The sequence below is a fragment of the Mesocricetus auratus genome, unplaced genomic scaffold, assembly GCF_017639785.1.
Source record: "Mesocricetus auratus isolate SY011 unplaced genomic scaffold, BCM_Maur_2.0 Super-Scaffold_100030, whole genome shotgun sequence".
Lineage (NCBI taxonomy): Eukaryota > Metazoa > Chordata > Mammalia > Rodentia > Cricetidae > Mesocricetus > Mesocricetus auratus.
Genome location: NW_024429211.1, coordinates 3,466,381 through 3,588,276, shown reverse-complemented (window position 1 = coordinate 3,588,276; position 121,896 = coordinate 3,466,381). Strand labels below are relative to the sequence as shown.

Sequence of the window (121,896 nt, the reverse complement as noted above, 5' to 3'; positions counted from 1 at the left end):
TGGCCACTTGGACTGAAGTCCTCAGATGAAGGGTAGAGCCACCTCTTCCAAGACCATAGTGAGGGGTGGGAACCTGTCTCCTGAGTATATGGGCAAGCTTTCCCATGAGGGTTGGGCAGCTGCACGACTGCAGAGTCTAGGGAGTGGCAGGAAGAGATATCTCAGGGCCAGTGAATAGTGGGACTGACTCAGCACAGTCCTCAGGTTTCAACATCCATGGTTCCTACCTCTCCCCTGTTGTAACATGGACAATGGGCAGCAATGCAGACTCTGATTATAGCAGCAACACAGACTCAGACACAGCCCTCACGGAATGGGGAAGAACTGGGTAGAGTCAGAGGAAAAAAAACTGTAATCATGACACAGTGTATGAGAAAGTAATCAGTTATCAATAAAAGCAAAAATTTAAATAAAACATCATTGTGAAATGAAAATCAAAGCACAATTACAAGTCAAAATAGACAAACAAAAATGGGACACACCCTATGGATTTCACTGCCAGAGGGTGCCTGAAGACAAAGTCTCCATTCCATTTGCATATCTTATTAATATGAAACAGATGACATGTCAAAGCCACGCATTTCTCGAACCATCAGTCTATTGTCATATCAGGAAAACATTTCAAAAATTAAACATACAAATAAACAAAAAATGAATAAAGACACCAAAAGAGATTCATGATGTTTAAACTAGATCACCTGACATGATCATAGATGAATATTTATTATTCAGTACCACGGTTTAGACTCTACATTTTTTTGTGAAAGACACATCATGTTTCCACGTGCTGGTCATTCTGCTGACATGCCCACTCCTCACTTGCAATCCTCAAGTGGAACACGCACACACAGCACACACACACACACACACACACACACACACACACACACACACAGTCACCGCAATTCACTCTGTACCACTCTATCTCATATAGCCACTTTGTAAAACCCTCCCCTTTATTATAACTCTCATAGAAACTGAAATCATACTGACCCGATCCTCCAAACCATTCAGAAACTTGCAGATGCAAACCTGTTGTGTCACTAATCTGCTGCTAATATGTATGTTAAGATTCACTCTCCTTCTTCCCTTCACATCCTTCATTGCATGACAGACACCTAATTTGATGCCTCTTAAGAATGTTAAGTCTGTGCAACAGCCCTATACCAGAACGAACGCTCATTTTTATTTGGCCAATATTTCTTACTCCCACACACCAATAATTCACAGTACTGCCAGGGCTTGGAAATGTGAATGTTGACCCTGGAAGACTACTGAGATAAAGTGACAGGACAGATTGAGGGAGCATGGGGAAGGGCAGTGTCCAGCTAATATGACACAGCGAAGGACAAAGGAAGGCAGGTTTTGATCTGATATCTTTCTGATATCATACTTCAAAGACTTGTATCTATAGAATAATGTTCTAATCCCAACCAATTTGAAACAGTTAATGTTCAAAAATAATATCCATCTAATAAAGATAGAGCAGGGCCCAGAGGGAACTGACCTGGGTTGCTGCATTGTCTTGCTGACCATTCCTCAGGTGGATGTGACAGGCATCTTGACTCCCTCTGCTCCTCCTGCTGCACTGATTTGATGATCACAATCCCAACCCCCAGCCTGTGCTAGTGAGACAGCCCCATCCTGCAATCACGCATGCGTGCTTGTTTGCCAGGCTGCAGGGACTCAAGAATCTTTTCTTAACCTAATGATGTAATGCAGGCATCCATGGGCTTTAATCGTTCTTACTCCTAGTATGGAAAATGAGGGTGTTCGAAACTGCCTGCATAAATTGATCAGTAATTCATTAAAGGTTGTTTTGGGGGCAATATTGGCTACATAATCATAATTTATGCTCTACTTTAGATCTGCCTAGGAAAGGCTGCTTAGAAAAATTGTAACCCAAACTAGAGAATGTTAAAATGCTAGACCCTTGATGTGCTGGCAGCAGAAATCACTAACAATTAAAAGATGAAACATTAAAGAGCGTTCTGCATTAACCAGGTGTGTCTTAGTTCTTATTTTTAAAATTGCAAGTGTGTTCAGGTATCATGAAATTCTTCCCATGGACATAGTAATTGTTGTTTTCACAAAAGTGCTGGGCTATCTTTCAGTGATAAAATTTCTTACTCACTTTTAAAAAATACTTGCTATGACACAGATTTTATGTTTATTTATTTATTATTATGACAGGATCTCATTGTTAGCACTTACTGGCCTCAGAACACAGTTTGTAGACCAAGCTGGGGTTAAAGAAATCCACCAGCTTCTGACTCTTGAGTGCTGAAAGTAAAGGCATGTGCCATCAAAATAAATAATTATAATAAATATTAATTTTTATTTATAATCACACACGTGTATTTCTCTCTTCTCTCTCTGTGTATGATCGAGAGAGAGAGAGAGAGAGAGAGAGAGAGAGAGAGAGAGAGTAAATATACATGTAGAGTTGCTAATAGATTTCAGTGGCTTCATTTGCTCCCAGAGCTGGTGTTATATGCAGTGACATGGAGCTAGGGGGCTAGGAAATGAACTTCAGCCGTTTTGTGACCAGTATTTGCTCTCAACTGCAAAACTTTCCCTCTAGAACTGCTCTTTACTTTTATGCTATTGTTAGTTACATCCCTACTGAGCATGCAGAGAAACAAACAAATATCTAGATAAACTCCTGAATTTTGGTTTATTTTTGGTTTCTGAGACAAGGTTTCTCTTTATAATAGTCCTGCTGATCTGGAAATTGCTCTGTAGACCAGGCTGGCCTGGAACTCAGAGAGATCTGCCTGCCTCTTCCTTATATTTCTGATAGACAGAGTAAATATATATATATAATCTTTGCTTCATTCAGCTCCCATCCTCCACCTAGAAATTACAGGGAGAGCTTCTCTTAGAACCTTATTAAGTTATGCTTCTGGAAATAGGGGAAGGAGACATAAACATAAGCTATTATAGCTTCCAAATGAGGATCAGCTGCCATTCTCCTAGGTCAGAGGTGCACAGCCTCTTACAGTCTCCACTTATAGCATGAGGACAGCTATGTCACCTACTCTGCACACTCTACTCCCTCTCCCATATCGGCACTTTCCATTGTGGCTGAATTTGCTGCAATGTAGGAGTGAACAGATTAGTATGTTCATATCTCAATTCATTTTATTTTTTCATTCGACATCACCATTAAATATTGAACGATATCATGCCAGGAACTAAATCAGGGTACGAATCTGGAGGCAGGAGTTGATGCAGAGACCATTCAGGAGTGCTACTTGCTGGCTTGCCCACTGTAATATTCTCAGGAATGTTTCCCATAGAGCCTAGGACCTCTAGCCCTCTGATTGCATCATCATCAATTGACTGTTCCCTTCCAAATAATCATCAGTTAAGAAAATGCTCTACATGATTTCTTACAGTCTGATCTAAGAAGGTGTTTTCTTAATTCGGTTTCCTTCCTCTTAGATGTCTTATACTTGTGTGGAGTTGACACAACACTACCGTGCACAATTTAATACTTGTCAAGTTGACACACAAATATATCTCTTGGAAGCCACAACTTTTTCTTTCTTTCTTTGTGTTCCCCATAAACCTACATTAATAAATATACCATAATTTATATCACTGTAAAAACTACCATGTCCTACAGCCTTACCAATTCAAACACTTTAAAAATTCAGTATCTTAAAAACTATCCAGTGTCTTTTAAAATCAAAATTCTCTATGATGCTCCCAAATCTCATTTAAAAAAGTTTAAAATCTTTCTAACCTGGTCTCCTGTAATATTTTTAAAAGTCACTTTCTTATTTCTAGAGGGAATAATCAAGGAACAATCTGAAAAATGGAATACCAAATCCCCAAGTGTGTAAAAACTCAAAATTTAATGTCTGGTATCAATTCACTATCTTTAGGTGACCTCTAAAAATTCTGGGTCACTTCTTCAGCTCTGCCCTCTGAAAGACACACAGCTTGTCTTCTAGGGTCAGAATGGCTGTAGTACGGGCTGCTGCTAATCTTGGTCATAGTCCCCTGGTATGCATAATCTGAAAACACTGGGAGCTTTGCTGAAATGGGGCTACCCTTTCACTAATAACCTCTCCGGGACATTCTTCAGTGGCTCCACACTGCCATACAGTGCCGAGCCCCAGGTGCCCTCCATGACTCTTCCACGCCCTGAAACCATTGCCACTCGATGATTCATAAATTAGTCAGGTCCGTGGCCAACAGGAGGTTCAAACTTCTCCAATTCTGGAACACAGCTTCAGTCTGCTGACCAGGAGGAAACACTTCCCAAAAGACTTCGCTTCCATGCTGCTGCAGGTTATGCACTGATTACAACAGACTGTGTGTTTAGCCCCAGGTGGCCAGCATCTATTATCCAGCACTGCAAAGGGTTCACTTTAGTGACTCTGATATCTTGTTAAACACAGCTGATTCTTGCTCCACAGCTAACTAGAACGATTAATTATTTTTATTTAAATTAAAATCAATCTTATTTTACATACCAATCTCTATTCCTTCTCCCTCCTGTCTTTCCATGCCCCCCAACCCCCCAGCTCATATCCACTCCCCAGGATGGATGAATCCTCCCATGAGGGAATCATCAAAGTCTGTCACATCATTTGGGGCAGGGCCTAAGCCCTTCCTCGTTTTTCCTAGGCTGAGAGAGTATCTCTCCATAGGGAATGGGCTCCCAAAGTCTGTGCACTAGGGATATATTGCCAGGTATAGTCTTTACTTCCCTCTGAAAATTCACAAGTCAGGACTTCTTTGGCTTTACTGCTCTCAATATTCTTATCTCTCAAGCTCCAACAGAATAGTGCAATGAGTTCCTAACACCAATGTCTTAGCAGAAATTCCAAAGTCCTCTTACAAACTCCTCAGAACAACAGAGTCTGTTCTGTTACAGCATTACCACAATATACTGTTATAAAGTTGTTGCAGTTAGGGTTACTATTGCCTAGAGCCTGACCATGATGGTATTTGTTTGAAATGAAGGTTTCTTTCTCATGAGGACTTTAGGTTGTATCATGCTGACCTCGACTGATACCCAGCAAAGTTTGTAGTTCTCATCAATGTGATGAGATGCATTTTAACCCTTCAAGGAAGGAATTTTCATTTATGATTATTATTATTATTGTGTGTGTGTGTGTGTGTGATGGTTTGTGAGTCTGAGTGTGGGTATGTACATGTCACAGTGTGAATATGGATGACAGAGGAAGCCTTGTTGAATTAGTTTCTCTTTCTAAACCTACATGAGTCATGGAACAAACCTGAAGGGAGTGAAGCTTGTACAAGAAGCACTTTCTACACTGGACCATCTTGCTGTCCATGAAGATAGGTCTAAATCCCAGCTGTCAACAAACAGGGACAGAGTTAACTGTGAGTTCCAGACCAGCCTGGTTTACAAAGTGAGGTTCATGAGAACGGGTCTACATAGAGAGAGATGCTGGCTCTGGAAATTATATTTTACAGGACAATTACTAAGAGAGTAGTCACAAATCATTTCTAACAATCCAACATTTTCCCTTACGTAGTTCTCTCTCAGACGCAGTGTCTTGTTGGGAAAGGTTTTCTGTACTCTTTGTGCTTCCTCTTCAATCAGTTGTTTGCTTCTTCACTGTACCGAAATATTTTTTTCATGGTAACATTTATTAATGGCTGACCTTTATTCCCAAGCTAATGGGGAAGCCCTATTGAGAAAGATCATCCCATAAGCTATGTCTTTTTCAGTACTGAGCATATTTCCCATTAACAGGTTTAGCATTTTGGGTAAGACATTGAGGTCTTTGATCCATTCTGGTTTTGGAACTCGATTTATGAGTGCAGGAGTGGAGGAACTTGGACCCAGATGGATTGATGCAGCAGCTCCTACTGTAACTACAGAGCTATCTTTCCACTGTATATGTATACTGATACACGGACCTACATGTAGTATAGTGATTTATAATTTGGAATCTAGTCAATAGCTGGCTTCCTCGTGAGTTTTCTAGACATCTTTCCTTTTCTTTTTTTCTCTTAGTTTCTTCTTACATATTTGTCTCTCTTCCATGTCCTATTTATGGACTCCTCCATCCAATTTCTCCATTCCTATCACTTGTACCCTACTATTTTCCTTACTCTGCACCCCCAAACACAGCAGTGTCTCCATTTACTTTCATGGTTTCTGTAGTCATATCTGGATATTCATTCACATTTGAAGATTTTGGACATAGGGACCCCCAATAAACGAGAACATGTGACATTTGTCTATCTGGTCGGAGTTATCTCACTCAATATTATAATTTATATTTCCATCTATTTACCCGAGAAGTATATATTTTCATGCCTCTCTAGAACCGAATATTATTTTGTAATGTACACAGCTCATATCTTCATTTTTCGTTCACCAATTGAGACAAACCTTGTTTTTTTCCCATTCTACGTGTAGTGAGTAGAAGAGAAAAGAACACAAGTAAGAATTTGTCTGTGAAGTAGGATGGTGAATAATTTCAGCATATACAATGGTGTGTGACAGCTGGATCACAAGTCATAAGGTTATTTTTATTACTAAATTTTGTGAATTCTCCTCACAGATTTTTGTAGTGGCATCACGAGCTCCCAGTTCCAATGTGGGTTACCTCTTCTCCAGACTCTTACAGTACGTGTTGTCCCATTTTTGGCGATTTTTGCCTTGCTGCCTGAATTAAGATAAAGTCTCAGAGTTACTTTGATTTGCATGTCCCTACTTACTACTAACAATGAACAGTTTCCAGGTAATTCTGATCCTTTGTTTTTTTCTCTTAAGAACTTTATTCTCTGTTTAGGCCTCAAGCCCATTTTTTTTAACTTTCTGAAATATATAGAAATTCATGAAGTTTGAATGTTTAACATGTTATTTTATAATTGGAATTTACAAGTTTAAATTTAGTTATTTTAAAATTATAATGTAACTTATGCATATAATATTACATATAGAATAATATATTCTTGGGTTCAGGACTAATCACCTGGGGATTAGCCCCGGTACAAACTCATTCACCCTATTTTAGAAGTCATTGATTTCCCACAGCTCTTCATTCATTAATTAGGTCTTTGAAATTATCCCATCCACTTTGGTATATGAGGCTGTCATGTCAGAGCAGAGAGCTTCTTTAGGCAACCATATATCCAAATACCAACTAGTAAAAATTCCAACAGGGGAGGGGACAATTATTTTGAGTAGTTGGTCAAGGTTATCCAGTTGGCTCACAAAACAAACCTGCCCAGGACTAGGGAAGTCATGAATTTTGACCAGAACACACAACTACCATTCTAATAAGCCTGCATAATTCCTTACTACATTATAAATATTTGTCTTTCTACCTTCAGATAAGTGTAGTTCTTACCTATTTTAAAGGAAAAAATTTCATTGCAAAACTCAGAGACCTTTACAAAAAAAAAAAACAATCAGTCACAGTGCATGGTTTCTGGCCCTGTGACAATGGGTAGAACCACACAGCAATGCTGACATGTTAGATTTAGGAAAACTGGGGGAGAAATATCTGTAATCAAGCTAAATCAACAATGACTGTCTCCCAATGACACAAAACTCACCTATCCACTGGTTGTTAAGTATATGAAGCTGGATATGTCTGCTTGTCTTCAGTATATGTATCTCACAGTAGTAGGCTCCAATGCCCGTGAATGAATGAGTTGTCCAGTAAGGAAAAGCAGGCAAAGAGCAAGAACTGTACTACTCCATGTCCTTTAGGTGAGCTACCATCAGAAACTGTCACCTTGGCTTAAGGTGGATATCCCGTCTCAAAAGATTTAGATTAAAGTTGGGTCTTTGCACTTCAAGTTTCAAGTAAACCATTACTAGATGACTGATGAGAAAACTCACTGTCACACATTTTACACACATTCCCACACTCACACATGCAGATGCCCATTTTGAAGGACAATAAGTGATGTAAAATATCTCAAATGGGTCAACTAAGATGGTTCAGAATACAAAAGGACTTGTTCATAAGCATTTTTTTCAACAGACCTGAGTTCAATTAACAGGACTTGCATTGTGGAAACAGAGAACTGAGTCCCTCATTTTTTTTCTAATTTCCACACATGCTTTCTGGCATGTATGCTGCCCACCAATATAAAATCATGAATAAATGAATGAATACAAATTAAGAAAATTGAAAGTACATCTAAATGAGAAAACAGTCTAAAATTCGTTCTCAAAAATAAATGATTCCACCTTGTTATTTCTTAAGTATCTAAATTCTTTGGATAGACAAAGTAATTTATAATATTTGCTGAGTGAACTATTGTGAAGTATGATAATGCACACAGAATATCTTATCATCAGGGTCCTGGTATCTTTGGTGATAGTGATGTCTCTCATGATTCTTTCAGGATCAAATACATGGTTTTTAAAAAACAACAGAAACTCTTTTGTCACTCTGTCCAGTGTGTATGTTCTGAAGAGAAGCCAGAAGTTAGCTCCTCCAAGCTCCTCACATATGGAAGTTGGAACCTTCACCTCATAGAAAATGAGATGGTCTAGGACATGACCCACTTAGAGTGATAATAATGACAATCAGTATCACTTGTTCTTAAGAATGGTTGATTTAGAACATGGGGCAAAAGATGAATTATGTATTGCTATGGCAGAACAATGAATTCTGAAGAAAACCAAATTTCAGAAAACCTTCCAAATATCAACATTTCTGAATAATCAGTTTTCACTTTGGTCTTTGAGAGTGTGTTACCTGCCCTCTTCAGGTTGAATTCTTTTGCAGGGCCTGTGTGTAGGAGTGGACAGCACCTAGCAGCTATGGAGTAAAAGGCAGAATCCGCAGACTAATATGTGGGGTAGGTAAAAATGCTTAGTTCTGTCTGGAATGTGCTATGTCCCCAGAAGAGGTAAGAAGGTTCTATTGAAGTGTGTAAATCTAGGTGAAGATTACAAAATGCTTATATTGATGACAATGATGATAAAACTGAAGTTAATAGGGGGAAAAAGCTACTGAAGAAGTCTGTAAGTGCTACTCCGGGTTCAAATCAGAAAAGACTCAAAACCATCAACCCTGTGATTAATAGCTCAAGAAACTTTGAGACACAAGGGAGGAACCTCTTAAAATGCATTAAAGAACCTAGTTCTGATGACACTGAAGCAAATAAAAAAGTATAGACTGAAGTTGTTTTCTTTCCAAAGAAGACATGTCAACAATTATATCAAGAAGTAGTTCTGGATCACTTAGCCGGATTCTATTCAGTATCTATGCTTCAGTGGTTAAGAGCTTTTGTTATTCTGGCAGAGACCATTGGTTCAATTCCCAGAACCAATATTTTGGAATAAAACTTTCTGTAATGCTGTTACAGGGAACTGACTTCCACATCTTAATTCCATACGTACCAAGCAGGGTCACATGGAATACACAAACATACATGCAAGCAAAACACTTACACTCATAACACAAAACAAATTAACACAAATATTTTATATAAGAAGTTGGTCAAGTAGAAATAGTCAGGCTTCCTTAATTTCTCCAGCAGTGGTGTCTGGTTGTTCTTTCTACAATACAAAAAAAGTGAGTATTACCTACCTGTGTTTGGTAACTCTGTTTAGAATTCATTGTCCAGAATGTAGTCTCTAAAATTCCTGCTCTGTTTTTAAAAGTGGAGCTCCACCTTTTACCTTTTTTGTTTACATATTTATATAATGCTCTTCACTGCATAGTAATAACTGTGGCCAGATATGGAGATATTGATAAATATATAAGCAGATAAAGTCAGTATTTGAATAATGTAAAAGATGGTACTTACAGAACAACACACAGTGGTACACTCATACGTGTAAGCATGCCTCTGAGAAGAAAACACCACAAATATACTGTGAATAATAGACTGGCCTCCCAATGTTAGAAATCATAGGCAAAAGAGGGAGATTCATTTACTATTTCTCCCTCATCTTTCTTTTCTGTCATCACTCGCTTATTTTCCTCTTATAAATCTAGTATATTCTTCACATGCATAAATTTATAATAACTTATGGACAAATGATAAATCAGATAATCAGGGTATCAAGTCTTTGTGATTTGTTTGTCAATTTCTGGTCTTTCATCTTGCCTTCTCCAGTACTGCTACAACATTTCTGTCATAAGGCAGTTATCTGATATATAAAATTGAAGGTCTTTTTTTCAAGTTTCAAAATTTTACATACCAATCTCACTACCCTCTTCCTCTTGCTCCCCCCAGCCTTCCTCCCACCCCATCCCTGTCTGCTCCTCAGAGAGGGTAATGTCTCCCATAGGGAGTCAATGAAGTCTGTCCCATCACCACGTTGAGGCAGGACCAAGGCCCTTTCCACTGTGTCTAAGCTGAGCAAGGTATCCATCCTTCAGAAATGGGCTCCAAAAAGCCAGTTCATGCACTGTCCACTGCCAGTGACCCCATACACTGCCCAAGTCATCCAATGTCACCTGCATTCAAGTGGGCCTAGTTAGGTCCTTTGCAGGTTCACCAGCTGTCAGTCCAGAGTCGGTGAGCTCCTATTGGCTCAGGCCATGATGGTCTTGATCCCTTTGCTCATATTATCGCTCCTCCGCTTCGTCTGGACTCCAGGAGCTTGGCCTAGTAGTTAGTTGTGGATCTCTGCATCTGCTTCCATCAGTTCCTGGATGAAGATTCTATGATAGCAATTACAGTAGTCCTCAATTTTATTTCAGAGGAAGGCCAGTTAAGGCATCCCTCTCCACTAATGCATAGACTTTTGTCTGGGGTCATCCTTATGTATTCCTGGGCATTTCCCTTGTGTCAGGTTTCTGATAATTCCATTATGGCCCCCTCTACCAAGGTATTTCTTTCCTTGCTCTCCCTCTCTGTCCTTCCCCCAACTTGACCATTAATTTCCGTCATGTTCTCCTCCCCACACCCTTTCTTTCCTTCTTTCTCCCCTCCCACCCATGCTCCCAGGAGACCTTGTCTGTGTCCCCTTCTTAGGAGGCTCCTCTTTGTTACCTAGCTTCACTGGGGTTGTGAACTATAGTCTGGTTATGCTTTGCTTTATATGCAATATCCACTTACTTATGAGTGAGTACATACCATATTTGTCTTTATGGGTCTGGGTTACCTCAGGATGGTTTTGTCCTAGTTCCGTCGATTTGCCTGGAAATTTCAAGATGCCATCATTTTGTTACAGCCGGGTACTACTCCACTGTGTATATGTACCACATTTTCTTTATTCATTCTAAAACTGAAGCTCTCAAAATATTACAACAGTCATTACTTTGGGGTTACATATTCTATCATCGGTTTTCCATGTGTAATGATCTGTATGATTAAGTATTAACTTGATCCTTCAATGCCCACATTGTGGTAACTAATGGTTCAATGGAAATCATTCAGACTTTCAATGACTACTTCATTCAGATATTATCTATCATTGTTTTCCTGATTCAGCTCATAAAGACCCAGGTTCACAAATATTTAACCATTTACTAAGTAATCCATTGTAACTGAAAACATATTGAATCCAAAGGACAATGTTTAGTTGATACATTTCTAAGATAAGAAAAAAATAAACAAATCATTCACTGCAACAAAATTGGTAAAATGAAAGAACCAATTAGGGACCAAAATTCAGAAAAAATTCAAAGGGATGGACTACATTAAATTAGGATATTAGTATAGGCAGCTCTGATCTTTCAGTAATTGTTTCGAAACAGGGAGAAAGTTCTGTGAAACTAGGATATTTTCTTGAAACTAGGATAATTTTCAAATGGTGTTTCATAATGAGTATTTGAGGTCATGGATAATGTTTGATATCCAACAAGCAGATGTTTTGTTTTTTAATCTTGTTTTTATTTTTGTTTCTCTTTTCTTGAGGATGCAGTTGCTAATAATTTCACAGAAGTGAATATTTTATTCACAATAAACATGTGTTTGATTGATGATTCAGAGTGAATAGTAACAGAAGATACCTATATATCACACCATGTTTTCCATGGTTATTTCCCTTTACACAATTAGGATGATTTCATTCTTATTTACTTTTGTCATCTCACTTTTCTTCCATACAAATATATGTATATATATTGGTAGGTAAATATTCCTAAGTCACCTACTACAAAATCCAAATCATTTTATTCTCACAGTTTACTCACAGTCTATTGTATGATTACCAAAAGATAATTTATCCACGTCTCTTTAGATGAAAACATACTTTCTACCTTTAAGAATTCACAAGGAGTACATCACCACTTTGCCATACTATATGTTTGTTTAAATCAGCTTTCTACATATATGGGTATAAAAATTATGAGTCAAATATCCATAGTTTTATATTTGATAAATATTGTTAAATTTCCACTCTCTTTTCAGGAAGCTATTTGTAATGTAAATGTAAGGCTTTTTAAAAGGCATATTTACAACTCAGCAAATGATAATGAAACTCCCACCTCCATATAAACTCTTTGTTCAGAAGATTCTAGACATTCCATAAGTAAAGAAGGTGGCTGTTCTGTAAGTTCATGCAATCTACATTCTATTAGAACCAAAACAAAACCATTTGAGTGTTCAGCAGTCTTTTCCCCAGACTCATCAGGCCATTTGTAACATCCTTCTGTGGATTTCTCAATTTGTTGTTCTAAAACTGCTGCACCTTGGTATGATCCAATCTTACATATACTGTGTATTTCCCAAAATGCACATAACTGTTGTGGTCAAATTTATGTCTTGTCCAGATATTAACAATGATTTAAACCACTGTAATGAAACTTATGTTAATGTTCTCTCTAGATATATATATTTTTCAAGGACAGATGAATTTTATTTTTTTAAGGAGAAATCACACAGTCTGTGATTGTACAGTCATTTCTCAACATCCTTTCTGTTCACTTAAGTAGCTTCTATACACCGTGGTGAGAGTACCACCCAAATGAGAGCTCTGGACATTAACTATGGTGAAAATCAGACTTGATAGTGGTAGTTCATTGAATATGAAGCAAGATTTCAGTATCTTTGCCTTTGTTGCACACATCTGGAGTAGAGACCCAAGGAAGGGAAGAGAGCCGGGTTATCCTTGTGTAGGGGAGATGAGTGACCCATTGTTCTTTCACACTTAGAGAAGGTTAACCCATGTTCTGTCGGTTGCCATAGCCCCTAGGATGGGTGTCCTTCCAGTCATCCCACTGCTGCATTCGGTGGTGGTGAGCATCCTCGTCTTCAGCTTCTCCCTTTTGCTCTGGTTCCTTCCCTTCTTCCTGAGATGCCTTGTGCGATTCAAGTGGTGGTGGTGCCTGCTTTTCAACTTCCTGACCTGATGCTAAATCCTTACATTTCTGGTGTTGCTCATACCAGTCGTTCACAGTCATAGTCGCCAGACTTGGGTACCCAGCTCCAAAGACTTGTGCTTGGGCAACATTCCGCGTGAGGATGAAGGGCTTTATGGGAGGCCTGTTCTGAGGAGGCAAGGGAGAAGCTGCTGGCTCACGGGAGACGTCTCTTTCCCTCAGGATCTCTATCTCCTGGTCGATGCTCTCAATCTCGTCCAAGCTGATGTTAATCCACCTGCGAAGCTGAAGGAGGTTATACTCCCGCACACGCTCCTCGTCAGCCTGACCGCTCTCCACTGCTGATTTCAGAGTGGACAGTTTTTGCTCCACAGCCTTGTTTTGCTTGTACCTCTGGATTTTAGCTTGCCTCTGGGATGCCATGGCAACGAGGGTAGGCTCCAGGATGGCAGAAGTGGTTGGGTTGCCTTCTGGTGAGCTGCTCTGCGCCCAGGGAAGCTGAAAATCGGCCACGTGGTAGTTGTGGCTCTGGGTAAGGAAGTTCATGAAGTGCTCTCGAGCTTCCTGCAGGTAGTTGAAGCGACGGCTGGTGCCCACCAGCTTCAGTGTGAGCGCACCCTTCAGGGCTGGGAGCATCAGGTACTTGAGGTCAGGGGAAGCAATCTCCTCACAATCTTCGTTCTGGCTGAATGGATCCAGCTCTGACAACATGTCTGAGGCCTTCTCCAGGAGTTCCAAAGCCCTCTTCACCTTATCCTGGATTAGCTTGGAGCCCATGGGTTGGGTTGAGGCTTCCACTTCCTCTAGAAGTTGCCTTCCAGTTTCCAGCAGGTCCGGTAGCCTCAGCTTCTGCAGCTCCTCCTCAGATGTTGTCATCTTGCCAGAGGGAGGAACCCGGGAACTGAACCAACAAATCTTATATTGAACTAGTTTGCTGGAAAATTAAAAAATAACTGGTACTGCATATAAACAAAAGAGTACAAAGCACAATACAGCATCTAAAAAAAGGAATACTGACCTTATTCATAATGTTTTCAGATTAGGGCAATATAGATACATGAAAATTTTCAGTATTGAAGAGATATGGTTGAGAATTATTTCAGTATGTTAAATTTCTACAAAAATTGCATAGTGCTTTATAAGCCAAACATTACATATTTTTCCCAGGGGAAAATGTGTAACCAATATGAAATTAAGAAAAACAAGGAGCAAAAGATCAAACTGTAAGGAAAAAAAGTTGTGAACATTTTCACTGAGGCTACATGTTGAAAGACTTGGCAGTGCATGAGCCCTTTGGGGAATTTCCAGATTTTTATTTAAATAGACTCAAGATTAGACAAAGGAAAACAGAGGGACAGGGTCACCATTATTCTTCTCATCATGCCCTCACAGTGGTAAAAACAAAGACTGAGCCTTCTATTGGGCTTTAGAATCTCCCTGCCAGGTCCTAGAACCACCAACTGCCCAGCAGAATGGCAAAAACACTGAAAATGGTGCTTCCTACGTCAGCAGTTATCCTGTGCAACTGATTTCAACAGGGTATTAGGAGCCTAAACACCACGTAGACACTTCAGAGATTATTCAGACCACTTGGTGACATCTGTCACACTTGAAAACCCAAGAAAGCTTTAATGTAAGAGATTTTCTTAGTCTTGTCAGCTGTAGAACAACTGAAGGAGAAAATGATATTGATGCAAACATTCCACATACTTGAGGTTCAAGAATAAATATGACAGCATCAGTTTATCTGAGTAAATTTCACTGAACCATATATGCACCATTATTAATACACTGTTGTTCCTCTATATTTGTAAATAGAATAAATACCATCAAATAATGTTTATATAAGTGTTAGCATTCACAGTATGTTTAAGAGTTGGGCCGGAAAAGATGACATGGGCAAGTATTCCTTCATTGTTTATAAGGAAGCGTGAATTGGATTACCCCTATTTCAGCAATTACCTATTACATTTGATATTAAAATGAAAATTTAAAACTTATACTCCACTGAACACAGCAACGTTTCCCTTAAACACCATTTTTGTCTTTTTATAGCTTTTCAATAACCTTTGTTTAGGCACCTTCATTTTGTTAGATGGCAGGTAGAATTGTGAGCACAGGCATCACTGATTCCCCGCAGCTTAATGAGCTATGGAATTATGAAATGTGAGAGATACTTGAAGTTCTACCAGAACTACCTAATTCATTTTCAGCCACCATAAATTTATCTTGTGCAGAATCAAAAGATGTAAAGTTAGCTTGCATCTATCTTCTCAACAACCAGAGTTGGACTGGAAAGGTAAGATTTATCGAATTACATGTTATCCAAACAAACACATACATATTCTGATTTTCGTAGTAAGGAGCGTTGTAAAAGTCAGTTTTTTCTCTCACTCCAAGTCTGAAGATCAATTTCATTTCATTTGCTCATTGTTAATTTTAATGTGATGAAGATTTCCTATGACCCTAAATCACAAGCCTCAGAAGAGTCTTGACATAGTGGCTATTCTCAGGGTGAAAGTGTCATCTCATTTCATAGATGTCTGTATGAGTAGTCACTTCATAAAGCTTTAATGTTGTGCCATGAAGAAAGGAAATTCCTAATGACTTTTGGCAATATCATTAGGAGTGACTGACAAAATTGACAAAGAAATTTATTTGGGAGCATGCCAATCTCCAATACACAAGGATATCTTGAAAAAGGGATATGCATATTACTGTATTTCAAAATTTATGTCAACATAAGAGCAGCAGAATGTTGTGGTACTTGTATACATACTGATATAAAACAACTGAATTTGTAGTGTCAAACAAATATATAAATAACTTGTCAACTGATTTGACAAGGCAATGAATTATAAAAGATTGTCTTTCTTTTCTTACCACTGTAGATTGGAGAATTTAATGTCCACATACAAATTTATTTCTCAACTCACAATGAAATTTCAATTGACTTAAAGGAATTCATAGTCCTAAAACTACAATCTAATACTACATGCCCCATGAAAGAATACACAGAAAGAGATTTTCATTTCAGTGGATATAGAAGAAGGCTACATGTCTTAATCATTTCATAACCGACTCAAAAATCTATTAGGTGGTTCAGGAAATATGGACCATTTTTAGGTTAAATATCTTTGATAGGAATATGCAGAGAGAAGCCTTTTTATTTTCTGCCACTTTGGTTTTTCCTCACCAGTCACCTGGGCTCTGCCTCCTGGTAGTTGCCAAATAACAGACAACAGTCTGTATTAATTATGAAGCTATTGGTCTTGCTTGTTTCTTACTGGCTAGCTCTGACTTAAGTATTTATCCCATAATTGTTACCCAGAGTCCTCCTGGACTCCTAGTCCCACCTATCTTGCTTCCCTATTGGCCAACAGTGCTTTATTGGCATATACCCAGGACTTTCCCATCAGGAATAAAAGTGTATTGCATATTATCTAGATACATGAAGGGGGTATAAGTGGAAAAAGATGTGGTGAGTGTATGTGTGTGTGTTTTCTCTCCAATGCAAAATTTAAAACACTGATAACACAGGATATACAATGTGTACAAAAGAAACATGAGAGACAAAATACCCTAAAGAAATTTGGGAAGTAATGATAGGAGCATTTCCTTAAAAGTCATTCTATAGTACTGTGGCAGAAACATTAAGATCCTTCCTTAAAAACAAGCTAGAAGGACAGAATCAACTTCACCAAAGTTGATCTGCAACTCCAAACATATGCTGTTGTATGTATTCATCCACACTTACACATACAAAGAGCAGATACTTAGATGTGGCTCTGCATGCCTTTAATCTCAGCAATTGCAAGGCATAGGAAGGCAGATCTCTGAGTCTGAGAACAGCTTAGTCTGCAGAGTGATTTCCAGGACAACCAGGAATACACAGAGAAATGCTGTCTCAAAAACAAACAAACCAACAACAGCCATAAAATGCAAGAAAAAATATATTTAACCCCAAATGAAAGAAAACCTAAGCACTGCAAGGTCAACAAAATGAGAGTAATAAATACTCACATTTCAGTAATAAGTATTAATATTAATGGTCCTTACTTGCCAATAATGTAGTAGTAGCTTTAATAAACTAGTGGAACAGATCAATTGATACTTTGTATCTAAGAAATGAAGTTCACAACAAAAGACAGACACAGCTTTAAAGTGATGGAATGTAAAATAATATTCCATGCAAATGGACCAATGAACCAATTTTTCTCTTCAGGTAGTCAACAAAACAGACATCAAACTAAAACTAATGAGAAAAGACAAAGTATTGAATAACATGCAGATTAAATGAACAACACCTAAAAAAGATATTATTACTTTACATATATTGCAAAAAAAGTAGGAGAATGGAGGATTCGAGTTGCCTGGTATAGGGACCATGTGCAGCAAACAATTTTGGCATGACTGCATACAAATATTCTAGGAGAGAATTTCAGGATTGTTTTTAATCAGGGAAATCTTTCTTTTCCACCACTTTAGAGGAGTAATTTAATGCCTAGCTGGGCTTGAATGATGAGCTGCTTGGAATATTATGTGTCCCAGGAACAAACCTTTGTTGGATTATAGCTCAGAGTAACAAACAGAGCAAGACTTTCATCCCAATTTTCAGGCACCTTACAATTGTCTTTCCAGAACTCATTAAATATTTTTCATGTTAAAGAGCACCACATTGAATGCTCCAGAGCAACACTGCAGGAACACTGTATTAAATACCTAAGGCAAGAAGATGAAACAATAAACACCTCCAAATAAGCCAAGCCCATAGTGACACTATATTGAAATAGTCTCCAGTACATTCAGAAAACATGTTTTACCTCGCGCTTTTGAGGATGTGAAGTAAGAAGAATCCTTGTGCACTGCTGGTAGAAATGTAAAGTTGTACAGCCTCTGTTGAAATCAGAGTAGGGGATCTTTGCAAACCTGGGGACAGATCTACTTCAATATCTAGCTGCACCGCTCCTGGGAAAATACTGAATAAGACAGTATATCTTATTATATACAATCACTTCATTCATTTTAATTAGAAATAGGAACAGACTGGATATACATTAATGAGTAATAAACATGTAGTACATGTACATAATCAAATATAACTCTAATTAATAAAACACGGTATCATGAAACTCATATTTAATTAATGGAAGTAATGCCATCCTTAGTGGGTTATCCAGAACTTCAAAGACAAAAATAGAATATAATCATTTAAATTTATCCAAATTTAGCATTTCATAATTATGAAGGAGTGTAAGAACCCTTAAATCCACAGACATAAGGTGTGGAGTAAGAGGCTATGATGCAGGGCAACTTTCCCTGAGAAAGGGTAAATAATATATGCTGTTTGGAGACACAAAGGGACTGATACTAAAATGGAAAAGCAAATGAACATGGGAGACATGAGAGGATAGGGAAAATATCCCAAGGGGGACACCAAAAACTATGAACCATTTGAAAGGTGTTATGGAATCCTACTCCACTAGATTTCTTAAGTCATATTATATAAACGAAAGAAATGTCAATGAAATGATCATATATCAGGAGCAGAATGACTTACATAAATATCTTACTACCTCATAAGACTTTCATTGCCAAGTAGGTATTATATTCAATAGATTTTGACCAAAGGGTCACCATGGGATCCCTCAAACAACTAAGTCCATTTCCCAGGCTATTGGTAGTTTTGCACAAACAAATGATAATGTCCTCTTTCTAAGGGCCATCAACTATATATCTCACAGTACAAAGAGAATTTGCAATTGTTTATTCTCTGAATAGTGTCTCTGATAGTGCAAAGTATTATGGATGCTCAAAGGGGACACCAACAAAGTTCTCAATCTTTTGATGTATGCTTACATAACACATTGTTTCAATAGTGAATTGAAACTAAAGTTGAGGGAGTAAGCAACCATTATTTGTTTAGGATCAAGGCCCATTCCATGACATGGAACACATTCTTGACATTGCTCTTGTTGCCAAGTACATGGGAACAAATATTCTATGGACCCAGAGGAAAAGCAAATACTATCGTTTTGCTACAAATGTAACAATATAATGAATCCTAGGATACTCTGTCATAGCTGTTAATCAGTTTATTGCTCATTAGTGATCAGAGAATCTACTACCTGCATCAAATGAGAACAAATGTAGAGACATATTGGGGCAATGTGTATAGAGTGGGATACCTTGATTCACACATTCATAAATGTGATGGCTCCCTCAATACGTTTCATTCAGGGCTCACAAAGCTTTGTAGAAGAGATATAAAAAGAGTCTGCAGCCAGTGATGCTGGGAGGAATGAAACCAAGGAAACAATGCCTTCCAGGTACATCAGGACTGACATATATATGAACTCACACAGATTGTGACAGCATGTAGACACACATTAAAATCAACTGGAACCCCAGTGCTGGGAGAAGGAAGCAAAAATTCTCTCCTAGTCCTAACCGAGGGGCTGCCGGAAATTGACAACTTCTCCCCTATTAAAAAGCAATTTAGTGCAGTAGAATCTCATATGGTACAGAGACCACATTCAAGGGCAGGCAACGTACCAATAAATGCACAACCAATTATGTGAACTTAATGACATTTTGGAATTATGTTTTAACTCATAATGCTCATAAAGTTTTTTTTAAACTTCACATGCAGTTCATTTATATATTATGATTTCTGATTTTGTGTCTACATTGGTTTTCTAAATGGCCAATCTGTGTGTCTGTGTGCTTCTGGTGTTTTTATTTTCTGTCTTGTTTCTCCATCTGCTGAATTTATTCTGTTTTGGTTAGTTTAAAAATATTGCCTGTACATTATCTAAATACTGAGAGAGAATATGAAGTGACAGATGATTGTGGAAGCAGGAGGATCAGAGAGGAACACAAGATCTGAGTATATTGTCTGATAAAAATCTACATTCAAAAATAAATAGTAAAAAACAAATGTTGGTATCTTGTTAATCACGCTTAATACATTAGAATTAAATGAGTCATTTTCATTGGTCCAAGAAATCCTTGAGTGTCTGCTTTTCTTATGCCATGAGATTTTCTGGGAAGGAATTCTGTTTACCAGACTTGACTGGAGGTGAGTTTACCTAACTACACATCTCACTTGGGCCTCCAAACAATTTTTCATGGAAATGCTGGGTTTGAACTCAAGAAATCTAGCATATTGGGTATGAATACTTCCACTGATCCAAACGCCTCTCCTGAACAGCTTTTGAAAAGTATGAAATTCTTTTGGGCTTGAACCATAGACCTCCAGCATACTCTGTATAAATACTATCATTGGGCTACAACTGTATGTCTTAAGGGCTTTGAAAATAAAAAATAATCATTTTCTCTGATTTGCATCCTTTTCATCAGACCTATAACCTGAATAGATTCTTATAATTTTTCCCTCACTGATGTTTCAAACCTATTAATATTTTTCTTTTGCTCATATTCCTCACTAATTATACTCAATTCTGTTGATTTTGATACAGAGCCACAAACTGAAGCCTAAGCTTGATTCTAACTTGTGTATTCCAAAGTGGTTTAACAGATTTTTACTCCCTGTTCAGCTCTCCCAATGTGGGCTTGCAGATAACACACCCGAACCCCGTGGTAACTCCCATTCACTTTTCCTTGTTTGAAAAATCCAGCCTTTAAAGAAATAATCATGAAACTCACAGGTAAATGAAAGCAACTAGACTAAAACAATCATGGTGAGTAAGGTAAGCTGGATACCAAAATACAGATATGATATGTATTTACTTGTAAGTGAATATTTGCAGTTAAGTCAATGAGAACTTACTAAGGATTTCTATGCCATGCAGAGATACCATCACCACAACAACTCTTTTTTTTATACTTTTTTTTATTAATATTTTTTTTATTTTCCATTTTAAATTTAGATAAGAAACAAGGTTGCTTCACAAGTCAGTACGAGGTCCCTCTCCCTTTCCCTCCCCTCCTCCCGTGCCCTCCCCCCATCCCCCCCGTTATCCCCTCATTCCCCCAGGGAGGGTGAGGCCCTCCATGGGGGTGTCCATAGTCTGTCATTTCATATAGGGCAGGGCCTAGACCCTTCCCCAAGAGTTCAGGGTGAGAGTGCACCTCACATTGTTCAATGGGAGTCCAAAGTCCGTGTGTATACTTGGGATGGGTACTGATCTGCTGTCCAAGGCTCAATAGATTCCCTAGGCCTCTTCACTGACACCCAGATTCAGGGGGTCTTGATCAGTCCCATGCTGGCTTCCCAGGCTAATGCCTGGGATTCAAGAGTTAACCTTTGTCAGGTCAGCTGTTTCTGGGGGTTCAACCAGCCCAGTCTTAATCCCTTTGATCATCAGTCCTCCCTCTCTGATACTGGCTTTCTTGAGTTCAGCTCAGTACTTAACCAGCCAGTAAATGAAGTTTCTGTTTCCCAGACTCTCTGGCAATAGGATTGTAGGCTGGCACTCCCCAGATCTATGTCTAAAATCCATATATGAGAGAGTACATGCCATGTTTCTCTTTTTGTGACTGGGTTACCTCACTCAGGATGGTTTCTTCTAGTGTCATCCATTTGCCTGCGAATCTCATGATTCCATTATTTTTTTCTGCTGAATAGTACTCCATTGTGTAGATGTACCACATTTTCTCTATCCATTCTTCGGGTGAGGGACATCTAGGTTGCTTCCAAGTTCTGGCTATTACAAATAAAGCTGCTATGAACATAGTGGAACAGACATCTTTGTTATATGAATGGGCATCTTTTGGATATATGCCTAAGAGTGCAGTTGCTGGGTCTTGTGGTAGGTTTATTCCCATTTTTCTGAGGAATCTCCATACTGCTTTCCAAAGTGGCTGAACCAGTTGGCACTCCCACCAGCAATGGAGGAGTGTCCCCCTTTCACCACATCCTCTCCAGCATAAATTGTCATTGGTGTTTTTGATTTTAGCCATTCTGACAGGAGTGAGATGGTATCTCAGAGTTGCTTTGATTTGCATTTCCCGGATGGCTAAGGATGTTGAGCACTTTCTCAAGTGCCTCTCAGCCATTTTAGACTCCTCTATTGAAAACTCTCTATTTAGTTCTGCAGCCCACTTCTTAATTGGGTCCTTTGCTGTTTTGGAGACTTGCTTCTTGAGTTCTTTGTAAATTTTGGAGATCAACCCTCTGTCAGATGTGGGATTAGTGAATATTTTTTCCCATTCTGTGGGCTGCCTTTTTGTCTTGCTGACTGTGTCCTTTGCCTTACAGAAGCTTCTCAGTTTCAGTAGGTCCCATTTATTAATTGTTGATCTCACTGTCTGTGCTACTGGTGTTATGTTCAGGAAGCTGTCTCCTGTACCAATTCTTTCAAGGGTACCACCCACTTTCTCTTCTAAGAGGTTCAGTGTGGCTGGATTTATGTTGAGGTCTTTGATCCATTTGGACTTAAGTTTTGTGCATGGCGATAAACATGGATCGATCCGCATTTTTCTACATGCCAGTCTCCAATTATGCCAGCACCATTTGTTGAAGATGCTTTCTTTATTCCATTGTATATTTTTAGCTTCTTTGTCAAAGATCAGATGTTCGTACGTGTGTGGGTTAATACCCGGATTTTCAATTCGATTCCATTGGTCTGCCTGTCTATTTTTGTGCCAATACCAAACTGTTTTCAAGACTAGCTTGAGGTCAGGGATAGTGATGCCTCCGGACGTTGCCTTGTTGAACAGGGTTGTTTTGGCTATCCTGGGTCTTTTGTTTTTCCATACAAAATTGATTATTGTTCTTTCAAGGTCTGTGAAGAATTGTGCTGGGATTTTAATGGGGATAGCATTGAATCTGTAGATTGCTTTTGGCAGGATTGCCATTTTTACTATATTGATCCTACCTATCCAAGAGCATGGGAGATCTTTCCATTTTCTGAGGGCTTCTTTAATTTCTTTCTTTAAAGATTCAAAGTTCTTACGATACAGGTCTTTCACTTGTTTGGTTAGCGTTACCCCAAGGTATTTTATATTGTTTGTGGCAATTGTAAAGGGTGATGTTTCTCTGATTTCTCTTTCAGCCCTTTTATCATCTGTATATAGTAGGGCTACTGACTTTCTTGAGTTGATCTTGTAACCTGCCACTTTGCTGAAGGTGTTAATCAGCTGTAAGAGTTCCCTGGTAGAGTTCTTTGGGTCATTGATGTAAACTATCATATCGTCTGCAAACAGTGAAAGTTTGACTTCTTCCTTCCCAATTTGTATCCCCTTGATCCCCCTTTGTTGTCGTATGGCTATAGCTAGAACTTCAAGTACCATGTTGAAAAGGTATGGAGAGAGTGGACAGCCTTGTTTTGTTCCTGATTTTAGAGGAATTGCGTTGAGTTTCTGTCCATTTAGTTTGATGTTGGCTGTTGGTTTACTGTATATGGCTTTTATTATGTTTAAGTATGTCCCTGTTATCCCAGATCTCTCCAAGACCTTTATCATGAAGGGGTGTTGGATTTTGTCAAAGGCTTTTTCAGCATCTAGTGAGATGATCATGTGATTTTTGTTTTTCAGCTTGTTTATATGGTGGATTACGTTGATGGATTTTCGTATGTTGAACCATCCCTGCATCCCTGGGATGAAACCTACTTGATCGTGGTGAATGATTGTTTTGATGTGTTCTTGGATCCGATTTGCCAGTATTTTATTGAGTATTTTTGCATCAATGTTCATGAGGGATATTGGTCTGAAGTTCTCTTTCTTGGTTGTATCTTTGTGTGGCTTGGGGATCAAGGTTATTGAAGCCTCATAGAAAGAGTTTGGCAAAGACCCTTCTGCTTCTATTGTGTGGAACACTTTGAGAAGAATTGGTATAAGCTGTTCTTTGAATTTGTGGTAGAATTCCGCACTGAGGCCATCTGGACCTGGACTTTTTTTGGTTGGGAGACTTTTGATGACAGCTTCTATTTCCATAGGGGTTATAGGTCTATTTAAATTGCTTATCTGTTCTTGATTTAGTTTTGGCAAATGATAGCTGTCCAGGAAGTCATCCATTTCCTTTAAATTTTCGAATTTTGTGGAGTACAGGTTTTCAAAGTATGACCTAATGATTCTCTGGATTTCCTCAGAGTCTGTTGTTATGTCCCCCTTTTCATTTCTGATTTTGTTAATTTGCGTGTTCACTCTCTGCTGTTTGGTAAGTTTGGACAAAGGTTTGTCTATCTTGTTGATTTTCTCAAAGAACCAACTCTTCGTTGCATTGATTCTTTGTATTGTTTTCCTGGTTTCTACTTTGTTGATTTCAGCCCTCAATTTGATTATTTCCTGGCGTCTACTCCTCCTGGGGGAGTTTGCTTCTTTGTGTTCTAGAGCTTTTAGCTGTGATGTTAATTCTCTGGTATAACTGTTTTCCTGTTTCTTCATGTGAGCACTTAGTGCTATGAACTTCCCCGTAGCACTGCTTTCAAAGTGTCCCATAGGTTTGGGTATGTTGTGTCTTCATTCTCATTGAATTCGAGGAAGTCTTTAATTTCTTTTTTATTTCCTCTTTGACCCAGGGATGGTGCAGTTGAGCATTATTCAATTTCCATGAGTTTGTAGGTTTTCTGCAATTTGTGTTGTTGTTGAATTCTAATTTTAAGGCATGGTGGTCTGATAAGATGCATGGAGTTATTCCAATTTTTTGTAGCTGCTGAGGTTTGATATGTTGCCAAGTATGTGGTCGATTTTTGAGAAGGTTCCATGTGGTGGTGAGAAGAAGGTATATTCTTTTTTATGTGGATGAAATGTTCTATAGATATCTGTTAATCCCAGTTGGGTCATTACTTCTATTAGACCCTTTGCTTCTTTGTTGAGTTCCTGTCTGGTATTCTTGTCTAGTGGTGAGAGTGGTGTGTTGAAATCTCCCACTATAACTGTGTGGGGCTTTAGATGAGATTTAAGTTCTAATAATGTTTCTTTAACGAATGTAGATGCCTTTGTATTGGGGGCATAGATGTTCAGGATAGACACTTCGTCTTGGTGGGTTTCACCTGTGATGAGTATGTAATGACCTCCTTCATCTCTTTTGATTGATTTTATTTTAAAGTCTAGTTTGTTAGATATTAGGATTGCTACCCCTGCTTGTTTCTTGGGTCCATTTGATTGAAAAATTTTTTCCCAACCTTTAACTCTCAAGTAATGTCTGTCTTTGAGGGTGAGGTGTGTTTCTTGTATGCAGCAGAAGGAAGGGTTCTGTCTTCGAATCCATTCTGCTAGTCTGTGTCTTTTTATGGGTGAGTTAAGGCCGTTAATATTGAGGGATATTAATGACCATTGACTACTCATCCTTCTTCGCTTTGTGATGGTTGTTGTTGGTGGAATTATGGGTGGAATTTCGCCCCTTTGTTCTTTTGGCTGTTGGTAGAGAGGGATTCTCTAATGCTTATGTTTTTCTGGTTGTAGTTAGCTTCCTTGGGTTGGAGTTTTCCTTCCAAAATTTTCTGTAGGGCTGGGTTAGTGGACACATATTGGTTGAATCTAGTTTTGTCATGGAATATCTTGTTTTCTCCGTCTATAGTGATTGAGAGCTTTGCCGGGTATAGTAGTCTGGGCTGGCATCCATGGTCTCTTAGTGTAGGTAGAATATCTATCCAGGACCTTCTGGCTTTCAGAGTTTCCATGGAGAAATCAGGTGTAATTCTGATAGGTCTGCCTTTATATGTTACTTGACCTTTTTCCTTAGCTGCTCTTAATATTCTTTCTTTATTCTGTATGTTTGGGGTCTTGATTATTATGTGGCGAGGGGATTTTTTTTGTGGTCCACTCTATTTGGTGTTCTGTAGGCTTCTTGTACCTTCATTGGCATGTCTTTCTTAAGGTTGGGAAAGTTTTCTTCTATGATTTTGTTGAATATGCCTTCTGCCCCTTTGAGGTGGATTTCTTCTCCTTCTTCTATACCTATTATTCTTAGGTTTGGTCTTTTCATGGTGTCCCATAATTCCTGGATGTTTTGTGTTAAGGATTTGTTGGATTTAAGGTTTTCTTTGGTTGATAAATCCATTTCTCCTAATGTATCTTCAACACTTGAGATTCTCTCTTCCATCTCTTCTATTCTGTTGGTAATGCTTGTATTGGTAGTGCCTGACTGTTTGTCCAGCTTTTCTATTTTCTGCCTTTCTTCAGATTGTGTTTTTTTTAGTGTCTCTATTTCAGTTTTCAACCCTTGCAGCGTTTGCATTGCTTCTTGCAATTTTCTGTTTATCTGTTCGTCCGTTTGTTGCCTTTTATGAATTTTTTGGTTTGTTCTTTCTTCCATTTCTTGCATTTTTTGGTTTGCTTTTTGTTCCATTTCTTGGATTTTGTGCTTTGTTTCTTCTTCCATTTCCTGCCTTTTTTGGTTTGTTTCTTCCTCCATTTTTTTCATTTTTTGCTTTGTTTTTTCTACCATTTCTTGCATTTTTTGCTTTGTTTCTTCTTCCATTTCCTGCCTTATTTGGTATGTTTCTTCTTCTAATTCTTGCATTTTTTGCTTTGCTTTTTCTTCCATTTCTTGCATTTTTTGCTTCATTTCTTCTTCCATTTCGTGCCGTTTTTGGTTTGTTTTTTCTTCCAATTCTTGCATTTTTTGGTTTGTTTTTTCTTCCATTTCTTGCATTTTTTGGTTTGTTTTTTCTTCCATTTCTTTGAGGGATTTTCCAATATCCTCTTTTAGGGCCTCTATCATTTTCATGAAAGTGCTTTTAAGATCGTTCTCTTCTGCTTCCTTCGCGTTGGAATATTGGGGTCTTGCTGGTGTGGAGTCTCTAGAATCTGGCGGTGTCATATTTGTTTTTCTGTTGCTGACTGTGTTTTTGTATTGTCTCTTTCCCATCTCTTCCTTTAGTGGGTGCAGAAAGAGCCCCTTCCTGGTCTGGGGACCAGAGTTCCCTTTGGTGGGTGCTAGTAAGTCCAGTAATCTGGTGGTTCTTCTATGCCTTGTCCAAATGCTGGTCCGTGGGTAGAGAAGAAGAACAGGAATCTGGGGCGCTTAGCCTCCTACCTGGTCCCCTGGACCCTATGCTGGGTCCTGTTGTACCTGATCCGGAACAGCTACTCCCCTGGTCTCCCTAGTTCCTGTAGTTTCCTGGTCTCTTTGGTGGGAGAGAAGATCTGGAGTCTGGGGTGCTTGGCTCCCGCCGGGATTGGGAGCTCTGTGCAGTTCCCAGGCGATCTGCAGGCTCTGGAACACAGGCCGGGAAGCTGGCCTGTTTACCTGATGCTCCCGCCGGGATTGGGAGCTCTGTGCAGTTCCCAGGCGATCTGCAGGCTCTGGAACACAGGCCGGGAAGCTGGCCTGTTTACCTGATGCTCCCGCCGGGATTGGGAGCTCTGTGCAGTTCCCAGGCGATCTGCAGGCTCTGGAACTCAGGCCGGGAAGCTGGCCTGTTTACCTGATGATGCCAGAGGGACAGCTACTTCCCTGTGCGCCCAGCCTCCTCTCCTTTCCTGGAATCGTTGGTGGGAGAGAAGATCTGGAGTCTGGGGTGCTTGGCTCCCGCCGGGATTGGGAGCTCTGTGCAGTTCCCAGGCGATCTGCAGGCTCTGGAACACAGGCCGGGAAGCTGGCCTGTTTACCTGATGATGCCAGAGGGACAGCTACTTCCCTGTGTGCCCAGCCTCCTCTCCTTTCCTGGAATCGTTGGTGGGAGAGAAGATCTGGAGTCTGGGGTGCTTGGCTCCCGCCGGGATTGGGAGCTCTGTGCAGTTCCCAGGCGATCTGCAGGCTCTGGAACACAGGCCGGGAAGCTGGCCTGTTTACCTGATGCTCCCGCCGGGATTGGGAGCTCTGTGCAGTTCCCAGGCGATCTGCAGGCTCTGGAACACAGGCCGGGAAGCTGGCCTGTTTACCTGATGATGCCAGAGGGACAGCTACTTCCCTGTACTCCCAGCCTCCGCTCCTTTCCTCACCACAACAACTCTTAATAGGAAAATATTTAGTAGGGGTGGCTCACTTACAGTTCAGAGTTTCAGTCCATTATCATCATGACAGGACATGGAGGACTCAAGGTAGATGTGGTATAGGAGGAGTGTCTAAGAGTCCTATATCTTGCAGGCAACAGGAAATAGTTGGAGACACCGGATGATAACTTGAGCAAATATGAGAAGCCTATAGAGGAAGACTTCTCTCTGTCTAGTTTGGTCCCACTGGGCCATTTTTTCTCCACCCACTGGGTCCCCCCAGTCACTTATAAGATAACCACTCAGAGACATAATATATATTTATTATGTTTGACCAATGGCTTAGGGTTCTTACTGTCTAGTTATCTCTTAAAATAATAACCCATCTCTACTAATCTGTATATCTCCACCTGGTTGTAGCTTACTGGCGATACCCTTGCATCTTCCTTCTGCGACTGTGTGGTGTCTTCTCATTCTGCCTTCTTTCTCTCTGTCTCTTTGTTTGGATTTCTCACCTAGCTAATGTCTGCCTGTCCCTTGACCAAAATAGCTTTATTCATCAACCAATAAAAGCAGAACACATGCCCACCAAAAAAAAATTAAAAGAAAAAGAATGGCATTCCATATCAAAAGTCCTCCTCCACAGTGACACTTTTACACCAACAACATCATAACTATGCCAACAAGACCACATTACCTAACAGTTTCACACACTTTGGAGTCCATTTTCTTTCAGACCAACACGTTCTACTCCCTGGCTTCAAAAGTCATATCACAATTTAAAAAATGTATTCAGTCCAACTTCCAAAGGCCCCCTCATCTTATCACAATCTCAACAATGTTTAAAGTCAAAATTTTAAAGTCTCTTCTGAGATTCAAGCAGTCTCATAACTGTAAAATTACAATATAAAGAAAACATGCTTTCAACATATAATGGTACAGGATATACATTATCATTCTAAAACATAGAGAAAAGAGCATAATTAGGAAATACTGGACAAAAGTAAGACAGAACCCAGCTAGGCAAAATCCAAACTGTTTCTGCATGTATGATGTCAAAGCGTTCAGATCTCCAACTGCTTTCAGTTTTGTTGACTAAAACACACTTCTGTCTCTGGGCTGTTTCCATTCACTGTTAGTAGCTCTCCTCAGGCAGTATCCCTGAACTCTGGCATCTCTAACATCTTGGTGTCTGCAAAACAATCCAGGCTTCACTTTCATAGCTTCCCTAAATGGTCTAGGCCTCCATTTAGTGACACCCCCGACACTTCCTTGGCCTTATCCTTTTTATCCTCAGGAATGGAGGCAATTTCCATAACCCTTTTCTTCTATGCTTGACTCTAATGCTGGAACCAGGAGGCCAAGTCACCAAGTTTTGATGCTTTCTGGGACTGTAACATAGCAGCCCCTTCTTTAAATTACGTGTTCATCACCTTTCTGTTTTCTGTTTTTTTTTCACTACTGGAGCTTGGCTGTCCTTGATCTTGCTCTGCAGACTAGACTCGCTTCAAATTCAGAGATCTGTCAGCTTCTGCCTCATGAGTGCTGGAATTCGCGACATGTAACATCATCCCTGGATCTAAGTTTTCCTTTAATTAATTTTCACAATTTGGAAACTTAGGTGGGTGGGATCTTACCCTGAGATCCCACCTTGCTTTATTCCTTTTCTTCACCATTCATCTCCTTGAGCCCAAGATTTATATCTTCTCTACTTCCTGGTGATTCTTTTCTTGATCTGCACATTTTAAAAACATTTTTATTTGCTCAGCTTGGTCCTATTCATTATGTATCTTCATTAGAGGTTCCACTAATGACTTCATGACAGTCTGTATTAGATTGCTTTCAGATTTCTTCTGCCAAATGAATTAATCAAAAACTCTTCACTTTAGTCTGAGACAGATTCTTCAGACAAGGGCAAAAGACAGATACTTTCTTTACCAAAATATCGCAAGAACGATCTCCAGGCAACGTATAAAATACTCGTCCTCTGAAAATTCTTAAGCTAGCCTGTCCCCTACAGTTCAACAACTCCTAGCACCACTGTTTTCCATACTCATACTAGTATGCCTCATGAAGCAACACTTAAAGCATTCAACTACTCTTCTCATCACAGTGCCAAAGTCCATATTCCCTCAAACAAAAGCATGGTCAAACCTATCACAGCAGCACCTTAGTCCTCAGTGCCAACTTATGCATTAGTTAGAGTTTCTGCTGATCTGAGGAGAAACCACACCCATGGCAACTCTTATAAGGAAAGCATTTAATTGGCTTACAATTCAGATTTCAGCCCATTATCATCATGGTGGAACATATCAGTGCGCAGGAAATCATGGTGCTGGAGAAGCAGCTGAGTGTCTTCTATTTTGCAGGCAAGAAGAAATGGTCTAAAAAACCAGGCTGTATCTTAAGCATATATGAGACCTCAAAGCCTGCCTCTGTAATGACACCACACTTACTCCAATAACGCTACACTTCTTCATAGTGCCACTTTATTTGAGTGCCATTTTCTTTCAAACAACCACAATAACAAAGCTACAATCTGTAGAAACACAGAAATCATGTTTACAGTAAGGTACTCAGTGTGACAGGTCTCCCTAGTAAAGGGAAATAAACGTTTCATATAGATGGGTGGGATGGGGGTTGATACAGGAGAAGCGAGTAGGGAGTATCAGGGTATATGTGAACAGAGAATGGAATCCAGGGAAATACAGGTAAGATTAAGGAAAATTCAGAGTACCTTAAATAGTAGAAGCTTTCTAAAATATCTGTGTCTATTAATGTAATTTAAATGAAATTTCAAAATAATAGGGGAGATAGAGTTCCGACTGGACGTCTTCTGTCACCAGATGATATTTCCAGTACCAAGATTGTATGATACTTACAAAACTCATTGAAAGTGGAGAATTTGTGCTGGTGCCCAAATAGAGCCTTTGACCTCACTCATGGTTCAGCAACTTTGATACAGGGATGGACTCTGCAAACTACCAAGCCTAAAAATGAACCCACCCACAAAGCCTTTGATCTTTTATACTATCCTGCCTGAAAGGTATGTTTCTGCAATGATGCAACATAGCTGATGGGAATAAATAAACCTGTATCTAATTTGAATTACAACCCTCTCCATGAAGTTGAACCCAAACCTGACATTTCTTTCATGACAGAGAACCTAGGAGTACCAGAAACCAGGAAGTAGAAATAGGTATACTGTTTTAGAAGCACACACACACACACACACACACACACACACACACACACGAGACAGAGAGACCTCAAATAAACAAGCCAAAAAACAAAATCTTATCAATTAAATGCCTCCTCATGACATTCTGCTATATGCACAGATCAGTGCCTTGCTCAGCAATGATCAGATTGGCTTCATCCTACTTTAGATGGGAACAAATACAGTGTCTCACAGTCAGACATTGTACAGAGAATGAGAAGCCTTGGAATACTCATCTGTAAACTTTATGCATACATCAAATCTATCCCTTCAGGGCCCAGAGAAGCCTAAAGAATAGGTAGATGGAAGTAACAAAATAAGGCCTTATATATCAACATGACCTGAGTGTATAGGAGCTCTCAGAGACTAAGGAAGCATGCACAGAGCATACATGGATATGCACCATGTCCTCTACATATATGTCATAGGATCCAGGTTCATATTTTTATGAGGTTCCTGTGTTTGCAAGTGGATATGTTTCCATTTCAATCGTTTTCCCCTTTTGCTGTTTTCTTTCTGTTTATTTGTTTCATGCATTTTCAATGTTTTATTTTCTGTTTTATATTATAATTTGTTATATTTATTTTATGTTAACCCCTTAGAAAACTGTTTTGTAAGGACAGATAGAAATAAAATGTGGGGAGGAACTAGGAATAGACAAAGGAGAACAAGCCTTAATTAGGATACATTACTTAAGTAAGAAAATCTATTTCCAATAAAAAAAATATCAGTCACTCTTGGACTTGAAACTCCTGAGCCATGAGAGGGAGGTATAGGAAGAAGTAAATATCCAGGCTGAAGTGCAAGAAAAGAAAGATGAGGCATAAGTCCAAGTGGGATCATCCACCGAGCAAGACTGGGGAGCAGAAGTAAGGGATACTGAAGGCCAGCAGACCAGTACAAGCTGTTGGACCATGTGATACTGTCAGAGTAAATCTCAAAAGACCTGTAACCTCACCTTCTGCTCACAGAGACACCACCTAGGAGGCTTACCTGCATTCCTTACAACCGAATCAGTCCCGCCGGCCCTTGGCCCTAGACCTGTTGCATTCTGGACTCTTTTTGTTCTCACGTATAGCCAAGTGTAACCTGTGTACAATAAACCAACTTTCTTGCTGACTCAGCTGAATAATTAAAAAAAACCCCAATCATCAAGTCTATTTTTGTAAATAATTTTAATTATATTATCCTTTGTTTCTACTGTGATTGTAAACAAGTGGAAATTTAAAACTTTGCTTTAAGCTCTAAATGCATTTAATCATTACAGTTCAACCTCTATGGCAGAGAGACAACAGATGAAGTGGCAAGTTAGGCTAAATAGTGAGGTACTATTAAACAAAACAAAATTTTTAAAAAATCCAAAACAAGGAATGCAACCTAACACAGAAGTAAATATTATTAATTGGTAGTTTTGGGATGTGGTATTAAAAATACAAAAGAAAGAAAACCTATTTAACAAAGTATGGTGATAGTTCACTGAAGGTAGTAGAGAGGAAAGGAAGTGAATAAAAGTATTCAGACAGTATGCAAATCCTACACATAGAATCACATTTTTGCATGTAATAGTTTCACTGCAGGTAGTGAAGATATTTGCCACATGGCAAGTGACTAAAAATTTAAAACTAATTTAAATATAGGTTGTGAAGAAATAATGAAGTACTTTGTTAATTTTTTTCCCTTAGTGTGGGAAGTTATATACAGATAAAAAGGAAATGGTAGATCCATCAGTTCTTGCATTATCATAACAAGATATTAGGTTTAACTGAATACAAACAAGTTTAGACCGCTAGAAGTGTTTGGTGCATATGTATTGATGTGACATAAATGAGATCATTTGCACTGAGCCAAGTAGGAATGACTACAGCTGGAAATACAGATTTAGGATGACTGCAATACATTTTCCAATATGGAAGCAGATACATATACTTTTTACAGCCAAATGGTAAACAAAATTCACACACCCACACACACTTATAATCCTGTTTTTCTCTTGCATAAATCACTGCATAGGGATATCTCCATATACATATTTTATACACATATATATTTCTATATGTAACTAGCTCAGTCTATATAATTGTACTCATAAGAATGTTTTCAGTGTTTTTCCAGGGGAAGACTGCCTATCCTACTCATAGCTACCCACAGTTTCCCATAGTACTTTGCGCATTATTGAGGCCTCATGCATTTTTTCTATACAGTTTATCTCTTCCAGTGGAATTCATCAATTTTCAGTGTCTTTTTAGTCATACAATATATTTTTATCTTATTCTTCTTCTCTTCTAAATCTCCTAGATTCTCTCCACCTCTCTACCCATCTAATTTCGTGTTCCCTTCTCTCTCTTTTCCACATCAGAAAAGGAATAATGTTTCTCATCCCTACATCAAAAGTGCATTATGTGGGGAAGAGTGGAGATGTTGTTAAGTGAGGGAATTGGGGAGAGAAAGTGGTAATTGACAGGCATTAGAGGAATGATATGGAAACCTAGTGTAGTGGAAATTTTCTAAAATGTATGAACGCAATCAGAATAAAGTCTCCTAATAATTGTGGCTATGTAGTACCAAGTGGCCATCCCTCATCACCAAATGTTGCTTTCAGTATTGGTAATGGGTTACCTTGGACTGAATTGTTGGCAAAGGGTGTCCCAGGGAAATCCCCCAAACAATCCAACTTGTTGCTAAAGAATGGGTTCCTATTTGTAAACTGACAACAGGGCCTATTTCCAAGGACAACTCCCACCCATTGAACATGGAAAGTTTGAACTGGCATCTAAATGGGGATTTTATCCCTACATTTTGGTGTATTTAATGCACCAAGACACTTGTCAAATTACCAAAGTTGACAGCTAAATAGCCTCAAAAGAGTTGACATACAATCAGTCCTTCCTATAATATATTCTAGGGCACCCGTGGTACACAACTCATGGGAGAAGCTAACCAATGTGTGATTTGATAAATATTCATTCAATGAGACATAACCCTTACTCAGTAATCTTTGGGCAATGAAGAACCAGAAACTAGATAGCACAGAAGTCTGTAAATGAAAGTTTCTGCCCCACCAGCCTGGTCCCAAAACCACTTTAGCCCCAAATAAACACACAGAGACGTATCTTAATTACAAAGCTATTGGCAGGTAACTTAGGCTTCTTATTGGTCAGCTCTTTCTTAATTATTAACCAATAACTACTAACCTATATTTTTCTACATGGTCTTACCTTACCGGAGAATGCCTGGTGAATCGTATCCTCCTGGTCTCCACATGGCAACTGTCTCTGCCTACCTTTCCCTGAATTCTCCTCGTCTCCTAGTCCCACCTCTCTTCCTGCCTTATTTGCCAACAGGGTTTTATTCATTAACCAATAAGATAAACATATATACAGAAGAACTTTTCCCATCAGAAGTATAGAATAAAACCATACACGTTTGATCTTGAAAACACAAAGAAGTGTTAATGAAATGACTCCTCATCATAATCTACTAACAATGGTTCTCAAACTCTATTTCAAGACACCCTTGGGGTTGAAGGACCCTTTCACACAGGATCAATAAGACAAACTGTATATCAGATACTTACATCACTATTCATAATAGTAGAAAATTAAAATTATGTAGTAGCAATGAAAATGATTTTATGGTTGTTTTTAGCTACAACATGAGGGACTGTATTAAGGGGATGCAGCATTAGGAAGGTTGAAAGCTTCTGTGCTGCACTTTTTGAGTAGAGCCTTATTCACTCATCGGGGAAGCTTCCACCTCCAGCAGATAGCAACAGATACACAGAGCAAAAGTGATACATTACTCTGAGTGAGAGTCCCTGGAATGCACAGTTCTAAATGGGGTATCTACATCAAATTCCTCCCCTGACAGCTCAGGAAACCCCATGAATAAGGACACAGCAAAAGTTTTTAAAATCAGAGTGGAAAGAGGATATCAGGATAACAAGGCCCTCTGAATGAATTGAGCAAGGCTCAGATGAACTCACAGAGTCCTCAAGTCTATTTTCGTATATGTTGTTATTTTCGGGTGTGGGTTTAGGGGGTGGGTTTTGGTTGTCTCAGATGCCTTCTACGTCACACTTTCTCAACTGTGACTTTGCTTTCACGGAGGCTACTTCAAAAGTTGCCTATGTGCTCTTTAAGTTATTTGCAACATGGATTGTGGACTTCCACGTGGTTTCTGAAGACAACATGGAATACAGACATTTATATGGTCTTTTGTTATGAGAGAGAGAAAAGGACTGAATTTGGAAGGGAGAAGAGGTAGGTAGAAATATGGAGATGCAGAAGGAATGGGAACTCAAAGCATGATGCATTGTATTTTAAAAGAATCAATTTTGAATAAAAGAAATAAATTCAAGAAACGTTTTGAAATGTAAAATTTATAAAACAAAGAAACAAACAACAATAAAACAAAATACTCCCTAGTGAATTTATTTGGCTGTGTAGAACATACCTTTGTAGGTTAAGACACCCCAATTTCACATAGTGGGCGTTTTGCTAGCACAACTGCTCTTAACTTCGTATGCTTAGTTATAACACACACACACACACACACACACACACACACACACACACACACACGCACGCACAGGCACCTTGATTCACTCTGTCTACCACTCTCTATTAAAGGAACTTTGGAAATCCCTTTCCTTTATTATAACTATCATAGCATCAGAAATCTTACTTACCTGATGCTCCTAACCATTCGGGAACTGGGAGGTCCAAACCTGCTGTAAACATGCATGCTAACTCTTGAGTACTTTCAGCCCTGTACATCCTTCTTTACATGAAAGACACCTAATATCACTATGCAAAGGAATGTTACCTCTGTGCAGCATCCCCACACCAGGACAAATGCTCGTTTTTGTTTGGTCACTGCCCTTACTCCCACACACCAATAAACGTAATCGAAAATACTTCCTGCGCTTTGAAATGTTAATGTCCACCTCAGAAAAGAATTGAGCTAAAGTGAGAGGACAGACTTAGGGAGCAAGAGAAGGGTCACCCTGTTGCCAATACAATTCAGGACAGGACAAAGGAACCCAGAGGACAAATGAGCCCAGGTCCGGATCTGACAGCTTTCAGATCTGATTTTTCAGAACCAGAGACTTGAGATCTATATAATAATTTTCGAATCTCAACAAACTTGTAATATTTAATGTGTAAAAATATTGTCTACCTCTGAAAGGTACATAAGGGCACAGAGAGACCTAACCTTGGTTGCCACATTGCCTTGCTGACCATTCCTCAGGTGGATGCTACAGGCATCTTGGCTCTCTCTCTCCTCTGAGCAGGATGTGTTGTTGCACTGACTTGAAGCATTACACTCCCAAACACCAGCCTAAGCTAGAGATCCACACAATCACACATGCATGAGTGTTTGCCAGACTGCAGGGACTCAAGAATCTTTTCTGAACCTAATGATATAAGACAGTTGGCTATGACCTTAAAGTTTTCTTGTTGCTAGTATGGAAAGGGAGGGTCTTCTTAAACAGCCTGTATAAATTGGTCAGGAAGAGAATCCAACTTTGTAGGCAACATGGACTATACAATCTTAATTTATATTCTCTTTTATATCACTATATGCAGTAGGAAAAATGCTGGTTAGGAAAAATATAACTCAAACTATAGAAGGTAGAAAAAAATTACAGACACTTGGAGCTCTGGCAGAAGAAATCACTAACAATTAAAAAAGGCTATATATATTAAAATTTGCATTAATCAGCTAGTACATGAATAATTTTGTGTTTATCTAATTTTTTAATTTTTAAAGTTCCAAGTATCTTCAGGTAAAGTGAAACCCTTACCATTAACATGATATTTGTTTTAATAAAAGCATTCGTTATCATTCAGTGATTAAATTTCTTTTTTCACGTTTTTAAAAATGCTTACTATGATGTAGATTTCATTTATTTATTTATTTATTATTTATTTCAGACAGTGACTCATTCTTTAGAGTTTGCTAGCCTGAGACTACAGTTAGTATACCAGACTAGGGTAAAACTCACATAGACCCAGCAGCTTCTTCTTCTTGAGTGGTGGAAGGAAGGTCATGTGCAATCATTATTAGTAAGATTTTATCATTTTAAATTATTTATGTGTGTATTTCTCTCTTCACCCGTGTCCTGCACATGTGTGTTTGCATGCTCCTGCAAATATACATGTAGAGTATTATGGGAGAAAAGCAGCTTTGTTTGCCTCCAGAGCAGGAGTTCCATGTAGTTATGAGATTACTGATGCGGGACCTGGGACTAGATTACTGCCCTCTTGCAGAACATTATTTGTTGTTAACAGCTGAGTCATCTTTCCAGCTCTGCTATTCAGTTTTATGCCTCGGTAAGTTAGATCACTACAGAACATGAAAACAAACAAATTAATAAAAATCTAGATAATCTCCTGATTTTTAAATATGCATATATTCCATTTTTTCAACAAACATAAATATGACATAGACCTAATAATATCCCTGTCTGCGGGCAAAAGAATACATGGGGAAGGGAAATCCATATTGAGTAACCAAACAGACTTTGGAATTTGAAAATCCACAATGTGCAATATAGCATCATGGAAGGGTATGATCTACAAAAATAAAAACAAGGCTTTGAAAGGAAATTTGTATTTTCCAACAATAATTTTGGCCACTCCAGACATAAGGGACTCTTTGGAAGTAAATTCCCCACAAGGATGACCAGTCCAATTTGAAAAGGAAGAGGAAATAAATGCACAGGGAGTCTTCAAGGGAATCTTCCATTTCTGAGAGATAGGGTCAAGAAAACTCTAGCCTTTGCTTCATTCAGCACCCATCCTCCACCTAGTACTTACAGGGAGAGATCCTCTAATGACCTCATTTTGTTGTGCCTGTGGACATACAGGAAGGAGAGAGAAAGATTAACTACTGTAGCAGCCAAGTGAGGACCATCTGCCATCCTCTTAGGTCAGAGGTGTAGAACTTCTTACACTCTACACTTGTAGCAGGAGGACTGCTGTCTGAACTTCTGTGTTTGCATGTGCTACCGCTACTTCCTTTCCCATGTCAGCACTTTCAGGAGTTATCCCAGTGTGACGGAATTTAATTGCAATTTCAAGAATGCACAGATAAGTATGTTCATATTTCAACTCATGCAATAATATTTGGATGAAATGGCCACCCTGAGAATTGCCATGCTCCTGTTGTACAGACAGTCCCTCTGGAGCTTATGGCAGCCTTACAGAACTTTAAAACATACTGAAAAGATACTTATCTTAACTTAACATTCGCACGACACCTTTCAAGTACTGATTTCTAACATAATAAAAGCCAGGAAACTATAATGCAGTAGAGCTGTTTGTCAAAATTTTGAGAGGATGTCTGGAAGCAAGTTCTCAATATGACTTAAGTGTTTTATTATTATTTTTTATTATTCCCTTAAAAGCTCTGTCTGTGCAGAAAATGCTTTTAAAAGCCCACAAACTTTCTGAAAATTCCATGCAACAATTTCATATTGAAACTATAAGGCCGATTGATACATAAGATGATCTTTTAACTCTAGAATCAACGCTAAGCGATTTGTTTTGTTATTTACTAATTCTAAATTTTCTTTAGGAAGAATTGGCAAGTGTATGTGTCAAGAAAACAAGCTTCAAAGAGGAAGGCGGGAGTTGTAAAATCCGTGTAATTGCAAAGCCATGATTCAAAAAATAAGTTCCTAAATTTGAAAACGGAGGAAGAAATGCTCTTAAGGTTACTCTCCCGTGACCACTGAAATACTGTCTGTTACTGATAGCGAAGTTGCCAACCGAAATGCACTTTGGTCTTTGTAGTTTCTGCTTACTTCTTTTCGCCACAGGCTGTTCCAAGGCGCGGATTTTGTGATGTATTTCCTGCCGCCACTCTACCGAGGAGAGCTTGAAGCTGCTGTAGGTTTTGGGGGCGGAAAAGGTTACTGCAAGCAAAATGTTGTAGTGAGCTTTAAGGTGGATTTTTAGGTGTCGATATTTGCCTTGGAAGCATCTAAATCCAAGCATCAGAATAGATAAGGAAGAAGAGTTAAAATTGTAGCAACAGCTACCATAAAGCACCCTTTTAATAAGTAGTTCATCCCGAGAAAGAAATCTCCGTGGAGAAAAAAAAAATTGAGCCGGGCGTTGGTGGCATATGCCTTTAATCCCAGCACTCGGGAGGCAGAGGCAGGCAGATTTCTGTGAGTTCGAGGCCAGGCTGGACCTCCAAAACAATACAGAGAAACCCTGTCTCATAAAACCAAAAAAAGAGAAAAAAATGACACATGAAATATAATACAATGATTTCAATGAAGTTTACTAATTTTGACATTTTAATTTAAGATCATAAATACTTTTTAAAACTTGCAATGTTTGCAAATACTTCAAACTTTAACGAATAATACTGCATCCTTTTATTCTATTACAATTATATATTCTACATAGTTCATGTAGAAAATAAAATGAATCCTAAAAAGCATCAAAAAAGAATATGAGTCCCTTGCCATGTTAGATATCGTCAGGGATTTATTCAAGCCAGGCAAATGTGCTCACACTGAATTCTACTTCAACACACAAGTAAATTTTAAGGGTTAATTTTTTGGGGGGGTTACGATATGAAGTCAATTTAAGCTCTTCCATATTCAAAAGGTTTTTTTTCCAGGCCATGGTGCATCCATATGGTTCAATGACAAATCACCACTTACCCTTTGAGGTGAATTTGGCCTTTTCTGTCAACAAATTAATGTTGTCATCATAAGAATCAATGTGAGGTGCACTCTCACCCAGAACTCTTGGGAAAGGGTCTAGGCCCTGCCCTATATGAAATGACACACTATGGACACCCCCATGGAGGGCCTCACCCTCCCTGGAGAAATGAGAGGATAAGGGGGGGAGGGGAGGGCACGGGAGGAAGGGAGGGAATGGGAGAGGGACCTGGAACTGACTTGTGAAGCAACCTTGATTCTTATCTAAATTTAAACTGGAAAATAAAATTAAAAAAAAAAGATCAAGAAAAAAAAAAAGAATCAATAGAGAACCATAGAAATGTAAGGACAGAGAGGGAATAAGGCAGTAATCCAGTTACATAACAAAATGAAAAAAATCTATCATAACTTTGAATGGAAAATAGCAGAAGTCAAAAACATGAATATATATTCCTAATATATATAATATATTCCTAATATATATTAGGAATAGCCTAACAGCAGTTAATACAACGTTACAGAGCAAAATGCTCAACAGCAATAGGCAAGTTAATGTTGGGACACACGTTAAACCTTTGCAAAGCAATCACTCTACGAGTAATCATCAGTGGTTGCTTAAGGAGGAAGACACTTGTTCAATGTGCAGAACAAAAGAAACCTAGGGAGGGAGGATCTGTCCTTAAGCTGACTTCTCAGCACTGCTACCTACTATTCAGACACAAGCAGGATCTACCTGCTGTGGCAACTGTCCTTTTGCGATTCAGAGGGATTCTCCATAGCATACATCCAGATTTCTATCCATCCTGAAATGCATTATTTTCTGCTTGTCCATTTAGAAGTGCTAATTACCCTCACTGAGGGTGGCCTCAGCATCTTGGCTGGCAGGTGCACTGCCTTCATTATGGAGACTGAGGCAAATACACACATACGCTCTTACACTGAAGGAATGTTTCAAAAAACAGTGAGCTAAGAAGCCTCAGCTAATGAAATTCTGTTTGTAATTGTCATGTAAATGTAATTGTCATGTGAATATGTGTACAAAAATGCTTCCATACAGAATCAGGAATAAACATCACACAGAAAGTGGTCAGGTTAATAACACAGCCATTTGTACTATATGTGTACCATGGGAAAATACTTCTCTTGTCCCGTTTTTTTTTTTTTTTATTCAGTCAGCCGTGAATAGGTCTCATTGATCTTTTCTATTGTGTTTACTTGAGTATGATGTGACAGCTTTCAGAGTCCTGCATCCGTGCACCCGCCCTTCCTGTGTCTCTGAAGGGGAACATACAGTAGATATCCCATATAGAACCAGGCAATAGGTTTTGGTTTTGATATGACTGTTTAAGTCCTTTTGAAAACAGTAGACACATTTCAGATTTCCGGCTCCCTCTGCTTTGTTTTTTAGAACTTGTAGGTTTTCATCAACGTTCCTCCTCCGGTCAACGCTAGATGGCACTGTGACCTCACAAATAATCTCTCCTTCAATCACAGCTTGCTTGGACAATCATTGTAAGTGCTAGTGATATCTGTGTTTATGATGACTTGTCACCTTCTGATATTATTTAAAAGGCATCTGTGAGGAGTAAAAGGTGCTATTGTCCATTTTATTTTGCTGTAAGTTATTTGACTTCCCTACGCCCAAATTTTTTGGGTTCTCTATCTAAAATTTGATTGTAAACTTAATTTCCCATCCCCACCTAACAAATACATAGGGTCCTTAAGTTCATTAATGAAACTGTGTTTTTGAGTAGATTTACTTCGTTTTTTGTAATGAAACCTCAAAATTGTATTGCATTTATATATGGACAAGAAGTAAAATTGCTTTCATCTCATTGTGATGTATGTTTGAAATATTTTCGCTGCTTTGCTTGCTGTGGTTTCTCTCTGAATACTAATCCTTCCATTGTCTTCTCTACTTCTAATTTCCTTGGCTTTCACCTCCTTGTCTTTGTGTATTCAATAATAAAACGCTTCCATTTAATTACTCATTAGTGACCATTCAAATGCTGGCTTTATTTAAAGAAAAGACCACACCCTTACTCTTCAGGTATGTTCATTTCTGAATCTTTGAGATTTCATCTTCCTCTAATTAGGATATCCAAGGTTAAGAAAATAAATGACAGTACATGCGGGTCAGGATGTGGAGTAAGAAGAACACTTATTCGTTTCTGGTAGACATGAAACTTGTACAGCCACTGTTGAAATCATTGTGGAGAATACTTGGGAATCTGGGGATAGATATACCTCAATAAACAGCTATACCTCCCTTAAGCATGCATGAAAAAATCAAAACAAAACTAAATAAAAAATAAAAATCCCTCAACAACATATTACAGAAATACCCATTTCATGCATTTGTAGTTGGAAGTAGGAATCAGCCCAGATGTCTATAAATAGGTAATGGACATGTAGACCTTTATACAATGAAATAAAACTCTGATTTTAAAAAGAGGAAATAATGTAGCTCATATCTAAATAAATGGAACTATGAAAGTGTTTTCCTTAGTGGGGAAGCCAGTACCCTAAAGACAAATATAACATGTCTCCACTTAATTTGGATGTTAGATTTTAAGCCTTATGAAGACCTGTAAGAATTCTTAAATCCCAAGAGGTAAGGTGTGGAGTAAAAGATTAGGAAGGAGGAAACTTTTCCCAAGAAAAAGGAAACAGTATAAGTAGTTTTGCAGAAACCTCCAGTGCCAGGTATGTGTTGTATTTAACAGATTTCTTGACCCAGGGGTTCACATGAGAGCCCAAAAACAGCTAAGACAATTTCTCTGGCAATTGGTTGTTTGAAACAAGCAAGATGGTAAAATCCTTTTGTTAACTGTCAACATCTATATATCTCACAAAACATGGAGAAGTTGTGGTAGTACCTTCACTTCTACTGTATAGAGATTCTGGTCTTGCAAGGCAATCTGCATGCATACTGAAGAGACATTTAAACACCAAACCAGCTCTGAAATCCTTGAATGTACAAGGTGGACCTAGATTCCTGATACAATGGTGGACTACTAGAATGTATATTGTGGGAGTAAGTGACCACAATTCGATTGGATTTAAGACCCTCTTGTTGCCAATTATGTGGGAGTAAGTAGACCAGGGGCCTTGGGGAATAAAAAATGCTATTGTTTTGCTAGAGACTATAATAATATAATTAATCCTTATGACATCCTATTGCATCTCTTAATCAGTGCATTTCTTATCCATGATCAGAGAAGCCGCTGTCAGTAGTAAATGGGAATAAACGTAGAGTCCCATATCTGGAAAATGTGTATAGAAGATACCTTGGATAACACAATGTGATGTTTCAATCAAAACTCACCATTAGGGGCTCAGAAAACTTTATAGAAGATAAGTAGAAAAATTCTATAGCCAGTGTTCTTGGGAGGAATGCAACCCAGGAGACAATGCCTTCCAGTTCTAACAGGATAGACACACATGAACTCATATAGCTTGTGACAACATGCACAGGGTCGACACACTCATCCAAGCAACTGGTGTTCCAGCACTGGGATGATGGAGTGGACATCATAGCCCACACCTGTTTCAAGAAGTTATCTACAACTGGAAACCACTTCCAAGTGGAACATAGTTAAGTCCAGGGGAGTCTCACTGGGTACACTCAAGGGAAAGCCATGTTCCAAGAAATAGAAAGCCAACTTATATGAACTCAACAGTATTTTGGAATTACTTTTTGACTCAAAATTCTCTGCCTGTTTTATAACCTTACTTGTAATTAGGTTATATACTATGGTTTCTGATTTCTTAGTCATTAAAGGTTGTCTATATGGTCCTGTCTCACAGTATGTCTATGTGGTTCCACTATTTTTCTTTCTTCCCTCTTATTTTTCTATTGGGTGATTTTGCTCTATTCATGTTAGATGGAATTTTTCTTTCATGATTTTCATTTTGCTTTGTGATGTTTTAAAATTCCCCTGTATGTTTTCTAAACAGCAAGGCAGAATGTGAAGAGGTAGATGATTGTGTAAGTGAGGTGAATCAAGGAAGGATTCATCAACAAAATGTATTGCTGGAAAAAAATCTATTTTCAAAAGTAAATAATTGAAAAAGTAGGGATGCTTTCATGTTAACTCCTCTTCAGGCATTAAAATTAAACATGTCATCTTCATTAGTCAGAGGAAAACTTTTGGAAATCAGCTTTCCTTATGCCATGAAGCTTTCAGGGCTGGAATTCTAGTTGTCAGGCTTGGCTGGAGGTGATTTTACCTTGATAGCCATCTCCTTGGTACCCAAAACTATTTTTGTCACTGAAATTCTGGGATTTGAACTCAGGAACTCCAAAGAATTGGACATGAGTTCCCTTTGTTGAAAAGATTTGAAATATATAGAACAATTTGGGCTTGAACTGTTGGTTTCCAGCATAATCTGCCTCAAGGGGTTGGAGAATAGCAATAGTCATTTTCTCTGCTTTGTAGCATTCTTTTGAACAAACCTATAATCTTAAATGTTTTATCTTATTATAATTTGCTATTTTTATTTTAATTGCTTAGAAGACTGTTTGTAGACAGGCAGAAACAGAATGTGAGGAGGAACTGTGAATAGAAGAGGGAGAGTAAACCATAGTCAGGATATATTATATAAGAAAATTGTTTTCAATAAAACCCTAAAATATCTATTTTTGTCACTCTTTTAATTCCCATATTCTTTGATTCTAGTATAAATGTGAACATATGGAAATGTTAAAAGCAGTATTACATCCATTTAATAATTACAATTTTGCCTCTATGGCAGACAAAAATTTAAATATAACTTAGGATCTAATAATGAAATAAATTGTATTAATTTTTTCCAAAATAGAGTGTGAAGTTATATAGAAGTAAATAGGAACACTATCCAAAAAAACTGAAAGACTTGTATCACTGGAACTTTGAGTCTTTAAAGATAGAAGGTACAGAAGACACCAGAAAATGGAAAGATCTCCTATGGTCTTGGATAGGTAGGATCAAAATAGTAAAAATTGCAATCTTACCAAAAGCAATATACAGATTTAACAAATCACCATTAAAATCCCCTCACAATTATTCACAGACCTTGAAAGAAAAATTCTCAACTTTATATGAAAAACAAAAGACACAGGATAGCCAAAACAACACTATTCAATAAGGAAACAGCCGGAGGCATCACCATCCTTGACTTCAAGCTATGTTACAGAGTTATAGTACTGAATACTGCTTGATACTGGCACAAAAATAGACGGATAGACCAACGGAATCAAATTGAAAACACTGATATTAACCCATACACACATGAACAACTGATCTTTGACAAAGAAGCTAAAATTATACAATGAAAAATGAAAGCATATTCAACAAATGGTGCTGACATAACTGGAGGCTGAGATTTAGAAGACTACCTTGTTAACCCCTACACTCCCAGGTGAGATCTCTTGCTCTCTTGCTTATCAAATGCTTCCTGCTCCTAACAGCTCCCTGTCTCACTTCCCCGGGTCTCAGGTCTAACAACCTCTGCCTCCCTGACCAAAGCCACATTCCCCTATTTAAGGCTGTAAAGAACTTCCATTAAATGGCAGCTTGATCAGCCATGTTGTCTTGCTGTCCTTCTCCCCCTTGTCTCTTGTCTCCTTCATTTCAGATTCCCCTGGGCTCGAACCTGTTGTGCCCTGCTGGCTGGGGCAATTATGTCTTAGTTTCCACTCAACAAAGGAAATAAAACTCCAAAAAGTCATCATATAATATTGTCCAGACACTTTGCTTTGGCAACATATTATTTAGTGCTTTCTATCCCAGTTAATTGCACTGTGGGCCATTTAAGTTTTATATTTAATGAGGGAACATAGAGTCATAATGTACATTCTCTTAGATTTAAGTTTCCTTTTGTTGTGATAACACTGAATAAACTGTAGAGAGTTATAAACCATGAGAACAAAAATCTAGGACTCAAAAGATGGTGGTAATAAGATAAAGATTTCAAGGTCACCTTAGTACTATGTATGTTTAAGGCCAGAATGTTATATATAAAACCCTGTCAAAAATGAAAGAAAAAGGAAGAAAGAATGAAAGGAAGTGAGAAAGGAAGCAGGAAGGAAAAACAAAAGATAAAATAGAAAATACTACACAAGCTTAAAAACAATTTTCTTCTGGGCATGGTGGCATATGCCTTTAATCCAAGGACTCTGGAGGCCAGAGCTGGTGCTTGTCATTGAGTGTGAGGTCAGCCTGTTTTAAAGAGTTAATTCCAGGAAAGTCAGAGATATGCAAAGTACCCTGTCTGCAAAGAAAAAATGAACAACAACAAAAAAAGTCCAAAACCAGTTAATGAATTTATAAACAACAACACATTTTGAAAACATTAAATTATTTTTTAAAGTATGCATTTATTTATTAAATTTGTGTGCACTACCACACAGACATGCACTTACAGCACACACACACAAGCACACGCGAGAGAGAGAGAGAGAGAGAGAGAGAGAGAGAGAGAGAGAGAGCACATACAAAAATTTCACGTTAATGTGTGGAAGTCAAAGATTGCAAAAAGTAGGCTTTTCTCTCCTTCCAACATTGATCCCAGGGATTAAATTCAAGTTGTCTGACTCGATTGAAAGGAACTTTTCCAGATGACGTATCTTTCATTGCTTTCAACACTGATTTTTCTTTTTATTAATAATCAATTTTGGTAAAAAGTATTTTTTTATATTTTTGAGTTCATGAAATAAATACATTTTCCATTCCTTCCTCCAAACTCATATATATATATATATATATATATATATATATATATATTCCTATACATAGCTTCTTCAGTCTATAAATTGTTACATGAATGTATGTTTTCAAGGCTGAAATTGGGCACCAGACATTAAATTGGTGTGCTTTTCCTGAGGAATACCAGCTCACCTCCTTCAAGCTATCCAAAATTGCCCATAGTGTTGAGGCCTCATGGGTGTCTTTTTTATCTAGTTTGTCACTTTCAATGATATAACCTTCATTCAGCATTTTTTTAGTCAAGCAATATATTTTAATCTTGTTCTCCAAAACTTCTAGAACCTCTCTCCCTCCATACCTGCCTAATTTCATGTTCTTCTCCTCCCATTCCCATTAGACAGGAAAAACTCCTCATATTCGGAACAACATGAATCTAAAATATACAGGATAACACTCAATGTAATGATAGAAATTTATACATAAATTGTTGCACAAAAATTAATGCAACAAAACTGGTGCATGATCAGTAATTGATATTATCACTGATGATGAGTTGCAGAGATAGGGGAGTGCTAATGTGGTTTCTATACCTAGAATAAGGCATGCACCCATGAATTCTGTTTCTGAGGATAGCAAGCACATGAAGCCTTCCATCAAGTGTTAGAGAAATTTATCTCTTTGCTATATTGACAGATCATATAGGGAGGGTGAGTGGAGAAGTTGTTGAGGGAGGGAGACAGTGGGAACTGATGCATTTTGGAAGGATGATATGGAAACATAGTGCATTGGAGACTTACTGAAACATATGTAGTCTTAATGAGGTCTTCTAGTAATAGGAGGTTTCTCGTCAAAACTGGTCTCCTTCTAGCACCAAATGAGGATACAAGTATTGGGACTGACTTGAGTTCGATTTAGTTATTGGCAAACAAACCAGGGTCTTGCTAAGACACTGTGTTGTTATCTGAAAACTAAAGACAGGCCCTATGTCCAACGATTAAAAACTCACACAGGTCATTAAACATGGAGAATTTCAAGTGGTGTCTACGTGGAACATTTACCTATGTTCCAATCTTTGGTGCAGTAAGATAAACCTCAGGCTACAAAAAGAGATCTGTGAAGAGCCTCAAAATCTTGGACCTACAAATTGTCCTTCCTGCAATGTATGCTAGAGTGATGAAGCTATGAAACTTGTGGGAGTAGCCAACCAAAGCTTGCTTTAACTTAAGGTTCTCTTGATGAGACAGATCCTTTATTCAACATTGCTTGTTTGAGTAACCAAGAACCAAAGACCAGATGACACAGAAATCTAGGATAAAACTCAACATTACTGGTCTTAAAAATAAAAAAAGTAGAAAGAAAAAATGATTCTTATTTTCCAGGTGGTAACGGTGCATTCCTTTAATCACAACATTTGCAAGGCATAGGATGACAGATCTCTGTCTGCCTGGTCTAAAGAGAGAGAGTGCCACGTCATCCAGAGCTATTACACAGATACAACTGTCTCCTAATAACATTCTGCTACTATCAGATTTCAACCTGTGAATCAAGTTCCTTTGGGGTTTTAGGATCTTTCATAAGTGTCTTCTAAGAGCATCAGCATATTTGATATTTTAACCAAGATTCATAACAGTAGCAGAATTAAAATTATGAAGTAGTTATTAAAATAATTTATGTTTGGGGTCACTACAATATTAAAAATATTAAAGGGTCACAGAATTAGGTGGGTTGAAAACTGTTGTGTTACACTCTTTGAGTAGTGCCTTACTCAGTAGTCATCAAAGAAGCTTCCTCCTCCAGGATATGGCAACATATGCAGAGAACTAGAGTGATATAGTGCTCTGAGTGTAAGTCACTGGAACCCAGAGTTGTAAATGCAAATGAAGAAACTGGAAAATAGTCACACTAGAGAATTAACAGCACAACTGAAATCTCTAGAACAAGAAGAAGCAAACTCACCCAGGAAGTAATCAAATTGAGGGCTGAAATCAATGAAGTAGAACATATCAGAAAACTCATCCAACATGATCAAGTAGGCTTCATTCCAGGGATGCAGGGATGGTTCAACATATGAAAATCTATCAACGTAACTCACCATATAAACAAAATTCTAAGGAAAAACTACATGATCATCTCACTCGATGCTGAAAAAATCATTGACAAAATCCAACACCCCTTCATGATGAAGGTCCTGGAGAGATCAGGGGTAACAGTAGCATACCTGAACATAATAAAACCAAAATAAAGTAAAACAACAGATAACATCAAACTAAATAGAGAGAAACTCAAAGCAATTCCTCTAAAATCAGGAACAACACAAGGCTGACCACTCTTTCCATATCTCTTCAACATTGTACTTGAAGTTCTAGTTAGAGCAATAAGACAACAAAAGGAGATCAAGGGGATACAAATTGGAAAGGAAGAAGTCAAAATTTCACTGTTTACAGATGATATGATAGTTTATATAAGTGACCCAAAAAACTCTACAAGGGAACTATTATAGCTGATAAACACCTTCAGCAAAGTGGCAGGATACAAGATTAAATAAAAAAAAATCAGTAACCATATTATATACAGATGATAAATGAGCTGAAAAAGAAATCAGAAAAATATCACCCTTTACAACATCCCCCAAACAACATTAAATATCTGGGGATAACACTAACCAAATAAGAGAAAAAAACCTGTATAGAAAGAACTTTGTGTCCTTAAGAAAGAAATTAAAGATTTTACTAGAAAATGTAAAGATCTCCTATGCTCTTGTATAGGTAGGATCAGTATAGCAAAAATGACAATCTTGCCAAAAGCAATCTACAGATTCAATGCAATTCCCATCAAAATACTGCCACAATTCTTTACAGAACTTGAAAGAACAATAATCAACTTTACATGGAAAACTGAAAGACCACGGATAGACAAAACAACTCTGTACAATAAAGGAATGTCCAGAGGCATCAACATCTCTGAGTTCAAACTTTTTTAAAGAGCTATAGACATGAAAACAGCTTGGTATTGGCACAAAAATAGACAGGTAGATAAATGGAATCTAATTGAAGACCCTGATATTAACACACACATCTACAAACATTTGATTTTTGACAAAGAAACTAAAATTATATAATGTAAATAGAAAGTATCTTCAACAAATGGCACTGGCATAACTGGATATTGGCATGTAGAAGACTGCAGATAGATCCATGCTCATTGCCATGCACAAAACTTAAGTCCAAGTGGATCAGAGACCTCAACATAAATCCAGCCACACTGAACCTCTTAGAAGAGAAAGTGGGAGGTACCCTTGAATGAATTGGTGCAGGAGACTTCTTCCTGAACACAGCACCAATAGCACAGACACTGAGATTGATACTTAACAAATGGGGCCTCCTGAAACTGAGAAACTTCTGTAAGGCAAAGGTCATAGTCAACAAGACAGAAAGGCAGTCCACAAAATGGGAAAAGATAGTCACTGACCCCATATCCAACAGAGGGCTAATCTACAAAATTTACAAAAAACTCAAGAAGCAAGTTTCCAAAACACCAAAGGATCCAATTAAAAAGTGGGTACATAACTAAATAGAGAATTCTCAATAGAGGAGTCTAAAATGGCTGATAGGCACTTGAGAAAGTGCTCAGCATCCTTAGCCATTATGTAAATTCAAATCAAACAACTCTGAGATATTATTTCACTCCTGTCAAAATGGCTAAAATATAAAACTCAAATAACAATTTAGGCTAGAGAGGATGTGGATATTGGGGAACACTCATCCACTGCTGGTGGGTGTGCTGTCCCATACAACCAATTGGGAAGTCCGTATGGAGATTCCTCAGGAAAATGGAAATCAATCTATCACAAGACCCAGAGATTCCACTCCGGCATACACTCAAAAGTTGTCCATTCATACAACATGGATGTCTTATGCACTATATTCATAGTAGTATTTTTTGTAATAGCCAGAACCTGCAAGCAACCTAGATGCCCCTCAACTGAAGCTAGGATAGAGAAAATGGATGGCAATAGAAGAAACCATCCTGAGTGAGGTAACCTAGTCACAAAAAGACAAACATTGTATGTACTCACTTATATATGGGTTTTAGACATGGCTCAGGGGAGTACCAGTCTACATTTCCACCCTCAGGAATTCTGGGAATCTGGTAGGACCCTAAGAGAGATATGCATTGTACCCCAGATAAGGGGAATGATTGAAGATCTCCTGAGTATACTGTAGCATGGGAGGAGATGAGTGGGAGCTGGGAATATGAGAGGGCGAGAGGAAGAGGGAAGAGGAGGACATGGGGGAGCAGGAAGATTAAGTCCATGGAAGAATAGAGAACAAGTTTTGAGGTACTGTTATAGAGGGAATCATTATAGGTTTGGGAAAGACCTGGCACTAGTGAGATTTCCAGAGATCTACAAGGATAACACCAACTGGCAAACTAAGCAATAGTGGAAAGACTATGTCCATCCCTGATAATGAGTTTGATAACTTCTTTATATGCCATCCTATAAACTTCATCCAGTGAATTATGGAAGCAGAAGCAGACACCCATAACTAAACATTGAACTGAGCTTCTGGATCCCAGTGACAGAGAGGGAGGATTGATGAGGAAAGGGGTCAAGAGTGGGCTGGTGTAATCCACAAAAACAGCTGAACTGAGTAAGGGGAAGCTCTTTGAACCTGTCTGATGGCAGGGAGACCAGCACGGGACTGATCCACATCCCTAATATGGGTGTCAATGAGGAGGCCTGACCAATGTCTGGGGCCTTGAGTGGTGAATTTTTTTTGTCCCAGGCATACAGATGGACTTTGGGTGCCCCTCCCACAGTGAGGGATGCTGTCTCAGCATGATCTCTTGAGGAAGGAACTCGGCCTTGCCCTGGACAAAATAGCAGAGTTTGGGAATCCCCCATGGACGGCCTCACCCTCTCAGGGGAATGGAATGGGTATTGGATGGGGACCTGGGGGAACTGGTTGGGGTGAGTGGGATGAGAGGAGGGAGAGTGAGAAAACAATTTAAACAAATTTTAATGTCATTTGTATGTTTTATATATTCATCCAATGCAGAGCATCACGCACAGTGATATACATGTCTTGTCCAATCCAAATATATTCCAAACCATCCATTTATTGTCAGTTCAGGCAACATTACAAAAAAATAAATAGGCTAATAAATAAAACATACATAATGACTCCTATGCATTTCCACAATATTCAAACTGGATCATCTTATATTATCACAGAAAAATGTTTATCCATTTGTACCACTATATAGAATGAAGCTCCCTGTATGTGAAAGATACTTTCATTTCTACACAGTGACCATTCTGCTGACCCACCCACTCCTCCCTTTTGATCCTCAAGTGGAACACACACACACACACACACACACACACACACACACACAGAGAGAGAGAGAGAGAGAGAGAGAGAGAGAGAGAGAGAGAGAGCTGTGTCCAGCATTCTTTCTTATAGTCACTTTGGGGGAAACCTTTCCTTGATTCATTTGAAATCGTACCGACATGAACCTTTTAACCATTCATAATCTTGCAGGTGCAATCCAGCATGGTCTGCTGCATTGTCATTCTGCTGTTAAAGTGCATGTAAGCACTCAAGTGGTATCATCCTTGTACATCGTTGGTTGCACCACAGTCATCTAACTTAACTATGTTTAGGAATGTTATCATTGTGCAACATCCCTACCTGAGGGAAAATATTCATTTTTGTTTGGCCAATACCCCTACACAACCTTAATTCACAATACTGCTTAGACTTTGAAATGTTACTGTTCACTATGGAAGAGAACTGACAGATTGCGCAAACCAAGGGTTAGGGCTTGTGCAGAAAATACAAAACAGGGCAGGGCCAAAAATCCAGGCCCTGATCTGATAGCTTTCTAATCTGATTCTTCAGAGTCAAAGACTTGAGATATATAGAATTATGTTCTAATACCAATAAATTGGCAATACTTAATGTATAGAAATATTGCCCACCTATGAAAGGCACAACAAGGTTTACAGGGAGATGACCTTGCTTGCTGTATTGCATTGCTGCTCATTCCTCAAGTGGATGCTATAGGCATCTTTGGCTCCCTCTCCTCTGGGCAGGAACTGGGGCTTCACTAAGTCATCGCACTCCCAGCCCCCAGCTTGTGCTGGTAAGCCAGCATTTCCTGGCAATCACACAGGAGTGCATGTTTGTCAGGCTCCAGATGTTGTTAAAATGTCTAGGTTGATCCAATAACGAGACACAAACTGTGACTCAACGATTCCACATGGAGTTTTATTGGTGGACAAGAAAGGAAAGGGGGTACAGAGCTGAGAGACAGACAGACAGAGAGAGAGAGAGAGAGAGAGAGAGAGAGAGAGAGAGAGAGAGAGAGGAGTAAGAAAGAAAAAGTAAAAGACAGCGTAAGTTGGCAAGGGTCCGTCATTTAAAGGGGTACTTTTGCACCTGTGTGGTTCTCACAGAACTCTGGGCTGGCCAGAGTGCTGCCTGAGTGCATCCTGCCAGGCAACAGGGCAGGCTAGTGTAATGCTTGAACCTTTCAACAGGGACTCACAAATCATTTCTGAAAGTAATGGCATGTGTCCATGAGTTTTAAGATTTCTTATTCCTGCTATGGAAAGGGGTCTACATCACTTCCAAGTATAACAAGTTCAAGGTGTTTTGTGAGTAATATAGACTATAAAATCTCAATTTACATTCTCCTTTAGATATACACAGTAGGGAAAGGCTGCTTAGAAAAATGTAACCCAATCTAGAGAAGGTGCAAAACAGATAAGTACTTGAAGCACTAAGAGATGAAATCATTAATGACTAAAAGATTCTGATTTAAAATCATTGTGCATTAATGAGGTTTAACTAGATTATTTTTACCTTTAAAATTTGAAGTGTATTTAGACAAAAACCCTTACCATTAACAAATGTTTTCTTGAAAGTTTTGAGACATCATTCAATGGGGAGATTTCTGTATTCACTCAAAAAATACAATTTTGTAGACCTTATATTTATTTATTTTTGAAACAGAGTCTCACTGTTTAGATCCTGGGAGCCCCAGAAATAGTTTGTAGAACAGGCTTGATGTAAACACCAGAGAACAAGGAGTTTCTGCCTTTTGAGTGCAGGTAGAAAAGTCATGTGCCACCGTGATTAACTCGATGTTATTTTTAATTATATATCTCCCTCTGTGTCTCCCAGAGATGCCATGTAGAAGGGACTAGTAAGCATGTTCATATCTCGAATTATTTAATACAGTGGAGAGGGGATTAAAACCCTGAAACCTGCCATGCTCCTACAGTACAATCAGTAGGTCTTCCTATAGCTTGTGCCAGCTTTGTAGAACTCTAAAGCAAGCTGAAAAGATTCTCCTGACATCCTCCATTCTCAATAAACCTTTCAAATCTTGATTCCTAACGGGGGAAATGTCAGGGAAACTACAAGTAGAGCTGTCTTTGTCAAAATCGTCAGAGGATGTCTGGGAGCAAGTTCTCAATGAGACTTAATTGTTTTATGAGTGTTAAAGACAGTGTTTCCAGTAATAGCTCTATCTGGGCAGGAAGATGCATTGTAGAACAGGATGGGCTTGAACATACAGCATTCCATCTGCATCTGTCACCTAACATTGATATTGAAGGTTGCTCTATCATGACTAGCCTGACTTCCAGATTGTATACATTAGTGACAAAAGTCAAGAGTTATATAGGGGTTAGCTAAACAGGAAAACCAAACTAAGTTTTTTTTTTGCATCTACCAATATGTCATAGGTCAAGCCAGCATTAGGACTCTAAAAACACCAGTATTTTAAAATAAGATGCAATTGTGAACAAGGAGTAATATATTTGTAAAATTGTTGATATGTTGGCTTTGAATTGTAGTGTTCTTTGAGATTTGAGTTTTAGGCACTGAGATGCAGAGTTCTTGCCTAGGACACAGAAAGTCAATTAGCCTAATGGCCAGTGCTAAGGGTACCCAACTTGGCAAAGGGCGGGGGAGGACAAAGGCTGTGGGTTAAGCTGGTCTTGAAATCACAGCACACAAACTACACCTCATTCGTATTAGGGCATCTCCTGACAATTTCATTAGCTAACCAATGAAATAAATAATTAGCCCACTGTTAGAAAATGTGAAATCTGCACGCTTAAATTCAGAATCTCTGTTCAATGAATCTCTATAAATAAATTCACTGGGTTATGGTTTAATATTCTTTGTAATATTATTTTTCCCATAAAATTTAGCCTCATTTCTATTCCCCAGACTTCTCCTTTAATGAAGTAGGAAAAGTCAGCACTTTCTTTATAGCATAATATACTTCCTGATAAGTCAAACCTGTGCACTTCATGTAAATGAAGTTGGAGTGAACTGAGTCAGTCACCAGTATATAAACAGAGATGGTTTTTCAGGGAATATCCCTAGAACTAATTTCACTGCATTATTTAGCATATTCTTCAAGGAATGTCAACTGTTTCCAAAGATAGAGCAGGATTAATTTCCTGAGACCAAATGAGAGATCCATATTGAAGAGGGATCATATATAGTTAGGGATTCTTCTGTGCCATAAGGCATAAACTAAAATATTAGATAGACATGTTTGTGACTTTTCACAAAGTCAAATTTATTGAGTGATAATAAATTCCAAAATCTGCATCAGTTTTGTTGGAAGCAATTTTTCCAAATAGACATAATTTACTTTAGTGTCGGGAGCGATCTTATTTATACCCTCTTGTAAACATTTTTTAAGAGTAATGCATATGCTCCCCAGCTCCCTATGAATAAATCCTGGGCCCACAGGAATAGCTGATAGCAATCTACAGTTTGGTTACTTAACTCTCCTCCCTGCAATTAGGTTATTTAGCACCTACCTCTTATCTTCATTCCTGCTGCTCAGCCTCCATGGTGGTCTGCAACTATCAACACCCCTCAGTACATGAACAAGAACACTCCTTGGTCTGATTACTAGGGAATGACCTCTCCCTTAATGTCCTACATTGCCTTAGCTCATTTCCCCTATTTAAGCCTGTACAAATCTCTCATTAAATGCAGCTTGATCAGCCATGTTGTCTTGCTGCCACCTTCTCTTGTCTCTTGTCCCTTCATTCCAGGTTCCCATGGGCTGGACCCTGCTGTGCCCTGCTGGCCAAAGCACTTTAGAAATATGCTAATTGCAAAGACAGATATTTGGAAAAAAGAATTAATTTTATTTTTTTTTTGTTTTTGAGTATTAGCATTTGAACATGCATATGTGGGACACTTTGAAAAGCCTGAGGAGGGCAGAAGAAGGCCTCAGACTGTTTGTGACTGGTGTCATAGGTCATCAGATACAGAAATGTGGGTGCTAAAAATTGAACATGGGCCCTCTGGAAGAGTTGTCAGTGGTCTTAAGAGCTGAGCAATCCCTCAGGGCAAAGGCAGGCTAATTAATTCCAACCTTAATTACTAGTATTAAAATTCACCCTCCCTAAATAGCCAGACAATGTTTTCAAAGACTCTATCACCTTCAAAAGATATAGGAGACTGAAAATTTGTATTCATAAGAGGATTACTGAGTGCAAAAGGCCAAAGATATGTAATATTTTGCCTCAGAAAAGAGAAGCCATTTATCATCTGGTGACAAATGACACAAAACCATGCAAAAATACTATACAAGCCATGTCCTGCAATTTTTGGTTCTAGATGGAAAAATTGACATCATAAAAAAACAACATACTCTGCAGACAGAAATGTAAAAATTAACTATTGACAATTTTAACACAATTTATGAGGGATCTAAATCTCTTTCTTTGTTTATAACTGGTTTTATAACTTATAAACAACATGCAGTTGAGTTATTGTATATAAGTAAAAGTTTAGCTGTCATCCCATGTTATTAAGGATGGGGACACAGTTCTTTTCCCTAGCAACACAATTCCCTTGGCTCTTAAGTCTGGCAACTTTGATCTCAGTATACTTCCCCATTAAGTGCAGAGTACCTGTTTCAGAAAATACTAGGCAAGGGAATGTTCAAGGAATTATGATATTTAATTCTTTCTTAATAAGAACGATTTTCCATTGTGCAAAATCCGCCATCCTGGATATCATTTTTGTTGATTAAAGATATTGAGACAAAGTGTACACACACACACACACATTCAAATGTCTTGATAAGCTAAAATAAATTATGTGACACTGAAGCAAATACTCGCATGAAACACTGTCTCTCACTTTTCTCTTTAGACATAGATATGAATATTACAGAACAGTGGAGTTAAAAGCAAATCATGTATTTATTATGTAGTATGTATTGTGTTTCAGGAATCGCCTCAAAATTAACGTTAAAAAAATAGCCCACAAACCTGTTGATAGTTCCAAGGATGAATATCATATTAAGACAAGAAAGCTGTCAAGACTGACAAATAAGAGGATCTCACTAACCCTAGAATTAACCCAGAAAGCTTCGTTATTTAAAAATTAAACTTCCTCTAGGACGCATTTATAGATCTGTATCTAAAGAAAACAAGCTTAACAACACACGGGGGATTGGGGGAGGCTTGCAAACCAGTGCAATTGCAAAGTCACGGTTCAGACAAGGAATCCCCCAAACTTTAAAAGTGGAAGAAGAAACGCAACCCCCCAAACTTTAAAAGTGGCAGAAGAAACGCACAAGAGGTTACTTTCTTTGACAACAAGAACAACAAAAACGCAACATCGGGAGGCATCTTTGGAGCTGGCGGAAGTCGCGTACCGCAAGGAACTTTGGTCCTTGTAGTTTCCCGCGTACTTCTTTTCACCAGAGGCCGGCCTGTGGCGCAGGTTTGTGATGTACTTCCAGTCCTTGCTCTAACCACCCTCTGGTTGGCCGAGAAATGTGGGCCATTTAACCGAGATTGCCTGGGACACATTTTTTCCCATTCAGATGGGTTTTCAATTAAGCTTACGTGGTTCGATACATTAATTTAATGTTAAAACTGTAAATACTTTGTAAACAAACAAACAAAAATATTGCCGGGCTTTCACATGCTTCAACCCCTTAAACACACACTGCTGCACGGTTTAATTCCGTTACAACTGTGCATTCTGCATAATACATGCAGAAAAGAAGATTAACCCCATAAGGAGAAAACAGCCACGTTTCTGATGTTAAACTCGTGAATTCATTCGATTAGTTCACTGCTCTAACACTAAAATGTGCTTAACGCCCACATGTGAATTTTAAAGTTTAACATTTGGAAGCAAACACCCGAATTGCTGTGTAGTTAAATGTCATGAATTAATTTTTTTCAGATAGTTTAGCCTGCGTAAAACAATCCCCAAATAAGCGCATTATGTGTTTGCTAGTGTGCATGCGTGTGTGTGTGTGTGTGTGTGTGTGTGTGTGTGAGAGAGAGAGAGAGAGAGAGAGAGAGAGAGAGACAGAGACAGAGACAGAGACAGAGACAGAGACAGAGAAAGAGAGAGAGGGAATGATATGAGAAGTTTATTACTAACATTTTCAGTTTTTATTTTATTTTCTGCATCTTGGTATTTTACACAGGCCATCATCTATAAATTTAACAAGTCCTCAACCCTCTGGGCTACTTGCCTCTGCATGCAGATGGGTTTTCATGATTTTGGTGTTGTTCTATACCTTTAAAATATCTTACATTCCTAGTATTCACCCTTCATAATTATTGCACAGAGTTTTGAAAGGTAAATTCTCAGTGGGAGCAGATCATGCAGGACTGTAAATCTTATGTACATAAGAGTGTGAGGACATTAGGTCACCACACAGGAACATCAAGGCTCTTTTCTACAAGTTTGGGAAATCCCATGTCAGACAGGAAGAAGGTGCAAAGATAAAAAAAATGAGCAATGATTTCTCGATATGTGGGTTCTAATTGGAATAACTATATGGGTCAGGACACTAGTAATAGAGCGTGGGAGTGTATTTCAAGGGATAGAGGAAAAGGGAAGGAAAAATATAGAAAACAGTGGACTAGGGAGTTATGAAAAATTAATGGTACATACTGAGTTAAATGGTGAGGGGAATGAAAGTCCTAGGTAGAGGAGAGACTATGAAAAAGAAAAAAAAACACTGATGTCATTTTAAAGAGTCATAAGGAAAGACACTTTGTAAAAATGTCTCAATGTGTATATACTTAAAATTACTTTTTAAATGTTCCAAGTTTGCATTTTAATAAACAGTATTGCACCGGACAGTGATGAATCTATGGTCCATGACTGCTTCTGAGAGCAGGGTTAAAGTATGGGGAGTACCATCTTCTAAGAAGAACAAAAGCAGCCTGTCAAATGTAAGTGGACTAATTACAATACAATCTTGTAACTAAATAATGAATTTTAAGATTCATACTCTTTCTATGAGTTTGTGAAATTCAAAACACATATAACTATAATTGTAACTGTTAGTTCACCATTACCTGTTTTTTTTTAACTAAAAAGTTTAATGAATCTTAAATAATATATCAGTAGTATTTAATGTTGGCCTTTTAGGAATCCAATGGATGTCTGATAGTAAATGCTCTACAATTCCTGTCAAATATGTTCCCAATAATTCATCTTAAAATGCTTTATGTGAGAATTATGAAAAGAATTCTAGGGATGTGCAGGTGTTGAAATGCCTATTAATAAAAATGTATACACAATTTATCATGGGTAATCTTTACTATCCTAAATACCTTCTGTGATATTACAATTAAAGTATTTGAAAAGTGTACTTATATATGGATTACTCTGTTATATGAAGTCATTATAAGAGCTTCCACATTTGATCTTGGGGTTTTTCTAGGTCCTGGTATATATTATAGGCCCCATAACAAAATGTTTCTCACGTCTTTGAAATGAGCCTCATGATTTCTGTCAACAAATTAAAGTTGTCACAGTTAGAATAGAGAATCATTATAGAAATACAACAAGTGAATAATAAGATACAAGTAAATAATAAGATAGTCCAATTAAACAAGAAAATGAATAGTCTATCAAAATTTTAAGTGTAATATAACAGAAGTAAAAAACACTAACACTGAGGTTTAATAACTCAACATTATGACTTTATGTTATACTTTATGGAAGTAAATGTGAGAGGAAAAAAGACAGTTTAGAAACAGAATTATTTCCTGTATTGTAGGAAAGGAATAGCCTACCAGAAGTTAATATACAGTTACAGAACCAAAAACTCAGCAGCAATAGGCAAGTTAATCAGACCATTTTTAATGGTGGGATATAGGTTAAACTTTTGCAAAGCACCCTAGGAGCAATCCTCAGTGGTTGCTAAATGAGGAAGATATTTGTCCAGTGTGCAGAACAAAAGGAACCTATGGAGGGAGGAACTGTCCTTAAGCTGACTTCTCAGGATTATCTAAATTCAGAGGCAAGCAGGATCTACCTGCTGAGGCAACTATCCTCCCACCATTCAGAGGAAAATCCCCATAGAACAAATGCTGTTTTCTATCCATGCTGAAATGCAGCAATTTCTTCTTGACCATTTAGAAGTGTTAATGCCCTCTCTGAGGGTGGCATCTCCATCTTGGGCTGTCAGGAGCACTGCCCAGTTTATGGAATCTGAGGCAAATACACACATTCTTACACTGAAGTGATGTTTTAAAAAGCAATGTGCTAAGAAGCCTCAGCGAATGAAATTCTGATTGCAATTGTCTTTTAAGTGATGTGAAAATGTGAATGAAAATGCAAATATACAAATCAAGAATAACCATCACATAGCAAATGACCATTTTAACAAGACAACCACTTGTTCTATATGTGCATCATGGGAAATTATTTCTCTTGACCCATTTTTTTAATTCTGCCAGCCTTGAAGGGTTCTCATTGATCTTTAACCATTGCACTGGTTCGAGTATTATAAGACGGCTAGCACAGTCCTGCTTTAGATATTCCTATGTCTCTTCAGGGACACGTATGGTAGATATCCTCTGTAACAATCCACCAATAGATTCAGGCTTTGAGATGGCTGTTTAAATCCATTTGAAATGAGCACAGTCATGCATTACTTTTAGAAGATGTTTTAGGCTTTCATCAACATTCCCAGTTTGTTGAACGGTAGATGGCACTGTGAGCTCAGAAATGATTACTCCTTCAAGCTGAGCTTGCTTGGCAGTTTTTTTTTTAAACAAATGGACTTTTAGGATTTATTTAAGGTTTAAGTAAAAGCACAATCTTTCTGCAATTTCATACAATTTATGTACCTCCCTATCATCAGACACCATACCTGGACTTAACTGACTTGTTTTTTTTTTTTGCTTTTTTTAATACAGTAAAAATGTATTATTTGAATTTTAAATTTACAGCTATTAGAAAATAGGTTTTTCGTGGTATAAAAACAGTTTTGCATGCATTTGTCTTCTTCAAACTGAGCATCCTACGGAAAATTGCTCATTTGCTCCAACATCTGCTTTTTAATTTTTTTTAATTTTTTAAATTTAAACTTAAATTAGAAACAAGGTTACTTCACATGTCAATTCCAGGTCCCTCTCCCTTTCTCTCCCCTCCTCCCACGATGTCAGTTAGGAGGCCTGGGTAATCTATTGAGCCTTGGATAGTAGATCAATATTTATCCCGGGTATACAAATGGACTTTGGACTCCCATCCAACAATGAGAGATGCTCTCTCACCCTGGACTCTTAGGGGAGGATCTAGTCCCTGCCCTGGATGAAATTGCTTAGCAGTTTTAATGGCAAGAATGAAATATGTGTTTATGATGACATATCACATTGAAGTATTTTTAAAAAATGCATCTGTGGGAACTTAAAGAAGCTACTACCCCACTTTTTGCTTTAGGCTCTTTGGCTTCCATACTTTCATACTTTTTACTTTCCCTATCTAAAATCAGATCCTGAAGTACATCTATCCCCATCCCCCACTTATGAAATATGCATGGTCTTTAAATTAATTAATGAAGCTGTATCCTTAAGTAGTTTGACTTCATTTTTGGTGATAAAACCACAAAATTATATTGCATTTATATACTAATAGGATGTACAAATTTTAGTATCCCCTTGCAATGTATTTTTGAAATATTTTTGGCTGCTCTGCTTGCTATTGTTTCTCTGTGAATACTAACCCTTTCATTGTCTTCTCTACCCTCTAATATCCATGGCTTCCACCTACTTATCATTGTGTTTCAATTATAAAGTGGTTCCTCTTAATGACTCATTAGTGAACATTCAAGTGCCTGTTTTTATTTAAAAAAGATCACATCCTTAGTCATCAGGTATATGCATTTCAAAAATACTTTGAGATTTCACCTTCTGCTAGTCAAAATGGCCAAGAACAATGAGAAAGTTGACAGCACGATGTGGTGAGGATGTGGAATAAGAGGAATCCTTGTCCATTGCTGGTAGAAATGCAAAATTGTACAGCCTTTGTTGGAATCAGATTGTGGGATGCTTCTGAAGCTGGGAATAAGTCTACTTCAATATTTAGCTGCACCACTCCTGGGAAATTATTGAAGGAAACTCTATATCATATCACAGAGACACCCACTTCATTCATTTTAATTAGCAATAGGAAACAGCCTGGATGTTCATTAATGGGTAATGAACATGTATTACACTTACCCAATGGAATACAACTCTGAATTTAAAGACATAATATCATGGAAACCATATTTAAATAAGTGAAACTAGAAAAATGTCATCCTTAGTGGGTTACCCAGTACCCCAAAGACAAATATAGAGTATAATCACTTATAATTGTCGAGATTTATTATTAATCATTTCAAAGGCATGTAAGAATCCTTAAATCCACAAATGTAAGGTGTGGAGTAAGAGGCTTTGAGGCAGGGAAATATTTACTGAGAAAGAAAAATATTGTACGCAATATTAGAGACACCCAGCCGCTTGTACTGAAATAGAATAATAAATGACAACAGGAGAGAAGAGGGCGTAGGGATAAAATCCCAGGAAAGATTACTAAAAGTATGTACCATTTGCAATGTGTTATTGCAATCTAACCCGATAGAAATTTAATGAAATTATCATATTACAAGAAGAGAAAGTCCACCTAGATATATCTTGCTCTCACCTAAGACATCTTGTACCAAGTAGGCATTATCTTTAATCTATTTCTTGACTAAAGGGTAATCATTGGATCCCCCGAACAGCTAAGAGCATTTTTTTTCACAAAATGCTGCTAAGGATCTATTGCTGATGGCCAAAATCTATATGTCTCACAGAACGGAAGAGTTGGGCTGGTTTCTTTATTGCTACTGAATATTGTTTTGGATATTTCAAATTCACAGGCTACGGAAAGATACAGAAAGGAAGAAATGAAGATGGTGAAGGGTAGACAGATGTTGGTGGACTGCTTTCCACCTGGAGCCATGGTGAATGCAATAAGGATTAGACTGGGGGTGAGTCTGTTTGCTACCTGGGGTCATGTAGATATCTGGGCCAGGCTGTTACCAAGTGCCATGTCTGGACACCTGGCCCTATATTAGCTAGGTTCTGTGTTGATGTCATCAGCTCTTGTTGCCATTGATCTCCATGCTTATTCCACTGGTCTGGGCTGCCTCCTGGAGCTGTGTTTGTGTCCAAGGTCAATGCTGTTACTAGAGCCTTGCTGATACCTGGTTCCTTGGTGACAACCAGACCCAGGCTGCCACAGAGGACCATATCTAGGTCCATGTTCCTTTCACAGCCAAGGTCTATGCTACTATCAATGGTCCATGTTGCCAGCAAAGTCCACATGAAACCTGGAGTGTGGGCTGAAACCTGTGGCCTTGTGGATGTCTAGGGCCATGCTGCTGCCAGAGTCAACTTGATCTGAGTTGCTGAGACTACCACTTGGAATTAGGATGTCAACCAGGCTGAACTGCCTGGGTGCATGTGCGTATTTGGCTGAGCTGCTGCTGGGGACTGTGTTGAGGTCTGTGGTCCAAGTTGACTATAGGGCCCATACAGAGGCCCCAGATCTGGGACAGAGCTTGAGGCTTGGGTGGAGTTGTGGGGCCATACCATAGCAAACCTCATACATGCATGAGTGCCCTCTGCTATCGATCACAAAGGGCCATTGTGTCATCCAGTTCCATGCTGCTGTTCAGGGCCATGTCTGGGTTTGAGGTTCAGATGCAGTTTGGGTCTGTTTGATGTTTGTGGCCCCTGCCACCTCAAGAGGTCTTAATAATCATGCAAGATCAAATTAGAGGACCATGTTGAGCCAGTCTTAACCTGCGCCTTATCCTTCACTAACGCTGGGAAAGCTGTCCTTGACTCTCACTGGACACTACAGCAACAAGACAGCTAGCATTTGGGAAAGATGGCCCCACCTCTCACGATAGGTGAGGGTGAACTTGATTGAGGAGCTTAGTCATCTCTCAGACTCACAGTCAAGTCTTGTGTTCCCCCTCCCCACAGCATCTACCCTACCTAGGACCTGCTGGTATTCCTGAAGGGCCTGGTTCTGTGTAACAATATCTATAGGATCTTCAAGACCAGGGGTGACAGCAGGATATCCCAGAGGAGTACCATTGAGGAACCAGTGATGATGGTGTACCAGAAACAGAAGATGTTGAGCCAGCCCATTGACTCATTGCAATACACATTTTTTTAGTAAATCAGATAGGGCAAAATGGTGTACTAGATGATAAACCAGGACCCCAAGTGTTCATTTTCCTTATGATAATTCTTTAGTTGATGTTTGATACAAAGTCTCAAACTGCAGCCTAGGTTAGTGTAGAACTTTTGTATTCCAAAGTGGCCTTTTACATTGGTCCCCTCAGTTCAGTTTTCCCAGTGTGGGCTTACAGACAAGAGCCACCACATTAACTTCCATCCACTTTTCCTTAATAAAGCCTTTAAAAGAAAAGAAATCATGAATATAATGAGTAAATAAATGGCTCTAAAAAAAACTCATAGAGAATTAGCTAATCCAGAAGCCGAAAGATATATGTGATATATGTTTGCTTATAGATGGATATTAGCAGTTAACTGAATGATAACTATTTTCATTAGGGTTTCTATTGCTGTGAAGAGACAGAGTGCGTATACGCCTATAAGGAAAATATCTAATTGGGGTATCCCACTTAGAGTTCACGGGTTCAACCATTTATCATCATGGTAGGACAAGGCAATGTGCAGGCAAACATGGTCCTGGAGAAGTAGCTAAGAGTCCTATATCTTGTAGGAAACAGGAAATGTTCTGAGACACTTAGAATTGTGTTAAGCCTATTTGAGATCTCAAAGCCTCTCTCCACAGTGAGACAATCCCTCCAAAAGACAATACCTATTTGATAAAGGCCATACCTCTTAATAGTGTCATTCTGTTTGAAGGGTCATTTTCTTTCAAATTACCACAATAGCCAAGCTATATTCTCTAGAAACACAGATGGAAGGTTTATAGTAAGGTACTGGGAATGATAGATAGGTCTCCCAAGTAAAGGGAAATAGAATAGTTTTACATGGATAGATGGGTTGGGGCCTAATATTGAATGAGTAAGTCTGGAGTGGCAGAGAAGAATGGGGCAGAGAAACAAATACAGGTAATGTTAAGGACAGTTTAAAGGTTAGTATGGAAAATTAATGGGTAGAAGCTTCTAAAAATATATGCATATATGAATGAAATTTAAATGAAATCTCCAAATAATAGGGAGACAGAACACTAACCCTACATTGCATGTCATCAAATGTTTTCAGTACCAAGATTAGATTAGATTGGGGAACACCAGAACTTGAGCAGAGACCCACTTCCCCTTCTGCCTGGGAGTAGGCAGCTGTAAGACAATGTTTACTAAAAACAATACAATGCCCGGGGGCAATAAGTTCCTGGAAAAGGCCTGCCCACAGAAACCACCCTGACCTCGACCTTGTCCAAAGACTAACCGCCTCTTCTGCCACGTCCAGATCAGTTTTTGGGGTCAGAGCAGAACCAGCCAGGGGAGAGGAGAGAGCAGAAGCTTCTCTGGTGGGAGCCTTTCTTAGGAAGTTTTCTTGAACCTTTTTGGAGCCTGCTTAAAGTTTTCTTTACATCGTTGAACAAGTCTCTGTGTTGTCAATCCCCGACACCCTCTGCACGTTCTCGGACACAGGCCGCGCAGCAGACGCGACAATTGGAGGTCCCACCGAGATAGAGAGTGCTGCACTGGTGCCTTCATTCTAGCAACTTTGATACACAGACATACTTCACAAACTTCCAAAAGAGAAATATAAATATGAACCCTGCCACAAAAGCACATGATCGACAAAAGTGTACTGTCTGTATGATACGCTATTGCAATGGTGAACAAGGCTTGTAGGAATAATCAATCTATATCAAATTTGACTTAAGGTCCACTCAATTAGATGGAACTCAAACCTAACACTGTTTCAAAGAGAGGGAGTGGTAGACAGAGAACCTGAGAGTAGATGCCAGAGGAAAAATGCAAGCGAGAATACTACTGTTCTAAACAAACACAAACACATATGCAGACACACACACAAGACCTTATCAATTAAATGACTCCTAATGATATTCTGCTATATGCACAGATCTGTACATCATGCAGCTATCATCAGAGAGGCTTCCTCCTGATTCATATGAAACAAATACATATGATTACATTTGTTGCATATAATGGTTTCACTATAGATTTTTGAAGGCATTTGCAGTATAGCAAGAGACCAAAAATTTAGAACATATGAAAAATTTAAAAATCTATACATAGTTTGTGAACTGATAATAAAGTAAATTGTGTTTATTTTCTACTTCCTAGATTGGAAAGTCATATAGAAGAAAATAGGAAATGATAGGTTCATGGAGATCATTTATGCTGAACCTAATATGAATGACTACAGCTGGGAACACAGACACAGGATGACTTCAATACATTTTCCAACATGAAATTAGATATGTGTACAGCCACATTGCAAGCAAAATTCAGCAAAAAAATGGCATTTTAGAAGTATGTTTGTGAGAACAGTCAACTAATTGGGTACGAAAAACGGGGAAAGTTTTTTTTTTAATGAGACAGGGTTTCTCTGTATTGTTTTGGAGGCTGTCGGTCCAGCCCGGCCTTGAACTCACAGAGATCCGCCTGCCTCTGCCTCCGAGTGCTGGGATTAAAGGCGTGCGCCACCACCGCCCGTCTCCGCCATTGGTTTTAGACAATACTTGGTGATAGTCTGTCTTAGCATTTGGGTGTCAGTGCCTTAAGTTAGTTGTCAATAAATTGCAACAGTTTTATATGCAGGTTGAAAGGATTTTAGGTGAGACTAAGATGAGTGATAACAGCCACTATGGGTACGAAAAGCCCAGTATAATTTGTTCTGAATCTTTATTATTCCAAATAGCCACAATCAGAATGTTCCAACCAGTCCTAAACTTTTATTTAAGGTCTTAATTTTTCTTTTTGTTTATGAGTTCTCTTTCCACTTCCCTGTGTTAAACAAGTACGAAATATTGTGTAGTCAGAAAACTGATGTTGTCATATGTTCTGTGTTTGCTGGAAAGCTTTCTTAGATGATGGTAAATATGAGGCTGATTGGGCCAAATGGAAGTCTTTAGAGAATACAAATAATTGGTGAATCCATTAGATAAAAAATTCCAAGATCATATAAATATTAATTACTGTCATAATCCATGCATGATTATCATTCCTTTCATCTGAATTTCACATAATACATATATGCCATACAAATATGATTATTATATATGAAGTTATAATGCTCAAGAATTCAGTATGGACTAGAGGAGGAAAAATATCTGGTTGAGCAAGCAAACATCATAGCCAGTCAAAACGCCAACAAACTTCTTAGTCAAACTTTCTATAGTTTCTCCATTGTGTGTAGTAGTTTATATTTTATGAAAGATTGGATGTTAAGGGCATCAGAGCTATTTGTTTAGTTATAATGTCTTTCTTTTTGTAGTTAAATTCACAGAGATATTAGCAAAATTGTTTTTAATAAGTTATTGTAATGTTAATTGTGACTAATATATATAATATATATATATTTTTGGTTTTTCGATACAGGGTTTCTCTGTGGCTTTGGAGGCTGTCCTGGAACTCGCTTTGTAGACCAGGCTGGCCTCGAACTCACAGAGATCCGCCTGCCTCTGCCTCCTGAGTGCTGGGATTAAAGGCGTGCACCACCAACGCCCGGCCTAATATTTTTATTAGTACCATTAGTTTTTGCTTAATAGATACTAGTGTTAAGATGTAGGAGGATAGTTCAATTACAGAAGAGAGCAGATAAGAAAGAATAATTTGAAATTGATTTCTTGAAAAATTTCTTTTATTCATATTACTGCTGGTAAATGCAAAATATTTGATATATTAATGAAAAATCAAAATTCCATAGATTATTTGGAATACGACCAAATATTATTTCTTTGAATAGAAGAAAGCAGCATGAGAGATACTATAATAGAGGGAGTCATTGTAGGGTTTGAGGAGAGATCTGGCAGTGGTGAGATTTCCAGAGATCTATAAGGATGACAACAACTGCCAATCTAAGTAATAGTGGAGAGGCTACCTTAAATGCCCTTCCACAATATTGAGATTGATGACTACCTTGTATGTCATCCTAGAAACTTCTGATGAAATCAGAGGCAGACACCCATAGTTAAGCACTGAAACGAACTCCTGGAATCCAGCTGTAGAGAGGGCGGAGTGATGAGCAAAGGGGTCAAGACCGGGCTGGTGAAACCCACAGAAACAGCTGACCTGAACAAGGGGGACCTCATGGACCCCAGACTGATGACTGAGAGGCCAGCATGGGATTGATCCAGACACCCTGAACATGGGTGTCATTGAGGAGGCCTAGGCAATCTATAGGGCCTTGGGTAGTAGATCAGTATTTATCTCTGTCATACGTTTGGAATTTGAGAGTCCATTGAGCATGGAGGGATGATCTCTCAGCCTGGACACATGTAGGAGGGTGTAGGCCCTATCCGGGATGATATAGCAGACTTGGGGGATACCACATGGAGGACCTCACCCTCAATTGGGAGTGGAGGGGGAATGGCATGAAGGGTTGGGGGGCTGGTGGGGGTGGGGAAGGGAGCTGGGACTGACATGTGAAGCAGGCTTGTTTGTAATTTAAATAAAAATAAATTTAAAAAGAACAATTATTTTAAATCATCACAGACCCATTTTGAATCTTCCCAATAAAGTTAGTTTGAGCATTACATTCTAACCCTAATTTCAAGACACAAAACAACAAAAATTTAAAAAATAGAGAAAGATAAGCAAAAACAAAACTAAAATAATTTACTATGTTCAATCCAATGCATTACATTTTGCCAATGACAGTAATGTTAAGATACAGCTGATTAAATATCTTAATCCTTAATGTATAACTCACAGTTTTGCATACTTTACAGTAACTTTGACACTCTTAAAATACATTTTAGAGTTTTTATTTTATGTGTATGAGTGTGTTGATTACATATATGTACACATACTGTCTTTGTACTGGTTTCAAAGAGACTGCCTAAGAGGCATCAGATCTGGAACTGTAGTTACAGATGTTTGTGAGCCACAACTTTATGCTGAGAACTAAAACTGGGACTTGTGTAAGAGAGGCAAATACTCATAACTATGGATCTATCTCTCCATACCACACAACCTTTACACTCTTTATCCTTGTTAAAAATACAAAAATACTTGGAGGATATACACTATAATCAAATGATATAAAAATAAACAGAAGTATACATCATTTTGTAATGAAAACTAACCAATTCCTATAGCAAGTAGTACTAGCCTACAGGAATCACAATTTTTAGGACAGACAGAAATCTGGTGAGATTCATTTTCAAATAAAGGACTTCAAATATTATTTTTAGAAAACTAAGTTAAACCTAAGAGACTACACCTTATAACTACATATGACATCATTAAAAAACTTAAAATGGCCAGGTGGTGGTGGTGGTGCACGCCTTTAATCCTAGCACACGGGAGGCAGAGGCAGGAAGATCTCTGTGAGTTTGAGGCCAGGCTGGACTGACAGCCTCCAAAACAATACAGAGAAACCCTGTCTCATAAAACCAAACAACAACAACAACAACAAAAATAACAAAAATATAAAATGGCTCATGGTGTGGTTCACTGGAATAAGAAATGTTATTTTTAGGCACTTTGCCAAAGCAAAGTGTATGGATAATATTAAATAATGATATTTTTAGAGATTCATTTCATTTTCTGATTGGAAATGAAGAAATAATATTTGTTCATATCCAAAATAATCTATTCCTCATACTGGAATTATATTGCCCAGACTTAATAAAAGGGGAGGTACTTAGTCTTACTGCATCTTGATAATGCCATGCTTTTGAAATCCATGGGAGGCCTGTTCCTTTCTGAACAGAAAAAGAGTATTGGATTCAGGGTGACTTGTTGAGTTTGGGAAGGAAAAGAAAGATAGAAAGGGAAACTTCATTCAGGATGCAAAATAGATTAAATAAATTTAAAAAATTGTATACTAGGGGCATTTCAAGATATTTTTATACAATTGAAAATACTCAACATAAAATTATTTAAGAAACATGCTAGGAAAGAGTGAGACTGAATTGAAACATTGAGTACTATTGTATCGTTTCTTGGACAACTAAGTTGAAGTTTGTAGTTAAATATGAGTGTTATCTAGTTTTCTTGAAGACATCAGGGTGCATTCTCAGAAGATGATAAAAGTTTGATATGTAAAAATAGAAATCTAACATGTAAAAATAGAAATCTAATCATTTTCCTCTTTACCATTTTAATGAAAAGTTCAGATGTATAGAATTATGCGATACATTCTATGTGTGAATTAATATATAAATTTATTATTAAAAATAGTATTTTCATCCATTATATTCTGATCTAGTCACCTCTGTTCACCATCCTACCAAGTTTTCTCCAATACCCACCTACCTAACTTCATACCACCTTTTTCTGTTTTTAAATCAAAAATCAGGTGAACCAAAACTTTATAAAAGAATGAAGGAATGTCAGAAACACAAAAACATACAGACATTGGGAAATCACAAGATCAAAAACTGTAATATACAAGCAAAAGACCAGCAAGACCGATAATATGATCAAAGTAATAGCAGAAAAACTGTTTACAAAACAAAAGTTGAGTATGTTTTATGTTTTCCAACCACTGCTGTGTGTGGAGTCTACCCTTATGTGTGGTGAATAAACCCTTTGAGAGGACATTGCAGAGTTAGCAACATCCCTGTTTAGCATGTGCGAAACTCTATATTTTATCCGTAACACTGGATAAACAGGAGATGGTGGTGAACACTGATGGCTCAAATCTAATCCTCATGAGATGGTGAAATTGGGATCAGGAGTTCAAATGATTCCTACTACAATGTAAGTTCAGACAAGCCTGTGATATATAAGACCCTTTTTTTTAAAAAAAGAAAGAAATGACCTAACTAAATAACTAAATAAGTAAGTTAATAAACAAAAGAAAATATTCCACAGGATTAAAAGTAATTTTCATCTGGGAATGTTGACATATGCGTTTAATCCAAGAACTCTGGAGGCATAGACAGGTGGATTTCTTTGATTTTGAGGCCCATCTGGTCTGAAGAGTGAGTTCCAGAATAGCCAGGGATGCACAAAGTAACCCTGTCATGAAAAACAAAACAAAACATATGGAAATCTCAAACTCAGCCCAACCAAACAGAAATAAAAAATAATTAGTATACTAATCAAAGACATCTTCCACAGTGAATGAAAACACAATTTTGACAAAAAAATAACTCACCTATCTCTCTATTTATGTATTTTTGGTTTGTTGAGATAGGATTTCTCTGTGTAGCATGGCTGTGATGAAACTCACAGAGTTCTGCTGGCTTCTATCAACTAGGTGCTGGGAATAAAGTCTTTTTGCCACCACCATCAGCAGAGTTATTTTTTTTAAATTATAAATTCATTAATTTATTGAGTACTCATGCATTAACATGCTGACATATCTACTGTTCATTTCTTATCCTCAAATGGAACACACACACACACCACACACACACACACACACACACACACACACACACACACACACACACACACACACATACACTCACAGGTTCACCCTAATTTTATTTACCATGAGTGGATGTCAAAATACCACATAAAGTAGACATTTAGTTCCTTCTTCCACATGAATCCCAGGGATGATTTTCAAGTTGTGTGACTTGGTATTGAGAACCTTTTTCCAGCTGACACACCTTTCATGGCAGTCAACACTGCTTTATCTCTTGATTCATAATTATTTTTTGAAAAAATGTCTTTTGTTGTTTTTGCATTCATGAAATAAATACATTTTCCACTACTTCCTCCAAACTCTTCCTCTACTCCCATTATCAAACTAATGGCATTTTCACCTGCACAAATTATTGTTTGCAGATATTTATATACATATCTTTATGCACAAGTATATTCCTACACATAACCTGTTCATCCAATATAACTTTACTTTTTATATTTTTAGTGCTGAACATTTGGCAATGGACAATAAATTGGTGTGTTTTTTCTGGAGAAGATCACCTCTCATAATTCTAAGTCTTCTAATCGAAGCTATGTACAGTCACCTGTAGTACTTTGTGTAGTTTTGAGACCTCATGGGTTTCTTTCCAATCTAAGGTGGCACCTTCAGGCATATCATCCTCATTCAGATTTTTTAGTCATAAAATATATTTTTATTTTATTCTTCTCCTCATACAAACTTCTAGATCTTCTCCACCTTCCTGTATACCTAGCTTCCTATTCCTTTCCCCCTGTTACACAATAGAAAAGGGATCAAATTCCTGGTATTACAAACAACAAATATCTAAAATTTATAGAATCACACTCAACTGAGAATATAGTGATGAAAATTCAGACATTAATTATTGCACATATAAGTACATGCAACAAAATTTGTGCATGGACATTACTGATATAATCATAGATGATTTTCAGAGGTAGGGGAGTTGCTTGCATGGCCTCTCTATGGTTAATGAGACATGGAGCCACAGATGATATATTTGAGGACAGCAGGACAATTGGAACTTTCAAATGGCTGCCTTCCCCCAACTGTTATGGGATTATGTATCTCTTTGTCCTATTGATGGTGGATCACATGGGGAGGGGATGGAGATGTTGAAGGAGGGAATTTGAGTAGATACAGTGGAAACTGAGGGCATTGGATGGGTGATATAGAAACCTAGGGCAGTATAAATTTCCAAAAATGTATGAAGGCAAATATAATGAGGTCTCCTAAGGATGAGGAATTTGTAGTACTGACTGACCATCTCTAATCACCAAATGAAGCTACGTGTATTGGGACTGGGTTGCATTGTGTTGAGTTTTGTCAAAGGGTCAGACTATGGATATTCTCAAAGTACCAAGGCTGTTGTTAAGATAATGGGTTTATGTCTCCAAACTGACAGTCGGAGATCATGTCCAAGGAAAACACCCACACTACTCATTGAACATTGAGAATTTGAACTGGTGTTCAAATGGAAACTTCCTACCAACATTCTAGTATCTTTGGTTCAACAAGACGCTCTTTGGTCTACCAAAAGAGATACATAATCACCTTCAAAAACTTTGACCTGCGATGTGTCCTGCCTGCATATATGATAGGGCAATGGTGGCCCAAAACTTGAGGGAGTATCCAAATGATGTCTGATTTTATGTAAGGTCCACTTGATGAAATAGAACCCTTACTCAACACTGCTTGGGTGACCAAGAACCAAAGACTAGATCACATATAAATCTTGGATAAAACCAAGCAGTACTGTACTGTTCTTATAATTGAGAAGTACCAATAAAATGATTCCTAATGATATTATGCTACCTGCAATTCCTAACCTGTCTGCCAACACCCTCTTAGGTTCTTAAGACCCATTCTTAATGGTCTTCCAAGATCATCAGCAGGTCAGATATTTATATCAATATTCATAACAGTAGCAAATATACAATTATGATAAATAATGAAAATAGTTTTATGGTTGGTGTCATCATTTCATGAGAAACTCCATTAAGGGCCACAAGATTAGGAAGGTTGAAAAGTACTGTGTTACACTCTTTGAATTGTGTCTTATTCAGTCATTGTTAGAGAAGCTTCTTGATCCAGCAGATCACCAAAGATGCAGAGAATCACAGTGACATATTATTATTCTGACTGAAGAATCCTTGATCACACAGTTCTAAATGGGATATCTCCATCAAATCTCTGTGATGAGCGCTCATGGAACCACATGAAAGAGGAAGCAGAAATATTTCTAAAAGCCAGAATGTATGAAGGACACCAAGGGAGCAGGACCCTCTGAGTAAACTGAGCAAGAATCATTTGAACTCACAGAGACAACTTAGCAAGCACAGGGCCTAGACTTGTGTGAACACAGCCCTCTGCACATATATGACAGCTTTCAGCTTAGTGTTCTTATTGACTACCAGAATGTGTGAATAACTGGCTCTCTCATGTTTGTATCTCCTCTTGTTGCATGTTTCCTTCTGTTGGTTTGTCCTGTCCAGAATTACTATGATGTTTTTTATTTTATCTAATTAAATTTCACTTTGTCGTGTTTAATTATTACATCTTACGTGCCTGTTGTTTTCTTTTCTCTTGTCTTTTAACATTCTTTTTGGTTGTGAACCTAGTCTTTAATGCCTGAGCCGTTTCTCCAGCCCTAATATCCTTTATTATTATGTTAAAATTTATGTTATTAACTTTAGCATATTTTTATTGGTTATTTGGAATTTTACATCAGGAACACTGAATACGCTCACTTCCCAGACCTCCCAGGTTTACACTCACACCTTGTAACCTCCTTGATAATGAAGAAAAAAATAATTCCTTTTTGCTTTGCCTATGTAATCATGGGAACATGATCAAATGCCCAGCAGCAAGTCCCTTAAATAAAACAGAGACATTCCCCACCCAGACCCTAGCCAGAAGCCCTCAGTTGTGTGGAGATTCAGATCATTATTGTTAACACTATTTTTAGGAGTTTTCTTCGATGGTTTCCTGCACATATTGTTACTTTTTTATTGTGGTGCTAGGGAGTGGGGTAGGAGTTGTCACAGAAGCATTCTGTGTTCCTCTTTCTCAATCATGCTTCTTCAGTTGTCATTGCACTGCAAATTTAGTTTCCTTGCTCTTTACAGTTATTGGGAGCATGAATCAAGAGCTTCCACATGGTTTCTGAAGACTGCACAGAACGTAGATATCTGCATGGTCATTTGTCATGAGAGACAGAAATGGAGAGGATTTAGAAGGGGGAAAGAAGATAGGAACTAGGAGAAGTAGAATGAATGGAAATTCTAAGCATGATATATTGTGTTAGTAAAGAATCAATTTTCAATAATAGAAAAATTTAAATATAAACACCATTTTGAAATGGCAAATTTACAAAAATCTAAAAAAATAAACAAACAACAAAAAGATTACACCTGTGAATTTTTTTTCAGAGAGTGCCTAAGGAAAAAAACAAATTCTTCATGCCATTTGCATGTCATAAACTTCATCCAAACTAGAGGATAAGAAGACAGTGTAAGAGGCGATGTGTCCTCACACCATTAGCAAAGACATTTAGATCAACAAGTAATAAATGGGACCTCCTGAAACTGAGAAGCTTCTGTAAGGCAAAGGACACAGTCAGCAAGACATAAAGTCAGCCCACACAATGGGAAAAGATATTAACTAACCCTACATCTGACAGAGGGCTGATCTCCAAAGTTTACAAAGAACTCAAGAAGCAAGTCTCCAAAACACCAAAGGATCCAATTAAAAAGTGGGCTACAGAACTACATAGAGATTTCCCAATACAGGAGTCTAAAATGGCTGAGAGACACTTGAGAAAGTGCTCAACATTCCCATCCTGGAAATGCAAATCAAAGTAACTCTGAGATACCATCTCACTCCTGTCAGAATGGCTAAAATCAAAAATACCAATGACAATTTATGTTGGAGATGTTGTGGTGAAAGGGGAACACTCCTCCATTGCTGGTGGGTGTGCCAACTTGTACAGCCACTTTGGAAATCAGTACGAGATTCCTCAGAAAAATGGGAATAAACCTACCACAAGACCCAGCAACTCCACTCTTAGGCATATACCCAAAAGATGCCCATTCATACAACAAGGATGTCTGTTCCACTATGTTCATAGCAGCATTATTTGTAATAGCCAGAACTTGGAAGCAAACTAGATGCCCCTCAATCGAAGAGTGGATAGAGAAAATGTGGTACATTTACACAATGGAGTACTATTCAGCAGAAAAAAACAGTGGAATCCTGAAATTTGCAGGCAAATGGATGACACTAGAAGAAACCATCCTGAGAGAGATGGATTCTCACCGTGGACTCTTGGGGGAGGGTCTAGGCCCTGCCCTAGATGAAATGACAGACTATGGACACCCCCATGGAGGGCCTAACCCTCCCTGGGGAAATGAGGGGATATTGGGGGGGTTGGTGGGACAGCACGGAAGGAGGGGAGAGAACCATAGAGGGACCTGGAATTGACATGTGCAGCAACCTTTTTTCTAATTTAAATTTAAAAATGAAAAAATAAAATATAAAAAAGAGACGATGTATCCAAGATAAATATTTTCCAAATGATATGTCAAGCACTGGTAACATTAAATATAAACAGACTAATGAACAAAATTTGCATAAAAACAAAATTCCTTTGTCTCGCTCTGTTCTTCACAGGTCTCCTCACAATGTTCAAACTAGATTTCCTTCATTAATCCATACCACTATATAGAATGCAGCTCTGTATGCAAAAGACACCATTTTACACACATTGGCCATTTTGCTGACATATCACTGTTCATTTCTTATCCTCAAATGGAACACACACACACACACACTCACCTCAATTACCTATGCCTACTACTCTTTCCTATATAGCAAAATTCACCCCTTTATTTTAACTATCATATATTTTAACTATCATAACATCAGAAATCATACTTAACCTGATCTTCATAACCATTCAGTTATTTGCAGGTGTAAACTAACATGGTCTTTTGTGTCACCCCTATACTGTTAATATGTATGCTGACTCTCAAGTGCTTTTTTCCCCTCAGAACCTTCAGCGTGTGGCAGACACCTACTTTAATTACCTTTATAATGTTGCCTTTGGGCAGCGTCTCTGCCTCAGAACAAAGGTTCATTTTTGTATGGTCTCTGACTTTACTCGCACACACACTAATGATCCACAATACTGCCTGGACTTTGAAAAGTTAATGTTCACCATGAAAGAGAACTGAACTAACATCACCGGGGAGATTGAGGGAGTAAGGGGATGAGCCCTGCGCAGACAATATAGAACAGAGCAGGATAAAGGAAGCCAGGTATTTATCTGATATCTTTCGGATCTGATTCTTAAAAGACTTGAGATCTATAGAATAATGTTCTAATCCAAAAATTTTCTCAATGGCTAATGTACAAACGTAATTTCAACCTACGAAAGACACAACTGGTTCCGGAGGTAGCTGAGCTTGGTTACTACATTGCCTTGCTGACCATTCCTAAGGTGGGTGAAACAGGCAACTTTTGCTCTCTCTCCTCTGAGATGAATTTGCTATACTGACTTGACTCATCACACTCCCAACATGCACCTTCTGCTTGTAAGTCATCACAACGTGGCAATCATGCATACTTGCATGTTTGCCTAGATGCAGGGATTTAAAATTCTTTTCTGAACCTAATGACATAAAGCAGGCATCCATGAATTTTAAGCTTTCTTATTGGAGGTATGGAAAGGAGGGACTTCATAACCATCTGTATAAGTTTGTCAGGAACAAGTTTAGAGTCATTTTGTGGGGAATATGGACAACAAAATCTTTACTTATATTCACTGTTAGATGTATATACACAGTAGGGAAAAGGTTCTTAGGAAAAATGTAAGTCAACTACAGAATAAACAAGGTTACTAGATACTTGAAACTCTGTATCTGTATCTTAATAAATCACTTATAGGGCTGGAGAGATGGCTCAGCCGTTAAAGGCTAGGCTCACAACCAAAAAATAAATCACTTATAAGTAAAGATTCCGATTTAGAAAGATTCTGCATTAATTAGATTTTTTACTTGCTAATTATTATTTTTAAAAATTTAAGTATGTTCAGGTAGAGTGAAACCTTTACCTTAAACAAATAATTGTTGTTTTCATAAAATGTTGAATTATCATTCAATGAGGAGATTTCTGAATTCATTAAACAATACTTGCTGTGCTGAGCAAGGTATCTCTTTACCAAGTCAGTTTGTGCATTAGTTTAGACCCACTGCCAGAAGCCTCATATAGTGTCCCAGTCACACCACTGCCACCTATATTAAGGGAGTCTAGTTAGGTTTTATGCAGGTTTCCCATCTGGGTCATTGATGGCTCATTGGTCAGGTCAACTGAGTCTATGTCTTTCCTCATCATGGTTTTAACTCATACTATTGCTCCTCCCTCACTTGCATTCTACTCCAGAAGCTTGACCCATTTGTTAGCTGTGGATTTCTGCATTTGCTTACATCTGCTTCTGGAGGAGGGTTCTAGTTTCTCTGGGGTTGGGGATTATAGGATAGATATCTTTTGTTTTATGTCTGGTATCCACTTATGAGTGAGTACATAATATATTTGTCTTTCTGGTTTCGGGTTACCTCACTTAGGATGACTTAGTGAATCCCATTCTATGTGGAGAGACGCCTTGCTCATCCCAGGCAAAGGGGTGTGATTGGTGGAGAGGTGCCTTGGTCCTGCCTCAATGAGATGATGGGTCAGATGTAATAGACTTCCCACGGGAGGCCTTACCCTCTCTGAGGATTAAAAGGGAGTGTTGGGGGGAGTGGAGATGCAGCAGGAGAGGAGGGAGGGTGAGCTGTGATTATAATGTAAAAAAAAGGCCGAGCGATGGTAGCACTAGGCCGGGCGGTGGTGGCGCACGCCTTTAATCCCAGCACTTGGGAGGCAGAGGCAGGCCGATCTCTGTGAGTTCCAGGCCAGCCTGGTCGACAGAGCGAATTCCAGGACAGCCTCCAAAGCCACAGAGAAACCCTGTCTTGAAAAAAAAAAGAATGTAAAAAATAAATTAAAAAAATTTAAAAAGAAAATGAACAACAAATGTAGATTCCATTAGAATACTGTGGTGGCTTGAATAAGAATGGCCCCCATAGGCTCACATATTGAATGCTCAGCTATCAAGGAGTGGTACTATTTGAGAAGGAATAGAAGGTGTGGTCTTGTGTCACTGGGGGTGGGCTTCGAGGTCTCAAAATCCCACACTTATCCCAGTGTCGCTTCCTGCTGTCAGTTGATCCAGGTGTAGAACTCTCAACTACTTCTCCAGCACCATTTATGCTTCATGCGGCCGTACTGCCCATCATGACAATACTGGGCTAAACCCCTGAAACCGTAAACCAGCCACAGCTGACTGCCTTCATTTATAATTGTTGCTGTGGTCATGGTGTCTCATCACAACAGCAGAACCCTGACCAAGACAAGTTTAGGGCCTTATAGAATGGAACAAAATAAAACTCATGGGCCATTGTGATCACGAAAAGGATAGATGCTCTATAAAAATACTTGCTATGATATAGATTATGTGTTTATTTTATTTATTTAATTTTAGACAAGGTTTAACTGTTTAGATCTTGTTGACCTGGGAACTCCGTTTGCAGTTCAGGCTTTCTATGAATTCAAAGCTCTTACTATCTATTCTTGAGTGCTTGAAGTAAAGGTGTATGCCACCACAACTAACTACGTTTTATTATTTTTAATTAAGTATGTGTGTACTCCTCTCTCTCTCTCTCATGTGTGAAAACAAATGTGTAGACATGTTACTGGAGTGGAACCAGAAAACTGCACTGTGCACAATTAAATCATGGAAGGGAAATATCCACAAAGAAATGTCTTTCCAAGGGAATTTATGTTTTCCATCAGTAATGTCTGCTACCCCAAACAGACATAAGTAAATCTTCTATGAAGTACAGTCCCCAATAAGGTTTACCAATCCAGTTTGAAGAGGAAGAGGAAAGAAGCACACAGGGACTCTTTAAGGGAATCTTCCATTGCTGATAGAAAGGTAAACAAAGCCCTAGCCTTTGCTTCATTTGGCTCCTCTCCTCCATCTATTCATTGTAAGGAGCGAGCCTCCAAGAACAACATGAAGTTGTGCCTGTGGAAATAGGAGAAGGAGAGAGATTGAGTAGCTATTGTCACAGTTAAATGAGAAAGAGCTGCCATTCTCCCAGGTCACAGGTGCACAAAACCTAACACTATACACTCACAGTAGGAGGACAGCTGTCTCAACTCCTGTGCTTAATACCCTGCTCCTTACCCCATAGCAGCAGGTTCCTGTGTGGCTAAATTCGCCACAATTTAGGAATAGACAGGTAGGGATGCTCATATCTCAACACATGCAATGCCGTGTGGAGGGGGTGATTACACTGAGAACTGCCGTGCTCCTGTGAGTCAGTCCCTCTGCAACTTGTGCCCGCTCATATCTCAACACATGCAATGCAGTGTGGAGGGGTGACCACACTGAGAACTGCCGTGCTCCTGTGAGTCAGTCCCTCTGCAACTTGTGCCCGCTCATATCTCAACACATGCAATGCAGTGTGGAGGGGTGACCACACTGAGAACTGCCGTGCTCCTGTGAGTCAGTCCCTCTGCAACTTGTGCCCGCTCATATCTCAACACATGCAATGCAGTGTGGAGGGGTGACCACACTGAGGACTGCCGTGCTCCAGTGAGTCAGTCCCTCTGCAACTTGTGCCCGCTCATATCTCAACACATGCAATGCAGTGTGGAGGGGGTGACCACACTGAGGACTGCCGTGCTCCTGTGAGTCAGTCCCTCTGCAACTTGTGCCCGCTTTGCAGAGCTTTAAAACACACTGAAAAGATACTTCTGTTACCTTGAATTCTCAAGACAGCTTTCAAATAATGCTTTCTAACATGAAAACAGCCAGGGAACTACAATGCAGTAGATCTGCCTTCGTCAAAACTGTGAGATGATGACCTGCAGCAAGTTCTCAGTAAAACTTAGATGTTTTAATGTTAGAGATGGTTTCTTTCCTCAAAAGCTCTATCTAGCTGGTCAAGAAGTTTCTTTGCAGAATTGGCTGACCTTCAATTTAAACCATTCTATCTGTAGCTGTGCCTAATACTGAGACTGAATGTTGTTCTATCATGATTATCCTGACTTCCAGATTTTATATACCAGTGACAAAAGTCAAGGATGATATAGGGGTTAGCTAAACATGAAAACCAAATCAAGACTTTTTCGCACCTACCTGCTTATTTTTGGTTAAGGTGGCATATATATATATGTGTGTGTGTGTGTGTGTGTGTGTGTGTGTGTGTGTGTGTGCTTTACATATATGGTTTTTTTCTTTGTTCTTTTGAGATAGTGTTTCTCTTGAAAGCTTTTGCGGTCCCAGAACTCACTTCGCAGAACAGGTTGACTTAAAACTCATATACATCCACCTGCCTTTGTCTTTGGAGTGCTTGAATAAAAGGCATGTGCCACCTTTGCCACCAACCAGCCAAAAATATTATTCTTATCTTTTAAGTGAACACTTGTCTTAGGTACATTTTCTGTCTTAGGTACATTTTCTGGTGCTATGATTACCCTACCACTTTGGCAGGAAAGGATGAGTTTGTTTCACATATCCCATAATAGTGAGAAAGTCATAGAACAGTAACTTTTTGCAGGTGGTCAGTTCTGATCAACAAGCAGAGAGCAACAAATGACAGAGCTCAGCTCTCATTCTCTAATATTGCACAGTCCTGGACAGGTCTTCCAGCCTCAATTAAATTAATGTAGATAATCCTGCTCAAACATAACAGAGGCCTGTTCTCCAGGTGACTCTAGATCACATAAAGCTGAAAACACACCATCTAAGAATAAGATTAGCTGAATGAGGTCTGCAGAGAACTCTATGATACTATGGTACTCTACAGATAGAGCAATGACTTTTCTTTTCTGTTTATTTCTCTTTCTCTCTCTCTCTTTCTTTATTTCTCTCTCACACTCTCTTTCTTTCTTTCTTTCTTTCTTTCTTTCTTTCTTTCTTTCTTTCTTTCTTTCTTTCTTTCTTTCTTTTTTTGGTTTTACCAGTCAGGGTTTTGTTTTCGAAGATGTCCTGGAACTACTCTGTAGACCAGGCTGGCCTCGAACTCACAGAGATCCACCTGCCTTTCCCCCACACCCAGTGCTGGGATAAAAGGCGTGCACCAACAACGCCTGGCAACAATGCCTTTTTATGTGTGTCTTTGATTTCAGTTATAGCATTGACAATTGTGTTATCTCGTGCTGCTTAATATTCTGTTTACTGCATGCCACATCTATATAATGAGAAGTATTTATGCTGACCTAAATCAGGGTTTTGTTAACCTTGATGTTTACAGCAGTCCTAGCTTTATAGAACCAACGGATCTTAAAAGTAAATGAAAGGATCCAGAGCACACGATCTGGAAACAAAAAGAATTCTGCATTTACTATTTTGACATTCTTCTTTATAGATGTCTAATACGTATATCCTCAGTTTTTCCAATCCCCCCTTTTCATTGCACTTAGTACTAGTTTACACATGATAGTCATTTTAATCATGTTCTAGGGTTTTTACTTGTCTTTGAATATTGTACTTCTCTTCTTCCTTTTCTCACTTACATGATTTCTTTTTTCTTGCATACTAGCTTTATTTTTGGAACTTTGAGAAAGTGTCACATTTGTAACCTAGGGTGGCCTCAAATATGTAATAATCCTTTGACTTCTATCACTTGAATAATAGGAGTACAATTGTGAGTGAATATGAACAGAATACTGTGCCTTCACTCCATTTTAAATGAGACTTTTGCTTTAATCATTAACTATTTTACAATTAAAATTTTAATATTAAAAGCCATGTATCGTGGCAACTTTTCTTAATTCCAAATCTTGAGAGATATAGACAGACAGGTCATTTTGAGTTTAACTACAGTGCGGTCTACAAAGTGCTTTTCAGTCCATACAGTATTACATAATGAGACCATTCATAGACAAAAACAAATTAGTACATAAAATTAATATAATAATATCATAGTATTTTTTATCTTTTCTTGTCTCGAGAGCAAACTAGGAGATGGCTAGAGCTTCAGATTATATCTCAAACCACACTGAGGAAGCACACAGAGCTAACTTGAATTATCAGGAACTTTCTGGAGGATCATAGCTTATCTTCAGAGATTTTTTTATTTTAAAATGTCACATCCCTTAATCTTCCCTAAAAAGCCACTAACTAAGGGTCAAGTATTTGAATATCTCAGACTAATGGAGGGCATCTCGTTCAAACTACCACCATTTACTCCTTGGCATTCTTAGTCTCACAGCCATATCGTAATTAACAATACATTTGATCCAACATCTGAAGTCTCCATAATCTTTAATATAATGAATACAGTTTAAAAATTCAAAATATCTTCTGAGACTCCAAGCAAACCTTTAAATTAATGTCCAGTAAAATCAAAAGAAAATTACATATTTCAACGATACAATGTCACAGAACATATATTATCCTTACTTTGAAATTGTCTCAGAGTGGCCTGAAAAATGCTAAGAATGACCTTGATATTCACATTTTTCTGTGTCTACCTCCTGAATGCTGTAGTCATTTATGTCTATCTGTGCCTTTAATGATTATCAAACCAAATCTGTGTTTGGTAGGCAAGTGCTTTACCAAAGTTCCAATAACAAACGAATCTACCATATATTTACTTATAACACTTAGTTTCAGTAAGAACCCTGACAACTTGATCTAGCAGAACGCTCCTACATTGGATACAAGATGAGATTCCTCATCCTTCCCAATTCCACATGTTATATCTTATTACTGGGAACTACTTTCAGCCTGACTTCCTTCTTGGTTGATAATTTACCACTCAGTGAAATCCGTAACCTGGTCCTTGGTGTAAGTTACCTCTTGCCTATTTAAGGCTAAACTAACTCTCTATATGAATGACTCTGCTGTTATGTCTATGTATTTTCCATTTTCACTATTTTTGAATGTTTTAGGAAGGAATTATTTGATTCTAGGAAGCTATTCTCTGAAAGGATCTTTGAACATCTTCTGATGCTATACGTGCCTCACACAGAGTAAATTATGCCTAGGTCAAAATTCCTACAATATATACTATCCATATTTTGATGTGTAACAATTTTACTGAATACCTACAAAATAACTTAGAAATAAATAACCAAGAAAACAAACCTTATGTTCATAAACTAAAAATAATTGCTATTTAATAGTAAATTATGGGAAGTCCATATGCTTCTTTAAGATAAATTGTGTGCATGGTACAATAGATTGTGTAGGAATCTATTCTCTTGTCTCTGTAATTATCAATTTTATGATTAAATTATGAAGTTTGAAATTATATATCCAATGTTCATGTTAGTTCACAGTGTCTTAAAATTAATATCATATAAGTAGAAAGGGATTAAAGTGACCATTTAAGATGATGAAAAAAGCTTTCAAATAAAAACAACAAAGCTAGTGATTTAAATGGAAAATTCATAAAGATCTTGGCTTATAAATGACAGCTGTAATCAAGGAAATAATAAAAATACTTTAATTTTGTTGTACATGAGAACAAAGTTTACTGAAGAAAACATTGTTAAGCTACATCAAATGTAATCTGTGAAAAAGATGAACAAGATGAGCCCTTAAATGTCTATAATGTATAAGGACAGTCCTTTAATAAGGGACCATGGATGACTCTCAAGGGAGGGGAGAAATATGAAAGAAGAATCATGGATCAGAGAGTATTACATGGGAAGAAATGGGGTAATAAAAGAGTAAGCTAGAGAAGGAAATATGAAGACAAATGGCATTGAAGAACTTTTGAAAAATCATATGAAAAACTATTATTGCAGAGTTTCCTAAAATTACATATGCATTCAAATGTAAAGGGTTAATAGGATAGACATGTATTTTTTGTCAATACCATCTGACTTTTATTACTATAACTATATAGTGCAGCTTGAAATTAGGGATGGTTATACCTCCGGCAGTGTTGTTTTTCATTGTTTCAACAATCCCGGGGTTTTTTGTTTTTCTGGTGAAGTTGACACTTATCCTTTCAAGGTCTTTTAAGAATTGTGATGGAATTTTGATGGGGAATGCAGTGAATATTTATGTTGTTTTTTGATATGATGACCTTTTTTCTGTGTGTATCCTACAGTTTTGCCTTACCTATTCTTGGTCTCAGGGTGTGGTACCTTGTTATGCTGTGTGCAGTTGATACACCCAATGATGCATGCTCTGCTCTGAAGTGAAATGGAAGAGGAAGAGCAGATCTGAGAATTTAGCATGAGTGAGTGGGTTGCATGGTGGGGTGGTGGTGGCTGGGAGGAGTTGAGGGAGGGAAAATTGTAGTAAGGATGTACTGAAAACTAGAAAATATTGGAGAACTAAAGGAAAAGAAAAAATGGGTTTAGATGGAGTCATCACATAAAGGGACAACAATGGCCCAGTTAGATACGATAGAACAGCTCAAGGAATGGTGAAACTTATTTTATTTGTTGTTGTTGTTGGCAAATAAAGTTCTGAAGACCTCTAGATGGTCCTTTCATTGTTTATGATTATTCTTTAATCTTGTTTTTAAAAACGCTACTGCTGAACATATTATATACCTGAATCATAAAACATGGAGGAAATAATCTGGTATCTAACTGGCAAATTCGTTTTTGCTGGCTGACACATGTAGTGCCAGAAGATGCTATGCATGCTGCCATAGGACAAAATCAATCATGAGTCTAACACAGCCATGAACTTTGTAAGCTTCAACGATGACTAGCCTACTGACACATGATCAATGTTGTAAAAGTTGCATGAACTTAATAGGAGTTTTTAAAAAAAGCCTCTTTCTCATTTAAGATTCTCTGCTTAATACAAAATGTATACACGACAGAATTTTCAGGATCCACTTCTACTCTTTGGTAACAATAGTAAACCAAATATTATGACTTGTTATATCTAGAAATTAGTGTACTTACCAATCCTCATCAGAAAAACTTTTTGTTGTAGATGAAAACTAACAAAGAGATCCACAACTAGACAAGGTGCAGAGATTAAGAGTATAGAGTGCTCAGTCCTAACTCTATTTTACAGACCCCCTTCTAGGGCTCTCAGATCACTGGAGAAGAGAGAGTTCTGAAGGATCAAGAGACGGTGAATGCCAAAAAAAACCCACAATGCCTTGGGGACATGACAAGGAATTTGCACATAAAAATTATGATTGTTACGTTCACAGGTCCTACATAAGTACTAACCACATAAAATTCCAGCATCTAGGGAAACATGACTACAATGTACTGCCAATAACTGGGAGACAGTTAATCAGTAATTGATAATGTCCAGGAGACCCAGGGAGTGGAATTTCACATTTAAAATAGGATCAGCTCCCATAATCTCATCGGAAATGTTACTCTTAGGAGAAATGTCCTTGTTGGTATAGGTGTGGTTTTGTTGAAACAAGAGTGCCACTGTGTATGTGGGTGTGGGTTTTCATATATGTTCAATATACCACCCAGTGTCTCAGTCCACTTTCTGTTACCTGCAAGTAAAGATGTAATATACTTGGCTAGTTTTGCAACATCATGTCTGTCTGTACAACACCATGTCACACAATGTTGATAATCTTTGAAAATGTAAACCACCTTTATAAGAGTTGTGCTGCCTCTTCACAGAAATAAAAACCCTTACTAAGATACCATCTTAATTAATTCCTTTGTTGTATACCTTTATTTAATTTGCAATTATTTATTGAGAGTATTTGCTTTTGTATACATCAGGAACATGAGTCTTCAGATTTCTCTTTTTTGATGTGTTTTTGTCCGGTTTTGGAATTAGAATAATGCAAACTTTGTATAACTAATTTCACTATGCACCTACTATTAAGTGAAGGTTTTAGGAAACATTGGCTATTTTTGGTTGTAAACTTGACTATGTCTAGAATTACCTAGAATCTAATGGAGGAACACATTGGTGCAGGTATTTTTATCTCAAGTAACTCATTTGAAGTGAGAAGATCCAACTAAATCAAAATCTTTTGATTTAGGAATATCCACCTTAAGTCTGGGTCACAATTTCTGGTGGAGGCTTCTATAAAGGATAAGGAATCATGAACATCTTGATATTTTTCTGGTTGTCCTTACTTCCAAGTTCCTTCCTGCACTGGCATTGGAGCCTCCTACTATGAAATGCATATATGTACTGATGACAAGCTGAGATATCCAGCTTGACCAAATTAACTACTCGATTTTTGGATTTTGTATCATTGTTAGACAATCATTGTTGGATTAACTGGAAAACAGCCTCTTCTCCCCCTGTCTTCCTGAGACTTTGTGACAGAGTTTTGTAAGTGTAGCTGTTGAGACAGGGCTTGCAAATCTTATTGGTTGTGGTTTTCCGTAATGGTTTCAGTTATTTTTAAAGAAAACTTTCCTTGAAAAGGGGTAAGAACTGCACTTATCTGAAGGGAGAAAGAAAAATATATAGAATGTCATAAAGGATCATGGAGGTTTATATTTACTTAGAATGGTAATTGTGGGTTCTCCTCAAAATTCATAATTTCTTTAGGTTTGAGCAGTTTTGCTTTGTGAGTCAATTGGACAACCTCGATGAACAACTCCAAATACATTTGCTTTTGCTTGCTGGAATTTTTACTAGGTGATATTTGGTTATTGGAGAGAATATTGTCTTGGAAAATAACAAATTTTCATTAAAATATATATGTGAATTGATTCAGGTAGTATAGTTACTTGTAATTTGAAATCTAGTTAATAATATTATTTCCTCATAACTTTTCTAGACGCCCTTCCTTTTCTTCTACTTCCCCCTTCTTCTCTGTATTAGTCTCCCTCCCGCATCTTAATAATGAGTCCTTCTTCAATTTTGCCAAAAATATTACTTGTGCCTTACTAGTCTCCTTTCTCAGCGCTCCACCCACAGCAGCGTCTCCATTTTTCTTTCATGTTTTCTGCAGTTACATCTGGATATACATTGGCATTTGAAGATTTGGATTCAGGAACTTGGAATAAAAGAGAACATGTGACATTGTTCTGAATTATCTCACTCAACATATTAAATTATATTTTCATATATTTACCTGAGAACACAATTTTGTTTCTCTCCAAAACCAAATATTATTTTATAATGTATTAAATACATATTTTCATTATCTGCTCATTAGTTTAAAAAAGGATTAGGTTGTTTCCAATGCCTAGCTATAATGTATAGAACAGCAATGAACACGGGTGAGCATTTGTCTCCAAAGAAGTATGGTAAGTAGTTTGGGAATAGACATAGGATTGTTATATCTGGGTCAGAGGTCCTAGGGTAGATTTATTACTAGATTTTGGGAGTTCTCTACCCTGATTTCTGTAGTGGCAACATAAGCTTTCAATCCAATTATATATGAATGTGGGTTAACTTTTCTCCACATCATTTCAATATTTGTTGTCTCAATTTTGGTGCAAAGAACCAGACTATCAAGATGATTTATGGTGGTATTTCAATAGGAAAATGTGGCATGGCTGGAGTGAAAGTACAGATGTTAAGAGAAATTGCTACTCTTCCAAAATGTCCAATTTCACTACCCAGTACCCAAAGAAACCACAACTCAGTCTCTAGGGCATCCAAACTCCCCTCTTGGGATTTTTGTAGTCACTAGGCACACGCATTGCATACGTACATATATTAAGTCAAAACAATCATGCATCCAATAAAATATTCATCTTAAAATAACTCTGGTAGAGGATAAGTATTTATCCCTAGTATACAAATGGACTTTGGCAGCCCACTCTACATAGAGGGATACATTCTCAGCCTAGACACATGGGGAAGGGTATAGGTCCTGCTCCAAATGATATGACAGACTTTGAAGATCTCCCATGTAAAGCCTCACCCTCCCTGGGGAGCAGTAAGGGGATGGGTGGGGGAGGAGGGGAGGGAAAGAGAACTGGGATTGATGTGTTAAAGAAGCTTTTTTCTAATTTAAATAAAAAAAGGGGAAAAGAACACATTATATGGAGCAGGGTGAGAGTCTAAGGATTTTATGCTTCAAGAAATCTTTGCTGTCTATCATGTTCAAAATATGATAGTAAACAATATCAGAACCCACTGAATGGAAAGTAAATGAACTCATTCTTTTAAAATTAAAATAAAAATCATATGAACCTCATGTAAATGTAAAATATATCCTGAGTCCCAGGGCAAAACTCTCTAACTATTATAATTATTATTTTCATTTTATGGATAATTATGTAACCAATGGCATAGAGGTGGTTATTAAAATGCATACAGTATTTCAAGTTGAAGAGCAATTTTTATACAAAGGAAATCGTCATAGTCAACATCAACATAATAAACAAAGTAATAAACACTGAGATCAAATTGGGTTGAAGATAATTTAAGAGTAATGGTATGAATTTGTAATTATAATTTAATTTTGCGTTCAAGAAGATTAAATAAAAAAGGTTGCCTATTGGGTTTCATTTTCTGACAATTTATCTCCCTCTCAAATCCATGGCCACTTCTTATTTCTTATTGTCACTGCCCCCCCAAAACACAAGACAGCTAGTACATTTATTATGCTTATATGGACTTGTGTTTAGGGATAATCGGGTGGGACTTATTTATTCTCTGTGAAAACTTGTTCAGCCTATGTTTGCAGCCATTGATTGCCAAAAACTCTTCCTCTATGAATTATGGCTTGTGAAATGATTCCATTCATCTTGGAATATATGTCTGTGATGTCCGTGTGGAGGGCTTCTTTAGGCAAGCACATTGTTGAAATTTAATGGGTGTACATTTCCTATTATGCTTAGAAGTCATGAAATATTGCAGTAAATATCTGGATCCTCTGAATCTTCATTATTTTTCTGCCTCCCTTTCCAGAAAGTTCCTTGAGCCTTAGTTGTAGCCATCACATTCTAGATTGGGTTAGCATTGGGCACTTACTCTTTTCATTTTTGATTAGTTGTGGATAACTGTACAATATAAAAAGAATTTTTGATGAGGATTAACAGTTACAATTATCAATGATCATACATTCTGAATAATTTAAAATGAAATACAAATACTCATTTTTTTTTTCTTTTTCACAAGCAGAAACTTAAAAGCAAAGAAGTAAAATGGTAGGAAATTTTGTCCTGGAGTAATGGAACTCCACCAACTGGGAGAAACTTTCACTTTTCCACTCCACCTAGGCTTACTTGCTGTGGCCATTTAGCATCTTGAAGATTACCACACTGTTTCCAGACTGAATGGTTGGCTATAGTCTGTGCCCCAATTAGCCAGTCTCAGGAACTTATTCTCAATCAGCCTATTAAAATATCCTAATTAATCATGAAAATTAGAAAAACAACTATTCAATATAGTTAGCAACTTCAAAACCCTCATGTACATTACATGGGTGGCATAAAGACTCTGACAAGGATTTGTTTTTAAGATCAACCAAATTGTATTCAGGTTCTTGATTCTGATTAAGGACCCATCTATATACTACCCTATGAAATCCTGCAATTAATAACCTGGCTAAGCAATTTTAGTAGGAGATGCAATCTGGATAATGTACTGAGCTTCTGTCTTTCAGTGTGTAGAGCTGACTGCCCTTTTTTTTCTCTGAATGTAATGTTTACTCCCAATAATGTAGCTAGAAATGAGGTTCATTAAAGAATTATTAGGTCAGTTTAGCCTACTGGTGTAAACTTTTAATCAGTTTCAGGCTACTGATAGGGCATACTTGATTAAATTCTCACTAGACTACTCTGTGAAAATATGATTTTCATTCCCCATAAATCTGAGCACTTGAAGTTTTGAAGTTAATGTAAGTTTGCAAAAAAACCTATGAAGAAAATAATAATAAAGCTAAACCATTATCAGATGGTTGATGAAAAAAATTTCAAACACCCATGCACATAAATATACATACTCACACATTCTTGGGATCACATCAAAAGACAAGAAGTGATATAAATTATCTCAACTGCATTCATTAAGATGGTTGGGAAGAAAAATGGCTTGCACTCAGCACCTTTTTTGTAATGATCTCACTCCAATTACCACATCTTACATAGTGGAAGGAGCAAACTGAATTCCCCCTTGTTTCTTCTAATGTCCATACATGATTTCTGTCATGCAAGCAACAACCAAATTAAAGAAACAAATAAGTAAATATTTGAAAGTAATAATAGCATACCCCAAATTAGTAAACATGGCAACAATCAAAAAACAAATGTTTTCCCTTCTTATTCTTTAACTATTTAAATGCCTTGGACATATTAAATAACTTGTAAGTTTTGCTGATTGACACATTGAGAACTAAAATAATACGCTTAGAATATATGATTATTATGGTCCTGATATGTTCAAATATATTATCTTTTTAAAAAGTATTAATACATGATTAAAATAAAATAAACCAAGCCCTCTGTCAGTCTGTTCTGTGTATCTGAATGGCATCTTTCTGGTAGCTACTTTAAGCTTCTTTTACAATGCATTATGTACCTCCAACTTAGGAAAGGTTAGAGGGTTAAAGACTTTATCCCCTGAGATTTAAAACTCCTTCTGTAGTTATGAATATAAGGACAGTAAAGATCATCATTTTAAATTGATAATGATGTAAATGAATACCACTTATTCTCAAGAATGATCAGTTTAGGGACCAGTTAAAAGATGAATCACATATTGTTGAAGTGGAGACAATGATTTATGAAAATAGTTCAATCATATTAGCATGTGCAAATATGAAATGCCAACATTAATTTCCTGTTGGTTGCTTTGAAATTACACTACCTGTCAGCCTCACTCTGAATTCTTGTTCACGGCAAGTGAATTATTTAGGAAAACAACGAGTTTCTGTGGAATAAAATGGAGAGTCAGAAGAAAAAGATAAAGATAGTATAAAAAACCTAAGTATATTTGGAAAGTTCAGTCTACTAAGAAAAAGGCTGAAAGCTTCTAGTGAAAAATGAAAAACAAGCATTAGATGCCAATGATCTTTGTGATGACGATGATGACAAAACTAAAATTTAAAAATGCTACTGAAAAAGTCTGTAAGGAATACTTCAACTTCAAACCAGAAAAGACACAAGATCATCAACACTGATTAAGTGTCCTTCAAAAAACATGAAAAAAGTCACAAAAGATTAAAAGGACCTAGTTTGCTGACAATGAATGAAAAATGGAACTACCTGCAGAAAAAAAGCTATTTTCTTCTCAAAATAGAATCCATGCCCATAGCTATGTGAATAATGCCTTCTGTGGGGAGCCGTCTACTGCTGGACCCAACCATATCCCAGAGGTCACTAGGGACCAAGGTAAAACAGTCCCAACGCTTCTGTGAATGATCATATCTGGGTCTGTGGTCCTACAGCAGCTGGGTTCTGTGTGGATGTAGGTTTGCTTCTTTCTCCAGATTGTTGGCTACATTGATCCATGAAGGTAGAGGGAAGAGAAGCAGGGAACAGGGTTCAAGACATCTGTGGGTGCAGACAGAGGTAGACCTCTGGGAGACAAACTTCAGTGAATAAGCTCAGCTTTATTCCAGAGTATAAGGAATGTATAGGATTGGGGAGCCTGGTGACAAACCATAATTTGTATTAAGTGGTATACTCCTTTCTATCACAAGGTTTTGCATGTGGCAGTAGGCTCCTATATCAGAGTTCCCAGAACAAGTCTTCTTAACAGGAGTCTGTTCCAAGGGTCAGCCCAAAGATAATTCAGGCATCTGGTTTAGAGACAACTGTCAGATAAGGTCAGTCCTCCAGACCCAAGGATATTCTCCAGATAAGGGAAGGTAGAGGCAGGAAGTTCTGTGGGAGGGAGAGAGCCCATTTTGCTGAGTTACTGAGATAAACTGCCTGGCCATGGGGAGACTGCAGCCTCAGCCAGTCATCAAAAACCTTCCAACATGTTGGTGTCCATTGCTTGTGTTACCATAGGTCTGCTTATAAATCATGTGGAAACATGTGTTGAAGTACTGGAATTCTGCTTAGCTGGCCCCACTCCTCACAGGCCCGGAATGAACTAATCACTGCCCCCCTAAACAACAGCACCCTGAACATTCCTGGCCCTGAGTTAATGAACCCCGATGACCCATGTACCTGGCCCCATATGCTAATAATAACTGGCTCCTCACACTTGGGAAAGCTCACTCCATCCCTCACCATGGGCCTGAGAGAGACAGCTCTGCCACTCACCTGAGATGAGCAGTCTCTACCATCCACGCACATACTGAATACCTGGAATAGGCACACACTAACATCTATAGCCTATCTGTGACCCTGAAATCTGTGAAGTAACTGATCATTTAAAACCATAGCCATAGGATCTCCATGGCTAGGGGTAACAGCAGGATATTGGAAAACAATATTGGTGGCAGTTCTGTATTGATAGTGTACCACAATGAATATTTGCAAGAAACGCTGTTTGGAAAAAGGGTATAATGTATCATTCACGGCAGGTCCCAATGCCACTAAGATGAATGAAGAAGCAATGGATAGGTGGGAACGAGCAAAGAGTAATTTTTCTTTTTTTATGGTTTTTAACCTTATGCTTATTAGTGTTTAGCTTTCTTTGTGAGGGAAACTACAAGAGGGATGGACTGGGAAATGAATTGAACTGTGGTGTATGATGTGAAATTCCCAAAGAATCCATTAAAAAGCAGATTGAAACTCCTTTAAGGACTGACATTTAACCTAAGTTTTGTTGAATATAAAACCATCTGTTGATGCACATATTTTGTATTGTATAATGCTCTTATAATTATAATTTTAATTTAAAATTTTCCACTTCTCTTGAATTATTTCCCAGACATTATAGATGTATTTGGTACCGAGGACTTAATGGTTCCCTTCAAATAATACGTTGAACCCTTATTTCCCAGTGATATTGTAGCAGCAGAGAGAGCATTTGTGAGTTTAACAGGGTGAATAGGATTGTTGTCACTTCTTCATGGTCCTCATGAAAGAATAATTTGCTTTAGAAAAAGGGGAAGATGCAAAGATGATTCTCTTTTCCTATCATCTGAGCCAGTTAAAAAAGGCAGCAGTCGACCTTCCTGTTCCTCCACGTCCTACTCGATCTTCCTCTTCTCGCCCTCTCTATTTCCCAGGTCCCCCTCCCCCCACCCCTCGCCATGTTCCCCATCTGTTCAGAGGATCTTGCCTCATTTCTCCTCTCTTGGGTACCATGTATATCTTTTAGGTTCTTTCCTGTTTCCCAGACTCTCTGTCAGTGGAAGTGCACACTGGCACTCTCCTGATCCATGTTTAAAATCCATATATGAGTGAGTACATACCATGTATGTCTCTTTGTGACTGGGGGTCAGATAGGGGGAAGAGGGAATCATAGGTTAGAAGACAGATCAGGCATCATTGTGACCTCTAATGATCTAAACGGATGACACCAATTGGCAAGCTAAGCAATAGTGTAGACACCACCTCGAATGCCTATTCCTGATAGTGAACTTGATGTCTATAACCATCCTGGAGCCTTCATCCAGTGACTGATGGAAGCAAAGGCAAACACCCACAGAACCCAAGGAACCCAGCGACAGAGACGAGCGAAGAGCAAATTGGCAAAGAATGGGCTGGCAAAACCAGCAGAGACAGTTGATCTGAACAGGGGAGAGCTGTTGGACCCCAGACTGACAGCTGGGAGGCCAGCATGGGACCGATTCAGACCCCCTGAATGTGAGAGTCAATGAGGAGGCCTGGGCTACCTAGGGGGGCCTGAGCAGTGAATCAGTCTTTATCCCTCGAATTCTAACAGACATTGTGTGTCCATAACACAAAGAGGGTTGCTCTCTCTGCCTGGACTCTTAGGGAAGTGCCTGGACCCTACCCTAAGTGAAATGATAGACTCTAGCTATCCCCTATGCAGAAGGAATTGGCAATAGGGTGGGAGGATGGGGGGATGGTGGGGGGTTGCGGGAGAAGGGGAGGGAGAGGGAACTTGGATTGACATATAAAACAAAATATTTAAAATAGGTAGGATCAATGTAGTAAAAATGGCAATCCTGCCAAAAGCAATCTACAGATTCAATGCAATCTCCATTAAAATCCCAGCACAATTTTTCACAGACCTTGAAAGAACAATAATCAATTTTGTATGGAAAAACAAAAGACCCAGGATAGCCTAAACAACCCTGTTCAACAAGGCAATGTCCAAAGGCATCACTATCCCTGACCTCAAGCTCTATTATAGAGATATAGTCCTGAAAACAGCTTGGTATTGGCACAAGTAGACCAATGGAATCGAATTGAAAACCCTGATATTAACCCACACACGTATGAACATCTGATCTTTAACAAAGAAGCTAAAAATATACAATGGAATAAAGAAAGCATCTTCAACAAATGGTGCTGGCATAATTGGAGACTGGCATGTAGAAGAATGCGGATAGATCCCTGTTTATCACCATGCACAAAACTTAAGTCCAAATGGATCAAAGACCTCAACATGAATCCAGCCACACTGAACCTCTTAGAAGAGAAAGTGGGTGGTACCCTTGAATGAATTGGTACAGGAGACAGCTTCCTGAACATAACACCAGTAGCACAGACAGTGAGATCAACAATTAATAAATGGGACCTCCTGAAACTGAGATGCTTCTGTAAGGCAAAGGACACAGTCAGCAAGACAAAAAGGCAGCCCACAGAATGGGAAAAATATTCACTAATCCCACATCTGACAGAGGGTTGATCTCCAATATTTACAAAGAACTCAAGAAGCAAGTCTCCAAAACAGCAAAGGACCCAATTAAAAAGTGGGCTGCAGAACTAAATAGAGAATTTTCAATAGAGGAGTCTAAATGGCTGAGAGGCACTTGAATAAGTGCTCAACATCCTTAGCCATCCTGGAAATGCAAATATAAACAACTCTGAGATACCATCTCACTCCTGTCAGAATGGCTAAAATAAAAAACACCAATGACAATTTATGCTGGAGAGGATGTGGTGAAAGGGGGACACTCCTCCATTGCTGGTGGGAGTGCCAACTGGTTCAGCCACCTTGGAAATCAGTATGGAGATTCCTCAGAAAAATGGGAATAAACCTACCACAAGACCCAGCAACTCCATTCTTAGGCATATATCCAAAAGATGCCCATTCATACAACAAAGATGTCTGCTCCACTATATTCATAGCAGCATTATTCGTAATAGCCAGAACTTGGAAGCAACCTATATGTCCCTCAACCAAAGAGTAAATAGAGAAAATGTGGTACATTTACACGGTGGAGTACTATTCAGCAGAAAAAAAAAAACAATGGAATCATGAGATTCGCAGGCAAATGGATGACACTAGAAGAAACCATCCTGAGTGAGGTAACCCAGTGACAAAAAGAGAAACATGGCATGTACTCTCTCATATATGGACTTTAGACATAGATCTGGGGAGTGCCAGCCTACAATCCCATGGCCAGAGAGTCTGGGAAACAGAAACTTCATTCAGTGGCTGATGAAGAAGAGGCAGACTCCCTCGTTAAGTACTGAGCTGAACTCAAGAAAGCCAGTAACAGAGAGGGAGGACTGATGACCAAAAGGATTAAGACTGGGCTGGTTTAACCCCCAGAAACAGCTGACCTGACAAAGGTTAACTCTTGAATCCCAGGCATCAGCCTGGGAATCCAGCATGGGACTGATCAAGACCCCCTGAATGTGAGTGTCAGTGAGGAGGCCTAGGTAATCTATTGAGCCTTGGGCAGCAGATCAGTACCCATCCCGAGTATACACACGGACTTTGGACTCCCATCCAACAATGTGAGGTGCACTTTTCACCCTAAACTCTTGGGGAAGGGTCTAGGCCCTGCCCTATATGAAATGACAGCCTATGGACACCCCCATGGAAGGTCTCACCCTCCCTGGGGAAATGAGGGGATAATGGGGGGGGGTTGGTGGAGGGCACGGGAGGAGGGGATGGAAAGGGAGAGGGACCTGGAACTGACTTGTGAAGCAACCTTGTTTCTTATCTAAATTTAAACTGAAAAAAAAGACCAAAAACATAAAGTAAAATAAAATGAAAATAAATGAATAAAAAAAGGCAGCAGTCTGCAAGCCAGGAATATGAACTCTATCCAGAAGAATTAATTTTTCTGGTACCTGGTTCCTCTGCTTTTCATATCCTTTGATGGAAGTATCTGTTGTTTAAGCCTCTTAGTCTAAGGATTTTTATAACAGATACAATGTCTAATTAATGTTACCTGAGATTATAAATCTACGTGCTAACATTAATTGATGAACTTATATTTGTGCTAGGTAGAATTTAAAAGATTTAATAAAAGTGTCACTTTAAATCAAAAGGATATTTATTTTTCTCCTAGCATCAGACATTTTATTGCTTTGTCATTTGATCACATTGACTCTGTGTCTAGGCAGCACACCAAGGTGAACTGTGTGTCTGATAAGCTTGTGAGAGCATAATAGTAATGGCAAATAAAAATAGGAATGAGGAATAGGCAGAGTTCTATTTCTTTTGTTAATAGAATCCTCCCCATTCCCTAACAACTTCTGAATGTTAACAGTTAACATTCATATTATCTGTCCTAGATGTCCACCACATCAAAGAATATGCCTTTACATTTCAGGGTATTTTAGAGCTAAAAATGTGGCAGGCACTATGATGAACAATAGCCTTTAAAATAAATAATTGAAGTAGATACCAATAATATATTACTCAACCTAAAAAGATACTAGTCAAGTTGTTTATTTAATACTCTTATATTTGTGGAACTATATGTATAAAGACATTTGTCTTTTTAACAAACCAAGAATAACTAAAACCAGTAACACTTTGTTTGCAGTTACATGCATAATATTAGAATAAAAGTTCATTATTATGTATTGTATTTCAAGTTTAAAAAATGAATATATGTTTTAAGAAAGAGTATCTGTACGCCAAACAATTAAAGTTAAAAGGTTTTCTTTTAGCAATGTAGGTCAATTACTTTTGTCACCACTTAATTTATAAGGCAAAAAGCCACACTGTGCCCTATCATTGCAATGTATTTTTCTTTCCCTTTTAAATTTAAGTTAGAAACCAGTTTGCTTCACATATATCAATTCCAGTTCCCACTCCCTCCTGTCCCCCCCACCCCAGTCTCCCTCACCAGGCCACCCAGCCCCCAACCCAATCTCCACTCCAATCCCCAGGGAGGGTGAAGCACTCCACTGAGGATCTCCAGAGTATGTCATTTCATCCAGGGCAGGGCCTAGGCCCACCCACAAGAGTCCAGGCTGAGAGATCATCCCTCATTGTTGGATGGGCAGCCAACGTTCATTTGTATGCCATGGATAAATGCTACCCAAAGCCCCATATATTACCTAGGCCTCCTCCCTGACTCCCACATCCAGGGAATCTGGATCAGTCCCATCCTGCACATCGAACAACTGTCTCAGGTCCAAGAGCTCCCCCTTGTTCACGTCAACTGTTTCTGTGGGCTTAACCAGCCCAGTCTTAATCCCTTTGCTCATCAGTTCTCCCTTTCTCCTACTGGATTCAAGGAGTTCAGTTCAGTGTTTAGCTGTGGCTGTCTGCTTCTGCTTCTATCAGTTTCTGGATGCAGGTTCTGTTTCCCAGATTATCTGACAATGGGATCATATGCTGGCACTCCCCTGATTCATGTCAAAAATCCATATATAAATGAGTACATAACATGTGTCTCTTTTTGTGACTGGATTACCTCACTCAGGATGATTTCTTCTAGTGTTGTCCATTTGCCTGCAAATTTCAAGATTCCATTGTTTTTTTCTGCTGAATAGTACTGCATTGTTTAAATGTTCCATATTTTCTCTATCCACTCTTCATTTGAGGGGCATCTAGGCTGTTCCCAGTTTCTGGCTATTACAAATAATGCTGCTATAAACGTAGTGGAACAGACACTCTTGTTTAAATGGGCATCTTTTGGTTATATGCCTAAGAGTGGAATTGCTGGGTTTTGTGGTAGGCTGATTCCCAATTTCCTGAGGAATCTCCATACTTATTGCCAAAGTGCCTATATGAATTGGCACTCCCACCAGCAGTGAAGGAGTGTTCCCCTTTTTCCACATCCACTCCAGCATAAACTGTCATTGGTGTTTTGATTTTTGCCATTCTGACAGGAGTAAGATGGTATCTCCGATTTGTTTTGATTTCATTTCCCAGATGGCTAGGGATGTCATTAAAATGTTTTAATGATATGCTATATGACTATCTGATACTTCCCTTCATTTCTTGAAAGCAAGTGTTAAGAATCTTGAACTTTCCCAGGTGCAGTAGTTCACACCTTTAATCCCAGTACTCATGAGCCAGAGGCATGTGGATCTCTGTGAGTTTGAGGCCAGCCTGATACACAAAGTGAGTTCCAAGAGAGCCAGCACTGCTCAAAGAAAACTTATCTCAGGAAAAAAAATCTCTCTGACTTTGTAATGTGATTGGTTACTTATTCATTAAAGTCACTCACTCCACACAATTGTTACTAATATTTTAAATTATAACTATTTGACACTTTTGAGTGAGTGCTATAAATTATGGGTATGACTGAAGTTAGGAAATGTGTTATTTTAGGATATATGAGAAGGGAATTGTTGCTGTTGCAATGGGAAAAGAAAAAAGGTCTCTGGCACATTCTCAAAATAATTTGAGAAGTATGAAGATCTGTAAAAGAGTACCTCAAAATTAATGTCTTTAGGACATCATTTTATTTTAACAGTCACAATAAATGATTGCAGGTCCTTGGAACAACATTGCTTCATGCTCATCAAAGTCCCAGAGCTTTTAAAGCAGTGCTTATGCTTCGTGCTGCTGGATTTGGGAAAAGGATGTATGTGTAACAGATTAATGAATATATTTATATAAACATTCTGTGAATAAGAGTGGCTTCAGGGTGAGTGAGCAAGATCCGTTTAAGATCCATGCTAAGAGCATTTGTTATTTTTGTAGAGAACCTGTGTTCAATTTCCATCACCCACATCATGGCTTACAGCTCTCTGATGCAGGGATCTAGCACTCTCTTCTGATTTCCATGGGCACCCGTTCTCCATATTCTGCACAAACATATAGACAATGAAAACCATTTATACACATAATAAAACATAAGCACAATTTTAAAAAGTTTTTATAAAATAAAAAATTTTTGAGAATGTTGAAATATCCTGGTCTCTTTCATTTCTTCAACATTGGATATCTGGCTGTCCTTTCAAAGTATTTCCTAACATTCATACCACAAGGACTTCTGTTTAACTATGTTCACAGCAGCATTGTTTGTAATAGCCAGAACCTGGAAGCAAACTAGATGTCCCAAAACCGAAGAATGGATAAAGAAAACAGTACATTTACACAGTGGAGTACTACTGAGTGGAAAAAGTGACAACTTGAAATTTGCAGGCAAATGGATTACATTAGAAGAAACCATACTGAGTGAGGTAACCCAGACACAGAAAGAAAAACATGGTACATACTCATTCTTAAGTGGATATTAGACATAGAGCTAAGGATAATCAGCCTACAGTCCACAACCACAGAGAAGCTCAGAATAAAGGAGGACCCTAAGGGATACATGCATGGAATCCCTAGAAGGGGAAAGGGACAAGATCCTCTGAGTAAATTGGGAGCAGAGGGGCAAGGAGGGAGGGAGGTAGGAGAAATAGGAAGGGAGAAGGAGGGGAGGGAGGAAACATGAAGGTCGAGTTGGGGGAAGAACAGAGAGCAAGGAAAGAGATACCTTGATAGAGGGAGCCATTATGGGCTTAACGAGAAACCTCCCACTAGAGAAATTGCCAGAAACCACAGGGATGACCTCAGCTAAGAATCTTAGCAATAATGGAGAGGCTACCTTAAATGACTTTCCTCTATAATGAAATTAATGACTGCCTTAAATTCCATCATAGAGCATTCATCCAGTAGCTGATGGAAGCAGAAGAAGAGATTCACAGTTGACCATGGGGAAACCTACAGAAACAGATGAACTGAGCATGTGGGAACACTCGTGAATCCAGACTGAGAGCTGGCAATCAGCATAGGACTGAACCAGCCCCCTTTGATAGTGTGTGTCAGTTGAGGGGCTTGAAAATCTATGGAACCTCTGGCAGTGGAACCAGTATTTATCCCTAGTGCAAGAATGCACTTTGGAAGCCCATTCCTTATGGATGTCTCTCAGCCTAGAAACACAGTCCCAGGTCATGCCCCACATTATGTGACAGACTTTGGTGATCCCACATGGTAAGCCTCACACTCCCTGAGGAGTGGATAGGGTTAAGATGGGGACACGGGGGAGGGTAGCAGGAGGACAGGAGGAAGAGGGAACTGGGATTGGTATGTAAAATATGATTGTTTTTAATTTAAATAAAATTAATTAAAAATTATCAAGAATCTATTGACAAGAATGTGCTGTCTAATATTCCTGTTTTCTTTTTACAGGTGAAAGGCCACCGTTATTGTTTCATGTATGCTTGGTATAATACATAGGACACAATTGTGATCAGATAAGGAGATCTTGAAAAATATACATGTGACATGATCTCAGTATTATAGAAAAGTGCAAAACAGTGTATACAGAAATATGCATAATGGTACACTGTAATGTTAGTCTGTCTTAGAGTAGAAGGCTGCAGAAATCCAAAGTGAGTAATGAGATGACTTTCCAATGGCAGGAATAATAGTCGCAAGGGAATGTTTTCATTACAATTTCATTTCCCTTATGTTTCTTTTTTGTCACCATTAGCATATGCTTCTTTTAAACAGAAAGGATAGTTATCATGGCTAAGTGTATAAGAATTCATAGACAAATGATAGATCACATAATCATGGTAGCAGGATTTACTTAGCAGTTTGTGGATTAATTATGTCCTCTCTCTTGCCTTTTGAAAGACAGTTGGAGCATTTCTACCCTAAAGTCGAAATCTGAGATAAAATAAAAACTGCATGAAAAACATCACAGCAGGCATTCCTTTGAGTATACATATTCTACTATTGGTTCATCATGAGGAAAGATCTCAAGATTAAGGATTAACTTGCTTCTTCAAAGCCTCCACTAGTAAATAACTCTTTAATGGGATGAGTTTAGCCTCTCTCAGCCTATTCCATTCACATGTGACCTATCATTGTTTCCTGATCCAGCTCATAAAGACTAATGACCTACAATGCTTCACTCACTAAACAAGTGAAACTTTGTAACCAAAAAATGTTAAACTACAAATTACAAAGTTTGGTTCATACTTTCCTAGGTAAAAAATTCCATGCAAAACTTTAAGTGCAACAAAATCAAGAATGTGAAGGATCAATTATGGCACAAGGTTCAGAGATATTGCAAAATGATACTGAGTGGGTCCCTGCAGCTCTCATACAGGAAAGCAAACCCTGAAAGAGATAAGAATGAAAACCTGGTGCAGATTGACTTGGTCAACCTGGATCAGACTTTTGGGAGTATAATAACAGTCTGCGTATTCACAATATACTTTGGAAAAAAAGTTTCCTGGTATAATACAATGCACATTACACAAATATGTGCAATTACATCAAAATCCAATTTAGGGTACATGACATTTCCTCAAGAAGATGGCTTTTAGAGATAGGCTAACTTCAACAGAATAAGACCCTAAGGGTCTTGCCTGGGTTTAGTCATACAGACAATGTAAAGGTTATCTGGGCTGTTATCCACCTCTGGTCCTGGTTGTCGGAGCTTGGGGGAACCACTGGTTATAAGGGTCTTTTAGATTACTAACCACATTCAGTCTTGGTTTTAACAGTTTGATATAGCCTGGACTACCAGATAATGTAGCTCACCAGGCAGCTAATCATTTCTGAGTCTCAGCTTTCTAGGTAAAAAGACAGCTTTTACATCGTTCCCACTGGAAATACATCCTGTGTGGTTAATATTCCTGATTTCTCTGGAGCTATGTGGGCACATGCACCTTCTTGCTATGCTCCCAACATGAGAGACCACATTAAGTCAGGATATGCAGAGCTGTCACTTCAGTAACTGATGAAAAGCAAAATGGAAAAAGTTCTTTGGAACTTAGGTAATTTTTAAATGATATTTTTAATGTGTGTTTGAGAGTATGGACACTGTCTGATATTGATCCACAAGTTTCACATTAAATTAGTTTCTTGGAAAAGTTACAAAATAAGATAGAAACAGATAATAGTGGTAATAATAACAATAGTAATAATAATAATAAAAAACATAATGTAGCTTATAAAACAACACTGAGTTTGTATTCAGTCTAAGACACTGAGTTTGTATTCAGTCTAAGACACTATAGATTCATGAGAATCTTGAATAGAAAAGTGTTTCAGTATGATAATAATTCTATACAAATTAATTAGTGTTTTATGTACTTTTTTGAAGTGGAAAATATATAAACAATGTGAAATTAGCAAAACACAGAAACAATGATCAAAACTACCAGCAAGAAAAAAAATATAGTAAGCATTAAACTGTGCCTACATGTTGAAAGACTTAGCAGTGTATGAGACCTGTGGGAAATTTACTGAAACTTGTTTAAATTGACACATTGTGAGACAATCAAAATTAGAGGGAGAAGGTCATCACGTCTGTTCTCATCACTCCTTCACAGAGAAAACCAAATCTATCCGGTTTTAGCTCCTCCCTACCACCCCTCCTCAGATCCTATCTGGATGGTAAAAACACTGATAAGTGGTGCTTCTCACCTCTGTATTTGTAGAGGGTAACTGAATTCAGAAGGGTATCAGGGTCTTGAACATCACCTTGAGACTGCGCTGAATACACAGGCCGCTCTGGTAAAAAAACAAACAAACATGAAAGATTTAACTTATCAGATTTTTGGTTTTGTGAACCATAGACAACTGAAGAGAAGAAATAGTATTCATTGAAATATCCTACATAAAATTGGTCAAGAATAAATATCACAACAACAGATCAATTGAATAATTTTCACAGCCAAGTGTCAACTATATGAGTCCCCATGTCATGTGACTGTACTCTTATACTTACATATTTGCAATTAAAATAAAACAACCTAATAATATGCAGTCTGATTGGTAGCACTTATAGCATTTGTAATAAATGGCAGTGACAGATGACATGAACCAGTATTCTATATTTTATTTAATTGTTTTACAAAGGAGCATGAATTGGATTCCTTTACTCCAGAAATTTTCCATTACATGTCAATACTGTTATAAATATTAAAAATCTTCTGCTATTCTGAACACAGCAACTTGTTTTGTAGCCACCAACTTTTCTTCCCAGAACTTTTAAATGATGTTTCTGTAGGCACATTCATTTTGTTGGACAGTAGGTCGATCCTTAAATACAGGAAGCACTGATGACTGAAAGCTTAATAAAAGGTGCCATTCTGCAATGTGTCTTTAAGGCAAGGAAGAGACCTGAAGTTCTATCAGAACTGTCTTGTTAACTTTTAGTCACTATACTCTTATCTTCACTTTGTGTGGAATAAAAAGAGTTAATGTAAGCTTTATTTTCTAAAAAAGTGGTGAGTGAACATGTGAAGATGGGAAGGTTCCTGGAATTGCACATGTTAAAATAAGCACTCACATATTCTGATCTGAAATGTGAGGACTGGTATGAAACTCACTTGTGTGACTCACCAACAACAAGACCTACCATTAAAAATCGTGAAAATGACAGAAGGAAATCTACTACAGTTGCCTTCTAACCTCCAAACACATGATCTGGCATGTATGCATCAACATTTATGCATATAATGATTGAATACTTTTATAACAAAAGCAAGAGGAAATACCTAAATACTGCTAGCACAACAAAACTACCAGAACCAACATACAATAAAATAATTATGAATATTAATGTTTCTTTTCTCAATGAAAAGACACAGACTATCAGGGTGGATCAATATTTACCTATTGTCAGTCATGAGTATGTTTCCAAGAAATGAAGCTCACCACAAAAGATAGACTCTTCTTTAAATTGGTAGAATGCAAAGGGTATTCCATACAAATGGACAAATTAAGCAGTCAATTCTGTCTGCTCAACAATTTAACCAAAAAGACATCAAACCAAAATAAGTGACAAAAGACAAAGATGTTAACTTCATACTGATGGAAGGAACAATACATAATGAGAATATTACACACACACACACACACTGACATACACAAATATGTATGTATGTATGTATGTATGCATGTATGTGTGTGTTTGTGTGTGTATCCCCAAAAGGAAGAACACCAAACATGCATTAAAGAGTGGAGGCAGCCAAAAGAGTCCTTATGCAGAAAATAATTATTGAGTGAATGCATACAATCAGTTCTCTTATCAGTCACAAGGCCTTCCATTAGCACAGAGCTAGTTGGCCAGCTAAAATGTAACTAACACATTCCCTGAGGGAAATTTGTTGATGTTAATGGCCAACACTGAAAGAGGTATGGGCAGTTTGGTTTGCCAGATGCACTAGCCCCTCCTTGGAGGCTGAGGTAAATAAATGTGGCCACTCTCACAGTGAAGCACTTAAAAAAACAGCAACCAGCTTCAGTGCTTCCGCTAATAAAACGCAGTCCATTATACGAACTGTATTGTCACTAAATCAAAAGCAGGTGGAATAAAACATGAATATCACATGCTTTCTCATATGTATTTCTCTCGACCCCTGCTTGTAAGGTAGTCTGTCTCCAAGGGTTCTCAATGATCTTTAACCATTGTGTGGACTTGCATGTTGCGTTTCATATAACAGGGTCTTGCATCTGTCCTTCCCGTGTCTCTGCAGGGGAACATACATTAAATATTCTGTGGAAGTCAGGATATAGGTTTTGGCTTTGAGATGACTGTTTAAGTCCCTTGAAATGAGCAGGCATTTCATATTCTTGGATGCCACTGAATTCTTTTCAGAACTTTGGGTATGTGTCCATCGAGCTTCCTGTTTTGTCAAAAGCTAGGTGGCCCTGTAAGCACAGAGGTAATTACTTCTTCAAGCATAACTTGGCATGTGGCTTTAAGAACAAGAATGATACCTGCGTTTACGATGACTTTTCACCTTCTAATATTTTTAATAATAGATATGTGAGGATCAAAATTATTTTCTGTCCTGAGAATACATTTTTGATGGTTATTCCCTTGGCTCTAAATGCTTTCATCACTTTTTTTTCTTTTCTTGTCTAAAATCTGCCTTTTAGTTCTTTCGTGTCCCGTTCCCCACCTATGAACTACTCAAGTGCCTTAAATTCATTAACAAATATGTACTCCTAATTTGGCCTGTCTAATTATTTATGATGAAAGCCCAAAATTGAACATATGTATCTCATTATTTATTTATACTGACAGGAAGTGAAAGTGTTTAGTATCCCCTTAGGAATTATGTTTAAAAGGTTTTGGCTGCTCTGCTTCCTCTGGTTGCTCTCTGAATTCTTACATTCACTTCCATTCCTCTAATTTCCATGGTTTCAACCTACTTTTCCTTTTTGTATTCATTCATAAGTCCCTTCATCTAATGATCCGTAAGTGACAATTAAAATGCTGATTTCACTTAAAGAAAAATTCAATATCCTTATTCAGCAGGGATATGCATAGCTAAACTACTATGATAATTCAGCTTACACTAATTATGATGGCCAATATCATTAAAACAATTGACATCACATCCTGGTGAGGAGGTGTTGCAGGAAAAATCCTTATCCATTGCTGGTGGAAAAAAACTTGCATAGTGACTCTGGAAATTTGTGTGGTTTAGCCTTGGGAAACTAGGACTAGATCTACCTCAAGATCCATGTGAACCATTCTTGGCCATATACACAAAGGAATCTAAATCTTGTTACAGAGACACTTGCTCATTCATATTAATGGTTGATTTATTCAGATAAGCTAGAATATAGAAAACAGTCTAGGTGTCCATAAATGGGTGAATGGATAATGAAATATGGTACATTGACACAAAAGAATATTATTTAGATATCAAAAATGATATCATGGAACTCATTGTTAAATGGATGGGAGAATGCTATGGAAGAGTGAATTTTATTAGAAATATTTCCTGAGTAGTAACTTGTTGGTATTTTTGCAACCTAATAATATTTGTGGTGGAAGATGATTATCATTCATGTATCCTGAAGTGATAATGGATGTGTCCTCAGAATGTGATGAAAGTTTGAAGTGTAAAATCCAAAATATATGGATTTTTTTGATCTTTTGAAATTGACTAGCAGATTGATAGAATTACCTGATATATCCTAGGTAAGAAGGAAATATATACATACATACATATGTACATATAAATAAATATAATGCTTCAAGGAATATATATTCTGATTAGCATTACTCCTCTCCCATTTCCGCCAAGACTTTCCACAATTCTGAACCCACTCAAGTTTAGATGCTTGCTTTCTCTCTTAATTTTATTTTTTTAGGAATCAGAATTTTATAGTCTCTGTAAAAACAGGTGAATATAACAAACCAGAGTAAAGAAAACAAAAGTTACACACACACCCCATAAAAATATAAAATAGAAAACCAGAATATGTAAGCAAAACACAAGTAAGACGAAAAATGCTAAACAAAGCAACACCAGAAAAAAAATGGTCAAAAGTACCATTGAGAATATTTTGTGTTTTCTATTCATTGCTGGGAACTGGTTCTACCCGTATGTTTGATTACTGTATCTAGTGAGATGCCATTAGAAAGTTTGTGTCCTTCCTAATCCGCATGAACTAAACCTTTGTTTTTATCCATAACAATACATAATCAGGACTTAGCGTATTGCTCTTCTCATATTAGGATTCTAGGGATGGAGGCACAACGATTGGGAGCCCAAGGCGATCTTCTTACATGGTAAGTTCTAGGCCACACTGTAGTGTATAAGACCCTGCTTAAAAATAAAAAGAAATAATATTGACAGAATGAAGAAATAAAGAGAAAGAATATCTATCACAGGCTGAAAAACTTTTTTTAGTGTAGAAATCAAAATGATTTGAATACAATTATAACAAAAAGTAAAACTATTTTAAAAATTACACATCTATTTATTTTTGTGTACATTTGCAAGTGAATACACACACCTGTGCACACACAAATTCCATGTTCCATGTTTAGAAAAAAACTACTTAAAATAGTAATTTCTGTGCTTTTGTCACATGAACCCCAAGGACTAGATTTAGGTTTACAGACATGGAGCCTAGATGGACTGACCTTTCACTGATATATATATATCAGTGAAATATATAATTAAATTTTGTAAAATATAAAATTTTCAAATTTTTAAAATTTACTTTAGAAATTGCATTTTTTCTACCAAGCAGTAGTGGCACATGACTTTAATCCCAGTACTCGGTATGCAGCAGCACAGGCAGGTGGATCTCTCTGAGTTTGAGTCCAGCCTGGTCTACAGAACAAGTTTCAGGACAACCATGTAGATTACACAAAGTAATCCATCCTCTTACATAAAAAAGAAACCCAACCCCACAAAAAATACATTTTTTTCCATTCCTTCCCCTCAAAATACCTCTCTATACTCTCCTTCAAATTAATGACCCCCCTTTTCCTAATAGTTATTGTGTGCATATATATGAATGTGTATTCATATATATATTCCTAAATATAACCTGTCCTATTTATATAATCTTAATTTTGTGTATAATTTCAGGGCTGACCATTTGGCATCAGTCAACCAATTGTTGTGATCTCCTCTGGGGAAGACCACATGTCATGCTCCCAGCTTCCCACTTTCACTTATAGTCTTTAAGTTATGGGTGAAGCTTGATGGATTTATCCCCATCTAGTCTAAAAATTCACCTGGCAATACACTTGTTCGGAAGAAAGCATATAAAACTAAACAGGTTATTGTAATTGTTCTTGGTTGCCTCTCAACCAAGAAAATGTTAAAGCAACGTGGTTGAGTACATCACATATTTTGTTCACTGGAACTGCAGAAATCAGCCTTGAACTAACATGAAACTCACCTTCTTCAGGGTGATAAATAGTGCTTTTCAGTCTCTGGACAAGAAAAAGGATAGTTTCTTTCTCATCCCTACTTAACAATACATGCTATAATAATGAATAATGACTTGCCAGGTAAAACATATCCACAATGCAATGATGCCAAGACTATTTATGAGAGTAACCAACAACATTCTTGAATGGAATCGAGACCTCCTCCACAGGAGGGTCTTTAGGCTTGTTACAGCAAACAAGATCAAAAATCTTGGCTAGGGAAGGTGTAGTTCCTATCAGGAGACCCACGGATGTTGTTTTTCCAAATGGAATTTTTTTTCAAATTCCCCTTTGAATATTTATGTTTGTGTCCATAGATTTTTTTTGAGACACAGTTTCTTTGTTTAAACCTTGGTGTCCTGGAACTAGCTCTGTCAATCAGGCTAGCCTTGAACTGACAGCCATCTGCCTTTATCTTCCTCCTAGGTTCTAGGATAAAAGGCATGCACCACCACTGTCTGGCATAGACAAAGATCATATGTAAAATGACATTGGCTAATGCTTAGATGAAGAACTACTTAGAGCACTGATAATAAACAACACTGAGTCCTCAGCCATAAATGCAGTGTCTAAAACACTCCCCTACATGTTTCAAAGATATAAGGAAAAAGAGTGGAAAGGAAATGAGAACTGGAGGATGAGGAGGGATACTGAGAAATATTATCCCCTATACACACCCTGGCGATTGCAAACACAACCTCCTCATGTTTTGGTTAGATATACACTCCTCACACAATCAAGTACAAATCCAAGCCAGAAGGATGGAGGGGCCCTTAAAGATTTAACCTTGCTTGGGTGTGATGGCTGCCAGGGATCAATTTTAATTTTTCTTTAGAAATGTGGCAACAAGGTGCTGGAGAGATAGCTCAGTGGTTAGGAACACAGTGTAATCCTCCAGAGGTCTTGGGTTCAATTGCAAGCACTCACATGCCAGTTTACATACGTCTAGTGCTCCAGCTCCAGGGGATTTTGCACCCTCACATTGACATACATGCAGGCAAAACACCTGTGCACTGAAAATAAAAATAAAAAACAAATCATAAAAAATTTGGTGGGGTAGTGGTGGCACACATCTTTCATTCCAGTTCTTAGAAGGAAGAGACAAGTGGATCTTTGTGAGTACTAGGACAGCCTCATCTACAGAGCTAGTTCCTGGACAGGCAGTACTACACATAGAAATCCTGTCTTCGAAAACTAACCAAAAGAAAAGGAAAGAAAAGAATGATATGTAGCCATGAATGCCACCAATAAAGGAACAATCAACATACTGCAATACATAATAAAGGTAACCTCCAAGAAGCTCAGAGCCAGCATCATGCTGAATGAAGAGAAACTCAAAGAATTCACATTAAAATCAGGAGCAGCATAATGATATTCACCTTTCTCCATCACTTTCAGGACAGTATTAAAAGTCTTATGGAAACCAGAAAACTGAAGGATAAACAGGTGATACAAATAGGAGAGGCAGAAGTCAAAGTATCCACATGTGAATAAGATATTATTCTGTCTATACCAGTACCCAATTATGCCGTTAGAAACCTCTTAATGCTGATAAGTACATTCAACAAATTCACAGTGTAATAATTTGACACATAAAATTCACTGGGTTTCCTAAATTACAAACCATTGAGAAAAAAGTCATAGAAATAATATTTACAACATATAAATTATATGTAATGCATTGTGTTATATATTAACAAATTTTGCTACAATATATATGCACAAACATTTACACACATACACACACACAAACCCCTACAAAATACATTCAGAAATATGTTAGTCTGCATTAAAATTTGAAGAAACTGGATAAATAAAGTTAAGAAGAAACCAGAGTCTGAAACGCCTGGCAAGGTCATGGATTGCTAGTGCTATTATTATGAAAGTGGCCATTTTGCCACAAAACAAATTATATGTTCAATGTGATCTTCAACAAAATCCTTCACACATATTTAAAAATATAACTGTAGTTTTATATGGAAATACAAGCATGTGCGCTGCACACACACACACACACACACACACACACACACAAACATCATTCTAGCAAAAAAAGAATAACAAAAAGCAGGAAGTATCATCATCCTAGATTTCACATTATGCTACACAAAAATAGTATGGTATATTAAAACTGTGCTGTATCTCTGCTAATTAGCATTTCTCTGGAAGTAACAACCTTTGGAAAATAACAGAGAAGTGGTTGCATGGGCCACTATGAGAGAGCATTTGGAAGCTTCTTTAAATCTTAAATCTATGCACCATTTTGAAATGCAGAAAAAATACAACTCCAAAATCGAAAAGACACATTCCTATGTTATTATCTGCTGTATATGTCATTTGCATATCTTATAAACCCCATTCAAGTTAGGGGATCAGAAAAAGCAAAATAGGTGACATATCCAAATCGAATATCTTTCAAACCAATAATTATGGTTGGATACAGACAGCTTTACAAAAAAAGAAAAAGAAAAAAAAAGACACTGAAACATGTCCACAATCCTGAAATTAAATAACCTTACAAAACCATAGAAAACTATTTATCATTCAGTATGACTATATAGACTATATAGCAGACTTTCTGTATGTAGAAGACATTCTGCTTCTCCACACATTGGCCATTTTGCAGACACACCCACTCACTTCTGATGGTCACAGGGACACATTCACTTTTTTTCACTCTCATTCTCTCTGTCTCGCTCCAATTTGCTCTGTCCTTTCTTACAACCACTTTGGAAACCCCTTTCCTTTATTGTAACTGTCATAGTGTCAGAAATCATTGTAGCTAAGTCTTCCATTCAGAAACTGGTAGGTCTAAATCATTGTGATCTATTGGACGCTCCCCCACACCCTGCGACTCTGCTCTTAACACTCTATATATTAACTGTCACCTGCTTTCATCCTCTCACACTCTCCAGTGAAAAGAAGACACTGAGTTTAATGTCCATTAGGAAATATATATACCACAGTAGAAGTTCTTTTTGCTTTGGTTAATGCCCTTATTGCCATAAAGGAATAATCCGCAATACTGCCTATGCTTTGAAATGTAAATGCTCACCCACAAAGAGAAATGAACTGCAGTGACAGGTCACATTGAGGGATCAGCGGGAGGAGCACTTTGCAGCAATACAACAGAGGGTAGGACAAAGGAAGCCAGGGCCTAATTGAATAGATTTCTCATTGATTCTTCAAAGGCAAAGGTTTTAGATCTATACAACAATGTTCTATTCCATTCATATTTGCAACCCTTAACATGAAAAAAATTAAGTCTATCAGAGAAAGACACAACAGGGCCCAGATGGAGCTGACCTGGGTGGCTGCGCTGTCTGGCTGACCATTCCTCAGGTGGATGCGGCAGGCATCTTTGGCTCCCTCTCCTCTGAGGAGGATCTGCTGCTGCACTGACGTAAGGCATCACACTCCCAACCCCCATTCTGTGCTAGTGAGCCAGCACAATCCTGCAATCACGCATGCGTTCATGCCTGCCAGGCTGCGGGGATTCAAGAAGCTTTTTTCAACCTAATGACATGAAACAAGAAGCCATGAGCTTTAAGGTATCTTACTGTTAGTATGGTATAGGAGGGACATCACAAAACCTTGTTAAAACTGTCAAGGAACAAATTCAAAACATTTTTTGTGGGCAACGTGTATTGTAAAATCTTAATTAACCCTTGGCTTTCTATATACTGCAGTGAAAGGTTGCTTAGGAAAAATGAAACACAAACTAAAGAAGGGTTGTAAATGCTAAACATTTGAAGCACTGGTAGGAGAAATCACTAATGATTAAAAGATACTATGTTGAAAACATTCTGCATTAATCAGATATTACTTGATTAATTTTAATTTTTAAAATTCCACATATGTTCAGGCAAACTGAAAACCTTACTATGAATATAATCATTGCTGCTATTTTTTATAGAACTGTTGAGTGATATTTCAGTGATGAAATTTCTTTAATAGCGTTCTTAGAAAAACAACATTTGTTAGCATGTGGGCTTTCTGCTTTTATTTATTTATTTGTTATTTACTCTCTTTTGAACTTGATCTCCCTGTTTAGACATGGCTTGTATTTTTTTTAATTCACTTGGTGCATCAGGCTGGCCTTCAAATTCCAACAACCACAGCATCTGCATCCTGAATTCAGGAATTAAAGATACATGAAACATTACTGGTTAGAGTTTACTAATTTTAAATATTTCTGCGTGTGTGTGTGTGTGTGTGTGTGTGTGTGAATGTGTGTTTGTTTGTGTGTGTACGTACATGTGTGAAGAGATACCAGTTTAACTCAGAGGCATTGGATACTCCCAGAGTCAGAGTTACATGCACTTGTGAGGTGACTGCCATGGGTGCTGGGAACCAGGTTCCAGTGTTTCTCCAGCTCTCCCATGCACTTTTACAGCTCGGAAAAGTAGAATATGCAAACAAACAAACAAAATGTTACACAAACTCCTGACTTCTAAGCATGAATACATTACAATTCTGCAATAAGTGTAAATATTTTATTGACCTAATGATATCACTGTCTTCTGATCAAAGACAATAAAACAAGCGAGGCCAAGGAGGAGAAGATCTACAAAAATGAAAATTTGGCTTTAAAAGCAAATTTAAACAGTAATTCTGACTTCATAAACGAGACATAAGGTACTACTTTCAATCTATTCCCCCAGCAAGGCCTAGCAATTCAGTGTGATGAGGAAGATCAAGGAGGGCAACTTCCATTGAAGAGGAAGGGAAGCCCAAGCCTCTGCTTCATTTAACTCTTGTGTTATATCTAGTCACCGTGGGAAAGGTGCCTCTAAGAACCCCTTTAAATGGTGTCTGTGGACTTTGTGGAAGGAGGGACAAAAAATAGCTTCTCTGGCAGCCTAGTGAAGACCAGGTGCCATTCTTCTAAGTCAGAGTTGCACAATCCCCAAAAAAACCTTCACTTATATGGGCAGGGTAGCTGGCTTGCCTCCTGGCCTCACATAATCTGCTCCCTATCCAATACAGTACGTCTTCGAGCTTTCCTAGTCTGGATGAATCTGATACAATGTAGGAATGAGCAGATACATACACTTATATCCCAACTCATGCAATACTGTGAGGAGGGTGCGACTACCTTGAAACCTTCAGTGCTCCTGCAGACAAGTCCTTCTGCAGCTTCTGCCATCTTTGAAGAACTTCAAAACATGAAGATAAGATACAGGTGCCCTCTTAGTTTGTCAAGATATCTTTCACATCTTCATTCCTAACAGCAGGAACATCAGTGAAACTACAATGTGGTTTGAACTTTCTTTGGCACTGTTATCAGGATACTTGAAATCAGATTCTCCATATGACTTGACTGCTTTAATTATTTCTACTTATCACTGGATTTCCTGGAACTTATTCTGTATAATAAACTGTCCTTGAAGTATCAGAGTGCCATCTACTTCTTTCTGCTTGAACTGGGATTAAAGACTGGAGTATGATATCCATCCTGACTTTCAGATTTTATGCGCAAGTCACAAAAGTTAAAGATATAGGCATTATCTAAACAAGAAAACCAAGTCACAATATTTTTTGCAGCCACTAATATTTTGTAGAGTAAGGGGGCATTAGGATTTTGAAAACACCTCAAAAAATACAGGAATTTGTGAATAAAACAACGTGGGTTAACCCTAACAGCAGTGGGAAGACTTTTCCTTGCCAGCAGCTTTGGTTTTATTCGTCAGCTGCCTGGGCTCTGTCGCGTTGCAGTCCCCAAATAACTCACAGGACACCATATTAATAATGAAGCTGTTGGCCATTTGCTTGTTTCTTACTGGATAATTCTGACTTAAATATTTAACCCATCTAAGTATTTCTCTTACTGGACAAGGGGTCTGTTCCTCTTACTTCTATGGTGGCTACATGATGTCTCCCTGTGTTTCTCTTTCCCAGAATCCTCCTCGACTCCTAGTCCCACCTATCTTGCTTCCCTATTGGCCAACAGTGCTTTATTGACATATACACAGGACTTCCCCATCATCTCCTCATTTCTGTCCCTTTTTTTTTGATTTTAGGAGACATGGTTTCTCTGTATTGTTTTGGAGGCTGTTGGTCCAGCCCAGCCTCGAACTCACAGAGATCTGCCTGCCTCTGCCTCCCGAGTGCTGGGATTAAAGGCATGTGCCACCACTGCCCAGTGAAAGGTCTTAATTTTTTTTGGTTTTTTTTTTGAGATAGGGTTTCTCTGTGGCTTTGGAGGCTGTCCTGGAACTTGCTTGGTAGTCCAGGCTGGTCTCGAACTCACAGAGATCCACCTGCCTCTGCCTCATGAGTGCTGGGATTAAAGGCGTGTGCCACCAACGCCCGGCTGAAAGGTCTTAATTTTAACATAGTCAAATTATATATAACAGAACAGCTATCAAGCAAGAACACAGTTACAATACTTTGTCCATCAATGTTCAGCGAGTTTTAAAGAAAATATCATCCATCCCATCCTTGTGAGTCCAAAGTCCTATATGTAGTTTATATTTTATTATAACTAAGGAAAACTATAATTATAATGATTTGTCTTCAACTCCATCAAAGATCACAGAAGGATATTATATAAACTCTAGAATTGATAGAAACATTTAGCTACCTGGACACTAACCTGAAGTTCTTCTGGAATGTTGAGGCATCCATATTCAGCCCATAAGGACACAGTGTGTCCAGAAGACTTCTCAGCAAAGCAGGAAATTTCACGCTGTCCATCTGCATTGGCAGTCTGTCAGTCATTTCTGAGTCCTGCAGAAAGTCTGGCAGACTCTTCCATGAAGCAGGAACCCTGAAGGACTGTTTGAGTTCAGCAGTCACTTCCCTGTGGGTCCTACATGTCAAGTTTACATAGCAACAGTCAAACATTCCAGGCAAATTGTCATATTGAAAGCAAACTCCAAAATGAGTTTCTTTGATGCCCATCTTCCTCTCAGACACAACTGGTGCTGTCAGGAGCAGGCATTTCTCACTATCAAGAAAAACCCTAAACCATTTTAAATGTCATTACTGAAGGTTTTTTAAAGGTTTGAAGACTATCTATCTCAAATATATCTCTGTATATCTAGAAAATCTAGCTAACCTAACTATAAGTTCTTACTATTACAAGTAACTACTGATAGTGTGTATTTGATTATGCATTACATTTTAAAAGATCAGTATAAGCGGAGAGGAGGCTGGGAGTCCAGGGAAGCAGCTGTTCCTCAGGCAGCATCAGGTAAACAGACCAGCTTCCTGGCCTGTGTTCCAGTGCCTGCAGATCGCCTGGGAACTGCACAGAGCTCCCAATCCCGGCGGGAGCCAAGCACCCCAGACTCCAGATCTTCTCTCCCACCATCGAGACCAGGAAACGAGAGGAGCCTGGGAGTCCAGGGAAGTAGCTATCCCTCTGGCAGCATCAGGTAAACAGGCTGGCTTCCCGGCCTGTGTTCCAGTGCCTGCAGATCGCCTGGGAACTGCACAGAGCTCCCAATCCCGGCGGGAGCCAAGCACCCCAGACTCCAGATCTTCTCTCCCACCAACAAGACCAGGAATGGAGAGGAGGCTGGGAGTTCAAAGCAGCTGTTTCTCAGGCAGCATCAGGTAAACAGGCTGGCTTCCCTGCCAGTGTTCCAGTGCCTGCAGATCGCCAGGGAACTGCACAGAGCTCCCAATCCAGGCGGGAGCCAAGCACCACAGATTCCAGATCTTCTCTCCCATCAACGAGACCAGGAAACCAGAGGAGCCAGGGAGACCAGGGGAGTAGCATTTCCGGATCAGGTACAACAGGACCCAGAATAGGGTCCAGGGGACCAGGTAGGAGGCTAAGCGCCCCAGATTCCTGTTATTCTTCTCCACCCACGGGACCAGCATTTGGACAAGGAATAGAAGAACCACCAGATTATTGGACTTGCTAGCACCCACCAAAAGGGATCTCTGGTCCCCAGACCAGTAAGGGGCTCTTTCTGCACCCACTAGAAGAAGAGATGGGAAAGAAACAATACAAAAACATAGTCAGCAACAGAAAAACAAATATGACACCGCCACATTCTAGAGACTCCACACCAGCAAGACCCCAACATTCCAATGCGAACGAAGCAGAAGAGAACGACCTTAAAAGCACTTTCATGAAAATGATAGAGGCCCTAAAAGAGGATATTGGAAAATCCCTCAAAGAAATGGAAGAAAAAACAAACCAAAAAATGAAAGAAATGGAAGAAAAAAACAAACCAAAAAAGGCAGGAAATGGAAGAAGAAATGAAGCAAAAAATGCAAGAAATGGAAGAAAAAACAAACCAAAAAATGCAAGAATTGGAAGAAAAAAACAAACCAAAAAAGGCAGGAAATGGAAGAAGAAATGAAGCAAAAAATGCAAGAAATGGAAGAAAAAGCAAAGCAAAAAATGCAAGAATTGGAAGAAGAAACATACCAAAAAAGGCAGGAAATGGAAGAAGAAACAAAGCAAAAAATGCAAGAAATGGTAGAAAAAAACAAAGCAAAAAATGAAAACAATGGAAGAAGAAACAAACCAAAAAAGGCAGGAAATGGAAGAAGAAACAAAGCACAATAGGCTAGAAATGGAACAAAAAGCAAACCAAAAAATGCAAGAAATGGAAGAAAGAACAAACCAAAAAATTCATAAAAGGCAACAAACGGACGAAAAGATAAACAGAAAATTGCAAGAAGCAATGCAAACACGGCAAGGGTTGAAAACTGAAATAGAGACATTAAAAAAACACAATCTGAAGAAAGGCAGAGAATAGAAAAGCTGGACAAACAGCCAGGCACTACCAATACAAGCATTACCAACAGAATAGAAGAGATGGAAGAGAGAATCTCAAGTGTTGAAGATACACTAGGAGAAATGGATTTATCAACCAAAGAAAACCTTAAATCCAACAAATCCTTAACACAAAACATCCAGGAAATATGGGATACCATGAAAAGAGCAAACCTAAGAATAATAGGTATAGAAGAAGGAGAAGAAATCCACCTCAAAGGGGCAGAAGGCATATTCAACAAAATCATAGAAGAAAACTTTCCCAACCTTAAGAAAGACATGCCAATGAAGGTACAAGAAGCCTACAGAACACTAAATAGAGTGGACCACAAAAAAAATTCCCTCGCCACATAATAATCAAGACCGCAAACATACAGAATAAAGAAAGAATATTAAGAGCAGCTAAGGAAAAAGGTCAAGTAACATATAAAGGCAGACCTATCAGAATTACACCTGATTTCTCCATGGAAACTTTGAAAGCCAGAAGGTCCTGGATAGATATTCTACCCACACAAAGAGACCATGGATGCCAGCCCAGACTACTATACCCGGCAAAGCTCTCAATCACTATAGACGGAGAAAACAAGATATTCCATGACAAAACTAGATTCAAGCAATATGTGTCCTCTAACCCAGCCCTACAGAAAATTTTGGAAGGAGAACTAAAACCCAAGGAAGCTAACTACAACGAGAAACACATAAGCATTAGAGAATCCCTCTCTACCAACAGCCAAAAGAACAAAGGGGTGAAATTCCACACATAATTCCACCAACACCAGCCATCGCAAATCGAAGAAGGATGAGCAATCAATGGTCATTAATATCCCTCAATGTTAACGGCCTTAACTCTCCCATAAAAAGACACAGACTAGCAGAATGGATTCGAAGACAGAACCCTTCCTTCTGCTGCATACAAGAAACACACCTCACCCTCAAAGACAGACATTACCTGAGAGTTAAAGGTTGGGAAAAAATTTTTCAATCAAATGGACCCAAGAAACAAGCAGGGGTAGCAATCCTAATATCTAACAAACTAGACTTTAAAATAAAATCAATCAAAAGAGATGAAGGAGGTCATTACATACTCATCACAGGTGAAACCCACCAAGATGAAGTGTCTATCCTGAACGTCTATGCCCCAAATACAAAGGCATCCACATTCGTTAAAGAAACATTATTAGAACTTAAATCTCATCTAAAGCCCCACACAGTTATAGTGGGAGATTTCAACACACCACTCTCACCACTAGACAGGAATACCAGACAGAAACTCAACAAAGAAGCAAAGGGTCTAATAGAAGTAATGACCCAACTGGGATTAACAGATATCTATAGAACATTTCATCCACATAAAAAAGAATATACCTTCTTCTCACCACCACATGGAACCTTCTCAAAAATCGACCACATACTTGGCAACATATCAAACCTCAGCAGCTACAAAAAAAATTGGAATAACTCCATGCATCTTATCAGACCACCATGCCTTAAAATTAGAATTCAACAACAATACAAATTGCAGAAAACCTACAAACTCATGGAAATTGAATAATGCTCAATTGCACCATCCCTGGGTCAAAGAGGAAATAAAAAAAAGAAATTAAAGACTTCCTCGAATTCAATGAGAATGAAGACACAACATACCCAAACCTATGGGACACTTTGAAAGCAGTGCTATGGGGGAAGTTCATAGAACTAAGTGCTCACATGAAGAAACAGGAGAACAGTTATACCAGAGAATTAACATCACAGCTAAAAGCTCTAGAACACAAAGAAGCAAACTCCCCCAGGATGAGTAGACGCCAGGAAACAATCAAATTGAGGGCTGAAATCAATAAAGTAGAAACCAGGAAAACAATACAAAGAATCAATGCAACGAAGATTTGGTTCTTTGAGAAAATCAACAAGATAGACAAACATTTGTCCAAACTTACCAAACAGCGGAGAGTGAACACGCAAATTAACAAAATCAGAAATGAAAAGGGGGACATAACACAGACTCTGAGGAAATCCAGAGATTCATTAGGTCATACTTTGAAAACCTGTACTCCACAAAATTCGAGAATTTAAAGGAAATGGATGACTTCCTGGACAGCTATCATTTGCCAAAACTAAATCAAGAACAGATAAGCAATTTAAATAGACCTATAACCCCTATGGAAATAGAAGCAGTCATCAAAAGTCTCCCAACCAAAAAAAGTCCAGGTCCAGATGGCCTCAGTGCAGAATTCTACCAGAAATTCAAAGAACAGCTTATACCAATTCTTCTCAAAGTGTTCCACACAATAGAAGCAGAAGGGTCTTTGCCAAACTCTTTCTATGAGGCTTCAATAACCTTGATCACCAAGCCACACAAAGATACAACTAAGAAAGAGAACTTCAGACCAATATCCCTCATGAACATTGATGCAAAAATACTCAATAAAATACTGGCAAATCGGATCCAAGAACACACCAAAACAATCATTTACCACGATCAAGTAGGTTTCATCCCAGGGATGGTTCAACATACGAAAATCCATCAACGCAATCCACCATATAAACAAGCTGAAAAACAAAAATCACATGATCATCTCACTAGATGCTGAAAAAGCCTTTGACAAAATACAACACCCCTTCATGATAAAGGTCTTGGAGAGATCTGGGATAACAGGGACATACTTAAACATAATAAAAGCTATATACAGCAAACCAACAGCCAACATCAAACTAAATGGACAGAAACTCAACGCAATTCCTCTAAAATCAGGAACAAAACAAGGCTGTCCACTCTCTCCATACCTTTTCAACATGGAACTTGAAATTCTAGCTATTGCCATACGACAACAAAGGGGGATCAAGGGGATACAATTTGGGAAGGAAGAGGTCAAACTTTCACTGTTTGCAGACGATATGATAGTTTACATCAATGACCCAAAGAACTCTACCAGGGAACTCTTACAGCTGATTAACACCTTCAGCAAAGTGGCAGGCTACAAGATCAACTCAAGAAAATCAGTAGCCCTACTATATACAGATGATAAAAGGGCTGAAAGAGAAATCAGAGAAACATCACCCTTTACAAATGCCACAAACAACATAAAATACCGTGGGGTAACGCTAACCAAACAAGTGAAAAACCTGTATCATAAGAACTTTGAATCTTTAAAGAAAGAAATTAAAGAAGCCCTCAGAAAATGGAAAGATCTCCCATGCTCTTGGATAGGTAGGATCAATGTAGTAAAAATGGCAATCCTGCCAAAAGCAATCTACAGATTCAATGCAATCCCCATTAAAATCCCAGCACAATTCTTCACAGACCTTGATAGAACAATAATGAATTTTGTATGGAAAAACAAAAGACCCAGGATAGCCAAAACAACCCTGTTCAACAAGGCAATGTCCGGGGGCATCACCATCCCTGACCTCAAGCTCTATTATAGAGCTATAGTCCTGAAAACAGCTTGGCTTTGGCACAAAAATAGACAGGTAGACCAATGGAATCGAATTGAAAATCCGGGTATTAACCCACACACGTACGAACATCTGATCTTTGACAAAGAAGCTAAAAATATACAATGGAATAAAGAAAGCATCTTCAACAAATGGTGCTGGTATAATTGGAGACTGGCATGTAGAAGAATGCGGATCGGCCCATGTTTATCGCCATGCACAAAACGTAAGTCCAAATGGATCAAAGACCTCAACATAAATCCAGCCACACTGACCCTCTTAGAAGAGAAAGTGGGTGGTACCCTTGAACGAATTGGTACAGGAGACAGCTTCCTGAACATAACACCAGTAGCACGGACAGTGAGATCAACAATTAATAAATGGGACCTCCTGAAACTGAGAAGCTTCTGTAAGGCAAAGAACACAGTCAGCAAGACAAAAAGGCAGCCCACAGAATGGGAAAAAATATTCACTAATCCCACATCTGATAGAGGGTTGATCTCCAAAATTTACAGAGAACACAAGAAGCAAGTCTCCAAAGCAGCAAAGGACCCAATTAAAAAGTGGGCCTCAGAACTAAATAGAGAGTTTTCAATAGAGGAGTCTAAAATGGCTAAGAGGCACTTGAGAAAGTGCTCAACATCCTTAGCCATCAGGGAAATGCAAATCAAAACAACTCTGAGATACCATCTCACTCCTGTCAGAATGGCTAAAATCAAAAACACCAATGACAATTTATGCTGGAGAGGATGTGGTGAAAGGGGAGCACTCCTCCATTGCTGGTGGGAGTGCTAACTGGTTCAGCCACTTTGGAAATCAGTATGGAGATTCCTCAGAAAAATGGGAATAAACCTACCACAAGACTCAGCAACCCCACTCTTAGGCATATATACAAAAGATGCCCATTCATACAACAAAGATGTCTGTTCCACTATGTTCCTAGCAGCTTTATTTGTAATAGCCAGAACTTGGAAGTAACCTAGATGTCCCTCACCCGAAGAATGGATAGAGAAAATTGGTACATCTACACAATGGAGTACTATTCAGCAGAAAAAAATAATGGAATCATGAGATTCGCAGGCAAATGGATGACACTAGAAGAAACCATCCTGAGTGAGGTAACCCAGTCACAAAAAGAGAAACATGGTATGTACTCTCTCATATATGGATTTTAGACATAGATCTGGGGAGTGCCAGCCTACAATCCTATGGCCAGAGAG

General features: G+C 38.2%; 1 protein-coding gene and 1 long non-coding RNA gene across 4 annotated transcripts; both read right to left on the bottom strand.

The window, feature by feature from the left end:
- Positions 1–6,504: 6,504 nt before the first annotated feature.
- Positions 6,505–10,862, bottom strand: LOC121134753. The gene is made up of 2 exons (XR_005871954.1): positions 9,772–10,862; positions 6,505–9,520 (listed from the first exon to the last, which is right to left on the bottom strand). It is a non-coding gene; the product is annotated as an uncharacterized LOC121134753 (long non-coding RNA).
- A 91-nt stretch (positions 10,863–10,953) lies between these two features.
- On the bottom strand, positions 10,954–111,920 carry LOC101833652 (immunoglobulin-binding protein 1b). 3 transcript variants are annotated; one of them, XR_001197533.3, is made up of 4 exons: positions 111,811–111,899; positions 103,236–103,322; positions 18,062–18,217; positions 10,954–11,112 (listed from the first exon to the last, which is right to left on the bottom strand). XR_001197533.3 is itself a non-coding variant. In XM_013125663.3 (4 exons), exon 4 carries the CDS (start codon positions 14,112–14,114, stop codon positions 13,077–13,079), a length of 1,038 nt encoding a protein of 345 aa, XP_012981117.1. In that variant the 5' UTR covers positions 14,115–14,172; positions 18,062–18,217; positions 103,236–103,322; positions 111,811–111,920; the 3' UTR covers positions 11,167–13,076. The 3 variants fall into 3 exon arrangements, 2 of the variants coding, with proteins under 2 accessions (XP_012981117.1, XP_040589249.1); XM_013125663.3 differs by lacking the exon at positions 10,954–11,112 and adding an exon at positions 11,167–14,172 and having other exon boundaries at positions 111,811–111,920; XM_040733315.1 differs by lacking the exon at positions 10,954–11,112 and adding an exon at positions 11,167–14,139 and having other exon boundaries at positions 111,811–111,900.
- Positions 111,921–121,896: the final 9,976 nt, after the last annotated feature.

Excerpts from the sequence above, each read along its gene's own strand:
- LOC101833652 (XM_013125663.3), bottom strand. The coding sequence starts at position 14,114 with ATGACAACATCTGAGGAGGAGCTGCAGAAGCTGAGGCTACCGGACCTG.